The 131,614-nt window shown below is 38.7% G+C and overlaps 4 protein-coding genes across 9 annotated transcripts; 2 read left to right on the top strand and 2 right to left on the bottom strand.

Moving 5' to 3' along the window:
• The first annotated feature begins 7,660 nt into the window (after window positions 1–7,660).
• On the top strand, window positions 7,661–32,787 carry LOC131935709 (signal recognition particle subunit SRP54). The gene is made up of 16 exons (XM_059292258.1): window positions 7,661–7,799; window positions 15,040–15,124; window positions 16,644–16,735; window positions 18,807–18,891; window positions 20,078–20,182; window positions 20,431–20,555; window positions 20,958–21,108; window positions 24,348–24,407; window positions 24,869–24,957; window positions 25,986–26,086; window positions 26,419–26,505; window positions 27,853–27,926; window positions 28,204–28,312; window positions 28,751–28,921; window positions 31,077–31,172; window positions 32,456–32,787. The coding sequence occupies exons 2-16, from the start codon at window positions 15,047–15,049 to the stop codon at window positions 32,545–32,547; spliced, it is 1,515 nt and encodes a 504-aa protein (XP_059148241.1). The 5' UTR covers window positions 7,661–7,799; window positions 15,040–15,046; the 3' UTR covers window positions 32,548–32,787.
• A 4-nt stretch (window positions 32,788–32,791) lies between these two features.
• LOC131935708 (BTB/POZ domain-containing protein KCTD3) lies at window positions 32,792–66,889 on the bottom strand. 3 transcript variants are annotated; one of them, XM_059292255.1, is made up of 21 exons: window positions 66,841–66,880; window positions 66,645–66,726; window positions 64,830–64,883; window positions 63,787–63,832; window positions 63,173–63,246; window positions 62,520–62,578; window positions 60,963–61,043; window positions 60,633–60,723; window positions 59,348–59,403; window positions 57,888–57,972; window positions 57,289–57,476; window positions 56,657–56,772; window positions 49,137–49,224; window positions 48,894–49,010; window positions 45,939–46,109; window positions 45,376–45,531; window positions 44,818–44,914; window positions 40,342–40,474; window positions 39,876–39,924; window positions 34,075–34,232; window positions 32,792–32,886 (listed from the first exon to the last, which is right to left on the bottom strand). In XM_059292255.1, the coding sequence occupies exons 2-21, from the start codon at window positions 66,701–66,703 to the stop codon at window positions 32,863–32,865; spliced, it is 1,902 nt and encodes a 633-aa protein (XP_059148238.1). In that variant the 5' UTR covers window positions 66,704–66,726; window positions 66,841–66,880; the 3' UTR covers window positions 32,792–32,862. The 3 variants fall into 3 exon arrangements, with proteins under 3 accessions (XP_059148238.1, XP_059148237.1, XP_059148240.1); XM_059292254.1 differs by having other exon boundaries at window positions 66,645–66,889; XM_059292257.1 differs by lacking the exons at window positions 63,173–63,246; window positions 63,787–63,832; window positions 64,830–64,883; window positions 66,645–66,726; window positions 66,841–66,880 and adding an exon at window positions 62,959–63,161.
• A 1,594-nt stretch (window positions 66,890–68,483) lies between these two features.
• LOC131935720 (uncharacterized) lies at window positions 68,484–103,828 on the top strand. Of its 4 annotated transcripts, none has more exons than XM_059292308.1 (13): window positions 68,484–68,966; window positions 71,613–71,783; window positions 75,298–75,332; window positions 75,838–76,083; window positions 76,724–77,246; window positions 77,355–77,421; window positions 77,689–77,770; window positions 96,263–96,383; window positions 98,574–98,595; window positions 99,886–99,987; window positions 100,263–100,334; window positions 101,332–101,426; window positions 102,732–103,828. In XM_059292308.1, exons 1-13 carry the CDS (start codon window positions 68,785–68,787, stop codon window positions 102,820–102,822), a joined length of 1,809 nt encoding a protein of 602 aa, XP_059148291.1. In that variant the 5' UTR covers window positions 68,484–68,784; the 3' UTR covers window positions 102,823–103,828. The 4 variants fall into 4 exon arrangements, with proteins under 4 accessions (XP_059148291.1, XP_059148288.1, XP_059148287.1 ...); XM_059292305.1 differs by having other exon boundaries at window positions 76,724–76,785; window positions 76,831–77,421; window positions 102,732–103,827; XM_059292304.1 differs by having other exon boundaries at window positions 76,724–77,421; window positions 102,732–103,827.
• Window positions 103,829–112,838: 9,010 nt separating this feature from the next.
• LOC131935695 (zinc finger FYVE domain-containing protein 26-like) lies at window positions 112,839–121,466 on the bottom strand. Its single transcript, XM_059292227.1, has 4 exons — window positions 121,346–121,466; window positions 117,391–117,447; window positions 116,478–116,708; window positions 112,839–113,306 (listed from the first exon to the last, which is right to left on the bottom strand). Exons 1-4 carry the CDS (start codon window positions 121,361–121,363, stop codon window positions 113,127–113,129), a joined length of 486 nt encoding a protein of 161 aa, XP_059148210.1. The 5' UTR covers window positions 121,364–121,466; the 3' UTR covers window positions 112,839–113,126.
• Window positions 121,467–131,614: the final 10,148 nt, after the last annotated feature.

Raw genomic sequence — 131,614 nt, forward strand, 5'->3', positions numbered from 1 at the left:
TGGCATATCCATCATCTACTATACATACACACTCACATGTAATTAAATGCTGCTAAAATGGGTAGTATTGATAATAAGATATTGTTGTTGATCTTTAAGGTCACGAAATTAAAGAGTGATCTACACTTTATTTTAGTCTGCATTGTTACATAGTTATTTTGACTTTAAGTGCATATTCTAATTTTTTTGTTTTTTTTACTTCCTCGCATGTGGGGTAAGGAGGAAATATTGTGTTCATGCAAATTATTGTGATTAGTGATTTTTATCTAAAGTCTATGATGAGTACCATTTAAGCTAGATGGCAAAATTTCACATAAACATGGTATGCACAGGTGATTTTTTTCCCCGTACAGTCGTTGAAGCTGTATCTAGGCCTACACATTGTTGACAAGGCTCAGAAACATTTTGAGATAGAAAATTGCTGTTTTTACAAGCTTTTATTAAACTTGCCCCTCTATAATCTTTTGACTTTTAAACGAGATTTTTATCACACAGACATCCGATTTGACTTAATTGGATGTCTGATTAATTTTGTTTGAATCAATTAAAATTTCCTACATAAATTACTATTTACTGTGCTATTGTATGTGAATTTTTCATGTTCATTTGGTGCACAATAGTTTTAAGTCATGCAACTCTATCGTAATAAAAAATTTAAAAGTGCTTTAAAAAATGCATAAAAACATTTTAATAACAAACTTCTATGTAATAATACACTAATAAGGATAAAATAAATAATTTTCTATAAATATATAATTTACTACTATTTCTACTATTACTAAAACTATCAAATTTGATGTCAGATTTCTTTGTCATCAGGTCTTGACCCACGTACCAATTTGAAACTAATCGGTCAGTTAGAAGTGTTCAAAATTTTGCTCTGCAGTTTTGAATTGTAAAAACATTTAAATAACAAGCTTATAATATATATAACTAGACACCAAAAAAACAAATGATTTGTTAAAAAAATATAATACCCTATTAAAATAGCTAAAGAAAAGCATGGGTCACTGTCTATTGAGTACCTTTACTAAAATGAAAGAAGCTACCCACGCTGTTCTTTACAGTTAAATAAATAGTTGTGTAACAGGAACTATATTAAAGAAAATCATTTATTTTCTCCTTTTAAATTTTTAGTGAATCTAATATGTAAAGATCTATTCTGTATGTGGCAGACAGCGGGCGGGCAGATCCGTGGAACAAATGCAGTTTTTTTAAAAACTCGACTTTATCACCATAGTGTAATATTCTTAAAGTGTTTATTATCTAAATTGATTTTTAAAAAATTAATATTGATGGTTTTGTACAAGTTTCATTTTCCAACCATTGTAATATAAAGTAATTGTAATTGTGTCTGAAAATTACTTCCCTTAGCCGCTAAGCACATTTTTACTTTCCTTGATAGATCATAAAAAATTAATTACTTCCCTTAGACCAGGGGTCGGCAACCTTATGAGTTATAATTTACTAAATTTACCAGTTTTTAAAGAGCCGCTAACATTTTCATTTTGATATTTGGTATTGGATTAGGTATATGTATATATATATATATACATAAATAATTTAAAATATATGTTTATATATATGTATATATATATATCTATATTCATATATATATATATATAATTTAAATAAATAATTTTAAATATGAAATAGTATTTATTCATATTAAAAAAATATGCATCCTTTGCACAAATCATATTAAAGTTTTTAGCTAGCTCTGCTAGAATTAAAAAAAATAGTAATCAAATATAACTATAATCAGTGAATACTACATTAGTTACATCAATGGGAGCATTGGCCTTCCCTGCCTTTTAAAAGTTTGTTTAAATCTGACTTAGTATTTTGTTGTTTTCAGGTTCAAGCTCGAATCTAGATTTGTATTTATTAGTCCGCTTCTTGCTTTGCTTTTTATTATATTCATGTACGACAACTCTTGCTAGCACGAATATGTTGACCTAAAGATCGTCAGCACTCCACATGTCAACTTCTCCACCTTACTGTAGCATTCTGCAAGACTATTCCATGCGTCACATATAAGTGCCTCAACTCGCGGCATTTCTTAATTGTATTTTAGAGCTGTCCAGTTGTGTAGCTTAACGTGCTTGTTTTTCTGGACCTTCAACTATGTTTAACATGCTCTTGAGTTCTGTGAATTTACCGCTCCACATAAGTCTTTTTCAAATCAAGCACTTACATTTGAAGCGAATCAACATCAATTCCAAATGGCTCAATGTTGATTGTATTTGTGTTGAGAGGATCTACATCATTCATTTTATTTATCGTAATGCTAAGTGATTCTTGTGGATAGCATTGGTTTCATCACGATACTTTTGTTTTAGATTTTTCGAAATTAATGAATTTACCGCTCTCCGTGTCTTCAACAAAAACAAGTAAATTTTTTTCAGAAAGAATCCACTTCTTCGAGCAAGCCATATGATGGCTTTTCCTTTCCTTGCAGCTGTTCATTTAACTCGTTTATTTTCTTTGTGATATCCACCATGACGTGAATGTTTCAATTCGGGATGGAAACTTGAATAGGAAGTACACCGCAAAGCAGCTCCGCGGTATTTAGGCGCCCATGGCTTGCGACATGGACGCCAGGACCCCGCACCGTGAAACCACGCCCAAGGGGCTGGGACGTGGTCGGACAAGGGACATCTCCCAGGGCGGGTAGTACGATGTACTGGAGGGGAAGAAAGCGTAGGCCCACCACGGTTAGGAATTAAATATGCCAGTTAGTTGGCGTTCGCCTCGTCGAGGCCTGTCTGGCTTATGGGAGGTAGACTGTATATCCGTGTCACATCTTCTTCTTCGTTCTTAATTATTAGTGTTGAAGGGGATCGAGATTTATCTGCCAGTGGGTTTGAACTCGAATTTATCAACCATGAGCTTTTTGCCGACTCGACCAGGCCTCCAACACAATTAAGCGTTACGTGTCAACTGGTTATGCGCCATTGAGGCCATTGACTCCGATTTCAGCCTGCTTTTCTTTTTGGATTTGCTTCCATAGCCTTTGTCCAACCAAGAACAAACTACAAGGCAGCAGTTGTTTTAATTTTGGAGTTGTCTCTCCTAGAACAGTGGCTGTTCACAGCTAACGAGCCTCATCTGCCCGAGGGTTCGAACCAGTGTTTCTTCCAGACTTTTTTCTCCGGGGGGGGGGGGGGGGGGGGCACTTGAAATTTTCGGGGGGGCAGTAAACTTTCTTCGGGGGGGCGGACACTGTTAAAAGTATATATTTTCTATATAAATTATATAAATTTCATTTCGTTCGGGGGGGGGGGGGGGGGCGGTAAAAATTTTTCGGGGGGGCTTAGCCCCCCCGAAGAGATGCCTGGAAGAAACTCTGGTTCGAACTCGATACTTTTCGGTTTAGCAACCATGAGCTTAACCGACTCGACCACGCTGACCCCTTCCGTGTCACAAAAGTCCATTGAAATAGGGAGTAACTAAATATTCTAATAGAATAGCGTGTGTGTATTGATTGAAATAGGGAGTAACTAAATATTCTAATAGAATAGCGTGTGTGTATTGTTTGAAATTGGGAGTAACTAAATATTCTAATAGAATAGCGTGTGTTTATTGATTGAAATAGGGAGTAACTAAATATTCTAATAGAATAGCGTGTGTGTATTGTTTGAAATAGGGCGTAACTAAATATTCTAATAGAATAGCGTGCGTGTATTGATTGAAATAGGGAGTAACTAAATATTCCAATAGAATAGCGTGTGTTTATTGTTTGAAATAGGGAGTAACTAAATATTCTAATAGAATAGCGTGCGTGTATTGATTGAAATAGGGAGTAACTAAATATTCTAATAGAATAGCGTGTGTGTATTGATTGAAATAGGGAGTAACTAAATATTCTAATAGAATAGCGTGTGTTTATTGTTTGAAATAGGGAGTAACTAAATATTCTAATAGAATAGCGTGTGTGTATTGATTGAAATAGGGAGTAACTAAATATTCTAATAGAATAGCGTGTGTTTATTGTTTGAAATAGGGAGTAACTAAATATTCTAATAGAATAGCGTGTGTGTATTGATTGAAATAGGGAGTAACTAAATATTCTAATAGAATAGCGTGTGTGTATTGTTTGAAATTGGGAGTAACTAAATATTCTAATAGAATAGCGTGTGTTTATTGATTGAAATAGGGAGTAACTAAATATTCTAATAGAATAGCGTGTGTGTATTGTTTGAAATAGGGAGTAACTAAATATTCTAATAGAATAGCGTGCGTGTATTGATTGAAATAGGGAGTAACTAAATATTCCAATAGAATAGCGTGTGTTTATTGTTTGAAATAGGGAGTAACTAAATATTCTAATAGAATAGCGTGTGTGTATTGTTTGAAATAGGGAGTAACTAAATATTCTAATAGAATAGCGTGCGTGTATTGATTGAAATAGGGAGTAACTAAATATTCTAATAGAATAGCGTGTGTGTATTGATTGAAATAGGGAGTAACTAAATATTCTAATAGAATAGCGTGTGTTTATTGTTTGAAATAGGGAGTAACTAAATATTCTAATAGAATAGCGTGTGTGTATTGATTGAAATAGGGAGTAACTAAATATTCTAATAGAATAGCGTGTGTTTATTGTTTGAAATAGGGAGTAACTAAATATTCTAATAGAATAGCGTGTGTGTATTGATTGAAATAGGGAGTAACTAAATATTCTAATAGAATAGCGTGTGTTTATTGTTTGAAATAGGGAGTAACTAAATATTCTAATAGAATAGCGTGTGTGTATTGATTGAAATAGGGAGTAACTAAATATTCTAATAGAATAGCGTGCGTGTATTGATTGAAATAGGGAGTAACTAAATATTCTAATAGAATAGCGTGTGTTTATTGATTGAAATAGGGAGTAACTAAATATTCCAATAGAATAGCGTTCGTGTATTGATTGAAATAGGGAGTAACTAAATATTCCAATAGAATAGCGTGCGTGTATTGATTGAAATAGGGAGTAACTAAATATTCCAATAGAATAGCGTGCGTGTATTGATTGAAATAGGGAGTAACTAAATATTCCAATAGAATAGCGTGCGTGTATTGATTGAAATAGGGAGTAACTAAATATTCCAATAGAATAGCGTGCGTGTATTGATTGAAATAGGGAGTAACTAAATATTCCAATAGAATAGCGTGCGTGTATTGATTGAAATAGGGAGTAACTAAATATTCCAATAGAATAGCGTGCGTGTATTGATTGAAATAGGGAGTAACTAAATATTCCAATAGAATAGCGTGCGTGTATTGATTGAAATAGGGAGTAACTAAATATTCCAATAGAATAGCGTGCGTGTATTGATTGAAATAGGGAGTAACTAAATATTCCAATAGAATAGCGTGCGTGTATTGATTGAAATAGGGAGTAACTAAATATTCCAATAGAATAGCGTGCGTGTATTGATTGAAATAGGGAGTAACTAAATATTCCAATAGAATAGCGTGCGTGTATTGATTGAAATAGGGAGTAACTAAATATTCCAATAGAATAGCGTGCGTGTATTGATTGAAATAGGGAGTAACTAAATATTCTAATAGAATAGCGTGTGTGTATTGATTGAAATAGGGAGTAACTAAATATTCTAATAGAATAGCGTGTGTGTATTGTTTATATTAACGAGTCTTGCAGAAAAATATATTATGAGTTTTGAAAACAATATCTTCTATATATATAATTCTTTTCTTAGAGACGTTAGAAAACAAGCTGTAAGCGCGCCTTGCAGCCCCCTCTCTTCCTCTCTAGGAAGTCTGGTGAGCTGTGGTTCACGCTAAATGTTTACAATCGTAGAGCCGGGTTTAGTGACGGCTATTAGGGGCAGATAATTTAGTTTGAAACGATTTTCAATTTAGGGGAGTTAGCTAAGAGGAGGCTGCTTTAAAGGGGGGGGGGGTTATCGTCCTTAACGACTTACTGATAGTGTTTTAAAGCAAATATTTTCAGTGACAGCAGTGGTACTGTCGAATTCACAAATTATGAATTACTGAAAAGTAGAAAATAAAACAACTAAATAGCAGCGTATGATACGCCGCGGGTCGGCTCGTATGTAATATTTTCACATGGGACTCGAGAGCCGCATCTTGACATCAAAAGAGCCGCATGCGGCTCGCGAGCCGAAGGTTGCCGACCCTTGCCTTAGACCCATCGCTAGGGTGGGGGTAGTTCTTTTTATTTGTTTTGATGTTGGAAAAACATAAGTATATAATTAGCATGGATTGATAAAGTGCAATGTGGTACGTAAAACCGGTATCTTAGATGCTACCCTTTATTTTATACACTACTGTATTGTGTACTGTTTACTAATTATTGTGTTTAATCAATAACAATTAGTAGCCGTTCCTAAATGTCCTCTATGTTGACTTTTATTTTTCCGTTTGTGGATAAGATGGAGTATTATAGTCGTTCACTAAATTGAATTAGGCGTGTCAGCCGGCACCCCGGCGGGCGATTTGCGCCCCGGGCTATACTGTGAGCGCTATGGCGCATACCTTTGTTTTTAAGAGTGAGGTAGGCTGTAAATAAAAAGGGTTACTAAATCGTTTACTAAATCTAATCCAGGGTGTCCTCTAGCTCTCCGACAGCGTGCTATTTTGAGCCCCGAGGCTTCCCTTGATCGCTATTGGCGCCTACATTCGTTTTTAGTAAGTTCAATAGACAATGGTTAAGATGGGGTATTATAGTCGTTTACTAAATTGAATCAGGCGTGTCAGCCGGCACCCCGGCATAGTGCGATTTGGCGTCCCGGGCTATACTGTGAGCACTATGCGTTTATGTTTGCTTTAAGGTTGTGTTTATGTAGTGCGTTATTGTTTGCCTATAGGTTTATGTTTGCGTTTGTTTTTTCTTTTGTGTTTGCGTTACATTTTTGTTTCCGTTCGTGTTATGTTTGAGTTATTTTATTTTTTAATTTTATTTTTGGTTGGCTGTGGTCAAGGTTAATTAAAAAAGCAATATATTTCCTAAACCCGGGCATATATGCTGCTTACTAAACACACAAGTCATGGTCATTTACAGATAGGTTTTTCACAGAGGCCAGTGCAGTAATTATATTAAAACTTGTTATTAAAACGTTTTTATGCATGTTTTTTTACAATATGTTTTTTCTTCTGCGTTCTTAATTCAGTTTATTGTGGAGGATTTAAACAATAAGTCCACATTCGTGTATGAACTGGACTTACAATATTTTAACCATTTTCTTCGTCATGTCTATCTGTCTGTCTAGTCTAAAGGATCGAAGCTGGTGAGCAAAATCTCGACCTCTCCTAAGCGACCAATTTCATTGAAACTTGGCCAATACACTTAGCGCAGAATAGTAAAATAGGGTTTCTCTTGTTGCATATCGAGTTAAACTTCGATAATGAATCTACCTCCTAGCAGAGTTTCTTCCAGGCATCTCTTCGAGAGCCCCCCCCCCCGAAAAAAGTCTACCGCCCCCCCCCCCCCCCCCGAATGAAATAGAATTTATATAGAAAATATATACTTTTAATAGCGTCCGCCCCCCCCCCCAATTTTTTAGTCCGCCCACCCCCGAAAATGTCAAGTGCCCCCCCCCCCCCCGGAGAAAGAAGTCTGGAAGAAATACTGCCTCTTAGATCTAGAATCTATATTTCCATTTTTCCGTGTTAAGAATTTTTTAACGAGAGCTAATACAAATCAACACCGACGACGTGGTAAGGGGATGTAACTCCGAATTTACTGGATCTAAATATACAGGTTTCTGTAGATGTACCAATCTGGAAGAAGTCCAGATCCAACAAGAAGATAGTCTACAGTCTAGAAAGTAAGAAAGTCTGAACAATCGAGATCTAGATATTATCATCAATATTTTGTAGGCCTATAGAATCTGCTCTAATTTATACTACTAAACTAGACTAATTAATATAGATAGGCTAGATAGATCTAGATCTAGATCTATCTAGATCTAGATATCAGATCTAGATCTAGATTTTTAGTAGAGTAGAGTAACAGTAACACTAAACTAAAAACGATAGATTACCCATATTGTTAATAATTATTTGAAAAATTAATACCTAAGCTTTGAAATTATTAGGAATATTAATTAGGCGCTAAGCAAGGAGGTAATCTATTGGGTAATCTATCAGTTTAGGTACGTAAAATCGCCCGTGACCAGATCTATCTAGATCTAGCTAGAGTAATGTGAAAAACAGTTGACTCCTTAAATTTTAATAATTATTTCACATTTTGGTAAGGATTTATGTTGTGAAAAATACAAAAATGTGTCCTTGTTTCATTTATGTAGGGGCCCTACCTGTTTTTAAACAATTGAATTAAAAGTTAATAAATGAAGACTAGCGATGTTTTCATCAGATGCAACCATGCTCATATACTATAGTAGCCATCTTGTTTAAGTTTTATTTTGTTAAACTTATAGTGGGAAATTCAGGGGAAGCCACTCTATTTTACAAATTGCTGTTGTTTATATAGCAAATCTTGCTTGCAAACACTGTTGTTTAAAGTTAATTTCTGGCCTATATTGATATATTTAGACATTGATTTTGGTTTATTATTCAGTTATCTATAATATTTGACACAAATATTTCACAATATACTTCTATTAAAGCATGGGTTCCCAAACTGGGGGCTTTCTGGGGGGTCGCCAACTGGTAGACTAAATGCTAGCAATGAAAAAAAAAGCATAAATATTTAGAATTCTTTCTGAAATTCGGCATTAATTAACATCACAATGGAAATGGAATAAAAAAATAAACAATGTGTAGTGAGCAAAAATGTTCTTAGTCATGAGTCTATGAAGATTTCAGAGCTAAAACAGTATTTTGAGAAGAGTCATTCGGAACACACCAAAAAGATATGTAGTTATTTCGTCGGCACAAAGCTAGTTGCAAACGTCAGAGACTTGATCGAACAAGAAGTTTTCACCAAGAAAACACAACATTAGTGAAGTCACATTAGAAATTGGCAAGCAAAAAAACCTCACACAATAGGAGAAAATCTCTTCAAACCCTGCATGTTGAGGATGGTGAAATTAATTCTTGGGGATTCCAGTGTAGAGAAGATGCAACCAATATATCTGTCTAATAATACTATTCAGCTGCATATAGCATACATGTCCGTAGATAATAAAAAAACCAATTTTGAATGAAATCAAACTTTCACCATTGTTTGATTTTCAAGTTGATGAATCAACTGACGAGAGTTCATGTTACCAGTTGTTTGTTTTTGTGAAATATACTCATTCGGATGATAACAAAGAAGAGTTGATATTCTGTGAAGATATCATGGAGGAAAACTAAGTTTTTTTTAAAAACTGGATGATTTAAATGGGAAAACGGCTGTGGGGTTTGTACGGATGGTGCGTCTTGTTTGGGTCAAAATCGGGCTTTCAAAAAATAAAGTAAAATATTTAGCTCCCTAATGAAGGCAAATCCACTGCATGATTCACCGGTATGCCCTCGCCAGCAAGACTCTTCTGACCCCATTTCTCATAAAAGTCGTAAATTATTTTAAATCTGGAGCCCTAAACACCCCTCTGTTTAAAAAACTGTGCAAAGACAAGAATAAAGATCACGAGGTTGTACACTACAGTACGTTGGCTTTCAAAAGGAAATATGTATCGTGTTTTTGAATTGAATGATGAAATCAAGTTGTTCTTGAAAGTGCAAGGAGGGGTCGGCGTGGTCGAGTCGGTAAAGCTCATGGTTGCTAAACCGAAAAGTCTCGAGTTCGAACCCTCGGGCAGATAAGGCTCGTTAGCTGGGGACAGCCACTTTTCTAGGAGAGACAACTCCAAAAATTAAACAACTGCTGCCTTGTAGTTTGTTCTTGGTTGGACAAAGGCTATGGAAGCAAATCCAAAAAGAAAAGCAGGCTGAAATCGGAGTCAATGGCCTCAATGGCGCATAACCAGTTGACACGTAACGCTTAATTGTGTTGGAGGCCTGGTCGAGTCGGCAAAAAGCTGATGGTTGATAAATTCGAACAAAGTCTGGAGTTCAAACCCACTGGCAGATAAATCTCGATCCCCTTCAACACTAATAATTAAGAACGAAGAAGAAGAAGAAAGTGCATGGGAAACAAGTCCTTTTGATATTCTTTAATGACAAAGAGTAGCTAGAGAGAGTAGCATACCTAGCAGATATTTTTGAACAGCAACACAAGCTTAACCTGAAAATGAACAAATATTATCTCTTTTCATGATAATCTCTTGGCATTTTTATCAAAGCTGCAAAATCTGCGAAGAAAAAAAAATGTTGGAGATATTGCCATGTTTAAGAAACTCTGCAGTGTGGTAGATGAATCTGATTGTGAGAAATAAAAATTAGAAAGAGGATTCTGGGCAATTTGAATCTCTTGAAAACGAACTGGCGTTATTTTCCTTGAGCTGAAAGAAGAATCTGCATTGACACGTTACCCATCCTCTGTTTCCCTGGATGTTGCCAGCATTCCCGATGAATATCAAGAAGAATTCTAAAATTTGCGGAATGATTTCATGTCACATATCGTGTTAAATGAAAAACTGCTCAAACAATTTTGGCGTAGTATGCAGTGTTCATACCCAAACGTGAAATCGATTACCTTTTGAGTTTTAGTTCCATTTGTGTCTACATATCTTTGCGAGAATAGATTTTCAACTCTTCTCCAATTAAAAATAAAACAAAGAAATAAATTAAATGCTGAGAATGACATGAGGTTGGCGTTAAACAAAAACTCAACCGCGAATGTAGAGGTATTCAATTTCACCCATCGCTTTAAAAGTTATCAAAAATAATTACTATTGAAAGTCTACTAGAAAATCGTATTTTAGTGCTCATCAATTTCCTCGCTAATTTCGATTTTTTAATACTATGGGGGTCGCAGGTCACTTACCTTTTATAAAAGGGGGTCGCCACTTGAAAAAGTTTGGAAACCACTGTATTAAAGCCTTGACAGTGAGGTATCTTTTTCGTACATTACTAGCCACCGCTGATTTTAATTTTAGATACAGATGTCTGATAATAGACTCTTCCAAAAACAGGTGTATTGGGCTGTTATTAGTATTGTAATCTCGACTAATTTTAGGTAGGACTAGGGTTGGGGTTCAGTTAGCATTGACTTTGACATTAGCCAGTATTTAGTTACCTACCAGTAATCTGACAACCCTTTTTTAAAGAAGATTCTATTATTGGACACTGGCATAAAAGTTCCCCCGAGAAATGTCCAGTAGTTATCTTATTAGTTATTAGATTTAGATCTAGATTCTGATACTAATACTAATATTTGTTAAACAAAATATTTAGCCTCTAGCTAGAGGTCTCTGTCCATCTGGGCTCACGCAGCGGAACTCCTGATTTCCATTAGGCGCTATTTAATGACTGTTTCACATACAAAAAAACAGAACGTACCCTGTAACTCTGCATCCATTCTACTATAATGTTGTATATGAGTCAATTTTTATTCCCACGCTCAGCATTGGAGATAATTCAAATCACGGCTGTGAACCTCCTATCTCTTAAGACAATCACCTTTTCCCAGTCACTTGACCATGTCAAGACAAACACCTTTTCCCAGTCACTTGACCATGTCAAGACAAACACCTTTTCCCAGTCACTTGACCATGTCAAGACAAACACCTTTTCCCAGTCACTTGACCATGTCAAGACAAACATCTTTTCCCAGTCACTTGACCATGTCAAGACAAACACATTTTCCCAGTCACTTGACCATGTCAAGACAAACACATTTTCCCAGTCACTTGACCATGCTTGCGTTATTTTATTCATTTAGACTATTTAGGGTCTGTTTAAAGTGAATTAAACATAACCATTATATGGTGCATATTTTATGTGTATACTGTGTTATAAGTATGTTTAAATATTTCATTGATCCTCACTCAGCCTACCTATTAAGCTGAGCAAGTCACGTGACCCACTTATCCCACCTGGAAGCTTGCCTGGTCACATGACTCCCTCTTGAACCTTATGGCAAACTAGGTCATACTTTCCTCCTTCTTCCATAGATCTAATTAACATCATAAGACTAAATTCCTATTTAATAAGCAACATTTTGAGTTGTGAGCGCAGTTGGGGTTAGGGAACCGATAGGGACCAAAAATTGCGTAATCACACCGTTTTTCTAATTTTAGTAGAGAAAACCATATTAACCATGACATTTACAGTTAGCTATATATATCTAGAAGCTATTTTTAGCCTAACATTTTATCTAACTTTTGATTGGTTCAAGTTTTACAGCTCTACCAAAACTCGGTCACTACATCCGGGAGAGTGTGAAAGGAGAAAATGTAGAGCTCACTAGATCACATCCTAATGTTAAGCTCACTGGACCACATCCTAATGTTAAGCTCACTAGATCACATCCTAATGTTAAGCTCACTAGATCACATCCTAATGTTAAGCTCACTAGATCACATCCTAATGTTAAGCTCACTAGATCACATCCTAATGTTAAGCTCACTGGATCACATCCTAATGTTAAGTTCACTGGATCACATCCTAATGTTAAGCTCACTAGATCACATCCTAATGTTAAGCTCACTAGATCACATCCTAATGTTAAGCTCACATCCTAATGTTAAGCTCACTGGCTCACATCCTAATGTTAAGCTCACTAGATCACATCCTAATGTTAAGCTCACTAGATCACATCCTAATGTTAAGCTCACTGGACCACATCCTAATGTTAAGCTCACTAGATCACATCCTAATGTTAAGCTCACTGGATCACATCCTAATGTTAAGCTCACTAGATCACATCCTAATGTTAAGCTCACTAGATCACATCCTAATGTTAAGCTCACTGGACCACATCCTAATGTTAAGCTCACTAGATCACATCCTAATGTTAAGCTCACTGGACCACATCCTAATGTTAAGCTCACTAGATCACATCCTAATGTTAAGCTCACTGGCTCACATCCTAATGTTAAGCTCACTGGATCACATCCTAATGTTAAGCTCACTGGATCACATCCTAATGTTAAGCTCACTAGATCACATCCTAATGTTAAGCTCACTAGATCACATCCTAATGTTAAGCTCACTAGATCACATCCTAATGTTAAGCTCACTAGATCACATCCTAATGTTAAGCTCACTTGATCACATCCTAATGTTAAGCTCACTAGATCACATCCTAATGTTAAGCTCACTAGATCACATCCTAATGTTAAGCTCACTGGCTCACATCCTAATGTTAAGCTCACTTGATCACATCCTAATGTTGAGCTCACTAGATCACATCCTAATGTTAAGCTCACTGGATCACATCCTAATGTTAAGCTCACTGGATCACATCCTAATGTTAAGTTCACTAGATCACATCCTAATGTTAAGCTCACTGGATCACATCCTAATGTTAAGCTCACTGGATCACATCCTAATGTTAAGTTCACTAGATCACATCCTAATGTTAAGCTCACTAGATCACATCCTAATGTTAAGCTCACTAGATCACATCCTAATGTTAAGCTCACTAGATCACATCCTAATGTTAAGCTCACTAGATCACATCCTAATGTTAAGTTCACTGGCTCACATCCTAATGTTAAGCTCACTAGATCACATCCTAATGTTAAGCTCACTGGCTCACATCCTAATGTTAAGCTCACTGGATCACATCCTAATGTTAAGCTCACTGGACCACATCCTAATGTTAAGCTCACTGGCTCACATCCTAATGTTAAGCTCACTAGATCACATCCTAATGTTTAAGCTCACTAGATCACATCCTAATGTTAAGCTCACTAGATCACATCCTAATGTTAAGCTCACTAGATCACATCCTAATGTTAAGCTCACTAGATCACATCCTAATGTTAAGTTCACTGGCTCACATCCTAATGTTAAGCTCACTAGATCACATCCTAATGTTAAGCTCACTAGATCACATCCTAATGTTAAGCTCACTGGCTCACATCCTAATGTTAAGCTCACTGGATCACATCCTAATGTTAAGCTCACTGGATCACATCCTAATGTTAAGCTCACTGGACCACATCCTAATGTTAAGCTCACTAGATCAGATCACATCCTAATGTTAAGCTCACTAGATCACATCCTAATGTTAAGCTCACTGGATCACATCCTAATGTTAAGCTCACTGGACCACATCCTAATGTTAAGCTCACTGGATCACATCCTAATGTTAAGCTCACTGGCTCACATCCTAATGTTAAGCTCACTGGATCACATCCTAATGTTAAGCTCACTGGATCACATCCTAATGTTAAGCTCACTGGACCACATCCTAATGTTAAGCTCACTAGATCAGATCACATCCTAATGTTAAGCTCACTGGACCACATCCTAATGTTAAGCTCACTGGATCACATCCTAATGTTAAGCTCACTGGATCACATCCTAATGTTAAGCTCACTAGATCAGATCACATCCTAATGTTAAGCTCACTGGCTCACATCCTAATGTTAAGCTCACTGGATCACATCCTAATGTTAAGCTCACTGGCTCACATCCTAATGTTAAGCTCACTAGATCACATCCTAATGTTAAGCTCACTGGATCACATCCTAATGTTAAGTTCACTGGCTCACATCCTAATGTTAAGCTCACTGGACCACATCCTAATGTTAAGCTCACTGGATCACATCCTAATGTTAAGCTCACTGGCTCACATCCTAATGTTAAGCTCACTTGATCACATCCTAATGTTGAGCTCACTTGATCACATCCTAATGTTAAGCTCACTGGATCACATCCTAATGTTGAGCTCACTAGATCACATCCTAATGTTAAGCTCACTTGATCACATCCTAATGTTAAGCTCACTGGATCACATCCTAATGTTGAGCTCACTGGATGTTATTACATTCTACTTGATATCCAAATGGCATGCTGGCCAATATTATCTTGACTTTGTCTACAGATAAAAAATGGTTCTATATATTATCTTGACTTTCTCTACAGATAAAAAATGGTTCTATATATTATCTTGACTTTCTCTACAGATAAAAAATGGTTCTATATATTATCTTTACTTTCTCTACAGATAAAAAATGGTTCTATATATTATCTTGACTTTGTCTACAGATAAAAAATGGTTCTAGCAGATTTGGGCAGAAAGATCACCTCTGCCCTTAAATCACTCAGCAATGCCACTATTATTAATGAAGAGGTAAATAGTTGTTGGGGCCATGTGTTCAGCCTAGAAGGTTTGGTAGGTGAGGTAACAAGCCCCTGGGTTGGTTAAAAGTTGTGTCCAGCCTACAAGCCCCTGGGTTGGTTAAAAGTTGTGTCCAGCCTACAAGCCCCTGGGTTGGTTAAAAGTTGTGTCCAGCCTACACGCCCCAGGGTTGGTTAAAAGTTGTGTCCAGCCTACAAGCCCCTGGGTTGGTTAAAAGTTGTGTCCAGCCTACAAGCCCCTGGGTTGGTTAAAAGTTGTGTCCAGTCTACAAGCCCCTGGGTTGGTTAAAAGTTGTCCAGCCTACACGCCCCTGGGTTGGTTAAAAGTTGTGTCCAGCCTACAAGCCCCTGGGTTGGTTAAAAGTTGTGTCCAGCCTACAAGCCCCTGGGTTGGTTAAAAGTTGTGTCCAGCCTACAAGCCCCTGGGTTGGTTAAAAGTTGTGTCCAGCCTACAAGCCCCTGGGTTGGTTAAAAGTTGTGTCCAGCCTACAAGCCCCTGGGTTGGTTAAAAGTTGTGTCCAGCCTACAAGCCCCTGGGTTGGTTAAAAGTTGTGTCCAGCCTACAAGCCCCTGGGTTGGTTAAAAGTTGTGTCCAGCCTACAAGCCCCTGGGTTGGTTAAAAGTTGTGTCCAGCCTACAAGCCCCTGGGTTGGTTAAAAGTTGTGTCCAGCCTACAAGCCCCTGGGTTGGTTAAAAGTCCAGTCCACCCAGGTGTTGAATGGCATGCTGAAAGAAATATGTTTCTTGTGTGCAGGTGTTGCATGGCTGAAAGAAATATGTTTCTTGTGTGCAGGTGTTGCATGGCTGAAAGAAATATGTTTCTTGTGTGCAGGTGTTGAACGGCTGAAAGAAATATGTTTCTTGTGTGCAGGTGTTGCATGGCTGAAAGAAATATGTTTCTTGTGTGCAGGTGTTGAACGGCTGAAAGAAATATGTTTCTTGTGTGCAGGTGTTGAACGGCTGAAAGAAATATGTTTCTTGTGTGCAGGTGTTGAATGGCTGAAAGAAATATGTTTCTTGTGTGCAGGTGTTGCATGGCTGAAAGAAATATGTTTCTTGTGTGCAGGTGTTGAACAGCTGAAAGAAATATGTTTCTTGTGTGCAGGTGTTGAACGGCTGAAAGAAATATGTTTCTTGTGTGCAGGTGTTGAATGACATGCTGAAAGAAATATGTTTCTTGTGTGCAGGTGTTGCATGGCTGAAAGAAATATGTTTCTTGTGTGCAGGTGTTGAACGGCTGAAAGAAATATGTTTCTTGTGTGCAGGTGTTGAACGGCTGAAAGAAATATGTTTCTTGTGTGCAGGTGTTGAATGACATGCTGAAAGAAATATGTTTCTTGTGTGCAGGTGTTGAATGGCATGCTGAAAGAAATATGTTTCTTGTGTGCAGGTGTTGAACGGCTGAAAGAAATATGTTTCTTGTGTGCAGGTGTTGAACGGCTGAAAGAAATATGTTTCTTGTGTGCAGGTGTTGAATGGCATGCTGAAAGAAATATGTTTCTTGTGTGCAGGTGTTGAATGGCATGCTGAAAGAAATATGCGCTGCCCTACTGGAAGCTGATGTCAACATTAGACTTGTCAAGCAGCTGAGAGAGAATGTCAGGTATACAAATATACTTGTTGTCCACACTAGTTGTTGTCCACACTACTTGTTGTCCACACTACTTGTTGTCCCACTAGTTGTTGTCCACACTACTTGTTGTCCACACTACTTGTTGTCCACACTACTTGTTGTCCACACTAGTTGTTGTCCCACTAGTTGTTGTCCACACTACTTGTTGTCCACACTACTTGTTGTCCACACTACTTGTTGTCCACACTGCTTGTTGTCTACACTACTTGTTGTCCACACTACTTTTTGTCCACACTACTTTTTGTCCACACTACTTGTTGTCCACACTACTTGTTGTCCACACTACTTGTTGTCCACACTACTTGTTGTCCCACTACTTGTTGTCCCACTACTTGTTGTCCCACTACTTGTTGTCCCACTAGTTGTTGTCCACACTACTTGTTGTCCACACTAGTTGTTGTCCCTCTACTTGTTGTCCCACTAGTTGTTGTCCACACTATTTGTTGTCCACACTACTTGTTGTCCACACTACTTGTTGTCTACACTACTTGTTGTCCACACTACTTGTTGTCCACACTATTTGTTGTCCACACTACTTGTTGTCCACACTACTTGTTGTCCACACTACTTGTTGTCCACACTACTTGTTGTCCACACTACTTGTTGTCCACACTACTTGTTGTCCACACTACTTGTTGTCTATTCAACTTGTTGTCCACACTACTTGTTGTCCACACTAGTTGTTGTCCACACTACTTGTTGTCCACACTACTTCTTGTCCCACTACTTGTTGTCCACACTACTTGTTGTCTATTCAACTTGTTGTCCACACTACTTGTTGTCCACACTACTTGTTGTCCACACTACTTGTTGTCCACACTACTTGTTGTCCACACTACTTGTTGTCCACACTACTTGTTGTCTATTCAACTTGTTGTCCACACTACTTGTTGTCCACACTACTTGTTGTCCCACTACTTGTTGTCCACACTACTTGTTGTCCACACTACTTGTTGTCTATTCAACTTGTTGTCCACACTACTTGTTGTCCACACTACTTGTTGTCCACACTACTTTTTGTCCACACTACTTTTTGTCCACACTACTTGTTGTCCACACTACTTGTTGTCCACACTACTTGTTGTCCACACTACTTGTTGTCCCACTATTTGTTGTCCCACTACTTGTTGTCCCACTACTTGTTGTCCCACTACTTGTTGTCCCACTAGTTGTTGTCCACACTACTTGTTGTCCACACTAGTTGTTGTCCCTCTACTTGTTGTCCCACTAGTTGTTGTCCACACTACTTGTTGTCCACACTACTTGTTGTCTACACTACTTGTTGTCTACACTACTTGTTGTCCACACTACTTGTTGTCCACACTACTTGTTGTCCACACTACTTGTTGTCCACACTACTTGTTGTCCACACTACTTGTTGTCCACACTACTTGTTGTCCACACTACTTGTTGTCCACACTACTTGTTGTCCACACTACTTGTTGTCCACACTACTTGTTGTCCACACTACTTGTTGTCCACACTACTTGTTGTCCACACTAGTTGTTGTCCCTCTACTTGTTGTCCCACTAGTTGTTGTCCACACTATTTGTTGTCCACACTACTTGTTGTCCACACTACTTGTTGTCCACACTACTTGTTGTCCACACTACTTGTTGTCCACACTACTTGTTGTCCACACTAGTTGTTGTCCACACTACTTGTTGTCCACACTACTTGTTGTCTACACTAGTTGTTGTCCACACTACTTGTTGTCCCACTACTTGTTGTCCACACTACTTGTTGTCCCACTACTTGTTGTCCCACTAGTTGTTGTCCACATTACTTGTTGTCCACACTACTTGTTGTCCACACTACTTGTTGTCCACACTACTTGTTGTCCCACTACTTGTTGTCCACACTACTTGTTGTCCACACTACTTGTTGTCCACACTACTTGTTGTCTATTCAACTTGTTGTCCACACTACTTGTTGTCCACACTAGTTGTTGTCCACACTACTTGTTGTCCACACTACTTGTTGTCCAGACTACTTGTCCCCCCACTCTACTGTTGTTTGATGTCTGCCTCCAATGTTTCAGGTCCGTGATAGACTTTGATGAGATGGCAGGAGGCTTGAATAAACGGCGCATGATCCAGTCTGCTGTCTTTAAAGAGCTGGTCAAGGTTGGTACTTGTGCTGGGCTTTTTCACCCCCCCCCCATAGAAATGTCTTATTGATAGACCCCCCCATAGAAATGTCTTATTGATAGACCCCCCCCTATAGAAATGTCTTATTGATAGACCCCCCCTATAGAAATGTCTTATTGATAGACCCCCCCCCTATAGAAATGTCTTATTGATAGACCCCCCCTATAGAAATGTCTTATTGATAGATCCCCCTATAGAAATGTCTTATTGATAGACCCCCCCCCCCCATAGAAATGTCTTATTGATAGACCCCCCTATAGAAATGTCTTATTGATAGACCCCCCCCCATAGAAATGTCTTATTGATAGACCCCCCTATAGAAATGTCTTATTGATAGACCCCCCTATAAAAATGTCTTATTGATAGACCCCCCTATAGAAATGTCTTATTGATAGACCCCCCCCATAGAAATGTCTTATTGATAGACCCCCCCTATAGAAATGTCTTATTGATAGACCCCCCCCCATAGAAATGTCTTATTGATAGACCCCCCCTATAGAAATGTCTTATTGATAAACCCCCTATAGAAATGTCTTATTTCGGCTGATAGACCCCCCTATAGAAATGTCTTATTGATAGATCCCCCCTATAGAAATGTCTCAGCTGATAGACCCCCCCTATAGAAATGTCTTATTGTTAGCCCCCCCTATAGAAATGTCTTATTGATAGACCCCCCCCTATAGAAATGTCTTATTGATAGACCCCCCCTATAGAAATGTCTTATTGATAGACCCCCCCCTATAGAAATGTCTTATAGATAGACCCCCCCTATAGAAATGTCTTATTGATAGACCCCCCCTATAGAAATGTCTTATTGATAGACCCCCCCTATAGAAATGTCTTATTGATAGACCCCCCCTATAGAAATGTCTTATTTCGGCTGATAGACCCCCCTATAGAAATGTCTTATAGATAGACCCCCCTATAAAAATGTCTTATTTTAGCTGATAGACCCCCTATAAAAATGTCTTATTGATAGACCCCCCTATAGAAATGTCTTATTGATAGACCCCCCCTATAGAAATGTCTTATTTTAGCTGATAGACCCCCTATAGAAATGTCTTATTGATAGACCCCCCCTATAAAAATGTCTTATTGATAGACCCCCCCCCTATAAAAATGTCTTATTGATAGACCCCCCTATAAAAATGTCTTATTACAGCTGATAGACCCTGGAGTCAAGGCTTGGCAGCCCAGCAAGGGAAGAAATAACGTCATCATGTTTGTGGGGCTTCAGGGCAGTGGGAAAACCACCACTTGTACAAAGGTGGGTTTCTGCCACAATCTCTGAAACTTTATCACATTGTCTGCCACATTGTCTGCCACATTGTCTGCCACATTGTCTGCCACATTGTCTGCCACATTGTCTGCCACATTGTCTGCCACATTGTCTGCCACATTGTCTGCCACATTGTCTGCTTTAGTCTCTCCACATTCCTGTCTGTCTCACTGATCATCTTTTAGCCGTCTATTTATAGCCATCTATTTATAGCTGTCTAGTTATCTCCTCTCCAGTTGGCCTATTACTATCAACGCAAGGGCTGGAAAACATGTTTGATTTGTGCTGACACATTTCGTGCAGGAGCCTTTGATCAGCTGAAACAAAATGCCACCAAGGCTCGCATTCCATTTTATGGCAGGTCAGTTAAACATTCAGTCTTATAGAGATTTTAGCTACCCAGAGATCTTTAGTGGCCATCCTGTGTTGTCATGTATTTAGCTACCCAGAGATCTTAATTGGCCATCCTGTGTTGTCATGTATTTAGCTACACAGAGATCTTAATTGGCCATCCTGTGTTGTCATGTATTTAGCTACACAGAGATCTTAATTGGCCATCCTGTGTTGTCATGTATTTAGCTACACAGAGATCTTAATTGGCCATCCTGTGTTGTCATGTATTTAGCTACACAGAGATCTTAATTGGCCATCCTGTGTTGTCATGTATTTAGCTACACAGAGATCTTAATTGGCCATCCTGTGTTGTCATGTATTTAGCTACCCAGAGGTCTTAATTGGCCATCCTGTGTTGTCATGTATTTAGCTACACAGAGATCGACCCTGTGGTCATTGCCCAGGAGGGTGTTGAGAAGTTCAAGGAAGAGAATTTTGAGATCATTATTGTGGACACTAGTGGACGTCACAAGCAACAGGACTCACTGTTTGAAGAGATGCTTCAAGTGGAACAAGCTGTTGTAAGTCATCTCTTTGCAGTCATGTTCTAAGTCATCTCTCATCAGTCATGTTCTAAGTCATCTCTCATCAGTCATGTTGTAAGTTATCAATCTTGTCAGCATACCCTGTCAGTGTATTATGAAATTGTCTGAACTAATCAGCTTTGTTTTCCTAATCCCCTCAACTAATCAGCTTTGTTTCCTTAATCCCCTCAACTAATCAGCTTTGTTTTCCTAATCCCCTCAACTAATCAGCTTTGTTTCCTTAATCCCCTCAACTAATCAGCTTTGTTTTCCTAATCCCCTCAGCTAATCAGCTTTGTTTTCCTAATCCCCTCAACTAATTGGCTTTGTTTTCCTAATCCCCTCAGCTAATCAGCTTTGTTTTCCTAATCCCCTCAGCTAATCAGCTTTGTTTTCCTAATCCCCTCAACTAATCAGCTTTGTTTTCCTAATCCCCTCAGCTAATCAGCTTTGTTTTCCTAATCCCCTCAACTAATCAGCTTTGTTTCCTTAATCCCCTCAGCTAATCAGCTTTGTTTTCCTAATCCCCTCAACTAATCAGCTTTGTTTCCTTAATCCCCTCAACTAATCAGCTTTGTTTCCTTAATCCCCTCAGCTAATCAGCTTTGTTTTCCTAATCCCCTCAGCTAATCAGCTTTGTTTTCCTAATCCCCTCAACTAATCAGCTTTGTTTTCCTAATCCCCTCAGCTAATCAGCTTTGTTTTCCTAATCCCCTCAACTAATCAGCTTTGTTTCCTTAATCCCCTCAGCTAATCAGCTTTGTTTTCCTAATCCCCTCAACTAATCAGCTTTGTTTCCTTAATCCCCTCAACTAATCAGCTTTGTTTCCTTAATCCCCTCAGCTAATCAGCTTTGTTTTCCTAATCCCCTCAACTAATCAGCTTTGTTTCCTTAATCCCCTCAACTAATCAGCTTTGTTTCCTTAATCCCCTCAGCTAATCAGCTTTGTTTCCTTAATCCCCTCAGCTAATCAGCTTTGTTTTCCTAATCCCCTCAGCTAATCAGCTTTGTTTTCCTAATCCCCTCAGCTAATCAGCTTTGTTTTCCTAATCCCCTCAGCTAATCAGCTTTGTTTTCCTAATCCCCTCAACTAATCAGCTTTGTTTTCCTAATCCCCTCAACTAATCAGCTTTGTTTCCTTAATCCCCTCAACTAATCAGCTTTGTTTCCTTAATCCCCTCAGCTAATCAGCTTTGTTTTCCTAATCCCCTCAACTAATCAGCTTTGTTTTCCTAATCCCCTCAACTAATCAGCTTTGTTTTCCTAATCCCCTGAACTAATCAGCTTTGTTTCCTTAATCCCCTCAACTAATCAGCTTTGTTTTCCTAATCCCCTCAACTAATCAGCTTTGTTTCCTTAATCCCCTCAACTAATCAGCTTTGTTTTCCTAATCCCCTCAACTAATCAGCTTTGTTTTCCTAATCCCCTCAACTAATCAGCTTTGTTTTCCTAATCCCCTCAGCTAATCAGCTTTGTTTTCCTAATCCCCTCAGCTAATCAGCTTTGTTTTCCTAATCCCCTCAGCTAATCAGCTTTGTTTTCCTAATCCCCTCAACTAATCAGCTTTGTTTTCCTAATCCCCTCAACTAATCAGCTTTGTTTTCCTAATCCCCTCAACTAATCAGCTTTGTTTTCCTAATCCCCTCAACTAATCAGCTTTGTTTTCCTAATCCCCTCAACTAATCAGCTTTGTTTCCTTAATCCCCTCAACTAATCAGCTTTGTTTTCCTAATCCCCTCAACTAATCAGCTTTGTTTTCCTAATCCCCTCAACTAATCAGCTTTGTTTTCCTAATCCCCTCAACTGATCAGCTTTGTTTTCCTAATCCCCTCAACTAATCAGCTTTGTTTTCCTAATCCCCTCAACTAATCAGCTTTGTTTTCCTAATCCCCTCAGCTAATCAGCTTTGTTTTCCTAATCCCCTCAGCTAATCAGCTTTGTTTTCCTAATCCCCTCAGCTAATCAGCTTTGTTTTCCTAATCCCATCAACTAATCAGCTTTGTTTTCCTAATCCCCTCAACTAATCAGCTTTGTTTTCCTAATCCCCTCAACTAATCAGCTTTGTTTTCCTAATCCCCTCAGCTAATCAGCTTTGTTTCCTTAATCCCCTCAACTAATCAGCTTTGTTTCCTTAATCCCCTCAACTAATCAGCTTTGTTTTCCTAATCCCCTCAGCTAATCAGCTTTGTTTTCCTAATCCCCTCAGCTAATCAGCTTTGTTTTCCTAATCCCCTCAATTAATCAGCTTTGTTTTCCTAATCCCCTCAACTAATCAGCTTTGTTTTCCTAATCCCCTCAACTAATCAGCTTTGTTTTCCTAATCCCCTCAACTAATCAGCTTTGTTTTCCCAATCCCCTCAACTAATCAGCTTTGTTTTCCTAATCCCCTCAACTAATCAGCTTTGTTTTCCTAATCCCCTCAACTAATCAGCTTCGTTTTCCCAATCCCCTCAACTAATCAGCTTTGTTTTCCTAATCCCCTCAACTAATCAGCTTTGTTTTCCTAATCCCCTCAGCTAATCAGCTTTGTTTCCTTAATCCCCTCAACTAATCAGCTTTGTTTTCCTAATCCCCTCAACTAATCAGCTTTGTTTTCCTAATCCCCTCAACTAATCAGCTTTGTTTTCCTAATCCCCTCAACTAATCAGCTTTGTTTTCCTAATCCCCTCAACTAATCAGCTTTGTTTTCCTAATCCCCTCAACTAATCAGCTTTGTTTTCCCAATCCCCTCAACTAATCAGCTTTGTTTTCCTAATCCCCTCAACTAATCAGCTTTGTTTTCCTAATCCCCTCAACTAATCAGCTTTGTTTTCCTAATCCCCTCAACTAATCAGCTTTGTTTTCCTAATCCCCTCAACTAATCAGCTTTGTTTTCCTAATCCCCTCAACTAATCAGCTTTGTTTTCCTAATCCCCTCAACTAATCAGCTTTGTTTTCCTAATCCCCTCAACTAATCAGCTTTGTTTTCCTAATCACCTCAACTAATCAGCTTTGTTTTCCTAATCCCCTCAACTAATCAGCTTTGTTTCCTTAATCCCCTCAACTAATCAGCTTTGTTTTCCTAATCCCCTCAACTAATCAGCTTTGTTTTCCTAATCCCCTCAACTAATCAGCTTTGTTTTCCTAATCCCCTCAACTAATCAGCTTTGTTTTCCTAATCCCCTCAACTAATCAGCTTTGTTTTCCTAATCCTCTCATGAGTGCAACTACTGATTTGTTTTTTGTTCTCTTAAAGAAACCTGACAACATTATCTTTGTGATGGACGCCACCATTGGTCAAGCTTGTGAATCTCAGGTTGGTCTCATATTGTTTGCTGTTGTGTTGATGTCATCTTATTGGTTGTGTTGATGTCATCTTATTTGTTGTGTTGATGTCATCTTATTTGTTGTGTTGATGTCATCTTATTTGTTGTGTTGATGTCATCTTATTTGTTGTGTTGATGTCATCTTATTGGTTGTGTTGATGTCATCTTATTGATTGTGTTGATGTCATCTTATTTGTTGTGTTGATGTCATCTTATTGGTTGTATTGATGTCATCTTATTTGTTGTGTTGATGTCATCTTATTTGTTGTATTGATGTCATCTTATTTGTTGTATTGATGTCATCTTATTTGTTGTGAAATAGCACATTTCACTTTTTTGAAAGCTTTGAGTTGAAAGTTGTTTTAAAGCCTAAAGTTAGTGATGAAATAGTCCAAAACTTTGAGTTGTTCACCCTCTCACAATTTGAGTCCACACTACTTGATTTCTACAGGCCAAAGCGTTTAAGGATAAAGTTGATGTTGCCTCAGTTATCATCACCAAACTTGATGGTCATGCCAAGGGAGGTGGAGCTCTGAGCGCGTAAGTACCTGGCTCATTGTACCAGGTGTTTTTTGATGGGGTACCTCATTGTGGACTTGCCTGATTTGTCTAATGTTGACTCGCCTGATTTGTTTAACCATTAATGTCCCGTAACGCCCGCTGCCGCCCGACACCGTTAATGTCCCGTAACGCCCGCTGCCGCCCGCTTACAATACGCATAGAAAAATTAAATTTGTTTCATTAAAATTTGGCATACAAATCCTAATTTTTAACTAAACAGGAAGTCGGATAGTTTCAGCATCCTTTTCCGGTCTTCTAATTTCAATGGCGCTTTTGAAAGATAAAAAATAAAAGTTTCTTTCTATCTCGAAATTTTAGACTCATCTGTCCTATTTTTAGTAGATTTAATATTAAAAATAAAATAAAATAATGCCTCTAAACGTATTTAGGCATGTATTTTATGAATTATATATCTTAAACATAACCAAATTGATATTTAACTGTTAAATTCGATGCATAGTTGTTTAGATAAAATAAATAAAGTTGACTACCGAAAATGACCTGTTTTGAATTTTCTCCGACATTTTTTATTTTTATACTGTACTTGTACCAAATATAATATATTCTATTTAATACTGTTGGAAAGCCAGGTTTATTCCCAACATTAAGCAGTAGTTTTTATCTTAATTTTCAATTTCATTTAGACAAAAACAAATATTTTGTGAAACTATTCACTTGATCATACAGAGTTATGCTCCTTACATTGGGCCGTCATGGGTGGAGTTTTGGTATAATGAATGGGACATTAATGGTTAATGTTGACTCGCCTGATTTGTCTTCGCCAGATTTATCTAATGTTGACTCGCCTGATTTGTCTAATGTTGACTCGCCTGATTTGTTTAATGTTGACTCGCCTGATTTGTCTAATGTTGACTCGCCTGATTTGTCTAATGTTGACTTGCCTGATTTGTTTAATGTTGACTTGCCTGATTTGTCTAATGTTGACTTGCCTGATTTGTCTAATGTTGACTCGCCTGATTTGTCTAATGTTGACTTTTGACTGCTAGTGTGGCTGCCACCAAGAGTCCAGTCATCTTTATTGGGACAGGTGAACACACAGATGACTTCGAACCTTTTAAAGTCCAGCCTTTTGTAAGCAAATTGCTAGGTAAGTAGGAATAGTTTGACAAATACGAATAATAAAATAGATTTTGTTAAATAGTTTGACAAATATGAATGATAAAATAGATTTTGTTAAATGGTTTGACAAATATGAATGATAAAATAGATTTTGTTAAATAGTTTGACAAATATGAATGATAAAATAGATTTTGTTAAATAGTTTGACAAATATGAATGATAAAATAGATTTTGTTAAACAGTTTGACACATTTGAATGATAAAATAGATTTAATTAAATAGTTTGACAAATATGAATGATAAAATACATTGTGTTAAAAATATAAAGTTAAAAGTATGAAGTTTTTTTTCTCTCCATAGGAATGGGTGACATTGAAGGACTTATAGACAAAGTGAATGAACTCAAGTTGGATGACAATGAGGAGTTGATGAAGAAACTTAAGCATGGTAAGTAAGGGTGACCAGAAAGCTGCGCAAAGGGAAAAATGTGCAACGGAAAACTGTTTTTAATAGACATTATGAAAGAGAGACTACTTGTACATTTTCTCCCCACAGAATATAAAATTGAAGGGGATTTTAAAATTATTTTTTATGCAAAGTTTTCAGCTGCACAATTTTCTGCAAGAAAATAAAAAATGAGAAAGTTAATTAAAAAAAAAAAAGAAGAACTTAGGAATAAGCCCCATTGGGTGAGCATGCTACCTGCATGACTGTGCTGTGACATTGGTCAGCTGCCATCCAGGCTCCATCCAATGGATGTCACAGCTAGAACTGGTTTGGGCAGATCTGACCACTGGGGTATCTCTACCTCATGTCTGGGGACTTTACCACAGGCATTATGAAGCACAAGGCTCCTGTATGTTGCCCATATCACAGGTAACTAAGTTCTCTGGTATGTAGAGAAGCTGGTGAGGTCTTTATATACTGCCTCTTATCATTCGTCTTAAAAATATAGTGCTTGGTAATTTGAATATGAGTCTTATAAAATAAAGAACTTTTGTTGTAGTGTCTAGCTTAGCCATAAACTTTGTGGCTAGCTCCAGTTATTTATTGCTGCAAGTTTCAAGCGCCCTGTAGGCCAATCTAGTCTTCTTTCACCAAATCTTTTCATCTTATCTCCAAACTTGAACATTGAAATGGTTACCTCCCCTGAATTTAAAAAATGTTTATAAGTTTGCATTGGTGGGCTGTGACATCTCAGCACTTAGTCAATTTGATCTCACGGCCTTTAGCCACCCTTCTGGAACATTCTGCTACTTACAAAAGGCTTATAGACAGTTTTGTAGGGGCCAAATATAAAGTTTATATAAATGAAAGTGCAAAACACTGAAGCATAAACAATTGAAAGTGCAAGACAAGACACAGCCTGCTGAAGCATACACAGACAGCTGGTATTTTGATCTAGCAGCTTCTGTACATTTCTTTTTACTCATGTTGATTACAACACTTATATGTGGTAGTCAAATGGTTTTTCATGTCTAATAAGAAAAGACAATGTCTGATGACCCCAGATTATAACTGACAATCTCAGCACTGTCCATTTTTTCCTACAGGACCTGCCCGTATAAACTGACATATAATACCTCTCCCCCATTATTTATGTATAAACGTACACATAATAGCCCACCACCCCCTTTGTAGACATAAATGTGTAGATTTTTTTAATAATATATCACCACCTAGTAGACTTAAGTATGTATAGGTTGATTTTTACATGTTAGTATCATACACCCCCCCCCCCCCCCCCCCCCACAATAATGTAAACAATGCCATGTTGTCTGATGATCTCAACAGGCCAGTTTACATTGAGGGACATGTATGAACAGTTCCAGAACATCATGAAGATGGGACCCTTCAGTCAAATCATGGTAAGTTCATGGGATCAATTTGTATCACAATTTACAAAGATATTTAATAAAGCTTAATGGTTCCCAAAATTCTAACATTTTTGATCTACTCAAGTGGATTATCTTCCTGGCAATGGTCCCCAAAATTCTAACATTTTTGATCTACTCAAGTGGATTATCTTCCTGGCAATGGTCCCCCTAACATTTTTGATCTAATCAAGTGGATTATCTTCCTGGCAATGGTCCCCCTAACATTTTTGATCTACTCAAGTGGATTATCTTCCTCTTTCTGTGACAGGGTATGATACCAGGCTTTAGTTCAGATTTTATGACAAAGGGGAGTGAACAAGAATCAATGGCTCGGCTGAAAAAGTTGATGACCATCATGGACAGCATGAATGATCAAGGTTTGTCAATGCAAGAATCTCATTTTCTCGCCAATCTAATTAAGTAGTTATTACAAATTTATTAAAAACTTACAAGCTAATCTAAAATGACAGAGTAACTATGATATATGTTATTACTAGAAAGCAGAAAATAAAACAATAATTCAAACCTTTATAATAACAAGCTTTTAAATGCACTAAAAATAATCATATGGCAATAATTTTTTTAGATTTTAATAGTAAAACTAAAAGCATCTCCTGAAAATCTATTCAGTTCATTATGCAAAGATTAGCTAAAAATTCTATTGAGTTCATTTTGCAAAGATTAGCTAAAAAATCTATTGAGTTCATTTTGCAAAGATTAGCTAAAAAATCTATTGAGTTCATTTTGCAAAGATTAGCTAAAAAGTCTATTGAGTTCATTTTGCAAAGATTAGCTAAAAAATCTTGTCTGAGCAGAACTTGACAGTCTGGAAGGAGAAAAACTTTTCTCTCGCTGCCCTGGCAGGGTGACTAGGGTGGCAAGAGGTGCAGGTGTTTCTGGACGAGAGGTCAACGAACTTTTAACTCAGTACAAAAAATTTGCTCAAATGGTGAAAAAAATGGGAGGAATTAAAGGCTTATTTAAAGGTTTGTTCCATTTTTTTGTTCATAACTCTTTCATTCAAAGGTTTGTTCCACTCTTTGCTCTAAAACACTTTGGTACATTGTGGGATATGCGCAGTTTATACTTTCTCGTATATACGAAGTATAGAGAAAGTCTTGTAATTGTGCAAAAAAACAAAATGAAGATTTTTGCAAATCTCGACGTTTTACACCTCCCTGGGTCGGAAAAACATAGTTTTGCAATCTTGTCCATATATGTGTGTGTGTATGTGTAAACACGATAACTTGACTACCGTTACAGCTAGGTTGATGAAATTTCATATATAAGTATTATATCAAAATCGTAGATCCGTATCAACTTTTGAGTGAATTCTGATAACAGGAAGTGGAACTTTTTCTACTTTGAATTTTCAAAAGCCTATAACTTGAGTACTATTTCAGATAGATAAATGAAATTTCACATGTAACTAAAAGATTTAATTCTCTGCCTTCTATCAAATTTTGAATAATTTCCGTCGATTGTAAGCAGTAATTTTTATTTCTCTCTATGTCCTGAGTTGCCATTCCCGTAGTGTTATATTAGAATATTCGAGAAAGTTTAGGCGAGATCACTCCCGGTTTATTTTCTAAAGCCTTTTGAATACTATTACCATGTTTGGCACATGAAAGTAAGTATAAACAGCAAAAAAATGGTTGAAAACAATTTTGGTTGTCATTGAAACCCAAAAAGACCTCCACCATTTCGAATTTTTTGGTACTTTAAAAATGCTAAGGCTTTTTTTATTTATGTACTTATAGCAATCAAATTTAAACTGCTTATATTTCAGTATATATTTAAACTTTTATCACAACTTTTTGAAATAGCTACTAGTAAGAATTTTACAAGGTGTAGAATATCGTACCCTTTTTAGCATTCAAAAGTTTCAAAATGTGCATACCCAATTTTTTTTTTTCCTATGAAAGCCCTCACAATGGACGCAAGTGATTTTAAGAGAATCCTTCCATAATGTCCTTCCATAATGTTGTTGACATGGAATAAAAACATGCTTTTTTAGATTTAGGACCATAAAAAAAAAATATATATATAAACTTAGCCTAAAATAAATTTAGAAATTTTATATTTTTAGAATAAATGTTAGAAAAGTTGCAAATCCAGAGAACTTGAAAATAATTTTTTTAGTTATAACCGGATATTTCACTTTTGTAAAACAAATATTGATTGGCTGTACCGTAACTCCGTGATCGATAACTATTTGTTTACAAAACTTTGCAGATAAAGTTTTTAAATAGCAATGCAAATTTAAACCCCATGACCTAGTTTTCCATTTTTTTTCCGCTAAAATGTGTACAATAAAATTTATGGCAGCCGATCAAATAGCAGGATGCCATTGTTTATGTCACCATTACACCTGAAAACCATATTGTTTTTGCTTTTTTTTAAAAATTTTTATTTAGTTACCGAAAATATTAAAAACATCAAATACATCCAATCTTTAGTAAAGTCCGAAAAAACCAGACAGACAGTATTTTATAACCATATTAATTGTAACTACGGCATGATGCATGATTTTTAAATTAATTAATGGGCCTCTCGAATACTTTCTCGCTCGCGTCCATTCCCTCATAAAAGTTGTATTTCTGCATGAAGAACAATTACTGAAAATATGGTGGACAGATTGTTTAACTTAATAAATAAAAAATTAGTAGGCTTTTTAGTGTTAAAACCTGCAAACTGAGAAAAACAGCCAAAAGTAAAAAAAAAAAAGAGGTCACGAAAATACCATATCTGTGTAAACTATAAAGCCAATTGTAAACTTGGGGTTTTTCCGAGATTATGGAAATTAAGATATGAGAAATCCACCTTTCCAATGATTCCAAATACAATATGATGAGGGATATTAAACTTTTCATAGAGAGCTTGTAAGATTGGGAAAAATGGATTTTTTAAAAATTAAATAGGGTCATAAAAATGGTATTTTAAACACATTACATTTTTTTTCTCATTAAACTTAATTAAAGTTATTATTTTCTTAATACGAAAATGGACAAAGTATGAAAAAGTGCAAGAAATCCATCATGACGAAAAACAAGAAAATTTTGTTTTAACTGCTCATATCCCCTTAAGTACTCCAAGGGTTAGTGGAGTGCCTGTGTCATAAGTTGATGTTTAACTTTTCAGGTGGGGACATGAACAGAAATGTTAACCAAGGGCAGATAACCAAGTTAAACCAACAGATGGCCAAGATGATGGATCCACGGGTGCTACAACAAATGGGTTTGTGCTAGCTTGTCATTTGTATGTGTTACAGACGTTCTTTTGTTGTCATTTGTATGTGTTACAGTTACAGATGTTCTTTTGTTGTCATTTGTATGTGTTACAGTTACAGACGTTCTTTTGTTGTCATGGCCTAGTGATTTCACTACAGATGTTCTTTTGTTGTCATGGCCTAGTGATTTCACTACAGATGTTCTTTTGTTGTCATGGCCTAGTGATTTCACTACAGATGTTCTTTTGTTGTCATGGCCTAGTGATTTCACTACAGATGTTCTTTTGTTGTCATGGCCTAGTGATTTCACTACAGATGTTCTTTTGTTGTCATTTGTATGTGTTACAGATGTTCTTTTGTTGTCATTTGTATGTGTTACAGTTACAGATGTTCTTTTGTTGTCATTTGTATGTGTTACAGACGTTCTTTTGTTGTCATTTGTATGTCTTACAGTTACAGATGTTCTTTTGTTGTCATTTGTATGTGTTACAGTTACAGATGTTCTTTTGTTGTCATTTGTATGTGTTACAGACGTTCTTTTGTTGTCATTTGTATGTGTTACAGTTACAGATGTTCTTTTGTTGTCATTTGTATGTGTTACAGTTACAGACGTTCTTTTGTTGTCATTTGTATGTGTTACAGTTACAGATGTTCTTTTGTTGTCATTTGTATGTGTTACAGTTACAGACGATCTTTTGTTGTCATGGCCTAGTGATTTCACTACAGATGTTCTTTTGTTGTCATGGCCTAGTGATTTCACTACAGATGTTCTTTTGTTGTCATGGCCTAGTGATTTCACTACAGATGTTCTTTTGTTGTCATGGCCTAGTGATTTCACTACAGATGTTCTTTTGTTGTCATGGCCTAGTGATTTCACTACAGATGTTCTTTTGTTGTCATGGCCTAGTGATTTCACTACAGATGTTCTTTTGTTGTCATGGCCTAGTGATTTCACTACAGATGTTCTTTTGTTGTCATGGCCTAGTGATTTCACTACAGATGTTCTTTTGTTGTCATGGCCTAGTGATTTCACTACAGATGTTCTTTTGTTGTCATGGTCTAGTGATTTCACTACAGATGTTCTTTTGTTGTCATGGCCTAGTGATTTCACTACAGATGTTCTTTTGTTGTCATGGCCTAGTGATTTCACTACAGATGTTCTTTTGTTGTCATGGCCTAGTGATTTCACTACAGATGTTCTTTTGTTGTCATGGCCTAGTGATTTCACTACAGATGTTCTTTTGTTGTCATGGCCTAGTGATTTCACTACAGATGTTCTTTTGTTCATCAGGTGGGATGCAGGGACTGCAGAGCATGATGAGACAGTTTCAGCAAGGCGCCACAGGAAAATTTGGGAACCTCTTTAATTTGACGGACAGATAAACTTTTAGCTATCTAGAGCCATACAATGTTGTTTTAGTCCAAAATAAAAGGCGACAAATTGTGGCCCACAAATTCTAGTCCATTTCACACCTTCAAGAATTGATGTGAAAATGCAGTAGTTGGGTTCACGTTGTAAACAATAGGAGCTCTCTTCTCCTAATGGCTAGAATATCATTTGTAAATGTATTTAAAGTTACAAATAAAAAAGCATTTGAATAAAAAGCACTAAAATATTAAGAACTTTTTTTTATTATGTTAGGGCGAGAAGTCTAATGGATCAGACGCCTCAGGGCAGAGTGTTAGGTCCAGATGGGCTCATGTAGGCTCACAGTTGGGGGCCTGAAATACAAGAAATTTTTTTTTTACATAGGCTGACCTAAAGTGACTTACTACAAGTCTCTCAATATATACAGGCATGTCCTCTGGCCACTAAACTTACAGGCATGTCCTCTGGCCACTAAACTTACAGGCATGTCCTCTGGCCACTAAACTTACAGGCATGTCCTCTGGCCACTAAACTTACAGGCATGTCCTCTGGCCACTAAACTTACAGGCATGTCCTCTGGCCACTAAACAAACTTACAGGCATGTCCTCTGGCCACTAAACAAACTTACAGGCATGTCCTCTGGCCACTAAACAAACTTACAGGCGTGTCCTCTGGCCACTAAACTTACAGGCATGTCCTCTGGCCACTAAACTTACAGACATGTCCTCTGGCCACCAAACAAACTTACAGGCATGTCCTCTGGCCACTAAACTTACAGGCATGTCCTCTGGCCACTAAACTTACAGGCATGTCCTCTGGCCACTAAACTTACAGGCATGTCCTCTGGCCACTAAACAAACTTACAGGCATGTCCTCTGGCCACTAAACAAACTTACAGGCATGTCCTCTGGCCACTAAACAAACTTACAGGCGTGTCCTCTGGCCACTAAACTTACAGGCATGTCCTCTGGCCACTAAACTTACAGACATGTCCTCTGGCCACCAAACAAACTTACAGGCATGTCCTCTGGCCACTAAACTTACAGGCATGTCCTCTGGCCACTAAACTTACAGGCATGTCCTCTGGCCACTAAACTTACAGGCATGTCCTCTGGCCACTAAACAAACTTACAGGCATGTCCTCTGGCCACTAAACTTACAGGCATGTCCTCTGGCCACTTAACAAACTTACAGGCATGTCCTCTGGCCACTAAACTTACAGACATGTCCTCTGGCCACTAAACAAACTTACAGGCATGTTCTCTGGCCACTAAACTTACAGGCATGTCCTCTGGCCTCTAAACTTACAGGCATGTCCTCTGGCCACTAAACTTACAGACATGTCCTCTGGCCACCAAACAAACTTACAGGCATGTCCTCTGGCCACTAAACTTACAGGCATGTCCTCTGGCCACTAAACTTACAGGCATGTCCTCTGGCCACTAAACTTACAGGCATGTCCTCTGGCCACTAAACAAACTTACAGGCATGTCCTCTGGCCACTAAACTTACAGGCATGTCCTCTGGCCACTAAACTTACAGGCGTGTCTGGCACAGTGTGTAATGAGCCAGCTAAGACTGACGGTGATGGGCTGGGTGTGGTGCACCTGGGTGTGGTGCACCTGGACGTGCTCAGGTCAACTTGCTCCAGGAGACGGATAAGTTCTGTAGCAGTAGGCCCAGACAGTTCTTGTTTGCCTGAAAATACCAGACAGAGAGGTGAGACTGTAAGGTGGTAAGCTAGGCTGTAAGGTGGTAAACTAGGTTGTAAGGTGGTAAACTAGGCTGTAAGGTGGGGCAGGTTGTATGTAAGGTGGGGCAGGTTGTAAGGTGGTAAACTAGGCTGTAAGGTGGTAAACTAGGCTGTAAGGTGGTAAACTAGACTGTAAGGTGGGGCAGGTTGTAAGGTGGTAAACTAGGCTGTAAGATGGGGCAGGCTGTAAGGTGGTAAACTAGGCTGTAAGGTGGTAAACTAGGCTGTAAGGTGGTAAACTAGACTGTAAGATGGGGCAGGCTGTAAGGTGGTAAACTAGGCTGTAAGGTGGTAAACTAGGCTGTAAGGTGGTAAACTAGACTGTAAGGTGGGGCAGGTTGTAAGGTGGTAAACTAGGCTGTAAGATGGGGCAGGCTGTAAGGTGGTAAACTAGGCTGTAAGGTGGTAAACTAGGCTGTAAGGTGGTAAACTAGGCTGTAAGGTGGTAAACTAGGCTGTAAGGTGGTAAACTAGGCTGTAAGGTGGTAAACTAGGCTGTAAGGTGGTAAACTAGGCTGTAAGGTGGTAAACTAGGCTGTAAGGTGGTAAACTAGGCTGTAAGGTGGTAAACTAGACTGTAAGGTGGTAAACTAGGCTGTAAGGTGGTAAACTAGGTTGTAAGGTGGTAAACTAGGCTGTAAGGTGGTAAACTAGGCTGTAAGGTGGGGCAGGTTGTAAGGTGGTAAACTAGACTGTAAGGTGGTAAACTAGGCTGTAAGGTGGTAAACTAGGCTGTAAGGTGGTAAACTAGGCTGTAAGGTGGTAAACTAGACTAAGGTGGTAAACTAGGCTGTAAGGTGGTAAACTAGGCTGTAAGGTGGTAAACTAGGCTGTAAGGTGGTAAACTAGGCTGTAAGGTGGTAAACTAGGCTGTAAGGTGGTAAACTAGGCTGTAAGGTGGTAAACTAGGCTGTAAGGTGGTAAACTAGGTTGTAAGGTGGTAAACTAGGCTGTAAGGTGGTAAACTAGGTTGTAAGGTGGTAAATTAGGCTGTAAGGTGGTAAACTAGACTGTAAGGTGGGGCAGGTTGTAAGGTGGTAAACTAGGCTGTAAGGTGGTAAACTAGGCTGTAAGGTGGTAAACTAGGCTGTAAGGTGGTAAACTAGGCTGTAAGGTGGGGCAGGTTGTAAGGTGGTAAACTAGGCTGTAAGGTGGTAAACTAGGCTGTAAGGTGGTAAACTAGACTAAGGTGGTAAACTAGGCTGTAAGGTGGTAAACTAGGCTGTAAGGTGGTAAACTAGGCTGTAAGGTGGTAAACTAGGCTGTAAGGTGGTAAACTAGGCTGTAAGGTGGTAAACTAGGCTGTAAGGTGGTAAACTAGACTGTAAGGTGGTAAACTAGGTTGTAAGGTGGTAAACTAGGCTGTAAGGTGGGGCAGGTTGTAAGGTGGTAAACTAGGCTGTAAGGTGGTAAACTAGGCTGTAAGGTGGTAAACTAGGCTGTAAGGTGGTAAACTAGGCTGTAAGGTGGTAAACTAGACTAAGGTGGTAAACTAGGCTGTAAGGTGGTAAACTAGGCTGTAAGGTGGTAAACTAGGCTGTAAGGTGGTAAACTAGGCTGTAAGGTGGTAAACTAGGCTGTAAGGTGGTAAACTAGACTGTAAGGTGGTAAACTAGGCTGTAAGATGGTAAACTAGGCTAAAGGTGGGGCAGGTTGTAAGGTGGTAAACTAGGCTGTAAGGTGGGGCAGGTTGTAAGGTGGTAAAATAGGCTGTAAGGTGGTAAACTAGGCTGTAAGGTGGTAAACTAGGCTGTAAGGTGCTAAACTAGGCTGTAAGGTGGTAAACTAGACTGTAAGGTGGGGCAGGTTGTAATGTGGTAAACTAGGCTGTAAGGTGGTAAACTAGGCTGTAAGGTGGTAAACTAGGTTGTAAGGTGGTAAACTAGGCTGTAAGGTGGTAAACTAGGCTGTAAGATGGTAAACTAGGTTGTAAGGTGGTAAACTAGGTTGTAAGGTGGTAAACTAGGTTGTAAGGTGGTAAACTAGGCTGTAAGGTGGTAAACTAGGCTGTAAGGTGGTAAACTAGGCTGTAAGGTGGTAAACTAGGCTGTAAGGTGGTAAACTAGGCTGTAAGGTGGTAAACTAGGCTGTAAGGTGGTAAACTAGACTGTAAGGTGGGGCAGGTTGTATGTAAGGTGGTAAACTAGGCTGTAAGGTGGTAAACTAGGCTGTAAGGTGGTAAACTAGGCTGTAAGGTGGGGCAGGTTGTAAGGTGGTAAACTAGGCTGTAAGGTGCTAAACTAGGCTGTAAGGTGCTAAACTAGGCTGTAAGGTGGTAAACTAGGCTGTAAGGTGGTAAACTAGGCTGTAAGGTGGGGCAGGTTGTAAGGTGGTAAACTAGGCTGTAAGGTGGTAAACTAGGCTGTAAGGTGGTAAACTAGGCTGTAAGGTGGTAAACTAGGCTGTAAGGTGGTAAACTAGGCTGTAAGGTGGGGCAGGTTGTAAGGTGGTAAACTAGGCTGTAAGGTGGTAAACTAGGCTGTAAGGTGGTAAACTAGGCTGTAAGGTGGGGCAGGTTGTAAGGTGGTAAACTAGGCTGTAAGGTGGTAAACTAGGCTGTAAGGTGGGGCAGGTTGTAAGGTGGTAAACTAGGCTGTAAGGTGGTAAACTAGGCTGTAAGGTGCTAAACTAGGCTGTAAGGTGGTAAACTAGGCTGTAAGGTGGTAAACTAGGCTGTAAGGTGCTAAACTAGGCTGTAAGGTGGTAAACTAGGCTGTAAGGTGGTAAACTAGGCTGTAAGGTGGTAAACTAGGCTGTAAGGTGGTAAACTAGGCTGTAAGGTGGTAAACTAGGCTGTAAGGTGGTAAACTAGACTGTAAGGTGGTAAACTAGGTTGTAAGGTGGTAAACTAGGCTGTAAGGTGGGGCAGGTTGTAAGGTGGTAAACTAGGCTGTAAGGTGGTAAACTAGGCTGTAAGGTGGTAAACTAGGCTGTAAGGTGGTAAACTAGGCTGTAAGGTGGTAAACTAGACTAAGGTGGTAAACTAGGCTGTAAGGTGGTAAACTAGGCTGTAAGGTGGTAAACTAGGCTGTAAGGTGGTAAACTAGGCTGTAAGGTGGTAAACTAGGCTGTAAGGTGGTAAACTAGACTGTAAGGTGGTAAACTAGGCTGTAAGATGGTAAACTAGGCTAAAGGTGGGGCAGGTTGTAAGGTGGTAAACTAGGCTGTAAGGTGGGGCAGGTTGTAAGGTGGTAAAATAGGCTGTAAGGTGGTAAACTAGGCTGTAAGGTGGTAAACTAGGCTGTAAGGTGCTAAACTAGGCTGTAAGGTGGTAAACTAGACTGTAAGGTGGGGCAGGTTGTAATGTGGTAAACTAGGCTGTAAGGTGGTAAACTAGGCTGTAAGGTGGTAAACTAGGTTGTAAGGTGGTAAACTAGGCTGTAAGGTGGTAAACTAGGCTGTAAGATGGTAAACTAGGTTGTAAGGTGGTAAACTAGGTTGTAAGGTGGTAAACTAGGTTGTAAGGTGGTAAACTAGGCTGTAAGGTGGTAAACTAGGCTGTAAGGTGGTAAACTAGGCTGTAAGGTGGTAAACTAGGCTGTAAGGTGGTAAACTAGGCTGTAAGGTGGTAAACTAGGCTGTAAGGTGGTAAACTAGACTGTAAGGTGGGGCAGGTTGTATGTAAGGTGGTAAACTAGGCTGTAAGGTGGTAAACTAGGCTGTAAGGTGGTAAACTAGGCTGTAAGGTGGGGCAGGTTGTAAGGTGGTAAACTAGGCTGTAAGGTGCTAAACTAGGCTGTAAGGTGCTAAACTAGGCTGTAAGGTGGTAAACTAGGCTGTAAGGTGGTAAACTAGGCTGTAAGGTGGGGCAGGTTGTAAGGTGGTAAACTAGGCTGTAAGGTGGTAAACTAGGCTGTAAGGTGGTAAACTAGGCTGTAAGGTGGTAAACTAGGCTGTAAGGTGGTAAACTAGGCTGTAAGGTGGGGCAGGTTGTAAGGTGGTAAACTAGGCTGTAAGGTGGTAAACTAGGCTGTAAGGTGGTAAACTAGGCTGTAAGGTGGGGCAGGTTGTAAGGTGGTAAACTAGGCTGTAAGGTGGTAAACTAGGCTGTAAGGTGGGGCAGGTTGTAAGGTGGTAAACTAGGCTGTAAGGTGCTAAACTAGGCTGTAAGGTGGTAAACTAGGCTGTAAGGTGGTAAACTAGGCTGTAAGGTGCTAAACTAGGCTGTAAGGTGGTAAACTAGGCTGTAAGGTGGTAAACTAGGCTGTAAGGTGGTAAACTAGGCTGTAAGGTGGGGCAGGTTGTAAGGTGGTAAACTAGGCTGAAAGGTGGTAAACTAGGCTGTAAGGTGGTAAACTAGGCTGTAAGGTGGTAAACTAGGCTGTAAGGTGGTAAACTAGGCTGTAAGGTGGTAAACTAGGTTGTAAGGTGGTAAACTAGACTGTAAGGTGGTAAACTAGGCTGTAAGATGGGGCAGTTTGTAAGGTGGGGCAGGTTGTAAGGTGGTAAACTAGGCTGTAAGGTGGTAAACTAGGCTGTAAGGTGGTAAACTAGGCTGTAAGGTGGTAAACTAGGCTGTAAGGTGGTAAACTAGACTGTAAGGTGGGGCAGGTTGTAAGGTGGTAAACTAGGCTGTAAGGTGCTAAACTAGGCTGTAAGGTGGTAAACTAGGCTGTAAGGTGGTAAACTAGACTGTAAGGTGGTAAACTAGGCTGTAAGGTGGTAAACTAGGTTGTAAGGTGGTAAACTAGGCTGTAAGATGGGGCAGTTTGTAAGGTGGGGCAGGTTGTAAGGTGGTAAACTAGGCTGTAAGGTGGTAAACTAGGTTGTAAGGTGGTAAACTAGGCTGTAAGATGGGGCAGTTTGTAAGGTGGGGCAGGTTGTAAGGTGGTAAACTAGGCTGTAAGGTGGTAAACTAGGTTGTAAGGTGGTAAACTAGGCTGTAAGGTGGTAAACTAGGCTGTAAGGTGGTAAACTAGGTTGTAAGGTGGTAAACTAGGCTGTAAGATGGGGCAGTTTGTAAGGTGGGGCAGGTTGTAAGGTGGTAAACTAGGCTGTAAGGTGGTAAACTAGGTTGTAAGGTGGTAAACTAGGCTGTAAGGTGGTAAACTAGGCTGTAAGGTGCTAAACTAGGCTGTAAGGTGGTAAACTAGGCTGCAAGGTGGGGCAGGTTGTAAGGTGGTAAACTTGGTTGTAAGGTGGTAAACTAGGCTGTAAGGTGGTAAACTAGGCTGTAAGGTGGGGCAGGTTGTAAGGTGGTAAACTAGGCTGTAAGATGGTAAACTAGGCTGTAAGGTGCTAAACTAGGCTGTAAGGTGGTAAACTAGGCTGTAAGGTGGTAAACTAGGCTGTAAGGTGGTAAACTAGGCTGTAAGGTGGTAAACTAGGCTGTAAGGTGCTAAACTAGGCTGTAAGGTGGTAAACTAGGCTGTAAGGTGGGGCAGGTTGTAAGGTGGTAAACTAGGCTGTAAGGTGGTAAACTAGGCTGTAAGGTGGTAAACTAGGCTGTAAGGTGGGGCAGGTTGTAAGGTGCTAAACTAGGCTGTAAGGTGGTAAACTAGGCTGTAAGGTGGGGCAGGTTGTATGTAAGGTGGTAAACTAGGCTGTAAGGTGGTAAACTAGGTTGTAGAATAAATAATGTTTCTTGCCTTTGTCCCCTTGTCTGTAGAGGTCTAAAGCAGTCGTCAGGTCCCACATCTTGAAGAACACAAAAATTCACTTTAGAACATCACATTGTCAGTTATGACGAACTACTACATCACATTGTCAGACTACAACTAACTACTACATCACATTGTCAGACTACGACTAACTTCTTCAACACATTGTCAGACTACGACTAACTACTACATCACATTGTCAGACTACGACTAACTGCTACATCACCTTGTCAGACTACGACTAACTACTACATCACATTGTCAGACTACGACTAACTACTACATCACATTGTTAGACTACGACTAACTACTACATCACATTGTTAGACTACGACTAACTACTACATCACATTGTCAGACTACGACTAACTACTACATCACATTGTCAGACTACGACTAACTACTACATCACATTGTCAGACTACGACTAACTGCTACTAAGAACTTGACCCACCTGAATGCTGCCATTGTTGTGGCCTGTAAAGAGATACCTGCGTGGACAGGAGCCCATCCTGTTGGAGCCTTCACATTCATGGACACAAAATGAGCTGATGGTGCTGCCATCTACTGACCTGACCACACAGATTCTGGGACAAATGGACACAAAATGAGCTGATGGTGCTGCCATCTACTGACCTGACCACACAGATTCTGGGACAAATGGACACAAAATGAGCTGATGGTGCTGCCATCTACTGACCTGACCACACAGATTCTGGGACAAAAGTTCACTCTTTAGATCCAACATCTAACACTCTAGGACAGTGTGAGGGTGGGGATTTTTAAGAAGGCGGTAACGAATGAATCCAACAACACACAGTTCAAGTTCAACTATAATTGTTCTTTATTAAAATGATATATATATGTTCAAGTTTCTACCTAACTGATCTACACTGTACTATTTACTTCTACTACTGACTGTTCACTATCCTACTAACTACACACTCCCGTGACCACTCCTAACACTATCTAACTGTTCTCTAGCTCTGCAAATTACAACCGTCTCTAACCGCTTCCTAACACCTTCTGTACCCCTCGCTAGCTAATCATGATCTCCTAACTATCTACATTCTCGGCCGTCTCTGACCGCTACCTAACAACTCCTCTGGCCTATCGCTCTACTGCCCCACGCCTCAGTGGTCAGCTGACCGTCCCATGTGACCGGTCAGCCCTGTGCGCCCATTGGCCTCTATCTGACCAACCAACTAGGCCTATAGATAGTCTGTTTCTGCTAACCTATATCTGCTAACATGTCTGACGTAATCTTGCGTCATCACATATCTCCCTCCCTTTCTGTAGCTGACAAATTATATTTTTCAGCGTCTACTACTAATCTAATACATCAACAAACTATCTATCTTACTACTCTATTCTATCCCTAACATCAATCATATAATCAAATACAAAATGGGACGGCACAGTTTACAAAAACATAAAATCTTGTGTCTGTGTTCCAGAATAAAAATGCCATCGCTCTAGTTCTCGTGTAAGTATCTTGACGTTGGGTGTTTCTGCTTGATAATGTATGTCTATGTTATGGTATGTGTGAATTCAATCATGTGAAACTCAGTTCTGGCTAGGTTGTCCTGTACTGGCCTTGAGCCAATCTTAGTGGTAATGTGTAACTGGTTGAACGGGCTCAGCGAGCAGTGTGTTTGTGTAAGTGTTATGTAATCGCTGGCGTTCCTCTGTGGTGGGTGGGTTGTGGCGTTGGTCGACATAAATTCCCGTGAGGCGGGTGTACGCGTAACTTTCGTTGGTCAATGTGATGACGCAACAATCTTAACGCTGGTTGAGACGTCCACGTAGAGTGGTTATACGATGAACTGAAGCTGTCTGATGCGGGGAAACAATGACGTAACATTCCGACGCTGGGAACTTGGACGATGGGTCGTCTACCCTTTGTATCTGCCGACGTAGGTTAACGTAGCTGGCGGTCTGTTAGATAACCCCAGGGTGGGGCGAAGTGGTAGCGATGCGTTCGCTGTCTTGACCAGGCTATTCACGTCCAGCAGGCTGTTCGCTGTCCAGGTAACTCAACGTGATCAGGGGCTTCAGGTGGCGGCATTCTTTGAAGTGTCTGCTTCATCTCGTCTCATTCTGAATAGCGCTGGTGGGTCTGAAATTGTATTACGAGACCATGAGCAATGGCTTTACATGACCATTTATTGCCCGCGCAGACAAGTATTCAGACAGAGGTACCTTCCATTAAAAAAAAACCTCAATCCCAAATTTATACGTGCTGAACATTTGTCTGGCGGCATAACAAACATTAAAAAAATAACATTACAACATAACCAAATAAAAAAAATCAGTACACTCTAATCTAACAACAATCTGTAAAGCATAATAAACTCAATAGACGTAAACACTACTAGAGCTTAGAAATAGCTTCACAAAAAGAATAGACATGTGAGTGTATACAAATAATCGTGCCGTTTCAAATAACATTTGAACACGTAATCATATAGTGGAGCAGCTCTCACTATCTGACTTTTGACAAAAAACTGGCTGGCTTGACTTAATGACTGACTTCACTTATGACTTCAGTAACTTGACTTATTTCACTTTGACTTCAGTAACTCGACTGACTTCAATTTAACGACTGACTTCACTTTAGACTTCAGTATCTTGACTGACTTCAATATGACGACTAATTTCAATTTGACGACTTACTTCACTGACTTCATAAACATCACTGACCGACTTCGACTTCACTTGACGACTAAATTTCGACGACTTAAACGTCTTCACTTGACTTCAAAGACTTTTCCTTGACTTCAACTACTTCAATATGACTTCAAATAATTCACTTTGACTTCAACAATTTCAATATGACTTCAAAGACTTTAACTTTGACTTCAACGACTTCAATATGACTTCACTTTGACTTCAACAACTTCAATATGACTTCAAAGACTTCAACGACATCACTTTGACTTCAAAGACTTCACTTTGACTGCAACATGACTTCAACTACGTCACTATGATTCCAACTACGACTTTAACAACATTGACTGACTTGACTGACTTCAAATAACTTCTTTGACTTCAGTTCTGACTTATACTTCACTGACTTCAATAACACAATTGACTTCAGTTTAACTACACTGACTTCGACTTCAACTATATCGACTTCACGCCGATTTTCTCGACTACTTAGATTTTAGATCAACACAAAACTCGACTTGACTTCACTTTTATGTCCGTTGTTCAAAATCATTTATGGGGAAGGTCCGGGTCACATTCTTGATCATGGGGTTGATGTTCTAGGGCAGTTGCGTGTTATCTATGTGCTGTACTTCCAGTTTCACTAATTCTAGCGCTAACTCTGCTTTTGTTCTTGACATGTCTTACTATCTTGACTATCGTGTTTCCTAATTTATTCTCTACAAATGTTTCAACTTCTTCTCCTGTTTTGTCTAATGGTATGCCCCGTTTATAGCATTGAAACTCTGCCTCCATGGTTGTGTATATGTGTGTGTGTGTGTTGAGGAAAGTAAACAAAACTAAGGCAACAGGGCGTAACATAAGAATGTATAAGGCAGAAAAACCACTGGTACAAACTGTCCAGCACGGGTATAAACCCAAACGTTTAAAAAAATGTTGGAAGGTACTTATCTTTTTGGACTTGTAGACTGTTTCCTTGTGTTGTTAATCCAAACTCGTTCCGGTTGAAGAAAACCGCTGTTGTGATGAGTTAGAGAAAGCAATACACAAGTCACACTCCGTCATGAGTAGCTGATATACGTTCTTTCCCGTACTCGACCCGCGCTCCACCAGATGTGAGGGTGGGGATTTTTAAGAAGGCGGTAACGAATGAATCCAACAACACACAGTTCAAGTTCAACTATAATTGTTCTTTATTAAAATGATATATATATGTTCAAGTTTCTACCTAACTGATCTACACTGTACTATTTACTTCTACTACTGACTGTTCACTATCCTACTAACTACACACTCCCGTGACCACTCCTAACACTATCTAACTGTTCTCTAGCTCTGCAAATTACAACCGTCTCTAACCGCTTCCTAACACCTTCTGTACCCCTCGCTAGCTAATCATGATCTCCTAACTATCTACATTCTCGGCCGTCTCTGACCGCTACCTAACAACTCCTCTGGCCTATCGCTCTACTGCCCCACGCCTCAGTGGTCAGCTGACCGTCCCATGTGACCGGTCAGCCCTGTGCGCCCATTGGCCTCTATCTGACCAACCAACTAGGCCTATAGATAGTCTGTTTCTGCTAACCTATATCTGCTAACATGTCTGACGTAATCTTGCGTCATCACAGACAGTATTGACAGCTAGCTATCAATTGGTTTGTTCCACTTAACAAAATCTATAGCACAATCATACAGCTATCAATTGGTTTGTTTCCAAACTAAATCTATAGCACAATCATACAGCTATTCATTGCTTTGTTTCCACCTAACAAAATCTATAGCACAATCATACAGCTATCAATTGCTTTGCTTCCAAACAAAATCTATAGCACAATCATACAGCTATTCATTGGTTTGTTTCCAAACAAAATCTATAGCACAATCATACAGCTATCCATTGCTTTGTTTCCACCTAACTAAATCTATAGCACAATCATACAGCTATCAATTGGTTTGTTTCCACCTAACAAAATCTATAGCACAATCATACAGCTATCAATTGGTTTGTTTCCAAACAAAATCTATAGCACAATCATACAGCTATCCATTCCTTTGTTTCCACCTAACAAAATCTATAGCACAATCATACTGCTATCCATTGCTTTGTTTCCATCTAACAAAATCTATAGCACAATCATACAGCTATCAATTCAGAACTTAATTCCACCACCCCGATAAAACGCCATCTTAGTGTCCTTATGTTATTCTATTGACAGGATAAAAAGGCCGTGACACATTTAGTATGTGAGTAATGACTAACCTTTGACCTGTAGAGCTTTGACGAACAAAAAGTTGATCTGAGTTGGAAACAATTTTTTGTACAAATAGCTGATTGTCATCTTGTTCACCAAATGGGCCTAAAGTGATGAAAAAAGTTGAGCACATGGGCCTATAAAGTGATGAAAAAAGTTGAGCACATGGGCCTAAAGTGATGAAAAAAGTTGAGCACATGGGCCTAAAGTGATGAAAAAAGTTGAGCACATGGGCCTAAAGTGATGAAAAAAGTTGAGCACATGGGCTTAACAATAAAGTTAGTGTTGAATTGAACACTAAATAACTCGGTTTGAAATAGATAAGTTGCTGGCAGACTTACCAAAGTCATTCCCCGGATCCATAAGTAAGTTGCTGGCAGACTTACCAAAGTCATTCCCCGGATCCATAAGTAAGTTGCTGGCAGACTTACCAAAGTCATTCCCTGGATACATAAGTAAGTTGCTGGCAGACTTACCAAAGTCATTCCCTGGATACATAAGTAAGTTGCTGGCAGACTTACCAAAGTCATTCCCTGGATCCATAAGTAAGTTGCTGGCAGACTTACCAAAGTCGTTCCCGGCCGAGTTACTCAGGAGTGGATCCATGTCGTCCAGGGAAACAATCTGAAAGGATGCCAAGGGAGTTGACCCAGGCTGTGTTGAGATCATGCCACGGAACCGCGTCACATTCCAGCTCCGCACGTGGTTGTACTCAGAGCAGACTGGCAAAGAAAATATATTCATGGTGATCTTTGATAAGTCACAATGGTGGTCTTTGATACGTCACAATGGTGGTCTTTGATACATCACAATGGTGGTCTTTGATACGTCACAGTGGTGGTCTTTGATACGTCACAATGGTGAACAGTCATACAAAAGAAGGAACAGTCATACATACGAATAAGAATTTAAAAGTAGAGGAACATATGCATAGCGCTAATGCTAAGCCAGAAAAAAATTAAATATCAAGTAAGCTTTACAAGTTACTAAGTAGATATAACAATCTGTATTGTTTTAATAATTATAGCTAACATCTAGCCAACATTTTATTTAAAAGTTTACATCTTTTAAAAATTAGCCCTAGTCATTTCCAGAAATGCCACTGGCCCTAAATTTTTCCCCCACTGACCTGAGACTAGATGTTTCTCAGACAGCATGACCTTGGTGACTGGACTGCGATGGACTGTGAAGGTCTGAAACAGCTGGGGGCCGTGGCCTACAGTCTCTGGGTGCTGCACAATCACTCGCACGGTGCCTGAACGGGTGCCATAAGCAATCTCAATCCAATTGCCACTCAAACCTGTGGATACAACACTGGGGTGCCATAAGAAATCTCAATCCAATTGCCACTCAAACCTGTGGATACAACACTGGGGTGCCATAAGCAATCTCAATCCAATTGCCACTCAAACCTGTGGATACAACACTGGGGTGCCATAAGCAATCTCAATCCAATTGCCACTCAAACCTGTGGATACAACACTGGGGTGCCATACGCAATCTCAATCCAATTGCCACTCAAACCTGTGGATACAACACTGGGGTGCCATAAGCAATCTCAATCCAATTGCCACTCAAACCTGTGGATACAACACTGGGGTGCCATACGCAATCTCAATCCAATTGCCACTCAAACCTGTGGATACAACACTGGGGTGCCATAAGCAATCTCAATCCAATTGCCACTCAAACCTGTGGATACAACACTGGGGTGCCATAAGCAATCTCAATCCAATTGCCAATCAAACCTGTGGATACAACACTGGGGTGCCATACGCAATCTCAATCCAATTGCCAATCAAACCTGTGGATACAACATTGGCTTGACACTAGAGGCAATCTACACCACCCACACAGAGAGAGTTGACAACACTGGCTTGACACTTGGGTGTGAATGTAAAGAAAAAGTGTGTGTTTAACCTACTAGTCTTGGGTGTGAATGTAAAGAAAAAGTGTGTGTTTAACCTACTAGTCTTGGGTGTGAATGTAAAGAAAAAGTGTGTGTTTAACCTACTAGTCTTGGGTGTGAATGTAAAGAAAAAGTGTGTGTTTAACCTACTAGTCTTGGGTGTGAATGTAAAGAAAAAGTGTGTGTTTAACCTACTAGTCTTGGGTGTGAATGTAAAGAAAAAGTGTGTGTTTAACCTACTAGTCTTGGGTGTGAATGTAAAGAAAAAGTGTGTGTTTAACCTACTAGTCTTGGGTGTGAATGTAAAGAAAAAGTGTGTGTTTAACCTACTAGTCTTGGGTGTGAATGTAAAGAAAAAGTGTGTGTTTAACCTACTAGTCTTGGGTGTGAATGTAAAGAAAAAGTGTGTGTTTAACCTACTAGTCTTGGGTGTGAATGTAAAGAAAAAGTGTGTGTTTAACCTACTAGTCTTGGGTGTGAATGTAAAGAAAAAGTGTGTGTTTAACCTACTAGTCTTGGGTGTGAATGTCAAGAAAAAGTGTGTGTTTAACCTACTAGTCTTGGGTGTGAATGTCAAGAAAAAGTGTGTGTTTAACCTACTAGTCTTGGGTGTGAATGTAAAAAAAAAGTGTGTGTTTAACCTACTAGTCTTGGGTGTGAATGTAAAGAAAAAGTGTGTGTTTAACCTACTAGTCTTGGGTGTGAATGTAAAGAAAAAGTGTGTGTTTAACCTACTAGTCTTGGGTGTGAATGTAAAGAAAAAGTGTGTGTTTAACCTACTAGTCTTGGGTGTGAATGTAAAGAAAAAGTGTGTGTTTAACCTACTAGTCTTGGGTGTGAATGTAAAGAAAAAGTGTGTGTTTAACCTACTAGTCTTGGGTGTGAATGTAAAGAAAAAGTGTGTGTTTAACCTACTAGTCTTGGGTGTGAATGTAAAGAAAAAGTGTGTGTTTAACCTACTAGTCTTGGGTGTGAATGTAAAGAAAAAGTGTGTGTTTAACCTACTAGTCTTGGGTGTGAATGTAAAGAAAAAGTGTGTGTTTAACCTACTAGTCTTGGGTGTGAATGTAAAGAAAAAGTGTGTGTTTAACCTACTAGTCTTGGGTGTGAATGTAAAGAAAAAGTGTGTGTTTAACCTACTAGTCTTGGGTGTGAATGTAAAGAAAAAGTGTGTGTTTAACCTACTAGTCTTGGGTGTGAATGTAAAGAAAAAGTGTGTGTTTAACCTACTAGTCTTGGGTGTGAATGTAAAGAAAAAGTGTGTGTTTAACCTACTAGTCTTGGGTGTGAATGTAAAGAAAAAGTGTGTGTTTAACCTACTAGTCTTGGGTGTGAATGTAAAGAAAAAGTGTGTGTTTAACCTACTAGTCTTGGGTGTGAATGTAAAGAAAAAGTGTGTGTTTAACCTACTAGTCTTGGGTGTGAATGTAAAGAAAAAGTGTGTGTTTAACCTACTAGTCTTGGGTGTGAATGTAAAGAAAAAGTGTGTGTTTAACCTACTAGTCTTGGGTGTGAATGTAAAGAAAAAGTGTGTGTTTAACCTACTAGTCTTGGATGTGAATGTAAAGAAAAAGTGTGTGTTTAACCTACTAGTCTTGGGTGTGAATGTAAAGAAAAAGTGTGTGTTTAACCTACTAGTCTTGGGTGTGAATGTAAAGAAAAAGTGTGTGTTTAACCTACTAGTCTTGGGTGTGAATGTAAAGAAAAAGTGTGTGTTTAACCTACTAGTCTTGGGTGTGAATGTAAAGAAAAAGTGTGTGTTTAACCTACTAGTCTTGGGTGTGAATGTAAAGAAAAAGTGTGTGTTTAACCTACTAGTCTTGGGTGTGAATGTAAAGAAAAAGTGTGTGTTTAACCTACTAGTCTTGGGTGTGAATGTAAAGAAAAAGTGTGTGTTTAACCTACTAGTCTTGGGTGTGAATGTAAAGAAAAAGTGTGTGTTTAACCTACTAGTCTTGGGTGTGAATGTAAAGAAAAAGTGTGTGTTTAACCTACTAGTCTTGGGTGTGAATGTAAAGAAAAAGTGTGTGTTTAACCTACTAGTCTTGGGTGTGAATGTAAAGAAAAAGTGTGTGTTTAACCTACTAGTCTTGGGTGTGAATGTAAAGAAAAAGTGTGTGTTTAACCTACTAGTCTTTGGTGTGAATGTAAAGAAAAAGTGTGTGTTTAACCTACTAGTCTTTGGTGTGAGGTAGACACTAAGGGCTGTCACCATGTCATCCGATGGGTCGCTGTACAACTTGGTCACCAGCAAATCATTGTCTTTCATGCGCAGGGGAAACTTTTGCATATCTGGTAAATAGAGGAAAGTTTTATCTGGTAAATACAGACAAAAGTCAGACCACTAACATGTAGTACCCATTCTAACAACTCAAATGTTGTATTACCTATGTAATAATTTGAAAAATGTTGTATTACCTATGTAATAAATGGAGCCATCCTCACAGCCAAGCAGAAGGAAAGATCCCGCAGTGTCATAGCTGGTGATTGGAACAACATCCTGAATCTAAAACATCAGAACAACATCATGAATCTAAAACATCACAACAACATCCTGAATCTAAAACAACACAACAACATCCTGAATCTAAAACATCACAACAACATCCTGAATCTAAAACAACACAACAACATCCTGAATCTAAAACATCACAACATCCTGAATCTAAAACATCACAACATCCTGAATCTAAAACATCACAACAACATCCTGAATTTAAAACATCAGAACAACATCCTGAATCTAAAACATCACAACAACATACTGAATCTAAAACATCACAACAACATACTGAATCTAAAACATCACAACAACATCCTGAATCTAAAACATCACAACAACATACTGAATCTAAAACATCACAATATCCTGATTTTAAAACAACACAATGACATCTTGAATCTAAAACATAACAACAATATCCTGAATCTAAAACATCACAACAACATACTGAAGCTAAAACATCACAACAACATACTGAATCTAAAACATCACAACATCCTGAATCTAAAACATCACAACAACATACTGAATCTAAAACATCACAACAACATCCTGAATCTAAAACATCAGAACAACATCCTGAATCTAAAACATCACAACAACATACTGAATCTAAAACATCACAACATCCTGATTCTAAAACAACACAATGACATCTTGAATCTAAAACATCACAACAATATACTGAATCTAAAACATCACAACAACATACTGAATCTAAAACATCACAACAACATACTGAATCTAAAACATCACAACATCCTGAATCTAAAACATCACAACAACATCCTGAATCTAAAACATCACAACAACATACTGAATCTAAAACATCACAATATCCTGATTTTAAAACAACACAATGACATCTTGAATCTAAAACATCACAACAACATACTGAATCTAAAACATCACAACAATATCCTGAATCTAAAACATCACAACAACATACTGAAGCTAAAACATCACAACAACATACTGAATCTAAAACATCACAACAACATCCTGAATCTAAAACATCACAACAACATACTGAATCTAAAACATCACAACAACATCCTGAATCTAAAACATCAGAACAACATCCTGAATCTAAAACATCACAACAACATATTGAATCTAAAACATCACAACATCCTGATTCTAAAACAACACAATGACATCTTGAATCTAAAACATCACAACAATATACTGAATCTAAAACATCACAACAACATACTGAATCTAAAACATCACAACAACATACTGAATCTAAAACATCACAACAACATCCTGAATCTAAAACATCAGAACAACATCCTGAATCTAAAACATCACAACAACATCCTGAATCTGAAACATCACAACATCCTGATTCTAAAACAACACAACATCCTGAATCTAAAACATCACAACAACATCCTGAATCTAAAACATCACAACATCCTGATTCTAAAACAACACAACATCCTGAATCTAAAACATCACAACAACATCCTGAATCTAAAACATCAGAACAACATCCTGAATCTAAAACATCACAACAACATACTGAATCTAAAACATCACAACATCCTGATTCTAAAACAACACAATGACATCTTGAATCTAAAACATCACAACAATATACTGAATCTAAAACATCACAACAACATACTGAATCTAAAACATCACAACAACATACTGAATCTAAAACATCACAACATCCTGAATCTAAAACATCACAACAACATCCTGAATCTAAAACATCACAACAACATACTGAATCTAAAACATCACAATATCCTGATTTTAAAACAACACAATGACATCTTGAATCTAAAACATCACAACAACATACTGAATCTAAAACATCACAACAATATCCTGAATCTAAAACATCACAACAACATACTGAAGCTAAAACATCACAACAACATACTGAATCTAAAACATCACAACAACATCCTGAATCTAAAACATCACAACAACATACTGAATCTAAAACATCACAACAACATCCTGAATCTAAAACATCAGAACAACATCCTGAATCTAAAACATCACAACAACATACTGAATCTAAAACATCACAACATCCTGATTCTAAAACAACACAATGACATCTTGAATCTAAAACATCACAACAATATACTGAATCTAAAACATCACAACAACATACTGAATCTAAAACATCACAACAACATACTGAATCTAAAACATCACAACAACATCCTGAATCTAAAACATCAGAACAACATCCTGAATCTAAAACATCACAACAACATCCTGAATCTGAAACATCACAACATCCTGATTCTAAAACAACACAACATCCTGAATCTAAAACATCACAACAACATCCTGAATCTAAAACATCACAACATCCTGATTCTAAAACAACACAACATCCTGAATCTAAAACATCACAACAACATCCTGAATCTAAAACATTGGAACAAATGTCAGTATAAAACATAGCTTCAATGTCCAGCCAAAAGATGCATACAGACATGCCTACCCCTGCCAGTCAAAAGTAGGAACAGTCATGTCTAAAAAGAGGAACATATACACTGACGCTACTTTACTAAGTCAAAAATAAAAATAATTAATTAAAAACGAGTCTAATGACACTTCTAGTTATATATAACTAGTCTCTAGGCTACATTATAATACTGATTAGTGTCAGCTTACATACAACAACAAAAAGTTAACCTGAGAACCCCCCCCCTCCCCCAATAAAAACCACAGCTTTGTTGATTATTTATGCCTTGCTTTGTTCTAGGCTATATGAACAACAAATGCTGAAGGCTTCGTATGTAATATAAAATATAAGTTAAGAGCTAAGACCTAGATCTACCTAGTAAAAGTCCTTGTTACTTCTTACTAAGTTCTTAATCTATAATATAATCGGGCAAGTAGTGTGTCAGTCCTTCCTTCGGTCATCGCTATAGCTTTTGGAACCATAAAAGTAATAGCTTTTGGAACCATAAAAGTAATCATTCGCACCATGCTGTGCTTTTCAGTGCACCTTTTCAGTGCACCGCAGTGTCTTATTATAAGTATTAGAGTAGGGTTTGTTTATATAGCGGCATAGAGCTATTTTATAATTGCCACGGTTTTTACTCTTTCGCATAACGTCAAGAAAATATTAAATACACGCAAACTGCTAAAACGTATTAAAAAGATAAATGTCAAATATCATTTTAGTTTATATTCCTAGAAATAATGGATACATTTCCATAAAAGTAGGTAGAAAAAGCTAATTAATTCCACTTTTTTTTTGTGGTAATTGTTTCAAGGGAGGTAATTTGAAAATATATTTAACTCCAACAATAATTTAAGTTAATCTTTTTTTTATTACTACCGCATTGATTAGTCTATGTTAAGGTTCATAATTAAAAGAGAAAAATGTTAAGATTATTTATATTATTTTCTAATTAGTCTATGATTTCTCAAAATCACTATTTTTTGTTTTTGTTTTTTGGTGCTAACAGATGGTGAAATTTTATAATTATAATATAGAGAATGGTGGAAAGACTCTCTCTGGGCGCGGACGCCTGGGAAAATCGTGATTTTCGGTGGTAATTCTAATTACATTGCCAATGTGTTTTCTTAGAACCATAAAAGTAAACACCACTTGCCGTACATTCATTTGCATCGCATTGTTTTATTGTAAGTTATGGAGTAGGATCTATTTATGTGACTTAAATTTTTAATGTTGGAAAGGGTCTCTTTGGGCTCGGACGCCTAAAAAGCGTGTTGTTTGGTGGTGATTCTAATGTTGTGGTTGTGTTTTTTTTTTTTTTTGGTTGTGTTGTGGTTGTATTGTGGTTGTTTTTTGGTTGTGTTGTGGTTGTGTTGTGGCTGTGTTGTGGTTGTGTTTTTGTTGTGGTTGTGTTTTTGTTGTGGTTGTGTTGTAGTTGTGTTGTGTTGTGTTTGTGTTGTGGTTGTGTTGTGGTTGTGTTGTGTTTGTGGTTGTGTTTTTTGTGTTTGTGTTGTTTTTGTTTGTTTTGTTCTGTTCCAAAGTTGGTACATTTAAAAAAGATTTACCGTGGCGGAGCACGGGATGCAGCTAGTAATAGTATAATAGTAGTTACAACTTACAAGATAGATCTGTTACATATCAAGTACTAGATCTATCTACTATTTAGTATCTAGATCTAGAAATAGCATGTTATTCATGATTTTATTGTATTTTTCTCCCTACATGTTATTTAAGGCATAATTTAAATCTACAATTCAATTGCAATTACTAAATGTTCAAAAGCTAGATTGCCCACATTTTCTATAGGTAGATATAATATTAGATAATACTTGTAAATATTGTAAGTAAACTAGGAAACTGAAACGGGTGCCAGAGGGATCATTTTTCCTTGCTTTTAAAAAATTTTGATTACTTTTCTTTATTAATTTTTTTTTTTTAAACCGGGACAAGCTTCGACAAAAACAGGGACAAGCTTCGACAAAAACAGGGACAAGCTTCGACAAAAACAGGGACAAGCTTCGACAAAAACAGGGACAAGCTTCGACAAAAACAGGGACAAGCTTCGACAAAAACAGGGACAAGCTTCGACAAAAACAGGAAAACGGAACAAGAGACGAGACAATTTTTTGTAAAAACAGCGGAACCATTCCGCTATGGGCGGAACGGAAGGCATGTCTGTCCAGCCAAAAGATGCATACAACAAATGTCCAGCCAAAAGATGCATACAACAAAAGTCCAGCCAAAAGAAGCATACAACAAATGTCCAGCCAAAAGATGCATACAACAAAAGTCCAGCCAAAAGATGCATACAACAAATGTCCAGCCAAAAGATGCATACAACAAATGTCCAGCCAAAAGATGCATACAACAAATGTCCAGCCAAAAGATGCATACAACAAATGTCCAGCCAAAAGATGCATACAACAAAAGTCCAGCCAAAAGATGCATACAACAAATGTCCAGCCAAAAGATGCATACAACAAATGTCCAGCCAAAAGATGCATACAACAAATGTCCAGCCAAAAGATGCATACAACAAATGTCCAGCCAAAAGATGCATACAACAAATGTCCAGCCAAAAGATGCATACAACAAATGTCCAGCCAAAAGATGCATACAAGTCTAGCCAAAAGATGCATACAACAAATGTAAAGCCAAAAGATGCATACAAAAAATGTCCAGCCAAAAGATGCATACAACTAATGTCCAGCCAAAAGATGCATACAACAAATGTCCAGCCAAAAGATGCATACAACAAATGTCCAGCCAAAAGATGCATACAACAAATGTAAAGCCAAAAGATGCATACAAAAAATGTCCAGCCAAAAGATGCATACAACAAAAGTCCAGCCAAAAGATGCATACAACAAATGTCCAGCCAAAAGATGCATACAACAAATGTCCAGCCAAAAGATGCATACAACAAATGTCCAGCCAAAAGATGCATACAACAAATGTCCAGCCAAAAGATGCATACAACAAATGTCCAGCCAAAAGATGCATACAACAAATGTCCAGCCAAAAGATGCATACAACAAATGTCCAGCCAAAAGATGCATACAAGTCTAGCCAAAAGATGCATACAACAAATGTAAAGCCAAAAGATGCATACAAAAAATGTCCAGCCAAAAGATGCATACAACAAATGTCCAGCCAAAAGATGCATACAAGTCTAGCCAAAAGATGCATACAACAAATGTAAAGCCAAAAGATGCATACAAAAAATGTCCAGCCAAAAGATGCATACAACAAATGTCCAGCCAAAAGATGCATACAAGTCTAGCCAAAAGATGCATACAACAAATGTAAAGCCAAAAGATGCATACAACAAATGTCCAGCCAAAAGATGCATACAACAAATGTAAAGCCAAAAGATGCATACAACAAATGTCCAGCCAAAAGATGCATACAACAAATGTCCAGCCAAAAGATGCATACAACAAAAGTCCAGCCAAAAGATGCATACAACAAATGTCCAGCCAAAAGATGCATACAACAAATGTCCAGCCAAAAGATGCATACAACAAATGTCCAGCCAAAAGATGCATACAACAAAAGTCCAGCCAAAAGATGCATACAACAAATGTCCAGCCAAAAGATGCATACAACAAATGTCCAGCCAAAAGATGCATACAACAAATGTCCAGCCAAAAGATGCATACAACAAATGTCCAGCCAAAAGATGCATACAACAAAAGTCCAGCCAAAAGATGCATACAACAAATGTCCAGCCAAAAGATGCATACAACAAATGTCCAGCCAAAAGATGCATACAACAAAAGTCCAGCCAAAAGATGCATACAACAAATGTCCAGCCAAAAGATGCATACAACAAATGTCCAGCCAAAAGATGCATACAACAAATGTCCAGCCAAAAGATGCATACAACAAATGTCCAGCCAAAAGATGCATACAACAAATGTCCAGCCAAAAGATGCATACAACAAATGTCCAGCCAAAAGATGAATACAACAAATGTCCAGCCAAAAGATGCATACAACAAAAGTCCAGCCAAAAGATGCATACAACAAATGTCCAGCCAAAAGATGCATACAACAAATGTCCAGCCAAAAGATGCATACAACAAATGTCCAGCCAAAAGATGCATACAACAAATGTCCAGCCAAAAGATGCATACAACAAATGTCCAGCCAAAAGATGCATACAACAAATGTCCAGCCAAAAGATGCATACAACAAATGTAAAGCCAAAAGATGCATACAACAAATGTCCAGCCAAAAGATGCATACAACAAATGTCCAGCCAAAAGATGCATACAACAAATGTCCAGCCAAAAGATGCATACAACAAATGTCCAGCCAAAAGATGCATACAACAAATGTCCAGCCAAAAGATGAATACAACAAATGTCCAGCCAAAAGATGCATACAACAAATGTCCAGCCAAAAGATGCATACAACAAATGTCCAGCCAAAAGATGCATACAACAAATGTCCAGCCAAAAGATGCATACAACAAATGTCCAGCCAAAAGATGCATACAACAAAAGTCCAGCCAAAAGATGCATACAACAAATGTCCAGCCAAAAGATGCATACAACAAATGTCCAGCCAAAAGATGAATACAACAAATGTCCAGCCAAAAGATGCATACAACAAAAGTCCAGCCAAAAGATGCATACAACAAATGTCCAGCCAAAAGATGCATACAACAAATGTCCAGCCAAAAGATGCATACAACAAATGTCCAGCCAAAAGATGCATACAACAAATGTCCAGCCAAAAGATGCATACAACAAAAGTCCAGCCAAAAGATGCATACAACAAATGTCCAGCCAAAAGATGCATACAACAAATGTCCAGCCAAAAGATGAATACAACAAATGTCCAGCCAAAAGATGCATACAACAAAAGTCCAGCCAAAAGATGCATACAACAAATGTCCAGCCAAAAGATGCATACAACAAATGTCCAGCCAAAAGATGCATACAACAAATGTCCAGCCAAAAGATGCATACAACAAATGTCTGACCTGCCAGTGTTGTGTCATGGAGTGCCAGACCCCCACCTTGCCAGTACGACTCAGCGCAACCAGCTGGCTGCCAATAAAGAACAGGTTGTCTACAGACACATGGAGGTCAAACACACCTGAAACATGGAGGTCAAACACACCTGAAACATGGAGGTCAAACACACCTGAAACATGGAGGTCAAACACACCTGAAACATGGAGGTCAAACACACCTGAGAAAATATTTGACCAGACCAACAAAATGCAGGGATGTGACCAGACCATCAAAGTTTTTTGGGTTTGTGTTGTTGTTTTTTTTGCGGAAACTGATGAGAATACTCCTGGGGAAGTTCCTTTGAAAAACCGACAGGGTGCAATTTGGTGCCCCAGGTTATTCCTTAAGCGCTATGGCCCATACATTAGTTTTAAAGAGTGTGATAAATATGGATAAGAAGTAGTACTATAGTCGTTCACAATATACTAAATCAGGCGCGCCCAGTGCAGGGTGCAATATGGCGCCCTAGACTATCCCGTCAGCGCTATGGCGCCTATATTCATTTCAAAAAGGTTGATAGACAATGTATGACCTAAAACCTGATAATGTATGACCTAAACCCTGGTAATGTATGACCTAAACACTGATAATGTATGACCTATCTGTCTGCTGTCTCCATCGTCCCATACGGCCCAGAGCCAGACCGTGGAGCCAGCTGAGGCGGCCACCATCTTGCTGTTGTCCTGGCTGGAGGTGACCACTTTAGCATTGAGGGCCACCCTCTCCACCTGGCTCTCCATGTGCTGGCTCGTCCACAGCAGGTGCCAGCCGGTGGAATCCTTCATCCTACAGGTACACACACAGCAGTTAGCCACAGCTCAAACATTTAACCACATAGCCACAGCTCAAACATTTAACCACATAGCCACAGCTCAAATATTTAACCACATAGCCACAGTTCAAACATTTAACCACAGCTCAAACATTTAACCACATAGCCACAGCTCAAACATTTAACCACATAGCCACAGCTCAAACATTTAACCACATAGCCACAGCTCAAACATTTAACCACATAGCCACAGCTCAAACATTTAACCACATAGCCACAGCTCAAACATTTAACCACATAGCCACAGCTCAAACATTTAACCACATAGCCACAGCTCAAACATTTAACCACATAGCCACAGCTCAAACATTTAACCACATAGCCACATGACATCTACGCACAACCTGCAGCAATAGAGCACTGACCTGAAGCAGGAGATGAAGTGGGGGTAGGCAGCACAGATCCAGTTTTGGTGGCCTCTCAACATTGTTACACTTAAGGCAGTCCTATCTGAGAGAATATCAACAACATTGTTACACTTAAGGCAGTCCTATCTGAGAGAATATCAACAACATTGTTACACTTAAGGCAGTCCTATATGAGAGAATATCAACAACATTGTTACACTTAAGGCAGTCCTATCTGAGAGAATATCAACAACATTGTTACACTTAAGGCAGTCCTATCTGAGAGAATATCAACAACATTGTTACACTTAAGGCAGTCCTATCTGAGAGAATATCAACAACATTGTTACACTTAAGGCAGTCCTATATGAGAGAATATCAACAACATTGTTACACTTAAGGCAGTCCTATCTGAGAGAATATCAACAACATTGTTACACTTAAGGCAGTCCTATATGAGAGAATATCAACAACATTGTTACACTTAAGGCAGTCCTAGCTGAGAGAATATCAACAACATTGTTACACTTAAGGCAGTCCTATCTGAGAGAATATCAACAACATTGTTACACTTAAGTCAGTCCTAGCTGAGAGAATATCAACAACATTGTTACACTTAAGGCCTAGCTGAGAGAATATCAACAACATTGTTACACTTAAGGCAGTCCTAGCTGAGAGAATATCAACAACATTGTTACACTTAAGGCAGTCCTATCTGAGAGAATATCAACAACATTGTTACACTTAAGGCAGTCCTATATGAGAGAATATCAACAACATTGTTACACTTAAGGCAGTCCTATCTGAGAGAATATCAACAACATTGTTACACTTAAGGCAGTCCTATATGAGAGAATATCAACAACATTGTTACACTTAAGGCAGTCCTAGCTGAGAGAATATCAACAACATTGTTACACTTAAGGCAGTCCTATCTGAGAGAATATCAACAACATTGTTACACTTAAGGCCTAGCTGAGAGAATATCAACAACATTGTTACACTTAAGGCAGTCCTAGCTGAGAGAATATCAACAACATTGTTACACTTAAGGCAGTCCTATCTGAGAGAATATCAACAACATTGTTACACTTAAGGCAGTCCTATATGAGAGAATATCAACAACATTGTTACACTTAAGGCAGTCCTAGCTGAGAGAATATCAACAACATTGTTACACTTAAGGCAGTCCTAGCTGAGAGAATATCAACAACATTGTTACACTTAAGGCAGTCCTAGCTGAGAGAATATCAACAACATTGTTACACTTAAGGCAGTCCTATCTGAGAGAATATCAACAACATTGTTACACTTAAGGCAGTCCAAGCTATAGACTGAGCTGGACATTCTAGGGTTAGGGTTAGCAATGTTTACCTTGTTTGTGTAGGCTGGTATAGACTGAAGTGGACATTCTAACAATGTTTACCTTGTTTGTGTAGGCTGGTATAGACTGAAGTGGACATTCTAGCAATGTTTACCTTGTTTGTGTAGGCTGGTATAGACTGAAGTGGACTTGATACCAGGTGATGACAATCTGAAGTGGAGGCATCAACAAGTTGGTTGAAGGTATTTTCACATTGTACCCGCTGGGTCATATGGATGGATGACATGGATGGGTGAGATGGATGGGTCATTTGGATGGATGACATGGATGGGTGAGATGGATGGATGACATGGATGGGTGAGATGGATGGATGACATGGATGGGTGAGATGGATGGATGACATGGATGGGTCATTTGGATGGATGACATGGATGGGTGAGATGGATGGGTCATTTGGATGGATGACATGGATGGGTGAGATGGATGGATGACATGGATGGGTGAGATGGATGGATGACATGGATGGGTGAGATGGATGGATGACATGGATGGGTCATTTGGATGGATGACATGGATGGGTGAGATGGATGGGTCATTTGGATGGATGACATGGATGGGTGAGATGGATGGGTGAGATGGATGGGTCATTTGGATGGATGACATGGATGGGTGAGATGGATGGGTGAGATGGATGGGTCATTTGGATGGATGACATGGATGGGTGAGATGGATGGGTCATTTGGATGGATGACATGGATGGGTGAGATGGATGGGTCATTTGGATGGATGACATGGATGGGTGAGATGGATGGGTCATTTGGATGGATGACATGGATGGGTGAGATGGATGGGTCATTTGGATGGATGACATGGATGGGTGAGATGGATGGGTCATTTGGATGGATGACATGGATGGATGACATGGATGGGTCATTTGGATGGATGAGATGGATGGGTGAGATGGATGGGTGAGATGGATGGGTCATTTGGATGGATGACATGGATGGGTGAGATGGATGGGTCATTTGGATGGATGACATGGATGGATGACATGGATGGGTGAGATGGATGGGTCATTTGGATGGATGACATGGATGGGTGAGATGGATGGGTCATTTGGATGGATGACATGGATGGATGACATGGATGGATGACATGGATGGGTGAGATGGATGGGTCATTTGGATGGATGACATGGATGGGTGAGATGGATGGGTCATTTGGATGGATGACATGGATGGGTGACATGGATGGATGACATGGATGGGTGACATGGATGGATGACATGGATGGATGACATGGATGGATGACATGGATGGATGACATGGATGGATGACATGGATGGATGACATGGATGGATGACATGGATGGGTGAGATGGATGGGTGAGATGGGTGGGTGAGATGGGTGGCTAGGCTAAAAGATGCTGCAAACACCCACCTGCCCTGAGGATGTGGATGACTTGACCTTTGACCCTCACCACTCTCCACACTGACCACAGAGAGCCTGGAGGAGTTAGGCAGAGGTGGAGCTGGCCATGAGAAACATGCAATCAATCAGCATGTGCTTACATCAGCATGTGCTTACAGCAACATGTGCTTACATCTTCTAGCTATTTTGTGTTACAGGGGCTTCACTTACACACGTGGGCTTTCAGTTTTTTTTTTACATTGGATAAATGGGACACACACTTGTCCTGCCACACACACACGTCCTGCCACACACACACACACACCCTGCCACACACAAACCAGTTAAAAATGTACTCACCAGGAGGATGAAAGTAGCCATGAAATAGAACATCACCGCAAGAAGAATGATCTAAATCTTCACACAAGGAAAGACGCCGCACTGAAAGTAGACATGACTGCACATCAACCACACAAAGAGAGGGAGACATCAACCACAGAGAGGGAGACATAAATCTTACATAAAGAGGAGAGGGAGGAGTTAGAAACCTACCTAAAGCATTAGAGAGGGAGGAGTTAGAAACCTACCTAAAGCATTAGAGAGGGAGGAGTTAGAAACCTACCTAAAGCATTAGAGAGGGAGGAGTTAGAAACCTACCTAAAGCATTAGAGAGGGAGGAGTTAGAAACCTACCTAAAGCATTAGAGAGGGAGGAGTTAGAAACCTACCTAAAGCATTAGAGAGGGAGGAGTTAGAAACCTACCTAAAGCATTAGAGAGGGAGGAGTTAGAAACCTACCTAAAGCATTAGAGAGGGAGGAGTTAGAAACCTACCTAAAGCATTAGAGAGGGAGGAGTTAGAAACCTACCTAAAGCATTAGAGAGGGAGGAGTTAGAAACCTACCTAAAGCATTAGAGAGGGAGGAGTTAGAAACCTACCTAAAGCATTAGAGAGGGAGGAGTTAGAAACCTACCTAAAGCATTAGAGAGGGAGGAGTTAGAAACCTACCTAAAGCATTAGAGAGGGAGGAGTTAGAAACCTACCTAAAGCATTAGAGAGGGAGGAGTTAGAAACCTACCTAAAGCATTAGAGAGGGAGGAGTTAGAAACCTACCTAAAGCATTAGAGAGGGAGGAGTTAGAAACCTACCTAAAGCATTAGAGAGGGAGGAGTTAGAAACCTACCTAAAGCATTAGAGAGGGAGGAGTTAGAAACCTACCTAAAGCATTAGAGAGGGAGGAGTTAGAAACCTACCTAAAGCATTAGAGAGGGAGGAGTTAGAAACCTACCTAAAGCATTAGAGAGGGAGGAGTTAGAAACCTACCTAAAGCATTAGAGAGGGAGGAGTTAGAAACCTACCTAAAGCATTAGAGAGGGAGGAGTTAGAAACCTACCTAAAGCATTAGAGAGGGAGGAGTTAGAAACCTACCTAAAGCATTAGAGAGGGAGGAGTTAGAAACCTACCTAAAGCATTAGAGAGGGAGGAGTTAGAAACCTACCTAAAGCATTAGAGAGGGAGGAGTTAGAAACCTACCTAAAGCATTAGAGAGGGAGGAGTTAGAAACCTACCTAAAGCATTAGAGAGGGAGGAGTTAGAAACCTACCTAAAGCATTAGAGAGGGAGGAGTTAGAAACCTACCTAAAGCATTAGAGAGGGAGGAGTTAGAAACCTACCTAAAGCATTAGAGAGGGAGGAGTTAGAAACCTACCTAAAGCATTAGAGAGGGAGGAGTTAGAAACCTACCTAAAGCATTAGAGAGGGAGGAGTTAGAAACCTACCTAAAGCATTAGAGAGGGAGGAGTTAGAAACCTACCTAAAGCATTAGAGAGGGAGGAGTTAGAAACCTACCTAAAGCATTAGAGAGGGAGGAGTTAGAAACCTACCTAAAGCATTAGAGAGGGAGGAGTTAGAAACCTACCTAAAGCATTAATCCCGTAGAACTCTGCCTCGTGCCTCAGTGCAGATATGTCAACATTTCTGGAGGAACATTTTCATTTTAGCATGGATGTGTCAAGTGATGCAGATTATAGAGTGTAGCTGATGTGTAGCGTGTGACAGATGTATAGAGTGTAGGTGATGTGTAGCGTGTGACAGATGTATAGAGTGTAGGTGACGTGTAGCGTGTGACAGATGTATAGAGTGTAGGTAATGTGTAGCGTGTGACAGATGTATAGAGTGTAGGTGACATGTATAGTGTAGCTGACGTGTAGCGTGTGACAGATGTATGGAGTGTGGGTGACGTGTAGCGTGTGACAGATGTATAGAGTGTAGGTGATGTGTATAGTGTAGCTGACGTGTAGCAGACGTGTAGCAGATTATAGACTGCAGCGGCACCAACATAAGACAGTACATCTCACCTTAAGCTGATCTCTTTTGTACGCAAGAAGTTCAACAACACAGCAAATAGTTTGGGATCACGTGTAGCGTGTGACAGATGTATGGAGTGTGGGTGACGTGTAGCGTGTGACAGATGTATAGAGTGTAGGTGATGTGTATAGTGTAGCTGACGTGTAGCAGACGTGTAGCAGATTATAGACTGCAGCGGCACCAACATAAGACAGTACATCTCACCTTAAGCTGATCTCTTTTGTACGCAAGAAGTTCAACAACACAGCAAATAGTTTGGGATCGCGATCAATAAAAATCTAATCAACATGATAGATAAAAACCTAATTAACAGTAATAAGGGAAAGTAATAGTCAAAACCAAATCATTAAAAAGGTTAAGCAAATTATTTGGTTGTTGACCTTAAAATAAGACTAAACATTGAAACTTTTTAAAAATGAAAATAAACACAGAAAAAACAGCAGATCTATTTAAAATAGCTATTATAAGTGGATCTGATAAGCTTGTGATTTAGACATAGCTGCATTTAGTTTTCAGTAAACCCAACACGTCAGTGGAAGTTGTAAAATTTACTTTAAAAGAAAAAGTAATTTAAACTAATTGTTTCATGTTACATCACATTACACTGTCATCGGATCTTTAACCAGTGGCTAATTTGAAACTAATAGGTTTGGTGAAAATTTGTTCCCAAGTTACACACATTTAGTAGCAATCATGGGGATAAAAGGATCAAGTAAAAGAGTAAAACATCCACTAAATTATTTCAAGAAACAAATGTCAACTGATGAGCTGACAAACTTAGAGTACCAAGAACAATAATGGAGTGCTGTCACGCTTACCGCTCCAGTTTGGTCCCTGTCTGATGAAATTCTTCCACTGAGCAAGCTGGGAGCAAATCAAAAGTATGGCCATCAACACATTTCAGCTTCATTTTAAAAATACAATCATTATACTGAGAAACAGTTGCAGACGTGAAAGGAATAATACTGAAAAACAGTTGCAGACATGAATGAGAAACAGTTGCAGATGTGAATGGAATAATACTGAAAAACAGTTGCAGACATGAATGAGAAACAGTTGCAGATGTGAATGAAATAATACTGAGAAATAGTTGCAGAGGTGAATGGAATAATTATGAGAAACAGTTGCAGACGTGAATGAGAAACAGTTGCAGATGTGAATGAGAAACAGTTGCAGATGTGAATGGAATAATTATGAGAAACAGTTGCAGACGTGAATGAGAAACAGTTGCAGATGTGAATGGAATAATACTGAGAAACAGTTGCAGACGTGAATGAGAAACAGTTGCAGATGTGAATGGAATAATACTGAGAAACAGTTGCAGACGTGAATGAAGAACAGTTGCAGATGTGAATGGAATAATACTGAGAAACAGTTGCAGACGTGAATGAGAAACAGTTGCAGATGTGAATGGAATAATTATGAGAAACAGTTGCAGACATGAATGAGAAACAGTTGCAGATGTGAATGGAATAATACTGAGAAACAGTTGCAGACGTGAATGAGAAACAGTTGCAGATGTGAATGGAATAATACTGAGAAACAGTTGCAGACGTGAATGAGAAACAGTTGCAGATGTGAATGGAATAACACTGAGAAACAGTTGCAGACGTGAATGAGAAACAGTTGCAGATGTGAATGGAATAATACTGAGAAACAGTTGCAGACGTGAATGAGAAACAGTTGCAGATGTGAATGGAATAATACTGAGAAACAGTTGCAGACGTGAAAGAGAAACAGTTGCAGATGTGAATGGAATAATACTGAGAAACAGTTGCAGACATGAATGAGAAACAGTTGCAGATGTGAATGGAATAATACTGAGAGAAAAATTGCAGACGTGAATGAAAGACACACAAACCTGGTGAAAAATGTGTCAGGGTTCCAAGTCAATGTTTGTCTGGAGGTGGAAAATCTGCAAAAATAACAAGGGTATCAATTATTGCCTTGACACGCTGTTAGTGTCATGACACCACTCTATTAGTGCCATGACACCACACACTGTTAGTGCCATGACACCACACTCAGTGCCATGACACCACACACTGTTAGTGCCATGACATCACACGCTGTTAGTGCCATGACATCACACGCTGTTAGTGCCATGACATCACACGCTGTTTGTGCCATGACACCACACACTGTTAGTGCCATGACATCACACACTGTTAGTGCCATGACATCACACTCTGTTAGTGCCATGACACCACACTCTGTTAGTGCCATGACACCACACACTGTTAGTGCCATGACACCACACACTGTTAGTGCCATGACACCACACTGTAAGTGCCATGACACCACACTCTGTTAGTGCCATGACACCACACACTGTTAGTGCCATGACACCACTCTGTTAGTGCCATGACACCACACTTAGTGCCATGACACCACACTCTGTTAGTGCCATGACATCACAAGCTGTTAGTGCCATGACACCACACTTAGTGCCATGACACCACTCTGTTAGTGCCATGACACCACACTCTGTTAGTGCCATGACACCACACTCTGTTAGTGCCATGACACCACACTGTAAGTGCCATGACACCACAGACTGTTAGTGCCATGACACCACAGACTGTTAGTGCCATGACACCACACTCTGTTAGTGCCATGACATCACAAGCTGTTAGTGCCATGACACCACACTTAGTGCCATGACACCACTCTGTTTGTGCCATGACACCACACTCTGTTAGTGCCATGACACCACACACTGTTAGTGCCATGACACCACAGACTGTTAGTGCCATGACACCACACTGTAAGTGCCATGACACCACACTCTGTTAGTGCCATGACACCACACACTGTTAGTGCCATGACACCACACTGTAAGTGCCATGACACCACAGACTGTTAGTGCCATGACACCACAGACTGTTAGTGCCATGACACCACACACTGTTAGTGCCATGACACCACACTCTGTTAGTGCCATGACACCACACTCTGTTAGTGCCATGACACCACACTCTGTTAGTGCCATGACACCACAGACTGTTAGTGCCATGACACCACACTCAGTGCCATGACACCACTCTGTTAGTGCCATGACACCACACACTATTAGTGCCATGACACCACTCTGTTAGTGCCATGACACCACCCACTATTAGTGCCATGACACCACACTCAGTGTCATGACACCACACTGTAAGTGCCATGACACCACACTGTTAGTGTCATGACACCACACACTAGGCCTAGTATTAGTTAGTTAGGCCTAATTATATAATAGTTTAAATAAAGTTAGGCCTAGCCTTAGGCCTATTTATATATTTATTAAAAATTATTAGGCCTAGTACAAATTTATTAGGGATAGAAATAAAAAAAAATAGCTGATAGCAGTGAGTGAGATAGGCCCTAGCTACTTTTAGCTACTGCTAGATCTAATTTTACAGTATTTTAGTAAATTAGTAGTCTAGATCTAGACTAGAGTCTGACTAGACTGTCACTAGATCTAGTAGACTTAGACTCACTAGAATCTAGATCAAGTAGTACTAGATCAAGATCTGGTAGTACTAGATCTAGTAGTACTAGTTTGTAGAACAGTGGCTTACTAGATCTATTAGTACTAGTGTATTTAGTATTTAACTATTTACTATTAGAATCTACTAAGCTTAGTAGTTAGTAGGCTTAGGGCTTAGTTAGGGGCTTAGGTAGATTCTACCTTGTTCCGCCAACATTGAGATGTACAATTTCACTTGACGTAGTAGTAGTGCTTGTCATTATTTTATTTATTAGATTGTACGCTGTTGATTATTATTAATAGTATATTTATAATAGTATAGATCTGTTGTTACATCATTACTAGTAACAAAATTATATCTAATCTAGATCTAGATCTACTTAATAAATAGATCTACTTAGATAATGATTTAATGGATCATAATGCCTTGTAAAATTAGAGATGTACTATTTACCCGACAGTGACGAATATTGAAGAAAAACAAACTATGCTTACTATAAAATTCAATCAGGCTACATCTGTGATGTTTAAGAATTTATTTATAGCGTCTTCTTAAAATTTAAATAATTATAAAGAGGAAGAAAGGTAATAGCAAGGGGTCGTCCATATATCACGTCACACTCGTAGGGGGGACGGTCCGTAATTTTGTGACGATGTGTGATGAGGGGGAGGGGGGTCAGATGGTGTGACGTCACATTTTTGCATTATAAAAAAGCTGAGTTAGAAAACAAGTTTTAGCCGTTATTTCGCGTTTTAGAAAACGGTTTTAATATATGCATTAATACAAACATGATCCAATCACCAAGAAACACTGTGAGGCCGTTTAGAATAATTCAGACAAACCTCTACTGACCGTGAAATTTCCTACCACAACCCCCCTCACGAGGAGCAGTGCCTCCCCCCCCCCCCTCGAAGAGAGGCCAGAAAGCAACTTTGACTCCTGTAAAGTTTTCTACCATTAAATTTTTTTATACGTTTGGAGAGCGGTTCCTTAACATTACGGCGGTTCGGTTTGCCACCCAGATTTCCCCAAAAGCTTTCTTAATGCCGGGGGTCAGGATTACTGCTAAATTCAAAGGTCAAACGGCACTGGCGTATCAGCCGTTGCCCCGGGCTCCCCCTGTGAGTACTACGGCCCATACACTTATTTTAATGAGCGCCATGTCCTAGGGATACGGAGAAAAAAAATAAAGGGTGTCCTCGGCAGTAGTATACGATTAGGCTTCCCGAGTCTCTCCATTATTATGATGTTATGAAACAAGTTGTAGATATGTCCTTTAGGTCAGTAACTTGGCCACCCTAAGGATCGATCATACAGAAGCAACTAAAATGGACTTCAAGGAACATATTATTATTAATCATTTTGCAAACTTATAAGAAAAGAAAAAAAAAATTTAAATAAATCACGAGCAACTTTTTAAAATTTGTATTTGGTTAGTGGCGTCAAAGGGTTCGATATCACCCCGTCCAACAATTTTGCATTTCCAGTGGAGTGTTACCTCCTCTCCTTAATATATTATTATTTTAACTGAATTAAACATAGGTTTGACAGTTTTCGTCATGGTGTCACGCCTAAATTGTGAGGCCCCTGCCCTGTGATGCTACTGTGTTAGGTTACTTAAATGTTACAGGCTTACAGTTAATTTGTTAGTTGGTTTTTACATAAAAATGATATAAAATCAAAGGTATTTTACGTTACGGGTACTAGATCTACATAATAATACCGTATAAATACACAATTAGGACGTATAAAATACACAATTTACAGATTGACGTAGGGGCCCAATTATAATTTTTGCATAGGGGCCCGAAAATCCTAGCTATGCCACTGAAGGTATCCAATAGATAATAATTAATATAGTGACCCACGCTTTACTTTATAGTTATTTAAATAGTACATTATTATTATACATTTAAACAAAATCATTTATATTCTCCTTTATTGCATTTTTACATAAAAGCTTGTTATTAAAAGGTTGGGTTTTTTTTCATGCTTTTTTAAAATACTGATCTGGCTTACGATCATAGATCTAGATCTCCTTCTAGTAGATCTAGTAAGGTAGTTCAAGTTCTGTAACAACAATTTCCGCTTTCTACTAGATCTTGATCTATTAGACTGCTATCTAGAATCTAGATCTAGAAATCTAGATCTAGTATCTAACAGCCTCTACGATTAAAAATCTATAATATAATATTATACCCTATAGGCCTATAGATTTAGATCTAGAATCTAGATTTAGTTTTAAAGATTTATGAACAACAAACATGTAGACTAGAGTCTAGACTAGACTGATCTAGATTAGATAATTAATTAATAATTAATCTAAAAGAAAAAAATTAAATGGATGAAAAGCAAAGCGAAAAACACAGATCTATTGTTGTAAGGCGAAGGCTTGACCGAACACCAGACAAATTGTCCAGAAAGCTTAAAGATAAAGAGAAAAGTACCATAACTACGCTTAGAACGGCTTTGGAAGAAGCAAAACTCCGTTCAGAAAAGTTAAAAGACGAAAATGAATTAAAGTAGGCATATTGATTTATTATAGATAGATAGGCCTATAGTATAATTTTAATATAGTCTAGATCTAGGTCTATTTTTTTAAATAGTCTATAAATTTATATATTAGGAAGTCTTGGTCGGCAACCTGCGGCTCGCGAGCCACATGCGGCTCTTTTGGTGTCACGGTGTGGCTCTCCAGCTCCTTGCACAAATATTAATAGTTAGGCCTAAGCCTATATTATTTAATTTTCAAAACTCATAACAAAAATTATGCTGTAAGGATACACAATACACAAGTTTACACAGGATAAAAACACTCAGCCCTTTGACAACAATTTGCTGGCCACTGCCCAAGTGCTGACTTTTTCGAATATCGTTAATTTGGGAATGATAATTTAGAATGCATTTCCCTATCTGTCAGTAATCATTAATTTGACGTCAGTGGCGTAGTTATTATTAGCTTCCTACTGTTGAGCCAGGTACAGGACGGTGGGGTACGAGTTTTCCCTGGGGTCTGTGGGATGGAAGATAGGCCTGTGGAGAACCAAATGACAGAAGTGAGAGATACACGCTAATCAAGCCAATATCCATGCCAGTTAGTCGGAGTTTGCCGTGTTTAGGCCTGCCTGGCTAATGAGAGACACCTTCTGAGCCGGTGTTATCCGTAAAAAAAAAATTTAAGTAACAGCTTCTAAAGTGGATTGGGATATTCCTATATTTTAATTTTTTTATTACTAATTTCATTCTTCTGGCGAAACAAGTATATGTTTTTATATGAATAAATATTATTTCATATTTAAAGCTATGTATTTTAAATAACAAATCAAATGTATTTACCCAATCCTAATCAAATAATAAAATATTGAAATAAAATGTCAGTGGCTCTTTAAAAACTGGGAAATTGTCAAAATTTTAACTTTTGGCTCTTCCGTCTCAAAAGGTTGCCGACCCCTGGTCTATTCTATAGTATAATATATTATATAATATTATATAATAATATAATAGTATTAAAAATTATTAGAGCATTAGGCACTATTTTAGTGTATTACTTCTATTGGGCCTATACTATAGATCTGGCCTATACTATAGGCATAGGCCCTAATTAATAATTAGGCCTATTTATTATTTTTATTAGTATTTTCATTTTGTATGACATGAGTTGTGAACTTTTGAGTACGATGAACTATTTTACTATAGGCCAGGCCTAACATCTATATATAAATCTCTTCTTGGAGACCCTAGAAAACACCAAGCTGTAAGCGTGCCTAGCCGCACCCTCTCCTCCTCCATCCCCATATGGTCTGGTGAGCTGTGGTTCACGCTGTTTACAATCGTAGAGCCGGGTTTAGTGACGGCTAATAGGGGCAGATAATTTAGTTTGAAACGATTTTAAACTTAGGGGAGGTAACTAAGAGGAGGCTGCTTTCACGAGGGGTGTGGTTGGGGGAAAAGAGGGTTTTAGTGTTTTAAAGCAAATATTTTCAGTAGCAGCATTGGTACTGTCAAATTTATGAATTACTGAAAAGTAGAAAATAAAACTAAATAGCGGCGTATGATACGCTGCGGGTCGGCTCGTATTTAATATTAGGCCTATAAAATATTTATAGGCTTAAGTGGCTTAAAGTAAAAAAAAATTATAAAGGTCTATAGACTATAGTCCTTTATTCTATACTAGATCTATCTATATAGTTTTAAACATAATATATAGTTTAACATAAGCTTAAGCTAGTACTCAAGTGGGAGTTCTGGGCGTACCAGGCACTTGACTGCCGGGGCCTGATTCAATTGAGTCAACTGAGGCAGTTTGACCTTTGAATCGAGTAGAACCCCTGACCCCTGTGCAGAATGACTTTTATTTTTATAAGCTTTTATTTAGTTCACAATGTCTGTTTGTCTGTTTACTTTTTGTGGGTTTGTGGCAAATCTTGTAACTCAAATTTGACCAACTTCTAATGCACCAATTTAATTTACATCTCAGAAACATTTGTCTTTGATAACAATGTAAGAATATGCTTTTTTAATCTAATTAGACATTAGATTAGTCATTAAAATTTAATTCAAATATTACTAAATTAAATAATAAAAGGGGAGATAACTAGCGATCATTCTATCAGTTGGCTGTCGATGGTGAACTTTTTCTCAGAGTTGAGTGATTTGAGCATCAACCACCAACAGCATCTGTAGAGATTGCAAGCTACTCTTCTAGTTTTAATGTATATATTTTTTTAGTCGTAGCCTAAGAGGGGTCAACTGAAAAGTGGAAATAACATAAATTATAGAAAACTTTTTTAATAAGTATTTAAATGCACTGAAAATAAAACTAACAAGCCGACCCGCAGCATTGCATACACCATTATTTAATTGTTTTATTTTCTACTTTTCAGTAATTCACAATTAATCCGACATTACCCCCCAAGGCCGCCAAAGCAGCCGTCAGTGACGACAGTTTACAGGCAACAATGAAAATATCAAGCAGAAATTGTTACTTCACCATAGTCTCAAATCGTTTAAATACTAAATGATCTGCCCCTAGTAGCCGTGACTAATCCAACCCATCTCTACAGGGTGGCAGTCGTTAAAATGTATTAGAGATCTCATGAGCTGCCAAAGCTTTGATTAAAGAAAGAAAATTAGTTTAACATGACATCTTTGTTATAATATTTTTACAGAGATAGTTTCATTGAGGAAGAAAAACAGCTTCGAATAAAGGCTGAGAGCAGACTTGAAGCTTTACTTGTTGATTTGTATAAGAACCCACAGGTCAATTGGGAGCTGCGACAACGATTGCCTCGAGCCAATAAAATGGATCCAATGGAAACCAAACCCAGGACTTTTTCAATGTATGCTAATATATATATATATGTATAGTTTTTGTATATTATAAAAAAGTATATATATATATGCTGATAGTATATGCTAATATCAAATTGCTCTCTTTTTTAGTATAGTAATATTCAGTTTGACAAAAAAGGTCGGTGTAGTTGGGTCATAGTTACTAAAATAAAAAGTCCTGACCCACAGGTAGGTGAGGCTTCATATCTGGGGGCAGCAACCCATCTAGGGGGCAGCAACCCATCTAGGGGGCAGCAACCCATCTAGGGGACAGCAACCCATCTAGGGGACAGCAACCCATCTAGGGGGCAGCAACCCATCTAGGGGGCAGCAACCCATCTAGGGGGCAGCAACCCATCTAGGGGACAGCAACCCATCTAGGGGACAGCAACCCATCTAGGGGGCAGCAACCCATCTAGGGGAGACGACTGATATCTGGGGGCAGCAACCCATCTAGGTGACAGCAACCCACCTAGGGGACAGCAACCCACCTAGGGGACAGCAACCCACCTAGGGGACAGCAACCCATCTAGGGGACAGCAACCCATCTAGGGGGCAGCAACCCATCTAGGGGAGACGACTGATATCTGGGGGCAGCAACCCATCTAGGTGACAGCAACCCACCTAGGGGACAGCAACCCACCTAGGGGGCAGCAACCCATCTAGGGGACAGCAACCCATCTAGGGGGCAGCAACCCACCTAGGGGAGACGACTGATATCTGGGGGCAGCAACCCATCTAGGGGAGACGACTGATATCTGGGGGCAGCAACCCATCTAGGGGAGACGACTGATATCTGGGGGCAGCAACCCACCTAGGGGAGACAACTCACAAATCAAACATTTGCTGCCTTGTGGTTTTGGCATTGTTAAACAAAGACTTTGTTAACAATTCCTAAAAGTTAAGTAGGTCACATAACAGGTTGTCAATATGGTCCTGCAGGACACCCAGTGATGTCATGCAGGACACCCAGTGATGTCATGCAGGACACCCAGTGATGTCATGCAGGACACCCAGTGATGTCATGCAGGACACCCAGTGATGTCATGCAGGACACCCAGTGATGTCATGCAGGACACCCAGTGATGTCATGCAGGACACCCAGTGATGTCATGCAGGACACCCAGTGATGTCATGCAGGACACCCAGTGATGTCATGCAGGACACCCAGTGATGTCATGCAGGACACCCAGTGATGTCATGTATGACACCCAGTGATGTCATGCAGGACACCCAGTGATGTCATGCAGGACACCCAGTGATGTCATGCAGGACACCCAGTGATGTCATGCAGGACACCCAGTGATGTCATGCAGGACACCCAGTGATGTCATGCAGGACACCCAGTGATGTCATGCAGGACACCTGATGATGTCATGCAGGACACCCAATGATGTCATGTATGACACCCAGTGATGTCATGCAGGACACCCAGTGATGTCATGCAGGACACCCAGTGATGTCATGCAGGACACCCAGTGATGTCATGCAGGACACCCAGTGATGTCATGCAGGACACCCAGTGATGTCATGTATGACACCCAGTGATGTCATGCAGGACACCCAATGATGTCATGCAGGACACCTGATGATGTCATGCAGGACACCCAATGATGTCATTTATGACACCCAGTGATGTCATGCAGGACACCCAGTGATGTCATGCAGGACACCCAGTGATGTCATGCAGGACACCCAGTGATGTCATGCAGGACACCTGATGATGTCATGCAGGACACCCAATGATGTCATGTATGACACCCAGTGATGTCATGCAGGACACCCAGTGATGTCATGCAGGACACCCAGTGATGTCATGCAGGACACCCAGTGATGTCATGCAGGACACCCAGTGATGTCATGCAGGACACCCAGTGATGTCATGTATGACACCCAGTGATGTCATGCAGGACACCCAGTGATGTCATGCAGGACACCTGATGATGTCATGCAGGACACCCAATGATGTCATGCAGGACACCCAATGATGTCATGCAGGACACCCAGTGATGTCATGCAGGACACCTGATGATGTCATGCAGGACACCCAATGATGTCATGCGGGACACCCAATGATGTCATGCAGGACACCCAATGATGTCATGCAGGACACCCAGTGATGTCATGCAGGACACCTGATGATGTCATGCAGGACACCCAATGATGTCATGCAGGACACCTGATGATGTCATGCAGGACACCTGATGATGTCATGCAGGACACCCAGTGATGTCATGCAGGACACCTGATGATGTCATGCAGGACACCCAGTGATGTCATGCAGGACACCCAATGATGTCATGCAGGACACCCAGTGATGTCATGCAGGACACCCAAAGATGTCATGCAGGACACCCAGTGATGTCATGCAGGACACCTGATGATGTCATGCAGGACACCCAATGATGTCATGTATGACACCCAGTGATGTCATGCAGGACACCCAGTGATGTCATGCAGGACACCTGATGATGTCATGCAGGACACCCAGTGATGTCATGCAGGACACCCAGTGATGTCATGCAGGACACCCAGTGATGTCATGCAGGACACCCAGTGATGTCATGCAGGACACCCAGTGATGTCATGCAGGACACCCAGTGATGTCATGCAGGACACCCAGTGATGTCATGCAGGACACCCAGTGATGTCATGCAGGACACCCAGTGATGTCATGCAGGACACCCAGTGATGTCATGCAGGACACCCAGTGATGTCATGCAGGACACCCAGTGATGTCATGCAGGACACCTGATGATGTCATGCAGGACACCCAGTGATGTCATGCAGGACACCCAGTGATGTCATGCAGGACACCCAGTGATGTCATGTATGACACCCAGTGATGTCATGCAGGACACCCAGTGATGTCATGCAGGACACCCAATGAACCAATCCCAAGGATTTATAGTCAAACTTGCACCCAAAATTAATAAGAGTTGAAGTTTTGTTTTGTTTTTTGTTTTTGTTTGCTTTTGTTTATTTTAATTAGTTTATTTGTATTACTCTTCTTCTGTGTTCTTAATTTTATGGTGGAAGGGATCCCCTCCAACATAATTAAGTATACGTGTCAACTGGTTATGCACCATTGACTCCGATTTCAGCCTGCTTTTCTTATTGGATTTGCTTCCATTGCCTTTGTCAAACCAAGAACAAACTACAAGGCAGCAGTTGTTTGATTTTGGAGTTATCTCTTCTAGAAGAGTGGCTGTCCCCAGTTAACGAGCCTCATCTGCCTAAGGGTTTGAACTCGAGACTTTTGGGTGTAGCAACCATGAGCTTTACTGACTTGACCACACAGACAGAAAAAGGCTGGGATTCTTCAGGCTATTAACAATCAGGAAGTAAAATTAGTAATATAGTATAAGCTCTTGTGTGAATATAGTGTAATATAAGCATACACCAGTGTGAATATAGTGTAATAAAAAGCTAGTGTGAATATAGTGTAATATAAAGCTAGTGTGAATATAGTGTAATATAAAGCTATTGAAACAACTCTGTTTGCATGCTGGCTGGCCACAGTACAACACATGACATCATCTGGGAACCATTTTCTGGTTAGTCATGCCATTCTCTTAGAATATAGTCACAGCATACAATCCTTAACTTTCATAAAATCCTCTCATAAAATCCTCTCATAGAATCCTTACACAGAATCCTTCTTTCATAGAATCCTTTCATAGAATCTCTATCTTTCATAGAATCCTTTCATATATTCATTTCATAGAATCTTTTCATAAAATCCTTTCATAGAATCCTTATCTTTCATAGAATCCTTATCTTTCATAGAATCCTTATCGTTCATAGAATCCTTATCTTTCATAGAATCCTTATCTTTCATAGAATCCTTATCTTTCATAGAATCCTTATCTTTCATAGAATCCTTATCTTTCATAGAATCCTTATCTTTCATAGAATCCTTATCTTTCATAGAATCCTTATCTTTCATAGAATCCTTATCTTTCATAGAATCCTTATCTTTCATAGAATCCTTATCTTTCATAGAATCCTTGTGATTTTGTTAAAGCATTAGAGTTGATAAAACAAATCTTGACACTTCAGATGCTGACCAGTCTCATCAGGAAGGTCCCCTGACATCCCACAGTGCCACCAGCATCGACTCGTATCAGTCACTGCCCTCAGTCAACCAGACAACTGACTCGTATCAGTCACCACATGCAGGCACCCGCATGACTGACTCGTATCAGTCACTGCCCTCAGTCAACCAGACAACTGACTCGTATCAGTCACCACATGCAGGCACTCGTATGACTGACTCGTATCAGTCACTGCCCTCAGTTAGCCAAGGTGAAAATTGTTAAAAAATTAGTAAACAAAAGTTCTGTAAAAATACTTGGGGATAAACCATCCTCATTAATTCTTATACATATGCTATTTTCTTGGTGCCCAAATGGGACAAGTGCCCAAATGGACAAGTGCCCAAATGGGACAAGTGCCCAAATGAGACAAGTGCCCAAATGGGACAAGTGCCCAAATGGGACAAGTGCCCAAATGGGACAAGTGCCCAAATGGGACAAGTGCCCAAATGGGACAAGTGCCCAAATGGGACAAGTGCCCAAATGAGACAAGTGCCCAAATGGGACAAGTGCCCAAATGGGACAAGTGCCCAAATGGGACAAGTGCCCAAATGGGTCAAGTGCCCAAATGAGACAAGTGCCCAAATGGGACAAGTGCCCAAATGGGACAAGTGCCCAAATGGGACAAGTGCCCAAATGGACTAAAGTCCAATAGGACATTTGCTAGAAATCCACTTGCACAATAGCCCAAAAATATTTTGAGGATCAAAACTGATGTGTACATCATTTTACAATGATATAAATTGTGATGTATGTAAACCATGTGATATAAATTGTGATGTATGTAAACCATGTGATATAAATTGTGATGTAAGTAAACCATGTGATATAAATTTCCATTTGTCCATTAGATAATGTGTGGCAGTCAACAAGACCTGGATACTTCCTACCAGAAACCTTGAGACACACAGCTGTCCATGATACAGCTGTCCACGATACAGCTGTCCACTATACAGCGGTCCACAATACAGCTGTCCACGATACAGCTATCCACGCTGACCTTCAGGATAGACAATTTCATCCCCACCCCCCTAAGTCATCAGTGAGCCACCCCCCTAAGTCATCAGTGAGCCACCCCCCTAAGTCATCAGTGAGCCACCCCCCTAAGTCATCAGTGAGCCACCCCCCTAAGTCATCAGTGAGCCACCCCCCTAAGTCATCAGAGAGCCACCCCCCTAAGTCATCAGAGAGCCACCCCCCTAAGTCATCAGTGAGCCACCCCCCTAAGTCATCAGAGAGCCACCCCCCTAAGTCATCAGTGAGCCACCCCCTTAACTATAAATTTTCTGAGAGCTCACACCTCCACTCAGCACAGAGAGATTCGACGAGCCTAGTCAGTCAAGTCCCCCCTGATAGCCTAGTCAGTCAAGTCCCCTCTGATAGCCTAGTCAGTCAAGTCCCCTCTGATAGCCTAGTCAGTCAAGTCCCGTCTGATAGCCTAGTCAGTCAAGTCCCGTCTGATAGCCTAGTCAGTCAAGTCACCTCTGATGTGAGTCATATCTCCAGAGTTTTAGCTGAGCTAGCCATGGTCAAAAAAGAAAACCAAACAGTAAGTCATCTATCACCACAGTCTGTCATCTATCACCACAGTCTGTCATCTATCACCACAGTCTGTCATCTATCACCAGTCTGTCATCTATCACCACAGTCTGTCATCTATCACCACAGTCTGTCATCTATCACCACAGTCTGTCATCTATCACCACAGTCTGTCATCTATCACCACAGTCTGTCATCTATCACCACAGTCTGTCATGTATCATCATATCATATTGTGTGTCACCATCCAACCAACCAATGAAAGAATCTGTTCTAGCTGAAAGAGGAGCTTAAATCTGCCCAATTGGAGATTCAAAAATTGAAAACAAAACAAGAAAATTCTTTGGAAAATATTGGAGGTATACCTGCTTTATTCAGGTGTGGGGGTAGATATGGTCAGGTGGGGAGGTATATTTTGTGTAGAGGGGGAGATTTGGACAGGGTCCAGGGAGATTTGTCAGATGAGACTTAAATGTTTGGACAGGTTTTAGGGAGATTTGTCAGATGAGACTTGGAGAGGTTTTAGGGAGATTTGTCAGATGAGACTTAAATGTTTGGACAGGTTTTAGGGAGATTTGTCAGATGAGACTTAAATGTTTGGACAGGTTTTAGGGAGATTTGTCAGATGAGACTTGGAGAGGTTTTAGGGAGATTTGTCAGATGAGACTTAAATGTTTGGACAGGTTTTAGGGAGATTTGTCAGATGAGACTTAAATGTTTGGACAGGTTTTAGGGAGATTTGTCAGATGATACTTAAATGTTTGGACAGGTTTTAGGGAGATTTGTCAGATGAGACTTGGAGAGGTTTTAGGGAGATTTGTCAGATGAGACTTAAATGTTTGGACAGGTTTTAGGGAGATTTGTCAGATTAGACTTAAATGTTTGGACAGGTTTTAGGGAGATTTGTCAGATGAGACTTGGAGAGGTTTTAGGGAGATTTGTCAGATGAGACTTAAATGTTTGGACAGGTTTTAGGGAGATTTGTCAGATGAGACTTAAATGTTTGGACAGGTTTTAGGGAGATTTGTCAGATGAGACTTAAATGTTTGGACAGATTTTAGGGAGATTTGTCAGATGAGACTTGGAGAGGTTTTAGGGAGATTTGTCAGAAGAGACTTAAATGTTTGGACAGGTTTTAGGGAGATTTGTCAGATGAGACTTGGAGAGGTTTTAGGGAGATTTGTCAGAAGAGACTTAAATGTTTGGACAGGTTTTAGGGAGATTAGTCAGATGAGACTTAAATGTTTGGACAGGTTTTAGGGAGATTTGTGAGATGAGACTAAAATGTTTGGACAGGTTTTAGGGAGATTTGTGAGATGAGACTAAAATGTTTGGACAGGTTTTAGGGAGATTTGTCAGATGAGACTTGGAGAGGTTTTAGGGAGATTAGTCAGATGAGACTTGAATGTTTGGACAGGTTTTAGGGAGATTTGTCAGATGAGACTTAAATGTTTGGACAGGTTTTAGGGAGATTTGTCAGATGAGACTTGGAGAGGTTTTAGGGAGATTTGTCAGATGAGACTTAAATGTTTGGACAGGTTTTAGGGAGATTTGTCAGATGATACTTAAATGTTTGGACAGGTTTTAGGGAGATTTGTCAGATGAGACTTGGAGAGCTTTTAGAGAGATTTGTCAGATGAGACTTAAATGTTTGGACAGGTTTTAGGGAGATTTGTCAGATGAGACTTGGAGAGGTTTTAGGGAGATTAGTCTGATGAGACTTAAATGTTTGGACAGGTTTTAGGGAGATTTGTCAGATGAGACTTTGGACAGGTTTTAGGGAGATTTGTCAGATGAGACTTAAATGTTTGGACAGGTTTTAGGGAGATTTGTCAGATGAGACTTAAATGTTTGGACAGGTTTTAGGGAGATTTGTCAGATGAGACTTGGAGAGGTTTTAGGGAGATTTGTCAGATGAGACTTAAATGTTTGGACAGGTTTTAGGGAGATTTGTCAGATGAGACTTAAATGTTTGGACAGGTTTTAGGGAGATTTGTCAGATGAGACTTGGAGAGGTTTTAGGGAGATTTGTCAAATGAGACTTAAATGTTTGGACAGGTTTTAGGGAGATTTGTGAGATGAGACTAAAATGTTTGGACAGGTTTTAGGGAGATTTGTCAGATGAGACTTAAATGTTTGGACAGGTTTTAGGGAGATTTGTCAGATGAGACTTGGAGAGGTTTTAGGGAGATTTGTCAGATGAGACTTAAATGTTTGGACAGGTTTTAGGGAGATTTGTCAGATGAGACTTAAATGTTTGGACAGGTTTTAGGGAGATTTGTCAGATGAGACTTGGAGAGGTTTTAGGGAGATTTGTGAGATGAGATTAAAATGTTTGGACAGGTTTTAGGGAGATTTGTCAGATGAGACTAAAATGTTTGTACAGGTTTTAGGGAGATTTGTCAGATGAGACTTAAATGTTTGGACAGGTTTTAGGGAGATTTGTCAGATGAGACTTGGAGAGGTTTTAGGGAGATTTGTCAGATGAGACTTGAATGTTTGGACAGGTTTTAGGGAGATTTGTCAGATGAGACTAAAATGTTTGTACAGGTTTTAGGGAGATTTGTCAGATGAGACTTAAATGTTTGCACAGGTTTTAGGGAGATTTGTCAGATGAGACTTAAATGTTTGGACAGGTTTTAGGGAGATTTGTCAGATGAGACTTGGAGAGGTTTTAGGGAGATTTGTCAGATGAGACTTAAATGTTTGGACAGGTTTTAGGGAGATTTGTCAGATGATACTTAAATGTTTGGACAGGTTTTAGGAAGATTTGTCAGATGAGACTTGGAGAGCTTTTAGGGAGATTTGTCAGATGAGACTTAAATGTTTGGACAGGTTTTAGGGAGATTTGTCAGATGAGACTTGGAGAGGTTTTAGGGAGATTAGTCAGATGAGACTTAAATGTTTGGACAGGTTTTATGGAGATTTGTCAGATGAGACTTTGGACAGGTTTTAGGGAGATTTGTGAGATGAGACTAAAATGTTTGGACAGGTTTTAGGGAGATTTGTCAGATGAGACTTAAATGTTTGGACAGGTTTTAGGGAGATTTGTCAGATGAGACTTGGAGAGGTTTTAGGGAGATTTGTCAGATGAGACTTAAATGTTTGGACAGGTTTTAGGGAGATTTGTCAGATGAGACTTAAATGTTTGGACAGGTTTTAGGGAGATTTGTCAGATGAGACTTGGAGAGGTTTTAGGGAGATTTGTCAGATGAGACTTAAATGTTTGGACAGGTTTTAGGGAGATTTGTCAGATGAGACTTAAATGTTTGGACAGGTTTTAGGGAGATTTGTCAGATGAGACTAAAATGTTTGTACAGGTTTTAGGGAGATTTGTCAGATGAGACTTAAATGTTTGCACAGGTTTTAGGGAGATTTGTCAGATGAGACTTGGAGAGGTTTTAGGGAGATTTGTCAGATGAGACTTGAATGTTTGGACAGGTTTTAGGGAGATTTGTCAGATGAGACTAAAATGTTTGTACAGGTTTTAGGGAGATTTGTCAGATGAGACTTTGGACAGGTTTTAGGGAGATTTGTGAGATGAGACTAAAATGTTTGGACAGGTTTTAGGGAGATTTGTCAGATGAGACTTAAATGTTTGGACAGGTTTTAGGGAGATTTGTCAGATGAGACTTGGAGAGGTTTTAGGGAGATTTGTCAGATGAGACTTAAATGTTTGGACAGGTTTTAGGGAGATTTGTCAGATGAGACTTAAATGTTTGGACAGGTTTTAGGGAGATTTGTCAGATGAGACTTGGAGAGGTTTTAGGGAGATTTGTCAGATGAGACTTAAATGTTTGGACAGGTTTTAGGGAGATTTGTGAGATGAGACTAAAATGTTTGGACAGGTTTTAGGGAGATTTGTCAGATGAGACTTAAATGTTTGGACAGGTTTTAGGGAGATTTGTCAGATGAGACTTGGAGAGGTTTTAGGGAGATTTGTCAGATGAGACTTAAATGTTTGGACAGGTTTTAGGGAGATTTGTCAGATGAGACTTAAATGTTTGGACAGGTTTTAGGGAGATTTGTCAGATGAGACTAAAATGTTTGTACAGGTTTTAGGGAGATTTGTCAGATGAGACTTAAATGTTTGGACAGGTTTTAGGGAGATTTGTCAGATGAGACTTGGAGAGGTTTTAGGGAGATTTGTCAGATGAGACTTGAATGTTTGGACAGGTTTTAGGGAGATTTGTCAGATGAGACTAAAATGTTTGTACAGGTTTTAGGGAGATTTGTCAGATGAGACTTAAATGTTTGCACAGGTTTTAGGGAGATTTGTCAGATGAGACTTAAATGTTTGGACAGGTTTTAGGGAGATTTGTCAGATGAGACTTGGAGAGGTTTTAGGGAGATTTGTCAGATGAGACTTAAATGTTTGGACAGGTTTTAGGGAGATTTGTCAGATGATACTTAAATGTTTGGACAGGTTTTAGGAAGATTTGTCAGATGAGACTTGGAGAGCTTTTAGGGAGATTTGTCAGATGAGACTTAAATGTTTGGACAGGTTTTAGGGAGATTTGTCAGATGAGACTTGGAGAGGTTTTAGGGAGATTAGTCAGATGAGACTTAAATGTTTGGACAGGTTTTATGGAGATTTGTCAGATGAGACTTTGGACAGGTTTTAGGGAGATTTGTGAGATGAGACTAAAATGTTTGGACAGGTTTTAGGGAGATTTGTCAGATGAGACTTAAATGTTTGGACAGGTTTTAGGGAGATTTGTCAGATGAGACTTGGAGAGGTTTTAGGGAGATTTGTCAGATGAGACTTAAATGTTTGGACAGGTTTTAGGGAGATTTGTCAGATGAGACTTAAATGTTTGGACAGGTTTTAGGGAGATTTGTCAGATGAGACTTGGAGAGGTTTTAGGGAGATTTGTCAGATGAGACTTAAATGTTTGGACAGGTTTTAGGGAGATTTGTCAGATGAGACTTAAATGTTTGGACAGGTTTTAGGGAGATTTGTCAGATGAGACTTGGAGAGGTTTTAGGGAGATTAGTCAGATGAGACTTAAATGTTTGGACAGGTTTTAGGGAGATTTGTGAGATGAGACTAAAATGTTTGGACAGGTTTTAGGGAGATTTGTCAGATGAGACTTAAATGTTTGGACAGGTTTTAGGGAGATTTGTCAGATGAGACTTGGAGAGGTTTTAGGGAGATTTGTCAGATGAGACTTAAATGTTTGGACAGGTTTTAGGGAGATTTGTCAGATGAGACTTAAATGTTTGGACAGGTTTTAGGGAGATTTGTCAGATGAGACTTGGAGAGGTTTTAGGGAGATTTGTGAGATGAGACTAAAATGTTTGGACAGGTTTTAGGGAGATTTGTCAGATGAGACTAAAATGTTTGTACAGGTTTTAGGGAGATTCGTCAGATGAGACTTAAATGTTTGGACAGGTTTTAGGGAGATTTGTCAGATGAGACTTGGAGAGGTTTTAGGGAGATTTGTCAGATGAGACTTGAATGTTTGGACAGGTTTTAGGGAGATTTGTCAGATGAGACTTAAATGTTTGGACAGGTTTTAGGGAGATTTGTCAGATGAGACTTAAATGTTTGCACAGGTTTTAGGGAGATTTGTCAGATGAGACTTAAATGTTTGGACAGGTTTTAGGGAGATTTGTCAGATGAGACTTGGAGAGGTTTTAGGGAGATTAGTCAGATGAGACTTGAATGTTTGGACAGGTTTTAGGGAGATTTGTCAGATGAGACTTAAATGTTTGGACAGGTTTTAGGGAGATTAGTCAGATGAGACTTGGAGAGGTTTTAGGGAGATTTGTCAGATGAGACTTAAATGTTTGGACAGGTTTTAGGGAGATTTGTCAGATGAGACTTGGAGAGGTTTTAGGGAGATTAGTCAGATGAGACTTGAATGTTTGGACAGGTTTTAGGGAGATTTGTCAGATGAGACTTAAATGTTTGGACAGGTTTTAGGGAGATTTGTCAGATGAGACTTGGAGAGGTTTTAGGGAGATTTGTCAGATGAGACTTAAATGTTTGCACAGGTTTTAGGGAGATTTGTCAGATGAGACTTAAATGTTTGGACAGGTTTTAGGGAGATTTGTCAGATGAGACTTAAATGTTTGGACAGGTTTTAGGGAGATTTGTCAGATGAGACTTAAATGTTTGGACAGGTTTTAGGGAGATTTGACAGATGAGACTTAAATGTTTGGACAGGTTTTAGGGAGATTTGTCAGATGAGACTTGGAGAGGTTTTAGGGAGATTTGTCAGATGAGACTTAAATGTTTGGACAGGTTTTAGGGAGATTTGTCAGATGAGACTTGGAGAGGTTTTAGGGAGATTTGTCAGATGAGACTTAAATGTTTGTACAGGTTTTAGGGAGATTTGTCAGATGAGACTTAAATGTTTGCACAGGTTTTAGGGAGATTTGTCAGATGAGACTTAAATGTTTGGACAGGTTTTAGGGAGATTTGTCAGATGAGACTTGGAGAGGTTTTAGGGAGATTAGTCAGATGAGACTTGAATGTTTGGACAGGTTTTAGGGAGATTTGTCAGATGAGACTTAAATGTTTGGACAGGTTTTAGGGAGATTTGTCAGATGAGACTTGGAGAGGTTTTAGGGAGATTTGTCAGATGAGACTTAAATGTTTGGACAGGTTTTAGGGAGATTTGTCAGATGAGACTTGGAGAGGTTTTAGGGAGATTAGTCAGATGAGACTTGAATGTTTGGACAGGTTTTAGGGAGATTTGTCAGATGAGACTTAAATGTTTGGACAGGTTTTAGGGAGATTTGTCAGATGAGACTTGGAGAGGTTTTAGGGAGATTTGTCAGATGAGACTTAAATGTTTGGACAGGTTTTAGGGAGATTTGTCAGATGAGACTTGGAGAGGTTTTAGGGAGATTAGTCTGATGAGACTTAAATGTTTGGACAGGTTTTAGGGAGATTTGTCAGATGAGACTTGGAGAGGTTTTAGGGAGATTTGTGAGATGAGACTAAAATGTTTGGACAGGTTTTAGGGAGATTTGTCAGATGAGACTTAAATGTTTGGACAGGTTTTAGGGAGATTTGTCAGATGAGACTTAAATGTTTGGACAGGTTTTAGGGAGATTTGTCAGATGAGACTTGGAGAGGTTTTAGGGAGATTTGTCAGATGAGACTTGAATGTTTGGACAGGTTTTAGGGAGATTTGTCAGATGAGACTAAAATGTTTGTACAGGTTTTAGGGAGATTTGTCAGATGAGACTTAAATGTTTGGACAGGTTTTAGGGAGATTTGTCAGATGAGACTTAAATGTTTGCACAGGTTTTAGGGAGATTTGTCAGATGAGACTTAAATGTTTGGACAGGTTTTAGGGAGATTTGTCAGATGAGACTTGGAGAGGTTTTAGGGAGATTAGTCAGATGAGACTTGAATGTTTGGACAGGTTTTAGGGAGATTTGTCAGATGAGACTTAAATGTTTGGACAGGTTTTAGGGAGATTAGTCAGATGAGACTTGGAGAGGTTTTAGGGAGATTTGTCAGATGAGACTTAAATGTTTGGACAGGTTTTAGGGAGATTTGTCAGATGAGACTTGGAGAGGTTTTAGGGAGATTAGTCAGATGAGACTTGAATGTTTGGACAGGTTTTAGGGAGATTTGTCAGATGAGACTTAAATGTTTGGACAGGTTTTAGGGAGATTAGTCAGATGAGACTTGGAGAGGTTTTAGGGAGATTTGTCAGAAGAGACTTAAATGTTTGGACAGGTTTTAGGGAGATTTGTCAGATGAGACTTGGAGAGGTTTTAGGGAGATTTGTCAGAAGAGACTTAAATGTTTGGACAGGTTTTAGGGAGATTAGTCAGATGAGACTTAAATGTTTGGACAGGTTTTAGGGAGATTTGTGAGATGAGACTAAAATGTTTGGACAGGTTTTAGGGAGATTTGTCAGATGAGACTTGGAGAGGTTTTAGGGAGATTAGTCAGATGAGACTTGAATGTTTGGACAGGTTTTAGGGAGATTTGTCAGATGAGACTTAAATGTTTGGACAGGTTTTAGGGAGATTTGTCAGATGAGACTTGGAGAGGTTTTAGGGAGATTTGTCAGATGAGACTTAAATGTTTGGACAGGTTTTAGGGAGATTTGTCAGATGATACTTAAATGTTTGGACAGGTTTTAGGGAGATTTGTCAGATGAGACTTGGAGAGCTTTTAGAGAGATTTGTCAGATGAGACTTAAATGTTTGGACAGGTTTTAGGGAGATTTGTCAGATGAGACTTGGAGAGGTTTTAGGGAGATTAGTCTGATGAGACTTAAATGTTTGGACAGGTTTTAGGGAGATTTGTCAGATGAGACTTTGGACAGGTTTTAGGGAGATTTGTCAGATGAGACTTAAATGTTTGGACAGGTTTTAGGGAGATTTGTCAGATGAGACTTAAATGTTTGGACAGGTTTTAGGGAGATTTGTCAGATGAGACTTGGAGAGGTTTTAGGGAGATTTGTCAGATGAGACTTAAATGTTTGGACAGGTTTTAGGGAGATTTGTCAGATGAGACTTAAATGTTTGGACAGGTTTTAGGGAGATTTGTCAGATGAGACTTGGAGAGGTTTTAGGGAGATTTGTGAGATGAGATTAAAATGTTTGGACAGGTTTTAGGGAGATTTGTCAGATGAGACTAAAATGTTTGTACAGGTTTTAGGGAGATTTGTCAGATGAGACTTAAATGTTTGGACAGGTTTTAGGGAGATTTGTCAGATGAGACTTGGAGAGGTTTTAGGGAGATTTGTCAGATGAGACTTGAATGTTTGGACAGGTTTTAGGGAGATTTGTCAGATGAGACTAAAATGTTTGTACAGGTTTTAGGGAGATTTGTCAGATGAGACTTAAATGTTTGCACAGGTTTTAGGGAGATTTGTCAGATGAGACTTAAATGTTTGGACAGGTTTTAGGGAGATTTGTCAGATGAGACTTGGAGAGGTTTTAGGGAGATTAGTCAGATGAGACTTAAATGTTTGGACAGGTTTTAGGGAGATTTGTCAGATGATACTTAAATGTTTGGACAGGTTTTAGGAAGATTTGTCAGATGAGACTTGGAGAGCTTTTAGGGAGATTTGTCAGATGAGACTTAAATGTTTGGACAGGTTTTAGGGAGATTTGTCAGATGAGACTTGGAGAGGTTTTAGGGAGATTAGTCAGATGAGACTTAAATGTTTGGACAGGTTTTAGGGAGATTTGTCAGATGAGACTTTGGACAGGTTTTAGGGAGATTTGTGAGATGAGACTAAAATGTTTGGACAGGTTTTAGGGAGATTTGTCAGATGAGACTTAAATGTTTGGACAGGTTTTAGGGAGATTTGTCAGATGAGACTTGGAGAGGTTTTAGGGAGATTTGTCAGATGAGACTTAAATGTTTGGACAGGTTTTAGGGAGATTTGTCAGATGAGACTTAAATGTTTGGACAGGTTTTAGGGAGATTTGTCAGATGAGACTTGGAGAGGTTTTAGGGAGATTTGTCAGATGAGACTTAAATGTTTGGACAGGTTTTAGGGAGATTTGTGAGATGAGACTAAAATGTTTGGACAGGTTTTAGGGAGATTTGTCAGATGAGACTTAAATGTTTGGACAGGTTTTAGGGAGATTTGTCAGATGAGACTTGGAGAGGTTTTAGGGAGATTTGTCAGATGAGACTTAAATGTTTGGACAGGTTTTAGGGAGATTTGTCAGATGAGACTTAAATGTTTGGACAGGTTTTAGGGAGATTTGTCAGATGAGACTTGGAGAGGTTTTAGGGAGATTTGTGAGATGAGACTAAAATGTTTGGACAGGTTTTAGGGAGATTTGTCAGATGAGACTAAAATGTTTGTACAGGTTTTAGGGAGATTTGTCAGATGAGACTTAAATGTTTGGACAGGTTTTAGGGAGATTTGTCAGATGAGACTTGGAGAGGTTTTAGGGAGATTTGTCGGATGAGACTTGAATGTTTGGACAGGTTTTAGGGAGATTTGTCAGATGAGACTAAAATGTTTGTACAGGTTTTAGGGAGATTTGTCAGATGAGACTTAAATGTTTGGACAGGTTTTAGGGAGATTTGTCAGATGAGACTTAAATGTTTGCACAGGTTTTAGGGAGATTTGTCAGATGAGACTTAAATGTTTGGACAGGTTTTAGGGAGATTTGTCAGATGAGACTTGGAGAGGTTTTAGGGAGATTTGTCAGATGAGACTTAAATGTTTGGACAGGTTTTAGGGAGATTTGTGAGATGAGACTAAAATGTTTGGACAGGTTTTAGGGAGATTTGTCAGATGAGACTTGAATGTTTGGACAGGTTTTAGGGAGATTTGTCAGATGAGACTTAAATGTTTGGACAGGTTTTAGGGAGATTTGTCAGATGAGACTTGGAGAGGTTTTAGGGAGATTTGTCAGATGAGACTTAAATGTTTGGACAGGTTTTAGGGAGATTTGTCAGATGATACTTAAATGTTTGGACAGGTTTTAGGGAGATTTGTCAGATGAGACTTGGAGAGCTTTTAGAGAGATTTGTCAGATGAGACTTAAATGTTTGGACAGGTTTTAGGGAGATTTGTCAGATGAGACTTGGAGAGGTTTTAGGGAGATTAGTCTGATGAGACTTAAATGTTTGGACAGGTTTTAGGGAGATTTGTCAGATGAGACTTTGGACAGGTTTTAGGGAGATTTGTCAGATGAGACTTAAATGTTTGGACAGGTTTTAGGGAGATTTGTCAGATGAGACTTAAATGTTTGGACAGGTTTTAGGGAGATTTGTCAGATGAGACTTGGAGAGGTTTTAGGGAGATTTGTCAGATGAGACTTAAATGTTTGGACAGGTTTTAGGGAGATTTGTCAGATGAGACTTAAATGTTTGGACAGGTTTTATGGAGATTTGTCAGATGAGACTTAAATGTTTGGACAGGTTTTAGGGAGATTTGTCAGATGAGACTTGGAGAGGTTTTAGGGAGATTTGTCAGATGAGACTTAAATGTTTGGACAGGTTTTAGGGAGATTTGTCAGATGAGACTTAAATGTTTGGACAGGTTTTAGGGAGATTTGTCAGATGAGACTTGGAGAGGTTTTAGGGAGATTTGTGAGATGAGACTAAAATGTTTGGACAGGTTTTAGGGAGATTTGTCAGATGAGACTAAAATGTTTGTACAGGTTTTAGGGAGATTTGTCAGATGAGACTTAAATGTTTGGACAGGTTTTAGGGAGATTTGTCAGATGAGACTTGGAGAGGTTTTAGGGAGATTTGTCAGATGAGACTTGAATGTTTGGACAGGTTTTAGGGAGATTTGTCAGATGAGACTAAAATGTTTGTACAGGTTTTAGGGAGATTTGTCAGATGAGACTTAAATGTTTGGACAGGTTTTAGGGAGATTTGTCAGATGAGACTTAAATGTTTGCACAGGTTTTAGGGAGATTTGTCAGATGAGACTTAAATGTTTGGACAGGTTTTAGGGAGATTTGTCAGATGAGACTTGGAGAGGTTTTAGGGAGATTAGTCAGATGAGACTTGAATGTTTGGACAGGTTTTAGGGAGATTTGTCAGATGAGACTTAAATGTTTGGACAGGTTTTAGGGAGATTAGTCAGATGAGACTTGGAGAGGTTTTAGGGAGATTTGTCAGATGAGACTTAAATGTTTGGACAGGTTTTAGGGAGATTTGTCAGATGAGACTTGGAGAGGTTTTAGGGAGATTAGTCAGATGAGACTTGAATGTTTGGACAGGTTTTAGGGAGATTTGTCAGATGAGACTTAAATGTTTGGACAGGTTTTAGGGAGATTTGTCAGATGAGACTTGGAGAGGTTTTAGGGAGATTTGTCAGATGAGACTTAAATGTTTGGACAGGTTTTAGGGAGATTTGTCAGATGAGACTTGGAGAGGTTTTAGGGAGATTAGTCAGATGAGACTTGAATGTTTGGACAGGTTTTAGGGAGATTTGTCAGATGAGACTTAAATGTTTGGACAGGTTTTAGGGAGATTAGTCAGATGAGACTTGGAGAGGTTTTAGGGAGATTTGTCAGATGTGACTTAAATGTTTGGACAGGTTTTAGGGAGATTTGTCAGATGAGACTTGGAGAGGTTTTAGGGAGATTAGTCAGATGAGACTTGAATGTTTGGACAGGTTTTAGGGAGATTTGTCAGATGAGACTTAAATGTTTGGACAGGTTTTAGGGAGATTAGTCAGATGAGACTTGGAGAGGTTTTAGGGAGATTTGTCAGATGAGACTTAAATGTTTGGACAGGTTTTAGGGAGATTTGTCAGATGAGACTTGGAGAGGTTTTAGGGAGATTAGTCTGATGAGACTTAAATGTTTGGACAGGTTTTAGGGAGATTTGTGAGATGAGACTTAAATGTTTGCACAGGTTTTAGGGAGATTTGTCAGATGAGACTTAAATGTTTGGACAGGTTTTAGGGAGATTTGTCAGATGAGACTTGGAGAGGTTTTAGGGAGATTAGTCAGATGAGACTTGAATGTTTGGACAGGTTTTAGGGAGATTTGTCAGATGAGACTTAAATGTTTGGACAGGTTTTAGGGAGATTAGTCAGATGAGACTTGGAGAGGTTTTAGGGAGATTTGTCAGATGAGACTTAAATGTTTGGACAGGTTTTAGGGAGATTTGTCAGATGAGACTTAAATGTTTGGACAGGTTTTAGGGAGATTTGTCAGATGAGACTTGGAGAGGTTTTAGGGAGATTTGTCAGATGAGACTTAAATGTTTGCACAGGTTTTAGGGAGATTAGTCAGATGAGACTTAAATGTTTGGACAGGTTTTAGGGAGATTTGTCAGATGAGACTTAAATGTTTGGACAGGTTTTAGGGAGATTTGTCAGATGAGACTTGGAGAGGTTTTAGGGAGATTTGTCAGATGAGACTTAAATGTTTGTACAGGTTTTAGGGAGATTTGTCAGATGAGACTTAAATGTTTGGACAGGTTTTAGGGAGATTTGTCAGATGAGACTTGGAGAGGTTTTAGGGAGATTTGTCAGATGAGACTTAAATGTTTGGACAGGTTTTAGGGAGATTTGTCAGATGAGACTTGGACAGGTTTTAGGGAGATTTGTCAGATGAGACTTAAATGTTTGGATAGGTTTTAGGGAGATTTGTCAGATGAGACTTGGAGAGGTTTTAGGGAGATTTGTCAGATGAGACTTAAATGTTTGCACAGGTTTTAGGGAGATTTGTCAGATGAGACTTAAATGTTTGGACAGGTTTTAGGGAGATTTGTCAGATGAGACTTGGAGAGGTTTTAGGGAGATTTGTCAGATGAGACTTAAATGTTTGGACAGGTTTTAGGGAGATTTGTCAGATGAGACTTGGAGAGGTTTTAGGGAGATTTGTCAGATGAGACTTAAATGTTTGGACAGGTTTTAGGGAGATTTGTCAGATGAGACTAAAATGTTTGGACAGGTTTTAGGGAGATTTGTCAGATGAGACTTGGAGAGGTTTTAGGGAGATTAGTCAGATGAGACTTGAATGTTTGGACAGGTTTTAGGGAGATTTGTCAGATGAGACTTAAATGTTTGGACAGGTTTTAGGGAGATTTGTCAGATGAGACTTAAATGTTTGGACAGGTTTTAGGGAGATTTGTCAGATGAGACTTGGAGAGGTTTTAGGGAGATTTGTCAGATGAGACTTAAATGTTTGGACAGGTTTTAGGGAGATTTGTCAGATGAGACTTAAATGTTTGGACAGGTTTTAGGGAGATTTGTCAGATGAGACTTAAATGTTTGGACAGGTTTTAGGGAGATTTGTCAGATGAGACTTGGAGAGGTTTTAGGGAGATTTGTCAGATGAGACTTAAATGTTTGGACAGGTTTTAGGGAGATTTGTCAGATGAGACTTAAATGTTTGGACAGGTTTTAGGGAGATTTGTCAGATGAGACTTAAATGTTTGGACAGGTTTTAGGGAGATTTGTCAGATGAGACTTGGAGAGGTTTTAGGGAGATTAGTCAGATGAGACTTGAATGTTTGGACAGGTTTTAGGGAGATTTGTCAGATGAGACTTAAATGTTTGGACAGGTTTTAGGGAGATTTGTCAGATGAGACTTGGAGAGGTTTTAGGGAGATTTGTCAGATGAGACTTAAATGTTTGGACAGGTTTTAGGGAGATTTGTCAGATGAGACTTGGAGAGGTTTTAGGGAGATTAGTCAGATGAGACTTGAATGTTTGGACAGGTTTTAGGGAGATTTGTCAGATGAGACTTAAATGTTTGGACAGGTTTTAGGGAGATTTGTCAGATGAGACTTGGAGAGGTTTTAGGGAGATTTGTCAGATGAGACTTAAATGTTTGGACAGGTTTTAGGGAGATTTGTCAGATGAGACTTAAATGTTTGGACAGGTTTTAGGGAGATTTGTCAGATGAGACTTGGAGAGGTTTTAGGGAGATTTGTCAGATGAGACTTAAATGTTTGGACAGGTTTTAGGGAGATTTGTCAGATGAGACTTAAATGTTTGGACAGGTTTTAGGGAGATTTGTCAGATGAGACTTGGAGAGGTTTTAGGGAGATTAGTCAGATGAGACTTGAATGTTTGGACAGGTTTTAGGGAGATTTGTCAGATGAGACTTAAATGTTTGGACAGGTTTTAGGGAGATTTGTCAGATGAGACTTAAATGTTTGGACAGGTTTTAGGGAGATTTGTCAGATGAGACTTGGAGAGGTTTTAGGGAGATTTGTCAGATGAGACTTAAAGGTTTGGACAGGTTTTAGGGAGATTTGTCAGATGAGACTAAAATGTTTGTACAGGTTTTAGGGAGATTTGTCAGATGAGACTTAAATGTTTGGACAGGTTTTAGGGAGATTTGTCAGATGAGACTTGGAGAGGTTTTAGGGAGATTTGTCAGATGAGACTTGAATGTTTGGACAGGTTTTAGGGAGATTTGTCAGATGAGACTAAAATGTTTGTACAGGTTTTAGGGAGATTTGTCAGATGAGACTTAAATGTTTGCACAGGTTTTAGGGAGATTTGTCAGATGAGACTTAAATGTTTGGACAGGTTTTAGGGAGATTTGTCAGATGAGACTTGGAGAGGTTTTAGGGAGATTTGTCAGATGAGACTTAAATGTTTGGACAGGTTTTAGGGAGATTTGTCAGATGATACTTAAATGTTTGGACAGGTTTTAGGAAGATTTGTCAGATGAGACTTGGAGAGCTTTTAGGGAGATTTGTCAGATGAGACTTAAATGTTTGGACAGGTTTTAGGGAGATTTGTCAGATGAGACTTGGAGAGGTTTTAGGGAGATTAGTCAGATGAGACTTAAATGTTTGGACAGGTTTTAGGGAGATTTGTCAGATGAGACTTTGGACAGGTTTTAGGGAGATTTGTGAGATGAGACTAAAATGTTTGGACAGGTTTTAGGGAGATTTGTCAGATGAGACTTAAATGTTTGGACAGGTTTTAGGGAGATTTGTCAGATGAGACTTGGAGAGGTTTTAGGGAGATTTGTCAGATGAGACTTAAATGTTTGGACAGGTTTTAGGGAGATTTGTCAGATGAGACTTAAATGTTTGGACAGGTTTTAGGGAGATTTGTCAGATGAGACTTGGAGAGGTTTTAGGGAGATTTGTCAGATGAGACTTAAATGTTTGGACAGGTTTTAGGGAGATTTGTCAGATGAGACTTGGAGAGGTTTTAGGGAGATTTGTCAGATGAGACTTAAATGTTTGGACAGGTTTTAGGGAGATTTGTCAGATGAGACTTAAATGTTTGGACAGGTTTTAGGGAGATTTGTCAGATGAGACTTGGAGAGGTTTTAGGGAGATTTGTCAGATGAGACTTAAATGTTTGGACAGGTTTTAGGGAGATTTGTGAGATGAGACTAAAATGTTTGGACAGGTTTTAGGGAGATTTGTCAGATGAGACTTAAATGTTTGGACAGGTTTTAGGGAGATTTGTCAGATGAGACTTGGAGAGGTTTTAGGGAGATTTGTCAGATGAGACTTAAATGTTTGGACAGGTTTTAGGGAGATTTGTCAGATCAGACTTAAATGTTTTGACAGGTTTTAGGGAGATTTGTCAGATGAGACTTGGAGAGGTTTTAGGGAGATTTGTGAGATGAGACTAAAATGTTTGGACAGGTTTTAGGGAGATTTGTCAGATGAGACTAAAATGTTTGTACAGGTTTTAGGGAGATTTGTCAGATGAGACTTAAATGTTTGGACAGGTTTTAGGGAGATTTGTCAGATGAGACTTGGAGAGGTTTTAGGGAGATTTGTCAGATGAGACTTGAATGTTTGGACAGGTTTTAGGGAGATTTGTCAGATGAGACTAAAATGTTTGTACAGGTTTTAGGGAGATTTGTCAGATGAGACTTAAATGTTTGGACAGGTTTTAGGGAGATTTGTCAGATGAGACTTAAATGTTTGCACAGGTTTTAGGGAGATTTGTCAGATGAGACTTAAATGTTTGGACAGGTTTTAGGGAGATTTGTCAGATGAGACTTGGAGAGGTTTTAGGGAGATTAGTCAGATGAGACTTGAATGTTTGGACAGGTTTTAGGGAGATTTGTCAGATGAGACTTAAATGTTTGGACAGGTTTTAGGGAGATTTGTCAGATGAGACTTAAATGTTTGGACAGGTTTTAGGGAGATTTGTCAGATGAGACTTGGAGAGGTTTTAGGGAGATTTGTCAGATGAGACTTAAATGTTTGGACAGGTTTTAGGGAGATTTGTCAGATGAGACTTAAATGTTTGGACAGGTTTTAGGGAGATTTGTCAGATGAGACTTAAATGTTTGGACAGGTTTTAGGGAGATTTGTCAGATGAGACTTGGAGAGGTTTTAGGGAGATTAGTCAGATGAGACTTGAATGTTTGGACAGGTTTTAGGGAGATTTGTCAGATGAGACTTAAATGTTTGGACAGGTTTTAGGGAGATTTGTCAGATGAGACTTGGAGAGGTTTTAGGGAGATTTGTCAGATGAGACTTAAATGTTTGGACAGGTTTTAGGGAGATTTGTCAGATGAGACTTGGAGAGGTTTTAGGGAGATTAGTCAGATGAGACTTGAATGTTTGGACAGGTTTTAGGGAGATTTGTCAGATGAGACTTAAATGTTTGGACAGGTTTTAGGGAGATTTGTCAGATGAGACTTGGAGAGGTTTTAGGGAGATTTGTCAGATGAGACTTAAATGTTTGGACAGGTTTTAGGGAGATTTGTCAGATGAGACTTAAATGTTTGGACAGGTTTTAGGGAGATTTGTCAGATGAGACTTGGAGAGGTTTTAGGGAGATTTGTCAGATGAGACTTAAATGTTTGGACAGGTTTTAGGGAGATTTGTCAGATGAGACTTAAATGTTTGGACAGGTTTTAGGGAGATTTGTCAGATGAGACTTGGAGAGGTTTTAGGGAGATTAGTCAGATGAGACTTGAATGTTTGGACAGGTTTTAGGGAGATTTGTCAGATGAGACTTAAATGTTTGGACAGGTTTTAGGGAGATTTGTCAGATGTGACTTAAATGTTTGGACAGGTTTTAGGGAGATTTGTCAGATGAGACTTGGAGAGGTTTTAGGGAGATTTGTCAGATGAGACTTAAATGTTTGGACAGGTTTTAGGGAGATTTGTCAGATGAGACTTGGAGAGGTTTTAGGGAGATTTGTCGGATGAGACTTGAATGTTTGGACAGGTTTTAGGGAGATTTGTCAGATGAGACTAAAATGTTTGTACAGGTTTTAGGGAGATTTGTCAGATGAGACTTAAATGTTTGGACAGGTTTTAGGGAGATTTGTCAGATGAGACTTAAATGTTTGCACAGGTTTTAGGGAGATTTGTCAGATGAGACTTAAATGTTTGGACAGGTTTTAGGGAGATTTGTCAGATGAGACTTGGAGAGGTTTTAGGGAGATTTGTCAGATGAGACTTAAATGTTTGGACAGGTTTTAGGGAGATTTGTGAGATGAGACTAAAATGTTTGTACAGGTTTTAGGGAGATTTGTCAGATGAGACTTAAATGTTTGGACAGGTTTTAGGGAGATTTGTCAGATGAGACTTAAATGTTTGGACAGGTTTTAGGGAGATTTGTCAGATGAGACTTGGAGAGGTTTTAGGGAGATTTGTCAGATGAGACTTAAATGTTTGGACAGGTTTTAGGGAGATTTGTCAGATGATACTTAAATGTTTGGACAGGTTTTAGGAAGATTTGTCAGATGAGACTTGGAGAGCTTTTAGGGAGATTTGTCAGATGAGACTTAAATGTTTGGACAGGTTTTAGGGAGATTTGTCAGATGAGACTTGGAGAGGTTTTAGGGAGATTAGTCAGATGAGACTTAAATGTTTGGACAGGTTTTAGGGAGATTTGTCAGATGAGACTTGGAGAGGTTTTAGGGAGACTAGTCAGATGAGACTTGAATGTTTGGACAGGTTTTAGGGAGATTTGTCAGATGAGACTTAAATGTTTGGACAGGTTTTAGGGAGATTTGTCAGATGAGACTTGGAGAGGTTTTAGGGAGATTTGTCAGATGAGACTTAAATGTTTGGACAGGTTTTAGGGAGATTTGTCAGATGAGACTTAAATGTTTGGACAGGTTTTAGGGAGATTTGTCAGATGAGACTTAAATGTTTGGACAGGTTTTAGGGAGATTTGTCAGATGAGACTTAAATGTTTGGACAGGTTTTAGGGAGATTTGTCAGATGAGACTTAAATGTTTGGACAGGTTTTAGGGAGATTTGTCAGATGAGACTTGGAGAGGTTTTAGGGAGATTTGTCAGATGAGACTTAAATGTTTGGACAGGTTTTAGGGAGATTTGTCAGATGAGACTTAAATGTTTGGACAGGTTTTAGGGAGATTTGTCAGATGAGACTTAAATGTTTGTACAGGTTTTAGGGAGATTTGTGAGATGAGACTTGGAGAGGTTTTAGGGAGATTTGTCAGATGAGACTTAAATGTTTGGACAGGTCTGATTGAGGAGCTGAGATCAGCAGAAAAACAGAGAGAAGCTGCGCTGGTCATGATGGTCCAATCTGCAGAGGCCGACAAGATGGCCGCTCTAGGAGATCTGACCAGAATATCATCCAAGTGAGGAGTTTTCTTCTTTACAACCTACAATATCTACTTTCCACTATCTACTTTTCACCCTATGTTATCTACTTTCCACCATCTACTTTTCACCCTATGCTATCTACAGTAGCGTACGCAGGGGGAGCGGCCGCTCCCCCTCTGGCCATTTTCAGCAAAGTGGCGCCTTTTTGGAAACTTTTTAAACTCAAAGTTTTAAACAATGATATTTGTTAAAAAATATTTTTGGTCGGCACATCTATGTAAATCACAAGATTTCTTTTCATGCAGCAATTAAGCATTATTGTACTAGTCTAGTAGTGTCTACATTTACAACACGTATTAACAGCTGCATCAGTTTGCCAATGTAAAAATAACCATTACGATGCATTGCAATGTTTAAAAAACCTCTACGGGTAGTACCACTTGGCAAGAGGGGTGTTAAGTTTAAGGCAACTGTATAATGTATTTGCTTACGAATAATTGAATTAGAAAATGTTATACATAAAACTTCACACATAATTACTTTATATATACAGTTTGAATCGTGTGATTAATTTTTTTAAAAATTACAATACAGAAACAAATACAACTGATGTGGCACCTCTATTTAAATTTACTTATGAGCAAACTGCGTAGTGGTGGGGAAATTTTGACAAGGTCAACAACGTCATCACGATGAAGTAGTAGTATTCTTACAGTTTGGGTGATAGTGATTACGATTACAAATTAAATGAAACAGTTACAACCCCCCTCCCCATGGACCCCTCTGTAAAAACAAAATTGTCATAATACCACTGCTACTTATTTAAATCTATTTCTGTAATATATATTTGTGTAATATATATTTGTGTAATATATATGTATGTTTAGAACAGTCATCTAAAAACTGACGCTATGTTCACTCTGAGTTGGTTATCTCTCTTCCCCCCCCCCACACACACCTCACCGCTACAATTGTGTAGAGCGACATTAATGTCACACCTAGGTATACACTGGGTAGGATAATTGACCGTGAACGGACAGTGGTGACTGAAGTTGAACCAACAACCCCCCCCCCAACCCACCCCGAACTGATCTGTTAAGTACATGTAGAAAAACGCGTAATGATGTACCAAAGTACCATGCCGCCAGAAAATTAGCTTTTTAAACGTATAACTCTGTGAATATTGTTTTTGCAATTACCAGTAAAATGGTGTGTGATCAATACAGTGATCTAACCCATACCTATCACTATGTTAAAAATGATCTTTAAAGAACACAAAGAAGCAGTAGTTAATTAAAAATATATGATCTGAAGCAAAAGACGGATATTTAGTTAAAAGTAGGCTGTTATTCCAATTGTTTTCCTACCATTTCAAAAAGCGTGGTTTTATACCAACTCTGATTTTAAAAACTTTCATTATGCTGTAATACTTTAGCATTTATGATGACGATATATTAAATTCTGTTTATAGACAAAAACATTTTGTAAACACGAATAGCGTTAAACAATTTCATTATATTCTAAATTAATTATTTATTTGTTTTGACATTTATAATTAAATGTGTAGATATATACATATTTATATTAAGAGAGTGATTATTTCCCCTATTTCACTTGTCTTAAATAATTTCCCAGGCATTATTATGTAAGAATTTTTTTTACAAGAATTACAAAACAGAATGTGTTTCGTTCATTGTTTTTGGTTTTAGTGTGTGTATATATTTTTTTGTTTTTGTTTAGATTGATACATTTTTTGTTTTGTCGGCCTACATTGTGTGTTTTTTTCTTTTTTCTTCAGAGTGCTACTTTCAATTTATTTTACATCATTGCGAAGTAATGACATACAGCTAGTAATTATATATATATATATATATATATATATATATATATAATACACGTATATAGAACGTGTTAAAAATTCGGCGCCTTTTTTTGCTCTTTTCACTCCCCCTACAACGAAAACCTGGATACGCCTCTGGCTATCTACTTTCCAATCAACATAATCTACTTTTCACCCTGTTATCTACTTTCCACCATCTACTTTTCACCCTATGCTATCTACTTTCCAATCAACATAATCTACTTTTCACCCTGTTATCTACTTTCCACCATCTACTTTTCACCCTATGCTATCTACTTTCCAATCAACATAATCTACTTTTCACCCTGTGTTCTCTACTTTCCATTCAACATTATCTACTTGAAAGATGTCTCTCACATTTCAGATACGAAAGTTGCTACAATAATGTAAGTTTACCTACACTAATGTAAGTTTACCTGCTGCACTAATGTAAGTTTACCTGCTGCACTAATGTAAGTTTACCTGCTACACTAATGTAAGTTTACCTGCACTAATGTAAGTTTACCTGCTGCACTAATGTAAGTTTACCTGCTACACTAATGTAAGTTTACCTGCACTAATGTAAGTTTACCTGCTGCACTAATGTAAGTTTACCTGCTGCACTAATGTAAGTTTACCTGCACTAATGTAAGTTTACCTGCTGCACTAATGTAAGTTTACCTGCTGCACTAATGTAAGTTTACCTGCTGCACTAATGTAAGTTTACCTGCTGCACTAAAGTAAGTTTACCTGCTGCACTAATGTAAGTTTACCTGCTGCACTAATGTAAGTTTACCTTCTGCACTAATGTAAGTTTACCTGCTGCACTAATGTAAGTTTACCTGCTGCACTAATGTAAGTTTACCTGCTGCACTAATGTAAGTTTACCTGCTGCACTAAAGTAAGTTTACCTGCTGCACTAATGTAAGTTTACCTGCTGCACTAATGTAAGTTTACCTGCTGCACTAATGTAAGTTTACCTGCTGCACTAATGTAAGTTTACCTGCTGCACCAATGTAAGTTTACCTGCACTAATGTAAGTTTACCTGCTGCACTAATGTAACTTTACCTGCCGCACTAATGTAAGTTTACCTGCTGCACTAATGTAAGTTTACCTGCTGCACTAATGTAAGTTTACCTGCTGCACTAATGTAAGTTTACCTGCTGCACTAATGTAAGTTTACCTGCTGCACTAATGTAAGTTTACCTGCTGCACTAATGTTAGTTTACCTGCTGCACTAATGTAAGTTTACCTGCTGCACTAATGTAAGTTTACCTGCACTAATGTAAGTTTACCTGCTGCACTAATGTAAGTTTACCTGCTGCACTACTGTAAGTTTACCTGCACTAATGTAAGTTTACCTGCTGCACTAATGTAAGTTTACCTGCTGCACTAATGTAAGTTTACCTGCTGCACTAATGTAAGTTTACCTGCTGCACTAATGTAAGTTTACCTGCTGCACTACTGTAAGTTTACCTGCTGCACTAATGTAAGTTTACCTGCACTAATGTAAGTTTACCTGCTGCACTAATGTAAGTTTACCTGCTGCACTACTGTAAGTTTACCTGCTGCACTAATGTAAGTTTACCTGCACTAATGTAAGTTTACCTGCTGCACTAATGTAAGTTTACCTGCTGCACTACTGTAAGTTTACAGCTATAATAATAATTATCCCAATCCATGAATCAAACTTAAGGTAGGAGAAAGTGAGTTATCCCAGCTTGTGGCCAGACAACGTGAAATCATGCAGGAGGAAATGCAGGGAGTTCTAGAGCAGAGGGACGAGGCAAGACAAAAGGTGTGCTGTGCTAGTGTCATATGTTGTACTGAATGTTTCTGACAGGTTGTACTGAATGTTTCTGACAGGTTGTACTGAATGTTTCTGACAGGTTGTACTGAATGTTTCTGACAGGTTGTACTGAATGTTTCTGACAGGTTGTACTGAATGTTTCTGACAGGTTGTACTGAATGTTTCTGACAGGTTGTACTGAATGTTTCTGACAGGTTGTACTGAATGTTTCTGACAGGTTGTACTGAATGTTTCTGACAGGTTGTACTGAATGTTTCTGACAGGTTGTACAGCTGGAGAAACAGTTGTCAAGCCTAGAGTTGTCTGGCCACTACAGCCCAGACAACAAACTTCTGGTCAGTATCCTCATGAAATTGTGTAACTTTATATGTCCAGTCTAGGTTGACCCAACATGTTCAGTCTAGATTGACCCAACATGTCCAGTCTAGGTACACCCAACATGTCCAGTCTAGATTGACCCAACATGTCCAGTCTAGGTTGACCCAACATGTCCAGTCTAGGTACACCCAACATGTCCAGTCTAGATTGACCCAACATGTCCAGTCTAGGTACACCCAACATGTCCAGTCTAGATTGACCCAACATGTCCAGTCTAGATTGACCCAACATGTCCAGTCTAGGTACACCCAACATGTCCAGTCTAGATTGACCCAACATGTCCAGTCTAGGTACACCCAACATGTCCAGTCTAGGTACACCCAACATGTCCAGTCTAGATTGACCCAACATGTCCAGTCTAGATTGACCCAACATGTCCAGTCTAGGTACACCCAACATGTCCAGTCTAGATTGACCCAACATGTCCAGTCTAGGTTGACCCAACATGTCCAGTCTAGGTTGACCCAACATGTCCAGTCTAGATTGACCCAACATGTCCAGTCTAGGTTGACCCAACATGTCCAGTCTAGATTGACCCAACATGTCCAGTCTAGGTTGACCCAACATGTCCAGTCTAGGTTGACCCAACATGTCCAGTCTAGATTGACCCAACATGTCCAGTCTAGGTACACCCAACATGTCAAGTCTAGATTGACCCAACATGTCCAGTCTAGGTTGACCCAACATGTCCAGTCTAGGTACACCCAACATGTCCAGTCTAGATTGACCCAACATGTCCAGTCTAGATTGACCCAACATGTCCAGTCTAGATTGACCCAACATGTCCAGTCTAGGTACACCCAACATGTCCAGTCTAGATTGACCCAACATGTCCAGTCTAGATTGACCCAACATGTCCAGTCTAGGTACACCCAACATGTCCAGTCTAGATTGACCCAACATGTCCAGTCTAGATTGACCCAACATGTCCAATCTAGGTTGTCCACTCTACAGGTGAAGCTTCAGATCACTAGAGATGAACGTGACAAGCTAGTTCAGAAGCTCAATCTTCTACTGCAGGAAATTGGAGAAACCAAACTAGTTTACAAGTAAGCTATTTTCCTACCCAGTTGTCTTATCCAATTCATTTATTTCAGTTTAATTTTTAAACTGTCAGATTGATTCATTTATTTCAGTTTACATAAAGCCCTACTGTCCGATTGATTCATTTATTTCAGTTTACATAAAGCCCTACTGTCCGATTGATTCATTTATTTCAGTTTACATAAAGCCCTACTGTCCGATTGATTCACTTATTTCAGTTTACATAAAGCCCTACTGTCCGATTGATTCATTTATTTCAGTTTACATAAAGCCCTACTGTCCGATTGATTCATTTATTTCAGTTTACATAAAGCCCTACTGTCCGATTGATTCATTTATTTCAGTTTACATAAAGCCCTACTGTCCGATTGATTCATTTATTTCAGTTTACATAAAGCCCTACTGTCAGATTTATTCATTTATTTCAGTTTACATAAAGCCCTACTGTCAGATTGATTCATTTATTTCAGTTTACATAAAGCCCTACTGTCAGATTGATTCATTTATTTCAGTTTACATAAAGCCCTACTGTGCGATTGATTCATTTATTTCAGTTTACATAAAGCGCTACTGTCCGATTTATTCATTTATTTCAGTTTACATAAAGCCCTACTGTCCGATTGATTCATTTATTTCAGTTTACATAAAGCGCTTCTGTTCGATTGATTCATTTATTTCAGTTTACATAAAGCCCTACTGTCCGATTTATTCATTTATTTCAGTTTACATAAAGCCCTACTGTCCGATTTATTCATTTATTTCAGTTTACATAAAGCCCTACTGTGCGATTGATTCATTTATTTCAGTTTACATAAAGCCCTACTGTCAGATTGATTCATTTATTTCAGTTTACATAAAGCCCTACTGTCCGATTGATTCATTTATTTCAGTTTACATAAAGCCCTACTGTCCGATTGATTCATTTATTTCAGTTTACATAAAGCCCTACTGTCAGATAGATTCATTTATTTCAGTTTACATAAAGCCCTACTGTCAGATTGATTCATTTATTTCAGTTTACATAAAGCCCTACTGTCCGATTGATTCATTTATTTCAGTTTACATAAAGCCCTACTGTCCGATTGATTCACTTATTTCAGTTTACATAAAGCCCTACTGTCCGATTGATTCATTTATTTCAGTTTACATAAAGCCCTACTGTCCGATTGATTCATTTATTTCAGTTTACATAAAGCCCTACTGTCCGATTGATTCATTTATTTCAGTTTACATAAAGCCCTACTGTCCGATTGATTCATTTATTTCAGTTTACATAAAGCCCTACTGTCAGATTTATTCATTTATTTCAGTTTACATAAAGCCCTACTGTCAGATTCTGGAGATGGAGTGAAAAATAATGTTGTGTCAGAGATGCTGCGATACAAGGATGGTCGGCTCTAGCCTGTCACAGGATGGTCAGCCTGTCACAGGATGGTCGGCTCTAGCCTGTCACAAGATGGTCAGCTCTAGCCTGTCACAGGATGGTCAGCTCTAGCCTGTCACAGGATGGTCAGCTCTAACCTGTCACAGGATGGTCAGCTCTAGCCTGTCACAGGATGGTCAGCCTGTCACAGGATGGTCAGCCTGTCACAGGATGGTTAGCTCTAGCCTGTCACAGGATGGTCAGCTCTAGCCTGTCACAGGATGGTCAGCTCTAGCCTGTCACAGGATGGTCAGCTCTAGCCTGTCACAGGATGGTCAGCTCTAGCCTGTCACAGGATGGTCAGCCTGTCACAGGATGGTCAGCTCTAGCCTGTCACAGGATGGTCAGCCTGTCACAGGATGGTCAGCTCTAGCCTGTCACAGGATGGTCAGCTCTAGCCTGTCACAGGATGGTCAGCTCTAGCCTGTCACAGGATGGTCAGCTCTAGCCTGTCACAGGATGGTCAGCTCTAGCCTGTCACAGGATGGTCAGCCTGTCACAGGATGGTCAGCTCTAGCCTGTCACAGGATGGTCAGCCTGTCACAGGATGGTCAGCTCTAGCCTGTCACAGGATGGTCAGCTCTAGCCTGTCACAGGATGGTCAGCTCTAGCCTGTCACAGGATGGTCAGCTCTAGCCTGTCACAGGATGGTCAGCTCTAGCCTGTCACAGGATGGTCAGCCTGTCACAGGATGGTCAGCTCTAGCCTGTCACAGGATGTTCAGCTCTAGCCTGTCACAGGATGGTCAGCTCTAGCCTGTCACAGGATGGTCAGCTCTAGCCTGTCACAGGATGGTCAGCTCTAGCCTGTCACAGGATGGTCAGCTCTAGCCTGTCACAGGATGGTCAGCTCTAGCCTGTCACAGGATGGTCAGCTCTAGCCTGTCACAGGATGGTCAGCCTGTCACAGGATGGTCAGCTCTAGCCTGTCACAGGATGGTCAGCTCTAGCCTGTCACAGGATGGTCAGCTCTAGCCTGTCACAGGATGGTCAGCCTGTCACAGGATGGTCAGCTCTAGCCTGTCACAGGATGGTCAGCTCTAGCCTGTCACAGGATGGTCAGCCTGTCACAGGATGGTCAGCTCTAGCCTGTCACAGGATGGTCAGCTCTAGCCTGTCACAGGATGGTCAGCTCTAGCCTGTCACAGGATGGTCAGCTCTAGCCTGTCACAGGATGTTCAGCTCTAGCCTGTCACAGGATGGTCAGCTCTAGCCTGTCACAGGATGGTCAGCTCTAGCCTGTCACAGGATGGTCAGCTCTAGCCTGTCACAGGATGGTCAGCTCTAGCCTGTCACAGGATGGTCAGCTCTAGCCTGTCACAGGATGGTCAGCCTGTCACAGGATGGTCAGCTCTAGCCTGTCACAGGATGGTCAGCTCTAGCCTGTCACAGGATGGTCAGCTCTAGCCTGTCACAGGATGGTCAGCTCTAGCCTGTCACAGGATGGTCAGCCTGTCACAGGATGGTCAGCTCTAGCCTGTCACATGATGGTCAGCTCTAGCCTGTCACAGGATGGTCAGCTCTAGCCTGTCACAGGATGGTCAGCTCTAGCCTGTCACAGGATGGTCAGCTCTAGCCTGTCACAGGATGGTCAGCTCTAGCCTGTCACAGGATGGTCAGCCTGTCACAGGATGGTCAGCTCTAGCCTGTCACAGGATGGTCAGCTCTAGCCTGTCACAGGATGGTCAGCTCTAGCCTGTCACAGGATGGTCAGCCTGTCACAGGATGGTCAGCCTGTCACAGGATGGTTAGCTCTAGCCTGTCACAGGATGGTCAGCCTGTCACAGGATGGTCAGCTCTAGCCTGTCACAGGATGGTCAGCTCTAGCCTGTCACAGGATGGTCAGCCTGTCACAGGATGGTCAGCTCTAGCCTGTCACAGGATGGTCAGCTCTAGCCTGTCACAGGATGGTCAGCTCTAGCCTGTCACAGGATGGTCAGCTCTAGCCTGTCACAGGATGGTCAGCCTGTCACAGGATGGTCAGCTCTAGCCTGTCACAGGATGGTCAGCTCTAGCCTGTCACAGGATGGTCAGCTCTAGCCTGTCACAGGATGGTCAGCTCTAGCCTGTCACAGGATGGTCAGCCTGTCACAGGATGGTCAGCTCTAGCCTGTCACAGGATGGTCAGCTCTAGCCTGTCACAGGATGGTCAACTCTAGCCTGTCACAGGATGGTCAGCTCTAGCCTGTCACAGGATGGTCAGCTCTAGCCTGTCACAGGATGGTCAGCTCTAGCCTGTCACAGGATGGTCAGCTCTAGCCTGTCACAGGATGGTCAGCTCTAGCCTGTCACAGGATGGTCAGCTCTAGCCTGTCACAGGATGGTCAGCTCTAGCCTGTCACAGGATGGTCAGCCTGTCACAGGATGGTCAGCTCTAGCCTGTCACAGGATGGTCAGCCTGTCACAGGATGGTCAGCTCTAGCCTGTCACAGGATGGTCAGCTCTAGCCTGTCACAGGATGGTCAGCTCTAGCCTGTCACAGGATGGTCAGCTCTAGCCTGTCACAGGATGGTCAGCTCTAGCCTGTCACAGGATGGTCAGCTCTAGCCTGTCACAGGATGGTCAGCTCTAGCCTGTCACAGGATGGTCAGCCTGTCACAGGATGGTCAGCTCTAGCCTGTCACAGGATGGTCAGCTCTAGCCTGTCACTGGATGGTCAGCTCTAGCCTGTCACAGGATGGTCAGCTCTAGCCTGTCACAGGATGGTCAGCTCTAGCCTGTCACAGGATGGTCAGCCTGTCACAGGATGGTCAGCTCTAGCCTGTCACAGGATGGTCAGCTCTAGCCTGTCACAGGATGGTCAGCTCTAGCCTGTCACAGGATGGTCAGCTCTAGCCTGTCACAGGATGGTCAGCCTGTCACAGGATGGTCAGCTCTAGCCTGTCACAGGATGGTCAGCTCTAGCCTGTCACAGGATGGTCAGCTCTAGCCTGTCACAGGATGGTCAGCCTGTCACAGGATGGTCAACTCTAGCCTGTCACAGGATGGTCAGCTCTAGCCTGTCACAGGATGGTCAGCTCTAGCCTGTCACAGGATGGTCAGCTCTAGCCTGTCACAGGATGGTCAGCTCTAGCCTGTCACAGGATGGTCAGCTCTAGCCTGTCACAGGATGGTCAGCTCTAGCCTGTCACAGGATGGTCAGCTCTAGCCTGTCACAGGATGGTCAGCTCTAGCCTGTCACAGGATGGTCAGCTCTAGCCTGTCACAGGATGGTCAGCTCTAGCCTGTCACAGGATGGTCAGCTCTAGCCTGTCACAGGATGGTCAGCTCTAGCCTGTCACAGGATGGTCAGCTCTAGCCTGTCACAGGATGGTCAGCTCTAGCCTGTCACTGGATGGTCAGCTCTAGCCTGTCACAGGATGGTCAGCTCTAGCCTGTCACAGGATGGTCAGCTCTAGCCTGTCACAGGATGGTCAGCTCTAGCCTGTCACAGGATGGTCAGCTCTAGCCTGTCACAGGATGGTCAGCTCTAGCCTGTCACAGGATGGTCAGCTCTAGCCTGTCACAGGATGGTCAGCTCTAGCCTGTCACAGGATGGTCAGCCTGTCACAGGATGGTCAGCTCTAGCCTGTCACAGGATGGTCAGCTCTAGCCTGTCACTGGATGGTCAGCTCTAGCCTGTCACAGGATGGTCAGCTCTAGCCTGTCACAGGATGGTCAGCTCTAGCCTGTCACAGGATGGTCAGCTCTAGCCTGTCACAGGATGGTCAGCCTGTCACAGGATGGTCAGCTCTAGCCTGTCACAGGATGGTCAGCTCTAGCCTGTCACAGGATGGTCAGCCTGTCACAGGATGGTCAGCTCTAGCCTGTCACAGGATGGTCAGCTCTAGCCTGTCACTGGATGGTCAGCTCTAGCCTGTCACAGGATGGTCAGCTCTAGCCTGTCACAGGATGGTCAGCTCTAGCCTGTCACAGGATGGTCAGCTCTAGCCTGTCACAGGATGGTCAGCTCTAGCCTGTCACAGGATGGTCAGCTCTAGCCTGTCACAGGATGGTCAGCTCTAGCCTGTCACTGGATGGTCAGCTCTAGCCTGTCACAGGATGGTCAGCTCTAGCCTGTCACAGGATGGTCAACTCTAGCCTGTCACAGGATGGTCAGCTCTAGCCTGTCACTGGATGGTCAGCTCTAGCCTGTCACAGGATGGTCAGCTCTAGCCTGTCACAGGATGGTCAGCTCTAGCCTGTCACAGGATGGTCAGCTCTAGCCTGTCACAGGATGGTTAGCCTGTTACTTCGTGCAATATGTAAAAATATATTTTTGGGTGAGGGAATACAATAGAAGTTTTCTATGCCAATAAAGTAGCACCACTTGACAGCTATACATTAAAAAACAAACTGATCAATAGAAGGTCATGAAATTTGGCAGACTACCACTCAGGCCTCTCCATGCTACTAGTACATTCAGACAATATTTGAAAGGAACACGCATTATTAAGGAAAACATTCCCAAAGTTTTAGTCTTAGTGAAGTCTTAGGGTTTATTTATTTATAAATAGATCTAAATTAAAAGTGTATCTTTCTATTGGCTGATGTATATCTTTAGATTTAATTCAAGTGGCTCTATCACATTGTCTATTTACTATGTTTAATTTATAGTTAGCTGTTTAAATAAATTTCTTTTCTAAAAGCTTTTATTTTGTTCACAATGTTTGTGGACATGTGGCAAATATTGTAACTCAATTCGTTCACAATGTTTGTGGAGGGGCAAATATTGTAACTCAATATGTTCACAATGTTTGTGGACATGTGGCAAATATTGTAACTCAATTTGTTCACAATGTTTGTGGACATATGGCAAATATTGTAACTCAATTTGTTCACAATGTTTGTGGACATGTGGCAAATATTGTAACTCAATTCGTTCACAATGTTTGTGGAGGGGCAAATATTGTAACTCAATTTGTTCACAATGTTTGTGGACATGTGGCAAATATTGTAACTCAATTTGAATTAAATCAAGCTTTCACCATTGTTTGCTTTTCAAGTTGATGAATCAATAGACATGAGTTCGTTTTCGCATTTGATTGTCTTTGTGAAATATATTCATTCAGATAGCAAAGAAGAGCTGCTATTTTGTGAAGATATGGAGAAAATAAATACATTTTTTGAAAGTATTTGATCAAAATACGTAAACGTCAGTGGGGTTTGTACGGATTGTGTGACATCTACGTTTAGGTCAAAATCGGGCTTTCAGAAAACAGTAAAAGACTTAGCTCCCTAATCAAGGGGAATCCACTGCATAATTTACCGGTATGCCCTCGCCAGCAAGATTCTTCCGACTTCATTACTAATAAAAGTCGTAAATTATATTAAATGTTGAGCGCTAAGCACCCGTTTGTTTAAAGAACAGTCAAAGACATGAATCAAGATCACAAGGTTCTGCTTTTCTACACTACAAAACGCTGGCTGTCAAACGAGATGTTGTGGATCGTGTTTTTGAAGTGAAAGATGAAATCAAGTTTTTCTTGGAAGACCTTTTGATATACTTTAATTAATGTCCCATTCATTCTACCAAAACTCCACCCATGACGGCCCAAGTAAGGAGCATAACTCTGTATGATCAAGTGAATAGTTTCACAAAATATTTGTTTTTGTCTAAATGAAATTGAAAATTAAGATAAAAACTACTGCTTAGTGTTGGGAATAAACCTGGCTTTCCAACAGTATTAAATAGAATATATTATATTCGGTACAAGTACAGTATAAATTATAGTAAGTATAAAAATAAAAAATGTCGGAGAAAATTCAAAACAGGTCATTTTCGGTAGTCAACTTTATTTATTTTTGTCTAAACAACTATGCATCGAATTTAAGTTAAATATCAATTTGGTTATGTTTAAGATATATAATTCATAAAATACATGCCTAGATAAATTTAGAGGCATTATTTTATTTTTAATATTAAATCTACTAAAAATAGGACAGATGAGTCTAAAACAGGGGTCGGCAACCTTTTGAGCCGAAAGAGCCAAAAGTTACAATTTACAACATTACCCGGTTTTTAAAGAGCCACTAACATTTTTATGTCAAGAGTATATTTGTTAAGGATTATATATATATATATATATATATACAATCCTAAACAAATATCATATTATATATGTAATTTAAAATAAATAGCTTTGAATATATGAAATAATCACATTTGAATTTGTGTTGAGAGGATCTACTACGTAAGTCAGAGTTCTTGCATTTGTTTTGAATAGCTCAAATCTATCAGTGAAAACGTCCTTCATTTTGTTTATATTAATGCTGAAGTGATTGAGTAGTAGCATTGGTTTTATGACGATAATTGTTCAGATTTTTTCGTAATTAAGTAATTTACCGCTCACCATGTATTCAACAAAAAAGTATTTTCGAAACAAACCACTTCTTCAAGCAAGATATCATGAATATAGGCTGGGCTTTCCTTTCAGTTTTACACTTAGCTGGTTTAGTTTCTTTGTGATATCAACTATGAAGCTGAATGTTTTAATTCGGAATGGAAGTACATTGAGATAGGGAGTAACTAAATATTCTAATATAATAGTGAATGTTTATTGTTTATATAATAATATTATGTTATATCGTTTATTACCGAATGTTGCAGACTAATATTTTTATGAGTTTTGAAAATAAAATAAATATTAATATTTGTGCATGAAGATGCAGAGCCGCAACTGGACACCAAAAGAGCCGCAGGTCTAAGCCAGGGGTCGGCAACCTTTTGAAGCGGATGAGCCAAAAGTTACAATTTTCAAAATTTCCCTGGTTTTAAAGAGCCACTAACATTTTTTTAATTTCAAATATTTTATTTTTTCATTAAGATTATTAGTATTTGTTCCGGGAGCTGGAGAGCCGCATCTTGATATCAAAAGAGCCGCATGCGGCTCGCGAGCCGCAGGTTGCCGACCCCTGGTCTAAAATTTCGAGATAGAAAGAAACTATTATTTTTTTATCTTTCAAAAGCGCCATTTAAATTAGAAGACCGGAAAAGGATGCTGAAACTATCCGACTTCCTGTTTAGTTAAAAATTAGGATTTGTAGGCCATATTTTGATGAAACAAATTTAATTTTTCTAAGCGTATTGTAAGCGGGCGGCAGCGGGCGTTACGGGACATTAATGTTAACAACCAAGAGTAGTTGGAGAGACCAGCAAACCTAGCAGATATATTTGAACATCAACATAAGCTTAACCTGAAGCTTCAGGGAAAAGAAACGATTGATCTTTTTAATCTCTTCTCTTGATAATCTCTGAGCATTTTTATCAAATCTGCAAAATTGGCGAAGAAAATAAATCTTGGAAATATCGCTGTTTGAGAAATTCTGCAGTGTGGTAGATGAATCTGATTGTGAAATAAATAAAATTTTGAAAGAGGATTCTGGGCAATTTGAATCTCTTGAAAACGAACAGCGGCATTATTTTCCATGAGCTGAAAGAAGAAGAATCTGCATTGATACGTTACCTATTCTCTGCTTCCCTCAATGTTGCCAGCATTCCCGATGAATTCGTGGAATGATTCGGCGTCAGATGAAAAACAGCTCACACAATTTTGGTATAGTATGCACCATTTATACCGAAACTTGAAACTGATTGCCTTTCGAGCTTTAGTTTCTTTTGTGTCTACATATTTCTGTGAGAGTGGGTTTTGAAACTTATCCAATTAAAAACAAAACAAAGAAATAAATGTTGATAATGACTGTGTGTATAAAGCTTTATACTTTATGACTGATGTATGACTGTGTGTATAAAGCTTTATACTTTATGACTGATGTATGACTGTGTGTGAGGCTAGCGTTAAAAACAAACTATACAGCGGATGTTTAGTTAATAGCATGCAATTTTACTCATCGTATTAAAATAGTGATCAAGAATAATTCATATTGAAAGTCTACTAGAAAAACTTATTTTTAGTGCTTATTGATTTCAATTTTTTAATTATATTATGGGATCGTAGGTCACTTATTTTTAATAAAAGGAGGTCGCCACTCGAAAAAGTTCGGGAACTACTGATCTAGATTAGGCCAATAACACAATGAATACTTTCTCTACTAAACTATTTAAGGTCTTATTTATTTTATATAAATCTTTTTTTTTTACAGTAATGGAATTGTCTAAATGAGGATATAACTTAATTAAAATAAGATTCGTGATTGGTTCTAATTCATTAATATTAGTTTGACGTTAGCATCTTATTATTCTAATGAGGGTTGAACTCAGAAAATATAGAAACAAATTTGTTTTTAAAAGATAAAAACGTGTGTGACTTCTTTCTGATCTTTTTAGATGTGAATGATAAAGTTGCCTTTTGGACTTGGGCAGGTAAAGTAGAGTTGGCCTGTTTCTATGTACTCAACTTATGAAGGGTAAGTGTGGTCAGACCCATGCTCAACTGAAATTGGAGTTTTAAAAGACAAACATGTTGTCTGAGGTGTGGCGTCGTTTAAAATGGGTCTGGTTTTTTGTGATGATGTGTGACAGTGGGGAGGCGAATGATAAAAATCATCAAACAAACATGACATCATTTATGGATGACCCCCAGCCCCCCCCCCCCCAACCCCCCCTCCACCAAAAGGCACTGTTATCCAAGGTTAACTGGTAGTCTAGTTCTATTTTAAAATTCAAGTATTTTAAAAAACGTCTAGGTCTATATCTCACGCTGGAATTGTACATAACTTAGTCCTTCGTCTAATCGTCAATACAATAAATGAAGAATTGATTTGTAACATTTGTTTTACATTTATTTTAGGGACATACGAAAGTAAATGGAAATAATTAAAACAATTCAAATAGGTCTGTCTTCTACATGCACCTGCACATACGTCAGTGATGCCAGAACAGGTGGTCAGTGACACAGGTGGTCAGTGGCACAGGTGGTCAGTGACACAGGTGGTCAGTGGCATGGTCAGTGACACAGGTGGTCAGTGACACAGGTGGTCAGTGACACAGGTGGTCAGTGGCACAGGTGGTCAGTGACATGGTCAGTGACACAGGTGGTCAGTGACACAGGTGGTCAGTGACACAGGTGGTCAGTGGCACAGGTGGTCAGTGGCACAGGTGGTCAGTGACATGGTCAGTGACACAGGTGGTCAGTGACACAGGTGGTCAGTGACATGGTCAGTGACACAGGTGGTCAGTGGCACAGGTGGTCAGTGACACAGGTGGTCAGTGACATGGTCAGTGACACAGGTGGTCAGTGGCACAGGTGGTCAGTGACACAGGGGGTCAGTGGCACAGGTGGTCAGTGGCACAGGTGGTCAGTGACACAGGTGGTCAGTGACACAGGTGGTCAGTGGCACAGGTGGTCAGTGGCACAGGTGGTCAGTGACACAGGTGGTCAGTGGCACAGGTGGTCAGTGGCACAGGTGGTCAGTGACACAGGTGGTCAGTGACATGGTCAGTGACACAGGTGGTCAGTGACACAGGTGGTCAGTGACACAGGTGGTCAGTGGCACAGGTGGTCAGTGACACAGGTGGTCAGTGACACAGGTGGTCAGTGACACAGGTGGTCAGTGACACAGGTGGTCAGTGACACAGGTGGTCAGTGACACAGGTGGTCAGTGACACAGGGGGTCAGTGGCACAGGTGGTCAGTGGCACAGGTGGTCAGTGACACAGGTGGTCAGTGACACAGGTGGTCAGTGGCACAGGTGGTCAGTGGCACAGGTGGTCAGTGACACAGGTGGTCAGTGGCACAGGTGGTCAGTGACACAGGTGGTCAGTGACACAGGTGGTCAGTGACACAGGTGGTCAGTGACACAGATGGTCAGTGACACAGGTGGTCAGTGACACAGGTGGTCAGTGACACAGGTGGTCAGTGACACAGGGGGTCAGTGGCACAGGTGGTCAGTGACATGGTCAGTGACACAGGGGGTCAGTGGCACAGGTGGTCAGTGACATGGTCAGTGACACAGGTGGTCAGTGACACAGGTGGTCAGTGACACAGGTGGTCAGTGACACAGGTGGTCAGTGACACAGGTGGTCAGTGACACAGGTGGTCAGTGACACAGGTGGTCAGTGACACAGGTGGTCAGTGACACAGGTGGTCAGTGGCACAGGTGGTCAGTGACACAGGTGGTCAGTGACATGGTCAGTGACACAGGTGGTCAGTGGCACAGGTGGTCAGTGACACAGGTGGTCAGTGACACAGGTGGTCAGTGACACAGGTGGTCAGTGACATGGTCAGTGACACAGGTGGTCAGTGGCACAGGTGGTCAGTGACACAGGTGGTCAGTGACACAGGTGGTCAGTAACACAGGTGGTCAGTGACACAGGTGGTCAGTGGCACAGGTGGTCAGTATTTTTTACGGCTGTTTGTCCAAGTTTTTGTGCTGTTCAAGCCACTTCTTGCAAATATTTCTTACAGCTGTTTGTCCAAGTCTTTGTGCTGCACCAGCTATCCTTTGAACATCCTCAACCCTGTCCCGTTTGACAGCAAGCAGATAGGCTGATCTCAGTTTACCACATAAAATAAAGGCATTGATCTGGAAATAAACAAGCAGGAACCATCACGTCAACCAACCATCACGTTACTGTCAACCATCACGTTACTGTCAACCAACCATCAAGTTACTGTCAACCAACCATCAAGTTACTGTCAACCAACCATCAAGTTACTGTCAACCAACCATCAAGTTACTGTCAACCAACCATCAAGTTACTGTCAACCAACCATCAAGTTACTGTCAACCAACCATCAAGTTACTGTCAACCAACCATCACGTACTTTAACAAATCTAACAGGGGACAGTACTTTAACAAATCTAACAGGGGACAGTACTTTAACAAATCTAACAGGGGACAGTACTTTAACAAATCTAACAGGGGACAGTACTTTAACAAATCTAACAGGGGACAGTTCTTTAACAAATCTAACAGGGGACAGTACTTTAACAAATCTAACAGGGGACAGTACTTTAACAAATCTAACAGGGGACAGTACTTTAACAAATCTAACAGGGGACAGTACTTTAACAAATCTAACAGGGGACAGTACTTTAACAAATCTAACAGGGGACAGTACTTTAACAGATCTAACAGGGGACAGTACTTTAACAGATCTAACAGGGGACAGTACTTTAACAGATCTAACAGGGGACAGTACTTTAACAAATCTAACAGGGGACAGTACTTTAACAAATCTAACAGGGGACAGTACTTTAACAAATCTAACAGGGGACAGTACTTTAACAGATCTAACAGGGGACAGTACTTTAACAAATCTAACAGGGGACAGTACTTTAACAGATCTAACAGGGGACAGTACTTTAACAGATCTAACAGGGGACAGTACTTTAACAAATCTAACAGGGGACAGTACTTTAACAAATCTAACAGGGGACAGTACTTTAACAGATGCATGTAGTATCTGTCATTGACTAATTTTCCTGATATATTTTCACTGCACTAACGTAAAATATTGCAACTATTTATTTGTGGATGAAATAAATGGATGACCACTTAGCTTCCCTAAGATGGACTGACTTCAAAGGCCATTATTAAAGTTGAATGCAGCACTTGAATCAAAGTATTGTATATCCAGTTATTGTCACAAGTTACCCTGTTATTGTCACAAGTTACCCTGTTATTGTCACAAGTTACCCTGTTATTGTCACAAGTTACCCTGTTATTGTCACAAGTTACCCTGTTATTGTCACAAGTTACCCTGTTATTGTCACAAGTTACCCTGTTATTGTCACAAGTTACCCTGTTATTGTCACAAGTTACCCTGTTATTGTCACAAGTTACCTTGTTATTGTCACAAGTTACCCTGTTATTGTCACAAGTTACCCTGTTATTGTCACAAGTTACCCTGTTATTGTCACAAGTTACCCTGTTATTGTCACAAGTTACCCTGTTATTGTCACAAGTTACCCTGTTATTGTCACAAGTTACCCTGTTATTGTCACAAGTTACCCTGTTATTGTCACAAGTTACCCTGTTATTGTCACAAGTTACCCTGTTATTGTCACAAGTTACCCTGTTATTGTCACAAGTTACCCTGTTATTGTCACAAGTTACCCTGTTATTGTCACAAGTTACCCTGTTATTGTCACAAGTTACCCTGTTATTGTCACAAGTTACCCTGTTATTGTCACAAGTTACCCTGTTATTGTCACAAGTTACCCTGTTATTGTCACAAGTTACCCTGTTATTGTCACAAGTTACCCTGTTATTGTCACAAGTTACCCTGTTATTGTCACAAGTTACCCTGTTATTGTCACAAGTTACCCTGTTATTGTCACAAGTTACCCTGTTATTGTCACAAGTTACCCTGTTATTGTCACAAGTTACCCTGTTATTGTCACAAGTTACCCTGTTATTGTCACAAGTTACCCTGTTATTGTCACAAGTTACCCTGTTATTGTCACAAGTTACCCTGTTATTGTCACAAGTTACCCTGTTATTGTCACAAGTTACCCTGTTATTGTCACAAGTTACCCTGTTATTGTCACAAGTTACCCTGTTATTGTCACAAGTTACCCTGTTATTGTCACAAGTTACCCTGTTATTGCCACAAGTTACCCTGTTATTGTCACAAGTTACCCTGTTATTGCCACAAGTTACCCTGTTATTGTCACAAGTTACCCTGTTATTGTCACGTTACCCTGTGTGACCTAATTAGGTCTTCTTTTTTTAATTGTTTGATTTTATGATTATTTAATTGGCCTTGAGTGGTCTGTTGTTCAAACTAAAGAAATTTTCCATCACGCTCATCTGATAGTTTTCACCACTGAGTTCGTGTGGCTCGTGCTTTGGCTACTTCCTCCCATTGGTCCTTTGAGGACGACATCCCATAATTTTGGAGTCGTATATAAGGCAGGAATTTTCCTCGCACGGCTGCCCACTAGATATCCACAGGAGAGAGAGACATGTACGACGCCATGTTGTATTTTCTAGTTTAAGCAGCAATTAACTCTAAGTACCAGTGTATTCAGTATTTTTGTGTGTCTCATTTTAATAACGTGTAGGTTGTGTTGATTAAAACGAATTCGGGTAATTTACCAGTGGTTGAGGTACGTAATACCTGTTATTGTTACAAGTTACCTTGTCACACGTTACCTTGTTATTGTCACAAGTCAGCAGTTGGATCAAAGTGTCGCTCTGGTCGAGGTACACAAGTTACCTTGTTATTGTCACAAGTTACCTTGTTATTGTCACAAGTTACCCAGTTGTTGTCACACGTTACCTTGTTATTGTCTCAAGTCAGAAGTTGGATCAAAGTGTCGCTCTGGTCGAGGTACACAAGTTACCTTGTTATTGTCACAAGTTACCTTGTTATTGTCACAAGTTACCCAGTTGTTGTCACACGTTACCTTGTTATTGTCTCAAGTCAGAAGTTGGATCAAAGTGTCGCTCTGGTCGAGGTACACAAGTTACCTTGTTATTGTCACAAGTTACCTTGTTATTGTCACAAGTCAGCAGTTGGATCAAAGTGTCGCTCTGGTCGAGGTACACAAGTTACCTTGTTATTGTCACAAGTTACCTTGTTATTGTCACAAGTTACCCAGTTGTTGTCACACGTTACCTTGTTATTGTCACAAGTCAGCAGTTGGATCAAAGTGTCGCTCTGGTCGAGGTACACAAGTTACCTTGTTATTGTCACAAGTTACCTTGTTATTGTCACAAGTTACCCAGTTGTTGTCACAAGTTACCTTGTTATTGTCACAAGTCAGCAGTTGGATCAAAGTGTCGCTCTGGTCGAGGGCTTGTGTGTCTGCTATGACCAGCAGGGAGGCGCCAACTATTTCATCTATCCCTGCCTCATCCACCAGCCCTGCTGAGGTCAGGGCTTTGGTCAGCTGTATGATGTCATCAAAACGTCCCAACTTAGCCAGCTCCCTGGAGCAGTGAGTGAAGGTCAAGGCTGGATTCAACCTACATTCCTGGAGGTCATATGCTAAGGATTAGCCAGTGCTCAAATAGGTGGGGGGGGGGGGGGGGGGGTAAACAGTGAGGGGGGAGGTCATATGCTAAGGATTAGCCAGTGCTCAAATAGGTGGGGGGAGGGGGGTAAACAGTGAGGGGGGTAAACAGTGAGGGGGGTAAACAGTGAGGGGGGGGAGGGGAGGCCACATATTAGTTTATTATCAGCCATGACCTTGTGCACTAAATGCCATTCATAGGCTCATACATATAGGGCGGGGTTCACTCATGTGGGGGGCGGGGTTCACTCATGTGGGGGGCGGGGTTCACTCATGTGGGGAGCGGGGTTCACTCACGTGAGGGGCGGGGTTCACTCACGTGGGGGGCGGGGTTCACTCATGTGGGGGGCGGGGTTCACTCATGTGGGGGGCGGGGTTCACTCATGTGGGGGGCGGGGTTCACTCACGTGAGGGGCGGGGTTCACTCACGTGGGGGGCGGGGTTCACTCATGTAGGGGGCGGGGTTCACTCATGTGGGGTGGGTTCTGTGATGAAGGACATTAGTGCTGTATTGAGTCCTATGCTGAAGGACATTAGTGCTGTATCGAGTCCTATACTGAAGGACATTAGTGCTGTATCGAGTCCTATGTTGGAGGACATTAGTGCTGTAGTCTTATAACTAGAGATATAATCAAGCCCAAACCTTAACGATCCTTGTGGCCAGATCAAAGCTGACTTTAAAATCAGAACACAGCAGAATCTGGAAACATAAGTCATAAAGTTTTATACAGTCATACAGCAGAATCTGGAAACATAAGTCATAAAGTTTTATGCACACAGTCATACATCAGTCATAAAGCTTTATACACAGTCATACATCAGTCATAAAGCTTTATACACAGTCATACATAAGTCATAGAGCTTTATACACAGTCATACATCAGTCATAGAGCTTTATACACAGTCATACATCAGTCATAAAGCTTTATACACGGTCATACATCAGTCATAAAACTTTATACAGTCATACATCAGTCATAGAGCTTTATACAGTCATACATCAGTCAGAAAGCTTCATACACAGTCATAGATCAGTCATACAGCTTTATACAGTCATACATCAGTCAGAAAGCTTTATACACACATACAAACATCAGTCATAAAACTTTATACACAGTCATACATCAGTCATAAAGCTTTATACACAGTCATACATCAGTCATAAAGCTTTATACAGTCATACATCAGTCATAAAGCTTTACACAGTCATACATCAGTCATAAAGCTTTATACAGTCATACATCAGTCATAAAGCTTTATACAGTCATACATCAGTCATAAAGCTTTATACACACAGACAAATACATCAGTCATAAAGCTTTATACACAGTCATACATCAGTCATAAAGCTTCATACAGTCATACATCAGTCATAAAGCTTTATACAGTCATACATCAGTCATAAAGCTTTATACAGTCATACATCAGTCATAAAGCTTTATACAGTCATACATCAGTCATAGAGCTTTATACAGTCATACATCAGTCATAAAGCTTTATACAGTCATACATCAGTCATAAAGCTTCATACACAGTCATACATCAGTCATAAAGCTTTATACACACATACAAACATCAGTCATAAAGCTTTATACACACATACAAACATCAGTCATAAAGCTTTATACAGTCATACATCAGTCATAAAGCTTTATACACACAGTCATACATCAGTCATAAAGCTTTATACAGCCATACATCAGTCATAAAGCTTTATACACACATACAAACATCAGTCATAAAACTTTATACACAGTCATACATCAGTCATAAAGCTTTATACAGTCATACATCAGTCATAAAGCTTCATACACAGTCATACATCAGTCATAAAGCTTTATACACACATACAAACATCAGTCATAAAGCTTTATACACACATACAAACATCAGTCATAAAGCTTTATACAGTCATACATCAGTCATAAAGCTTTATACACACAGTCATACATCAGTCATAAAGCTTTATACAGCCATACATCAGTCATAAAGCTTTATACACACATACAAACATCAGTCATAAAACTTTATACACAGTCATACATCAGTCATAAAGCTTTATACACAGTCATACATCAGTCATAAAGCTTTATACAGTCATACATCAGTCATAAAGCTTTACACAGTCATACATCAGTCATAAAGCTTTATACAGTCATACATCAGTCATAAAGCTTTATACAGTCATACATCAGTCATAAAGCTTTATACACACAGACAAATACATCAGTCATAAAGCTTTATACACAGTCATACATCAGTCATAAAGCTTCATACAGTCATACATCAGTCATAAAGCTTTATACAGTCATACATCAGTCATAAAGCTTTATACAGTCATACATCAGTCATAAAGCTTTATACAGTCATACATCAGTCATAGAGCTTTATACAGTCATACATCAGTCATAAAGCTTTATACAGTCATACATCAGTCATAAAGCTTCATACACAGTCATACATCAGTCATAAAGCTTTATACACACATACAAACATCAGTCATAAAGCTTTATACACACATACAAACATCAGTCATAAAGCTTTATACAGTCATACATCAGTCATAAAGCTTTATACACACAGTCATACATCAGTCATAAAGCTTTATACAGCCATACATCAGTCATAAAGCTTTATACACACATACAAACATCAGTCATAAAGCTTTATACAGTCATACATCAGTCATAAAGCTTTATACACAGTCATACATCAGTCATAAAGCTTTATACACACAGACATACATCAGTCATAAAGCTTTATACAGTCATACATCAGTCATACAGCTTCATACACAGTCATACATCAGTCATAAAGCTTTATACACAGTCATACATCAGTCATAAAGCTTTATACAGTCATACATCAGTCATAAAGCTTCATACACAGTCATACATCAGTCATAAAGCTTTATACAGTCATACATCAGTCATAAAGCTTTATACAGTCATACATCAGTCATAAAGCTTTATACAGTCATACATCAGTCATAAAGCTTTATACACAGTCATACATCAGTCATAAAGCTTTATACAGTCATACATCAGTCATAAAGCTTTATACACAGTCATACATCAGTCATAAAGCTTTATACAGTCATACATCAGTCATAAAGCTTTATACAGTCATACATCAGTCATAAAGCTTTATACAGTCATACATCAGTCATAAAGCTTCATACACAGTCATACATCAGTCATACAGCTTTATACAGTCATACATCAGTCATAGAGCTTTATACACACAGTCATACATCAGTCATAAAGCTTTATACACAGTCATACATCAGTCATAAAGCTTTATACACAGTCATACATCAGTCATAAAGCTTTATACACAGCTTTATACACACATATAGACAGACAGACATACAAGTTACATTATTGTCCCCCCCCCCCCCCCCTGTCTGATTTCTCTCAGATGAATTAACCCCAGCCCTCCCTCGCTTTCAATACAAATGATCCAACTATCTTTAACCCTACACTATCCAAATCTCTAAATGACATCTAGTATAAGAAATAAGTACTTTGCGAATGAAAGGATCATCTACTATATCTAGTATAAGAAATAAGTACTTTCTGAATGAAAGGAACATCTACTATATCTAGTATCAGAAATAAGTACTTTCCGAATGAAAGGATCATCTACTATATTTAGTATAAGAAATAAGTACTTTCCGAATGAAAGGATCATCTACTATATCTAGTATAAGAAATAAGTACTTTCTGAATGAAAGGAACATCTACTATATCTAGTATAAGAAATAAGTACTTTCTGAATGAAAGGAACATCTACTATATCTAGTATAAGAAATAAGTACTTTCTGAATGAAAGGAACATCTACTATATCTAGTATAAGAAATAAGTACTTTCTGAATGAAATGAACATCTACTATATCTAGTATAAGAAATAAGTACTTTCTGAATGAAAGGAACATCTACTATATCTAGTATAAGAAATAAGTACTTTCTGAATGAAAGGAACATCTACTATATCTAGTATAAGAAATAAGTACTTTTCAAATGAAAGGATCATCTACTATATCTAGTATAAGAAATAAGTACTTTCCAAATGAAAGGATCATCTACTATATCTAGTATAAGAAATAAGTACTTTCCAAATGAAAGGATCATCTACTATATCTAGTATAAGAAATAAGTACTTTCTGAATGAAAGGATCATCTACTATATCTAGCTATGACTTGTGTCAAATGTTTCAATAGTGGGTTGTTTACTTAGCAATGTCTGTCTGTTTGTTTGTGACTCAATTGACCCACTTCTAATGCAGCAATGTTGTTCAAACCCAATTCTTGGATGACATAGTATCAATTTTAAAAATCTAATTAGACGTTAGGTTAGTCATTAAAAATTAATTCAGTAATGAAAGGGGAGATAAAATACTGCGTTTGATCAGATGGCCGTCTTGGGTGACCTGTTTGTACAGGTTGGCTCATTTCATTCCTGTTGGTCAAGCACAAACTAAGTAGGCTAGTTGGATTTGTATGTTGATTTTTTAATAAAATTTCCAAAAATTAAAGTCAGTGGGTTGCTACTGACTTGTCATTTGACCTTCAGTGTTACATAAGGTGAACGTTACCATAGAAACCAATTCCATGCGTGCTGAAGTTTGTGCAAACAAAGTTGGGGCTGTGGTGGAGGGGGCAGCTCCAGCTTGTGTCAAATACCTGGTCACTTCGATCTGCAGCGCTACCGTACGGATGTGCCTGCAACATACACCAATCACATATCTACAGCTGATGTACAAACACAACCAATCACATATCTACAGCTGATGTACAAACACAACCAATCACATATCTACAGCTGATGTACAAACACAACCAATCACATATCTACAGCTGATGTACAAACACAACCAATCACATATTTACAGCTGATGTACAAACACAACCAATCACATATCTACAGCTGATGTACAAACACAACCAATCACATATCTACAGCTGATGTACAAACACAACCAATCACATATTTACAGCTGATGTACAAACACAACCAATCACATATCTACAGCTGATGTACAAACACAACCAATCACATATCTATAGCTGATGTACAAACATACACCAATCACATATCTACAGCTGATGTACAAACACAACCAATCACATATCTACAGCTGATGTACAAACACAACCAATCACATATCTACAGCTGATGTACAAACACAACCAATCACATATTTACAGCTGATGTACAAACACAACCAATCACATATCTACAGCTGATGTACAAACACAACCAATCACTTAAGTTGTGACTAATGCCTGAATGGACACTCCTATATCAAATTTTGTTCGTAACTAAAAGCAAAATGAATCATTCTCTCAACTGCTGGTATCTTAAAAATCACGTACTATATGTCAAGGTACGACTGTATTTGAAAAAATTGAAAACAATTCTTTCAATGAAGGTAGCCACAAGTATAGAACAAATGAAAGTATGATGTATGACTGTATAGAAATGAAAGTATGATGTATGACTGTATAGAAATGAAAGTATGATGTATGACTGTATAGAAATGAAAGTATGATGTATGACTGTATAGAAATGAAAGTATGATGTATGACTGTATAGAAATGAAAGTATGATGTATGACTGTATAGAAATGAAAGTATGATGTATGACTGTATAGAAATGAAAGTATGATGTATGACTGTATAGAAATGAAAGTATGATGTATGACTGTATAGAAATGAAAGTATGATGTATGACTGTATAGAAATGAAAGTATGATGTATGACTGTATAGAAATGAAAGTATGATGTATGACTGTATAGAAATGAAAGTATGATGTATGACTGTATAGAAATGAAAGTATGATGTATGACTGTATAGAAATGAAAGTATGATGTATGACTGTATAGAAATGAAAGTATGATGTATGACTGTATAGAAATGAAAGTATGATGTATGACTGTATAGAAATGAAAGTATGATGTATGACTGTATAGAAATGAAAGTATGATGTATGACTGTATAGAAATGAAAGTATGATGTATGACTGTATAGAAATGAAAGTATGATGTATGACTGTATAGAAATGAAAGTATGATGTATGACTGTATAGAAATGAAAGTATGATGTATGACTGTATAGAAATGAAAGTATGATGTATGACTGTATAGAAATGAAAGTATGATGTATGACTGTATAGAAATGAAAGTATGATGTATGACTGTATAGAAATGAAAGTATGATGTATGACTGTATAGAAATGAAAGTATGATGTATGACTGTATAGAAATGAAAGTATGATGTATGACTGTATAGAAATGAAAGTATGATGTATGACTGTATAGAAATGAAAGTATGATGTATGACTGTATAGAAATGAAAGTATGATGTATGACTGTATAGAAATGAAAGTATGATGTATGACTGTATAGAAATGAAAGTATGATGTATGACTGTATAGAAATGAAAGTATGATGTATGACTGTATAGAAATGAAAGTATGATGTATGACTGTATAGAAATGAAAGTATGATGTATGACTGTATAGAAATGAAAGTATGATGTATGACTGTATAGAAATGAAAGTATGATGTATGACTGTATAGAAATGAAAGTATGATGTATGACTGTATAGAAATGAAAGTATGATGTATGACTGTATAGAAATGAAAGTATGATGTATGACTGTATAGAAATGAAAGTATGATGTATGACTGTATAGAAATGAAAGTATGATGTATGACTGTATAGAAATGAAAGTATGATGTATGACTGTATAGAAATGAAAGTATGATGTATGACTGTATAGAAATGAAAGTATGATGTATGACTGTATAGAAATGAAAGTATGATGTATGACTGTATAGAAATGAAAGTATGATGTATGACTGTATAGAAATGAAAGTATGATGTATGACTGTATAGAAATGAAAGTATGATGTATGACTGTATAGAAATGAAAGTATGATGTATGACTGTATAGAAATGAAAGTATGATGTATGACTGTATAGAAATGAAAGTATGATGTATGACTGTATAGAAATGAAAGTATGATGTATGACTGTATAGAAATGAAAGTATGATGTATGACTGTATAGAAATGAAAGTATGATGTATGACTGTATAGAAATGAAAGTATGATGTATGACTGTATAGAAATGAAAGTATGATGTATGACTGTATAGAAATGAAAGTATGATGTATGACTGTATAGAAATGAAAGTATGATGTATGACTGTATAGAAATGAAAGTATGATGTATGACTGTATAGAAATGAAAGTATGATGTATGACTGTATAGAAATGAAAGTATGATGTATGACTGTATAGAAATGAAAGTATGATGTATGACTGTATAGAAATGAAAGTATGATGTATGACTGTATAGAAATGAAAGTATGATGTATGACTGTATAGAAATGAAAGTATGATGTATGACTGTATAGAAATGAAAGTATGATGTATGACTGTATAGAAATGAAAGTATGATGTATGACTGTATAGAAATGAAAGTATGATGTATGACTGTATAGAAATGAAAGTATGATGTATGACTGTATAGAAATGAAAGTATGATGTATGACTGTATAGAAATGAAAGTATGATGTATGACTGTATAGAAATGAAAGTATGATGTATGACTGTATAGAAATGAAAGTATGATGTATGACTGTATAGAAATGAAAGTATGATGTATGACTGTATAGAAATGAAAGTATGATGTATGACTGTATAGAAATGAAAGTATGATGTATGACTGTATAGAAATGAAAGTATGATGTATGACTGTATAGAAATGAAAGTATGATGTATGACTGTATAGAAATGAAAGTATGATGTATGACTGTATAGAAATGAAAGTATGATGTATGACTGTATAGAAATGAAAGTATGATGTATGACTGTATAGAAATGAAAGTATGATGTATGACTGTATAGAAATGAAAGTATGATGTATGACTGTATAGAAATGAAAGTATGATGTATGACTGTATAGAAATGAAAGTATGATGTATGACTGTATAGAAATGAAAGTATGATGTATGACTGTATAGAAATGAAAGTATGATGTATGACTGTATAGAAATGAAAGTATGATGTATGACTGTATAGAAATGAAAGTATGATGTATGACTGTATAGAAATGAAAGTATGATGTATGACTGTATAGAAATGAAAGTATGATGTATGACTGTATAGAAATGAAAGTATGATGTATGACTGTATAGAAATGAAAGTATGATGTATGACTGTATAGAAATGAAAGTATGATGTATGACTGTATAGAAATGAAAGTATGATGTATGACTGTATAGAAATGAAAGTATGATGTATGACTGTATAGAAATGAAAGTATGATGTATGACTGTATAGAAATGAAAGTATGATGTATGACTGTATAGAAATGAAAGTATGATGTATGACTGTATAGAAATGAAAGTATGATGTATGACTGTATAGAAATGAAAGTATGATGTATGACTGTATAGAAATGAAAGTATGATGTATGACTGTATAGAAATGAAAGTATGATGTATGACTGTATAGAAATGAAAGTATGATGTATGACTGTATAGAAATGAAAGTATGATGTATGACTGTATAGAAATGAAAGTATGATGTATGACTGTATAGAAATGAAAGTATGATGTATGACTGTATAGAAATGAAAGTATGATGTATGACTGTATAGAAATGAAAGTATGATGTATGACTGTATAGAAATGAAAGTATGATGTATGACTGTATAGAAATGAAAGTATGATGTATGACTGTATAGAAATGAAAGTATGATGTATGACTGTATAGAAATGAAAGTATGATGTATGACTGTATAGAAATGAAAGTATGATGTATGACTGTATAGAAATGAAAGTATGATGTATGACTGTATAGAAATGAAAGTATGATGTATGACTGTATAGAAATGAAAGTATGATGTATGACTGTATAGAAATGAAAGTATGATGTATGACTGTATAGAAATGAAAGTATGATGTATGACTGTATAGAAATGAAAGTATGATGTATGACTGTATAGAAATGAAAGTATGATGTATGACTGTATAGAAATGAAAGTATGATGTATGACTGTATAGAAATGAAAGTATGATGTATGACTGTATAGAAATGAAAGTATGATGTATGACTGTATAGAAATGAAAGTATGATGTATGACTGTATAGAAATGAAAGTATGATGTATGACTGTATAGAAATGAAAGTATGATGTATGACTGTATAGAAATGAAAGTATGATGTATGACTGTATAGAAATGAAAGTATGATGTATGACTGTATAGAAATGAAAGTATGATGTATGACTGTATAGAAATGAAAGTATGATGTATGACTGTATAGAAATGAAAGTATGATGTATGACTGTATAGAAATGAAAGTATGATGTATGACTGTATAGAAATGAAAGTATGATGTATGACTGTATAGAAATGAAAGTATGATGTATGACTGTATAGAAATGAAAGTATGATGTATGACTGTATAGAAATGAAAGTATGATGTATGACTGTATAGAAATGAAAGTATGATGTATGACTGTATAGAAATGAAAGTATGATGTATGACTGTATAGAAATGAAAGTATGATGTATGACTGTATAGAAATGAAAGTATGATGTATGACTGTATAGAAATGAAAGTATGATGTATGACTGTATAGAAATGAAAGTATGATGTATGACTGTATAGAAATGAAAGTATGATGTATGACTGTATAGAAATGAAAGTATGATGTATGACTGTATAGAAATGAAAGTATGATGTATGACTGTATAGAAATGAAAGTATGATGTATGACTGTATAGAAATGAAAGTATGATGTATGACTGTATAGAAATGAAAGTATGATGTATGACTGTATAGAAATGAAAGTATGATGTATGACTGTATAGAAATGAAAGTATGATGTATGACTGTATAGAAATGAAAGTATGATGTATGACTGTATAGAAATGAAAGTATGATGTATGACTGTATAGAAATGAAAGTATGATGTATGACTGTATAGAAATGAAAGTATGATGTATGACTGTATAGAAATGAAAGTATGATGTATGACTGTATAGAAATGAAAGTATGATGTATGACTGTATAGAAATGAAAGTATGATGTATGACTGTATAGAAATGAAAGTATGATGTATGACTGTATAGAAATGAAAGTATGATGTATGACTGTATAGAAATGAAAGTATGATGTATGACTGTATAGAAATGAAAGTATGATGTATGACTGTATAGAAATGAAAGTATGATGTATGACTGTATAGAAATGAAAGTATGATGTATGACTGTATAGAAATGAAAGTATGATGTATGACTGTATAGAAATGAAAGTATGATGTATGACTGTATAGAAATGAAAGTATGATGTATGACTGTATAGAAATGAAAGTATGATGTATGACTGTATAGAAATGAAAGTATGATGTATGACTGTATAGAAATGAAAGTATGATGTATGACTGTATAGAAATGAAAGTATGATGTATGACTGTATAGAAATGAAAGTATGATGTATGACTGTATAGAAATGAAAGTATGATGTATGACTGTATAGAAATGAAAGTATGATGTATGACTGTATAGAAATGAAAGTATGATGTATGACTGTATAGAAATGAAAGTATGATGTATGACTGTATAGAAATGAAAGTATGATGTATGACTGTATAGAAATGAAAGTATGATGTATGACTGTATAGAAATGAAAGTATGATGTATGACTGTATAGAAATGAAAGTATGATGTATGACTGTATAGAAATGAAAGTATGATGTATGACTGTATAGAAATGAAAGTATGATGTATGACTGTATAGAAATGAAAGTATGATGTATGACTGTATAGAAATGAAAGTATGATGTATGACTGTATAGAAATGAAAGTATGATGTATGACTGTATAGAAATGAAAGTATGATGTATGACTGTATAGAAATGAAAGTATGATGTATGACTGTATAGAAATGAAAGTATGATGTATGACTGTATAGAAATGAAAGTATGATGTATGACTGTATAGAAATGAAAGTATGATGTATGACTGTATAGAAATGAAAGTATGATGTATGACTGTATAGAAATGAAAGTATGATGTATGACTGTATAGAAATGAAAGTATGATGTATGACTGTATAGAAATGAAAGTATGATGTATGACTGTATAGAAATGAAAGTATGATGTATGACTGTATAGAAATGAAAGTATGATGTATGACTGTATAGAAATGAAAGTATGATGTATGACTGTATAGAAATGAAAGTATGATGTATGACTGTATAGAAATGAAAGTATGATGTATGACTGTATAGAAATGAAAGTATGATGTATGACTGTATAGAAATGAAAGTATGATGTATGACTGTATAGAAATGAAAGTATGATGTATGACTGTATAGAAATGAAAGTATGATGTATGACTGTATAGAAATGAAAGTATGATGTATGACTGTATAGAAATGAAAGTATGATGTATGACTGTATAGAAATGAAAGTATGATGTATGACTGTATAGAAATGAAAGTATGATGTATGACTGTATAGAAATGAAAGTATGATGTATGACTGTATAGAAATGAAAGTATGATGTATGACTGTATAGAAATGAAAGTATGATGTATGACTGTATAGAAATGAAAGTATGATGTATGACTGTATAGAAATGAAAGTATGATGTATGACTGTATAGAAATGAAAGTATGATGTATGACTGTATAGAAATGAAAGTATGATGTATGACTGTATAGAAATGAAAGTATGATGTATGACTGTATAGAAATGAAAGTATGATGTATGACTGTATAGAAATGAAAGTATGATGTATGACTGTATAGAAATGAAAGTATGATGTATGACTGTATAGAAATGAAAGTATGATGTATGACTGTATAGAAATGAAAGTATGATGTATGACTGTATAGAAATGAAAGTATGATGTATGACTGTATAGAAATGAAAGTATGATGTATGACTGTATAGAAATGAAAGTATGATGTATGACTGTATAGAAATGAAAGTATGATGTATGACTGTATAGAAATGAAAGTATGATGTATGACTGTATAGAAATGAAAGTATGATGTATGACTGTATAGAAATGAAAGTATGATGTATGACTGTATAGAAATGAAAGTATGATGTATGACTGTATAGAAATGAAAGTATGATGTATGACTGTATAGAAATGAAAGTATGATGTATGACTGTATAGAAATGAAAGTATGATGTATGACTGTATAGAAATGAAAGTATGATGTATGACTGTATAGAAATGAAAGTATGATGTATGACTGTATAGAAATGAAAGTATGATGTATGACTGTATAGAAATGAAAGTATGATGTATGACTGTATAGAAATGAAAGTATGATGTATGACTGTATAGAAATGAAAGTATGATGTATGACTGTATAGAAATGAAAGTATGATGTATGACTGTATAGAAATGAAAGTATGATGTATGACTGTATAGAAATGAAAGTATGATGTATGACTGTATAGAAATGAAAGTATGATGTATGACTGTATAGAAATGAAAGTATGATGTATGACTGTATAGAAATGAAAGTATGATGTATGACTGTATAGAAATGAAAGTATGATGTATGACTGTATAGAAATGAAAGTATGATGTATGACTGTATAGAAATGAAAGTATGATGTATGACTGTATAGAAATGAAAGTATGATGTATGACTGTATAGAAATGAAAGTATGATGTATGACTGTATAGAAATGAAAGTATGATGTATGACTGTATAGAAATGAAAGTATGATGTATGACTGTATAGAAATGAAAGTATGATGTATGACTGTATAGAAATGAAAGTATGATGTATGACTGTATAGAAATGAAAGTATGATGTATGACTGTATAGAAATGAAAGTATGATGTATGACTGTATAGAAATGAAAGTATGATGTATGACTGTATAGAAATGAAAGTATGATGTATGACTGTATAGAAATGAAAGTATGATGTATGACTGTATAGAAATGAAAGTATGATGTATGACTGTATAGAAATGAAAGTATGATGTATGACTGTATAGAAATGAAAGTATGATGTATGACTGTATAGAAATGAAAGTATGATGTATGACTGTATAGAAATGAAAGTATGATGTATGACTGTATAGAAATGAAAGTATGATGTATGACTGTATAGAAATGAAAGTATGATGTATGACTGTATAGAAATGAAAGTATGATGTATGACTGTATAGAAATGAAAGTATGATGTATGACTGTATAGAAATGAAAGTATGATGTATGACTGTATAGAAATGAAAGTATGATGTATGACTGTATAGAAATGAAAGTATGATGTATGACTGTATAGAAATGAAAGTATGATGTATGACTGTATAGAAATGAAAGTATGATGTATGACTGTATAGAAATGAAAGTATGATGTATGACTGTATAGAAATGAAAGTATGATGTATGACTGTATAGAAATGAAAGTATGATGTATGACTGTATAGAAATGAAAGTATGATGTATGACTGTATAGAAATGAAAGTATGATGTATGACTGTATAGAAATGAAAGTATGATGTATGACTGTATAGAAATGAAAGTATGATGTATGACTGTATAGAAATGAAAGTATGATGTATGACTGTATAGAAATGAAAGTATGATGTATGACTGTATAGAAATGAAAGTATGATGTATGACTGTATAGAAATGAAAGTATGATGTATGACTGTATAGAAATGAAAGTATGATGTATGACTGTATAGAAATGAAAGTATGATGTATGACTGTATAGAAATGAAAGTATGATGTATGACTGTATAGAAATGAAAGTATGATGTATGACTGTATAGAAATGAAAGTATGATGTATGACTGTATAGAAATGAAAGTATGATGTATGACTGTATAGAAATGAAAGTATGATGTATGACTGTATAGAAATGAAAGTATGATGTATGACTGTATAGAAATGAAAGTATGATGTATGACTGTATAGAAATGAAAGTATGATGTATGACTGTATAGAAATGAAAGTATGATGTATGACTGTATAGAAATGAAAGTATGATGTATGACTGTATAGAAATGAAAGTATGATGTATGACTGTATAGAAATGAAAGTATGATGTATGACTGTATAGAAATGAAAGTATGATGTATGACTGTATAGAAATGAAAGTATGATGTATGACTGTATAGAAATGAAAGTATGATGTATGACTGTATAGAAATGAAAGTATGATGTATGACTGTATAGAAATGAAAGTATGATGGTATGACTGTATAGAAATGAAAGTATGATGTATGACTGTATAGAAATGAAAGTATGATGTATGACTGTATAGAAATGAAAGTATGATGTATGACTGTATAGAAATGAAAGTATGATGTATGACTGTATAGAAATGAAAGTATGATGTATGACTGTATAGAAATGAAAGTATGATGTATGACTGTATAGAAATGAAAGTATGATGTATGACTGTATAGAAATGAAAGTATGATGTATGACTGTATAGAAATGAAAGTATGATGTATGACTGTATAGAAATGAAAGTATGATGTATGACTGTATAGAAATGAAAGTATGATGTATGACTGTATAGAAATGAAAGTATGATGTATGACTGTATAGAAATGAAAGTATGATGTATGACTGTATAGAAATGAAAGTATGATGTATGACTGTATAGAAATGAAAGTATGATGTATGACTGTATAGAAATGAAAGTATGATGTATGACTGTATAGAAATGAAAGTATGATGTATGACTGTATAGAAATGAAAGTATGATGTATGACTGTATAGAAATGAAAGTATGATGTATGACTGTATAGAAATGAAAGTATGATGTATGACTGTATAGAAATGAAAGTATGATG

Source organism: Physella acuta, unplaced genomic scaffold, assembly GCF_028476545.2.
Source record: "Physella acuta isolate Inbredline_101_S28 unplaced genomic scaffold, ASM2847654v3 ptg000155l, whole genome shotgun sequence".
In the NCBI taxonomy this organism is placed as follows: Eukaryota; Metazoa; Mollusca; class Gastropoda; family Physidae; genus Physella; species Physella acuta.

Excerpts from the sequence above, each read along its gene's own strand:
- LOC131935708 (XM_059292254.1), bottom strand. The coding sequence starts at position 66,703 with ATGACAAGCACTACTACTACGTCAAGTGAAATTGTACATCTCAATGTT. Across the intron at positions 46,110-48,893 it reads CTACCTCACACCAAAGACTA|GTTTGAGTGGCAATTGGATT; the intron begins GTAGGTTAAACA and ends TTGTATCCACAG. Across the intron at positions 44,915-45,375 it reads CTCGGCCGGGAACGACTTTG|GCCCATTTGGTGAACAAGAT; the intron begins GTAAGTCTGCCA and ends TCATCACTTTAG.
- LOC131935709 (XM_059292258.1), top strand. The coding sequence starts at position 15,047 with ATGGTTCTAGCAGATTTGGGCAGAAAGATCACCTCTGCCCTTAAATCA. Across the intron at positions 26,506-27,852 it reads GATGAAGAAACTTAAGCATG|GCCAGTTTACATTGAGGGAC; the intron begins GTAAGTAAGGGT and ends TGATCTCAACAG. Across the intron at positions 28,922-31,076 it reads AATTAAAGGCTTATTTAAAG|GTGGGGACATGAACAGAAAT; the intron begins GTTTGTTCCATT and ends TTAACTTTTCAG.
- LOC131935695 (XM_059292227.1), bottom strand. Across the intron at positions 116,709-117,390 it reads TGGCCACAAGGATCGTTAAG|GAATGTAGGTTGAATCCAGC; the intron begins GTTTGGGCTTGA and ends TATGACCTCCAG. Across the intron at positions 113,307-116,477 it reads TGACTTGTGACAATAACAAG|ATCAATGCCTTTATTTTATG; the intron begins GTAACTTGTGAC and ends GTTTATTTCCAG.
- LOC131935720 (XM_059292304.1), top strand. The coding sequence starts at position 68,785 with ATGGATGAAAAGCAAAGCGAAAAACACAGATCTATTGTTGTAAGGCGA. Across the intron at positions 71,784-75,297 it reads AAACCCAGGACTTTTTCAAT|TACAACACATGACATCATCT; the intron begins GTATGCTAATAT and ends GGCTGGCCACAG. Across the intron at positions 76,084-76,723 it reads ACTGCCCTCAGTTAGCCAAG|ATAATGTGTGGCAGTCAACA; the intron begins GTGAAAATTGTT and ends TTTGTCCATTAG.